The sequence below is a fragment of the Gigantopelta aegis genome, chromosome 6 (genome assembly GCF_016097555.1).
Source record: "Gigantopelta aegis isolate Gae_Host chromosome 6, Gae_host_genome, whole genome shotgun sequence".
NCBI classification, from domain to species: domain Eukaryota; kingdom Metazoa; phylum Mollusca; class Gastropoda; order Neomphalida; family Peltospiridae; genus Gigantopelta; species Gigantopelta aegis.
In genome coordinates this window covers 79002048-79123943 of record NC_054704.1, presented here as the reverse complement: position 1 = coordinate 79123943, position 121896 = coordinate 79002048, and the positions used below count along the sequence as shown (strand labels likewise).

At 36.0% G+C, this 121896-nt stretch overlaps 4 protein-coding genes across 6 annotated transcripts; 2 read left to right on the top strand and 2 right to left on the bottom strand.

The window, feature by feature from the left end:
* Positions 1–326: 326 nt before the first annotated feature.
* LOC121375681 (DDB1- and CUL4-associated factor 15-like) lies at positions 327–19144 on the bottom strand. The gene is made up of 13 exons (XM_041503255.1): positions 19066–19144; positions 13011–13129; positions 12081–12225; positions 11220–11326; positions 10611–10708; positions 8747–9721; positions 8028–8131; positions 7373–7492; positions 4982–5058; positions 4605–4663; positions 3233–3293; positions 2453–2565; positions 327–1692 (listed from the first exon to the last, which is right to left on the bottom strand). The coding sequence occupies exons 1-13, from the start codon at positions 19102–19104 to the stop codon at positions 1637–1639; spliced, it is 2073 nt and encodes a 690-aa protein (XP_041359189.1). The 5' UTR covers positions 19105–19144; the 3' UTR covers positions 327–1636.
* A 3086-nt stretch (positions 19145–22230) lies between these two features.
* Positions 22231–46791, bottom strand: LOC121375427 (RNA exonuclease 1 homolog). Its single transcript, XM_041502875.1, has 15 exons — positions 46610–46791; positions 42188–44079; positions 41734–41811; positions 40635–40778; positions 39855–40007; positions 39232–39366; positions 38025–38271; positions 36169–36312; positions 35452–35565; positions 34853–34926; positions 34038–34151; positions 32866–32981; positions 27246–27384; positions 24855–24975; positions 22231–24185 (listed from the first exon to the last, which is right to left on the bottom strand). The coding sequence occupies exons 1-15, from the start codon at positions 46713–46715 to the stop codon at positions 24088–24090; spliced, it is 3675 nt and encodes a 1224-aa protein (XP_041358809.1). The 5' UTR covers positions 46716–46791; the 3' UTR covers positions 22231–24087.
* Positions 46792–49286: 2495 nt separating this feature from the next.
* On the top strand, positions 49287–96507 carry LOC121376007 (terminal uridylyltransferase 4-like). 3 transcript variants are annotated; one of them, XM_041503762.1, is made up of 27 exons: positions 49287–49385; positions 51617–52385; positions 52963–53033; positions 53814–53930; positions 55373–55550; positions 57140–57280; positions 58997–59196; positions 59783–59896; positions 62789–62854; positions 63027–63198; positions 63667–64457; positions 65049–65196; positions 68986–69075; positions 69520–69620; positions 70481–70642; positions 72232–72321; positions 73084–73197; positions 74101–74178; positions 74825–75002; positions 77771–77818; positions 81802–81896; positions 82837–82961; positions 86924–87024; positions 87736–87884; positions 91506–91943; positions 94758–94839; positions 96167–96507. In XM_041503762.1, the coding sequence occupies exons 2-27, from the start codon at positions 51620–51622 to the stop codon at positions 96193–96195; spliced, it is 4644 nt and encodes a 1547-aa protein (XP_041359696.1). In that variant the 5' UTR covers positions 49287–49385; positions 51617–51619; the 3' UTR covers positions 96196–96507. The 3 variants fall into 3 exon arrangements, with proteins under 3 accessions (XP_041359696.1, XP_041359697.1, XP_041359698.1); XM_041503763.1 differs by lacking the exon at positions 94758–94839; XM_041503764.1 differs by lacking the exons at positions 94758–94839; positions 96167–96507 and adding an exon at positions 89849–89890 and having other exon boundaries at positions 91506–91643.
* A 15779-nt stretch (positions 96508–112286) lies between these two features.
* On the top strand, positions 112287–113751 carry LOC121375831 (dynein light chain Tctex-type 5-like). Its single transcript, XM_041503495.1, has 2 exons — positions 112287–112466; positions 113041–113751. Exons 1-2 carry the CDS (start codon positions 112462–112464, stop codon positions 113561–113563), a joined length of 528 nt encoding a protein of 175 aa, XP_041359429.1. The 5' UTR covers positions 112287–112461; the 3' UTR covers positions 113564–113751.
* Positions 113752–121896: the final 8145 nt, after the last annotated feature.

The window sequence follows — 121896 nt, the reverse complement described above, 5'->3', positions numbered from 1 at the left end:
CACGTCTCAGCTACAGCAATCCATTAAAAAATCATAGATAAATTTACTAGAAAGATTCTCATTTGTTAATATATCCAAATATTAAGAAACAAAATATTTTCGTTATCAAATTCAGTCATAAAAGGATATTCATAAATAAATTTTTATAAAATCCACTAGCCATGGGATCAGTGATTACAAATTCACGAGCCCAACTTTACTTTAAGTTAATACAATTTTACTAAACAATAATAATAATCGGATATGTCACCTAAATAGGGAGATAGAGCTTAAAAACACTAACATTGAGAGGATGCAGGATATTCATATTTACAAAACAGACTAAACTGCAACATTTGACCAATTTTTTTCACTAGCCATTGGGCATGGCAATAGTAGTTACTTACTAGTCCAACATTGAATATCACTAGCCATGGGAGTGGGGCTACCATAATCTAGAAGCACTGTATCATTGAACTAATACAAGCATGTGTATCTTATATCTGAATGACACAAAATTGATTAAAATTTAAATTGATTAAAATTTAAATTGAACAAGTTTTTGTCGAGCAAAGTACTGTTCTCAATATGTCATAAGATCCTGGTAACCACTCTTGATTTATTTCGATGCCTGGTGTCTGATGAGTAATAGGTTCAAAAACAATTTCTTCCCAACACAAGGGCCAGGAAAGTGCCTTGAGCTTTACTATTTTGATTTGAAGTCAGATGGAGTGATACAAATTTATAGGCAACAAGGTAACTATTTTCCATTAAAAAGATACAGTAAGAACATACATTCTTCAAAACATGAATTTCGAGATCCATAACATGACCTTCTTTGAAAATGGTACCTAGGAATTAAGACCAGAATGCACTACAATGGGCATTATTCAGCATAATTCAGGTCTGTCGGTCACACGTGTAGCAGAAGGCTGGAAATTGTGCTGTTCAGGGCCCCCATTCCACAAAGCAATCTTAGCGCTAAGATCACCGTAAGTGCATATGTTAGCTGTGCAGTTACGATGATCTTAGGGCCAATATTGCTTTGTGGAACGGGGCCCTGGTTGACATAAAATCAAAAATAAGACCCTGGCATAACAAGGCTAACTGAAGGACAGGAAAATTATATGAAGTGTGTTTTTAAAATATTTTTATTTCTTTCAAGAGTATTTCTACAAGAATGCATATATTAATATGCATTCATTGGTGCTTCCATTATGGATCAGACGATGTAGACAAAATTACTAATTAATTGTGTATTCAACTGTTGAAGGGCCTGGGGGTCAAAAAGGTACCATTTTCAAAGAAGAATTTTATTCTCTTATATCGTCAAATGTTTGTAAACAGTAATCAAGAAACATTAACAAAAACTAAAATAATGAACAAATGCAATTTTACTGCAATTAAAACAACAGAACCGGGCACTGTTTTACGAAAGCAATCTTAGCGCTAAGATCACCGTAATTGCATAAGTATTAACTCGAGGTGATCTTAGCGCTAAGATGGATTCGTAAAACACAGCCGAGATGATCTAAACTCTGTTCCCCATGATGTGCAAAGTAATGCTACAAATGATCAACAAAAAGGCATAAAACACAGAAAATGCAATTGGCCTGAGGTACATAAGTAGAAAGTGTCTCTTTGGTTCGCAGCCTCCTCACAGCAGAATGGCCGTGTAGTGGTTTGGAGCAATTAACATAGATAAGGATCTGCCTGCAAAAAGAAAACAAAACAGTGTGGAGTGGAGTGTGGAGTGAATAAGTGAATGAATGAATGAATGAATGAATATTAGCTTTTGACATACCGCAATACTGTAACAGTGACTGAAATCCAAAGTAATCCTTTTCATATAAAGTGACACCCCTCAAGACCAGAATTCTCTCATAACTGGACGTTTCCTATGATTCCGTGATTTACGTATCTATTAATACTAAAGTTTACCTCTTTAAACTGAACACCGGACGAATAATTCACTCCCACTGATTTTTTGTAGTTCGCCTTTACAACCGGTAATGTGGATAATTCAATTATTCAGGTCATTTAAGGATTGTCTGTTGTTTCTTTTACGTTCATCGGGGTATGAACAAAAAAAATCATCCGCAAACTGTGTGAATCGGCAAAGCCGTTCTCACATAAGTTTGCGGATGATTTTTTTTGTTCATACCCCGATGAATGTAAAAGAAATAACAGACAATACTTATAATTAAATTTGAATGATACATGCTAATAATAACACTAAAAGGTCATACTTTATTTTGAATTATTTTTTATCCATAAACAATAACGATCATTAAGACAACTTGCCCATATAAAATGACGTCATCACATATGACGTTCCCTGACGATGTAATTTTTACGTTCATCGAAAAATTAACAAACTCCCGTTACTACGTCTGGACCAATCGGATGACGTTACGTTGCAATGAATGTAACAGAAATTTAATTATTTCAAATTGAATGTATATCAGTGTACCTTTAAAAACAGCTTCGTTGGACAAGACATGCACACTGCGGAAGAAAGACTGAGGCCAAACCATTTTTCTCCTCAATTGATTGCATTCCTTACTACCTGGTTTCCAATCACGCCTGTGAAGAAAAGGAAGAAAACAAAATTTGGAGTAAAAATAAACAGAATTTAGACAAACATTCAATTTCAAAAGATGATTTTTTTTTTTTTTTTAAATAATATGATTCTTTCTAATATAATAAAACAAATATTCAGTTTAAAAATATTAATCCCAGGAGAGATAAAACATTTTGAAAACCAAAGTAACTTAAGATACCCTTTTTTAAGTTAGCAATATCATTAACTGAAACACATTAATTAAAATCAGTGAACAAGGATTTCATGCAATGTTGTGGTAGTATTCAAATGAATCCATCAACGATGTTGTTTATTACATGTTGTAAATATTAATAATCTGTTGTCAAATAGGAGCATTATGGCAGAACCGTAGATTAGCATCTACTTATGTAGTATTGTAAAACATATTTCCTTCCATCTGTCTACAATCCTTTTACAGATAAATTGACAAAAATCGTTAATTAAGCAAGGATTGTGCAAAAAGAACCAATACCATGGATTATCTGCCCCGGATTGGGCCCCTGGCTTCCCAGAGACCGAACCCTGGGGCGGACATGCTCGAAACCTCTGTGGTATATCAGCATACCAAAGCATAACGCACACACGTACCATCGATTAGAACAAAGCTCGAACACAAACTGGCTAAAACAAACTTCATGAAGCACTTACCCTCTGAGTATCTGTTCATTAACTTCTACCAACTCATCAATATGCAGTGTGGAATAACTTCCTAAAACATCAACAATATTTAAATAGAATACAAACAAAAAACTTTTTTTGTGTGAAAATAAATAAATAAAATTAATGTCTGAATGAGTATTTGTTTTATTCTGCAATTATTTTTAATTATTTGTGTTTTATTTGAATCTTCATAAGTCATAAAAAGCACATGTGGTTACTGACAAACATGTACAAAGATGCTTAATAACACCACTGGTACCCATTGATTAATAAATCATCAGCTATTGGATGTCAAACATATGGTAATTCTGACACATAGTCTCCAGAAAGAATCTACTGTATTTTTCCATTAGCAACAAGGGATCTAGTCTGGGAGTGGCAGTCCTCTTTGAGCAGTGCAGGAAGGATGTATAGTGTAGTAAAGGATCTCGATGTGGCACTAGATAGAGATTCATGAAATCAACCAGTTTGACCAAATACCCATTTGACTGCATTGTGCAGAGATATGGTACATACCATGGCCTTTGATACATCAGTAATGAGGTACTGGTTGTGCCCTGGAAAATGTAATAGGTTCATCGAGGTTCAAACATATGACCCAAGAATCTCAGGTGACCGTTCTACCAACTGAGCTAGATCCTGCCCCATGAGCAGAGAAGAACTGAATGAAATATTAGTTTAGTGGTCTCTAGATTGGTAAGAACCGAGTTGGTATTCCAATGTGATGGTGGATTTATAAGAACAGAGTTGGTATTCCAATGTGATGGAAGGAAGGAAATAATATTACTCAATATTTAGCATGTGTGAATGGTAGATGACTGAACCTGAGTGCAAAACATTCCTTGTGAAGAAGGAAGGAAGGAAATGTTTTATTTAACGACACACTCAACATATTTTATTTAATGTTATATGGCATCGGACATATGGTTAAGGACCACACACATTGAGAGAGGAAACCTGCTATTCTTTTCAATTAGCAGCAAGGGATCTTTTATATGCACCATCCCACAGACAGGATAGTACATGCCACGGCCTTTGATATACCAGTTTTGGTGCACTGGCTGGAACGATATTCAAGAGTGAGTTTTAATGGCTCAATGCGAAGGTAAAAGGCCATAACACCAACTTTTCTCTCACTAACAACTAACCATTAACCATAGCCCAGAATGCTGAAGTATGTGCACTTGCACCTTATGTGGTTAAAAGCACAAAAATAAATTTAAAAAACAAAAATGTAACTTTTTAAAATTACCATTAGATTATCAAAGTTCTGTTTCCAACACAAATTTTATAACAAATATATTTCAGTGTTGATGAGCTGCAATGAAATTTTTAATAAAATAAGTTTCAGTTTATTCACCTGCACGTAAATCCCACTCAAATGTAAAGTTCGTTTGATATGACTTCACAACACCTTTGCTGTAAAAATAAATAAAAATAAATAAATAAACTATATTATCTCTGTATGCTGGCTTTTCTTTAATTATTCATATCTACTGGTAATGTTGTAACAGTGTAAACAGTGTATAACATTATTAAAAAAACAAAATTAAAATTTGTTAAATTATTTAAAATTGTAACTTAAATCACAATAATTGGTCTACCAACTACAAAAAAATCCATATCCAATTGCAGATCTAAACAAAATATATGTGTGTGCAACTGAATTCTCAAGAAGGTGTGCTTAAATGTCTGTGTGCATGTATGTAAGGATATGTCACAATAGAATATTCTTGCCTTTGCTTTAGACTTTTCTCTCTTGCTTGGATCAGGGCATGAACTGTTCCATACACCTTAGCACTTTCTGGACACACCTGTCAACAATTTTATGCTCAGTATTATATAACCTCAATTTGTGTGACCTACTTCTCTTCTGCATATTTTCTGAATGTTTGGCTTAATAAGTGAACTACAGCTGATATGTCCTAGATGTTCCCGTAAAGATTCTTGGTGTGGTCTGGAGTGAACTTGTGCCACATTGTATTACAATGTAGCCATGAAAAACTTGACTTAAATGAATAATATATCACAGAATACATGTCTATCTAGGGACCACAGTTAAAGAAGACAATAATGAAATAACAGACTTAGGTCCTGTATCTGGAGATCATATAGTTACAATTACAAAATTTCTCCGTTTATACGATTTTCTCAATTATGATTGGACAACGATGAAGAAAAACTGAATGTTATCCTCAGATAAACCTCAGAAAATGACGATTGTATGCCAAGTGGGATGTCATTACATAAAACAGGTCATAAAAAGGACGATAGAAACTCATTTATGTGTATTTTAACTAAATATGCTTGTGCTTACATTTTAGAAGAGGGTGGGGATAAACTGTGGCTAGCGAAATTTATGAGGGGTTAAGACATGCTTTCCCCCCAAAAGCATTAAAAAAGAGAACATTTGCTTGATCAAAGTGGGGGTTCTACTGCCGAAACCCTTTTCCCTGCACACACTACTGTGTTTGTAATAATATAAAAACTGTTTAATATAAAATTTATCGATTTACAACTGTAACAAACTGCATGAAATTACATAGCTTAGTGAAGGATTTTAAACTGAAAACCTTGGAAAATGACATCATTACATAAAACTGACCATGGGAAGAATGTTAAAAACTAATTTATGAATTATGTGTACTACACAGTTTTAACTAAATAGGTTGTGTTATTTGTAATTATAAATTGTTTGTCATTTTATTGTGAATTTATCGATGTATAACAGTCACAAATTTAGTATAAAATCACTTTGCTATGCTACCCGATTTTACATAATTTGTGACTGTTAGACATCGATAAATTCACAAAAAAGGACAAACAATTCTTACATAGGAGCTAACAGTGAAATAACAAACTTACATCCAACATCTGGAGACCATAGTCACAGATGTTAATAGTGAAATAACAGACTTAGATACAACATCTGGAGATCATAGTTACAGAAGCTGATAGTCAAATAACAGACTTAGAGACAGTATCTGACGATCATAGTGACAGAAGCTAATAGTGAAATAACAGACTTAGAGACAGTATCTGACGATCATAGTGACAGAAGCTAATAGTGAAATAACAAACTTACATCCAACATCTGGAGACCATAGTCACAGATGTTAATAGTGAAATAACAGACTTAGATACAACATCTGGAGATCATAGTTACAGAAGCTGATAGTCAAATAACAGACTTAGAGACAGTATCTGATGATCATAGTGACAGAAGCTAATAGTGAAATAACAGACTTACATCCAACATCTGGAGACCATAGTCACAGATGTTAATAGTGAAATAACAGACTTAGATACAACATCTGGAGATCATAGTTACAGAAGCTGATAGTCAAATAACAGACTTAGAGACAGTATCTGACAATCATAGTGACAGAAGCTAATAGTGAAATAACAGACTTACATCCAACATCTGGAGACCATAGTCACAGATGTTAATAGTGAAATAACAGACTTAGATACAACATCTGGAGATCATAGTTACAGAAGCTGATAGTCAATTAACAGACTTAGAGACAGTATCTGACAATCATAGTGACAGAAGCTAATAGTGAAATAACAGACTTACATCCAACATCTGTAGACCATAGTCACAGATGTTAATAGTGAAACAACAGACTTAGATACAACATCTGGAGATCATAGTTACAGAAGCTGATAGTGAAATAACAGACTTACATCCAACATCTGGAGATCATAGTTACAGAAGGTGATAGTGAAATAACAGACTTACATGCAACATCTGGAGATCATAGTTACAGAAGCTGATGGTGAAATAACAAACTTACATGCAACATCTGGAGATCATAGTTACAGAAGCTGATGGTGAAATAACAGACTTACATGCAACATCTGGAGATCATAGTTACAGAAGCTGATGGTGAAATAACATACTTAGATACAACATCTGGAGATCATAGTTACAGAAGCTGATGGTGAAATAACAGACTTACATGCAACATCTGGAGATCATAGTTACAGAAGCTGATGGTGAAATAACATACTTAGATACAACATCTGGAGATCATAGTTACAGAAGCTGATAGTGAAATAACAGATTTAGATACAACATCTGGAGGTCATAGTTACAGAAGCTAATAGTGAAATAACACTTACATCCAGTATCTGGAGATCATAGTTACAAAAGGCCACGTAGCGTTGTCCCCACTCAGCTTCCTGGTGGATTACTTCAACCATATAGTGTTCGATGTCAAAGGTCATTTGTAAAACTGTTGCCTGTGCACAGAAATATGATATATTTATAGTCAAGCAACAAGTTCTTCCATAAAATTAGTTGGAAAGACAAAATCCTAGCAATAAAAAGTATTTACTAACATCTTAAGACTTTAATGTCATGACAACTACCCTTGCTACCCTTGCAGTTGCCTACGGCAATCGGCAATGCTGTATAGATTGCAATGGCTTTTTTAATTGTCCAGGGCACATTTTTGCTTTGGACTATTTTAATTTGTTTTCCAACAGCATGTTTTTTTGCCATGGACATTTTTTTTTATTGCAGAGATTGGGCAATACCAAACAAACTTCATGCGTGTGACGGTATTAAAGATTTGAGAAACGTTGATCAATACAAACTGCATGCATGTGACAGCATTAAAGATATGAGTCATGTTGATCAATCCTACAACACGTCATACATCATGCATACTCTAACACATGGTTACAATCCACCCCAATATCTGAAAGAAATGGAAAAATGAATGCACCAAACTCAGTCTGTCACCGCAAGTGCTTTTAATAATGGTATACTCACAGTTGGACTGCTGCTATTGCATTCAGACAGGACAATGGACAAAGGCTGATTGGACCACAAAACTTCGACTGGCAAAACACTGCGATATGCCAAGTCATAATCATCTGCAAACGAAAAATTAGTTTATTCACTTAATTCCAAATATGTAGTGAAAAGAAACTAAAAATTATATTACATGAAGGAGGGTTGCACAAATGACAAATTAAAACCACAAGTAAAATTCATACTGTTTAACAAAATATTTAAGTCTATTACAGAAAAGCGAGGCAAAGAAATGATTGTTTTAGCAGACATGAAAGAGGGTTACCAAAAACAATCTGAAATTTTAACATTGGTTGTCGGGTACTTAGATGTGCCCAAGAGGGTTAGGCTTGTACAATGGTCAGCAAAGCATCAGTCAAAACCGTATCATAAATTTTGGAAGTAGAATATGGAATTTTTTTTTACCAAACAGTGAAAATCCTGGAAACAGTAGAGATGATTAAAAATGCAGAATTCTTGATAAATCTGGAAAACTTTCATCTCTGCTCTAAAGAGTTAGAGGAAAAACCTGCTGCCATGGCCTCTGTTGAAAATCTGATGTATGGGATCATTGGACACCAGATAGGGTGGAGGAGAGAAACCTATGTGATGTATGTCAACAGAGGATGTCAATCCCACGAAACATCACACCTCAGACAAATGCTTCAGCCCTCCCATAAAAAAAAATATGTACTTACCTTCAACAACAATAGGAGGTTCCAGCATATCCTCAGTGGAATAGCTGTACCTGCGGAGGGAAAATGTAACTGTCCGTGAATGGTTTGTGTGCACCATAACACTCTCTGAGCTCTTGGACCCGGTACTGCTTGCATAGCTGTTGCTTGGAGAGAAAAACGACCGCTGGGAAGACAGTCTGCTCGAGGAGCAGTTAGTAACAAAGTCATCGTTTGTGAAATCGGAAGGCTGATTGGCACTGGTGCAGCCAGACATGTCCGGGCTGTGCAGCTTCAAGTCTGGAAAGTTGGAGAAGGAATACGGATACTGGTTCCCGAGGCCACTGTTGCAGCCCGGGGACAGGCTGCCACCGTGGATGAACGGCTTGCTGCAGCTGTTGACGCTCTTCCCACAGTCGGAATTAGTGTTAGAGTCCGTGGAACAGTTCTTCACTTTGAGAGCGGGACGGCGGGCTGGACCAGATCGGCAATGACAAGAATTATCACAATTTTTGGCACTTTTATCACACTCTTGGCACTCAAGGTCAAAGTTGTCCAAGTCGGGGGAACAGACGTTTTCTTCGTCGTCGTCATCGTCGACAGTAACTTCTTGCATATTCTCGAGGAATTCCTTCACTTTTCCATCCCCATTCTCGTGGCACACAGGACTACTGCTCTCCTCTATGTTGCAGTAGGACGCCTTGGTCGACACGAGGAAAAGTTCGGCACCAATGTAGAACATGTTGTCATGACAACCAGAGGACGCTTCCTCCTCTTCAGGCTCTGGATCATGGGGCTGTCCATTTTGATTGAAGTAGCTGTGTTTCTGCTTAGCATCAATCTGCAAAGCTACGATGGAATCTCCAGTGTTGAGAATTGCGATTCCATTCACTTTAAGTTGCACTCTTGGTGAAAAGGCAGGAAACGGTGGAGCAAGTTCGTATTTAGTGTGTACACAGAAACTGTGCTGAAGACATCTGCCTACATTTCCAGATGTTTCTGAAAAAAAAATCCAATAAAACATCTTCTTTCAGAATATGTATAAACATCTGCATTTGTAGATACAGTGAAATTTACCAAAACAGTACCCTCTGTAAACAGGAATTCTCTGAAACCAATGTTTTTCAGTACAGAACCTTTCTAAACTGGACACCCATTAAAACCAGAATATATAGTTGACCCCATGGGTGTCCAGTTTTGAGAGGTTCTGTACTGAAAAACATATATTGATTAATTCTGTTGTACACGCAAAACATTTCCAGACATTTCTGAATTGATCAAATGACAAAAGTGTACATAGAGACTAACTATTTAATAATATTATTAATAATTATTTCTATTTATTTCACATACAATATTCTATTACCTAACTTAAGTGAACAGTTTTATAACGTATCTATGAGACATCCACAGGTACACGACTTCGCAAGTCATAATCTGCTAGTATATGTATATGACTTTGCTTTAATCGATCATAACTGGCCAATACAAAGAGTGGTTGAAAAAAAAAATAAAGAAATTTTTTAACGACGCACTCAACATATTTTATTTATGGTTATATGGCGTCAGACATATGGTTAAGGACTACACAGATATTGAGAGAGGAAACCCACTGTCGCCACTTCATGGGCTACTCTTTTCGATTAGCAGCAAGGGATCTTTTATATGCACCATCCCACAGACAGGGTAATACACACCACAGCCTTTGATATATCAGTCGTGGTTCACTGGCTGGAATGAGAAATAGCCCAATGGGCACACCGACAGGGATCGATCCCAGACCTACCGCGCATCGGGCGAGCACTTTACCACTGGGCTACATCCTGCCCCAAGAGTGGTTGGAGAATAAATACTAAAAACCTGCTTGAATCATATAGCAATTTAATACCTTTTCTGAGAAGCTGGCAGTCTTTACACACCGTAAGGCATGGAACAGCCATCACCGACAAGTAACAGTGACAACTATCCTCCCCTCGACTAGGTGCACTGGAACAAACATGTAAGCCGTTAAATCAACTCACTTAACAATCGGTAAATATTCCATAAATAGTGCAATTTTATTTTATTTTTAAATGTTGGTTGTTCTATTTTCAGGTAGTGATATAGTGCATAAGTATTACATTAAAAAGTTCAACATTATAATTAAAGAGCTATTATATTCAGGGAAGTGATATCACTTCATATAATTTTTTTAACAATTCAGATCAAATTTGGTTTATTTTGTGAATATTATTTCATGCAAAAACATTCTGAAATCAGTTAAAAGCCTAAAAAGTTACATCCCTATAAAAGTGAGAAGAAAGAAATTTTGTTTTGCTTCAAATGTGTTTTGATTTCAATATTATTGTTACATAAGCACACACAAGTCAAATCATTTACCTCCCAGAGCTTTGTATGCTTTCATCAAAGCAGAAACACCAAGAATGTGACAAAATTATTCTGATATGCACTCAGCAATGAAACAATAACATATGACATATAACTTTAAAGTACTAACCAATGGCCATATACCAAAACCTTTGTGTCATCTTCTGGCCACTCACAAAAGGCAATGAAGAGATCTTGAACAATGTCCTCTTCCCCAAACAAACGAAGTTCAGATACCTGAAAGATGTTATATTTTATTTTTCAACATGTTAACACTAAACTAAACAATCAGTAAAGTAGCACAATGGTTAGGTGTCTGCCTAAATAACAAACAACATTTCTACATGAGCTATCAGTTATTTTTCATTATAATCAGTGCACCATGACTAGTGTATACCGGACTTGGTGGGGTCATGGTTATGTCATTGGACATAAGGCTGGTAGGTACAGGGTTTGCAACCCGGTATCGGCTCCAACCCAGTGCGAGTTTTAACGACTCAGTCCCACTGTGGGTAGGTGTAAGGCAACTACACCCTCTTCTCTCTCACTAACCACTGTCCTGGACAGACAGCCCAGATAGCTGAGGGGTATAAGCACGAAAATAAGTTGAAATGAAACGACTGGTATATTCTATCCCTATTGAAAAAGTGTACACACACAAAAAAAAGATTCTTTGGTGTCAAATAATAATTAATTTTAATGTATGTGGCAGCAGTGTATTTTCCTCCTCTTTTTCTAAACTGTTAGGTTTTATATGTTTGATAATATACAGCCACTCATTAAAAATTAGATGACAAACTCAGGCATCAAATAAGTTGATAATAGTCGTTCTGGTTACCAAACGTATATAATAGGCTATGGTATTTCTTTTCCTCAGATTCCTGTTTGTGGGTAAGCACAAATAAGAGATATCTTTCTGCTAAAGGTAACATGTATCGGGTCTACCTCTATAGCATCAAGTGTTTGGCATCTAACAGCCGGTGAAACTTACCAACTCTAGTGACTTTGTTGGTACAAATTTCCACCACTGTAGTTTGTAGATGTACATAGGATATGCAGTGTGTTCATCTGCATCGACATGCAGGGAATAAGACACAACAAACTGTCCAGATTTCGTAAAGCCCAAAAATACATGTCTGAAAAACAAAAAGACAACAGAAAATGTATAGGTTAAGTATAATACACCAAAATAGAACAAAGCAGGAATAAAAAGCCTATGAAAAACTGATCTGCAGTAAATAATCAAGTATTTTACCAATACAAATATATATATAAAAAAATTAAAAAATACAAAATTCAAAGCTAATTTTTTGTATTTTCAACCAAGAATGCCTTCTTTGCAACCTACTATGAAAATGATAAATTTTATCTCATACTTGTTGATCTTCATGTACATTTTTATTAAACTTAGCCAAATCTAATGTTATAGCATGTTGTAACGACCTTTCACTGACCAGTCAAAATAATTCAAGCATAAAACCTAAACCACTGCCGTAACACATTTGGACTGTTTGTATGCAACACATAACTGTCACCTGAATCTAAACGACATTGGCTTGTGTCAAATCTATCAACACAGAACAGACTGGAAATAAGATCTGCTTTATGTAACACTGCACTAAAACAACAAATAATTGGGAGAGGTTTTTTAACTACTGAGCAGGACATCATAATTCTGGCTTGTAATGCTACAAAAGTGATTCCAAATAAAAATAAAATTTCAAGTAAATAAAAATATTCTAAGCAATTATAAAAATGACAAATAATGGCACTGACCCAAGTTAATTTTATGGGTAATATTAACACATTTGAAGCCATTAGTACATCTTTTTTTAACCATTATAAATTATGTTACATGTACACCTCAAAATCTTGGGTAATTCACTTTAAAGTTTAAACAGTAACATGTTTAAATACACACCCTTCTTCAAGAACAAATTGTGGAACTAGGGAATTAATGCGGTAGCAGAGTCTGCCTGGAATCTTGTAAAATGGCTTCAGAGGAAGCGACTTTCTTGAACATCTGATCGACCCACATTGCTAGAAAACAAAAGTAAAAAGCATGGTAATATCACACTTAATATTTCTCGATTTACACTGCATGAATTTACAATTTTTTAAAGCTCTGATATCTAAACAGTTGCGGCTTCAAAGCAAATGTTTTGCTTCTATGGTTTCCATATATTATCAACTGAATTTTGATGGGGTTTTGTCACCAGTTGAAAATTAAAAAGATAACGTTATAAGACAGTCAAACAATGTATAATCAAACATGTATCGTAAACTTTTAAAATGTATGAACTTGGAGAAAAAGTAACATTGGCTACGGCAAAAATATACCATGGAAAATAGCCTATGTGCATCATTTTCCACAGCAGTTTTCCAGTTACAATGTAAGAGAGTGAGTATTACAAAACATAACAAAATATAAAGAAAAGTTACAAAAACTTAAAGACTATGGCAAAATAAAAGTCATAAGAAATTGAAAACCCTACAGCAATAATTTGGTTGATTGTCAAGATTTAAAGCCGTACACCCTAGTTCCATCCAGCGAAAATAAATTATAATTTGGTTAATCTACAAACCTGTAACACACTTAGATCACGTTTTTATCAAATGGAGTGAAAAAGCAGGTTTTATATCGATAAATACCATGGGAATCCCCATGTCCCAATTGCTTGAAATAACTTTGAAAGTTAGTATTCTGATGTCACCGGTAGATGTCGCTCAAAGCACAACAATGCCTACGTCACGACAAATTTCACAGACTTGGGGTGCGTTCCTTTCACCTCTCCTGGACATGTTCCAACTGTTCTGTCCTGGTTGTCCTCTCCAGATATCATAAGACTTAGCAAAATTATTGGTTTTAAGGGTTTGTAACGTTTTGTATTGAGACACTTACTTGTCTGAACTTTATTGTTACTGAAAATTTTCACGAACTGTGAAGAAAAATCTCACAAATGAACAACAACAAATCGGATGTTGATTGCGCGAACCGTGCACGAGAAAACAAACCGAACCAAAATGATAACGGTCACGTGATATACCAACGTCTGTGACACTGAAATGGAAATATCCCCTCTAAAAATAGATTAGACCTTGTCTGCTCAACGGGTTTTTTCTCAGAGGCTCGTGCCATTTTATGAAATACGAAAAATGCATTTTGTGGTATTACAAAAACCAGGATTACCAAAAAACACTTCAGGTGAATGGAAATGTATATTCTAAATAATAAACGGTAAGTAAAGTGCAATTTTATTTGTGAAAAAATGGGTTTAATAGCGAAAACCAACGCCGTAATGGTTAACAACTAGCCGTAACTAGGGTGTGTCCCTTTAAAACATTTTAAAACCAGCTATGCACAAGATTACTGTACATTTTCTGTATTAAATTACTCTTAGGACAGTAGGCAGGACTTTAATATTGTGAAAGGCTTGACCCTGAATCTACATATGTAATTGTTATGTTACCTTTCATAAAATCAATTAATAGAGGTTATTGTACCAGCTTGTGTCGTACTGATTTTACAAAATGAGTGTGAGGATTCCTGTATTGCTCGAGCGAGAGCAATGCATTAATCCTGACATGAGTTTCATAAAATTAGTATGATTGACATGCGAGTGTAATAATTTCTTGGTTATCCACAATATTTTTTTATGAATAACAAGCTAGGACTATGTTAAAACGTAACTAGGAGATGACAAAAAAAAATGTCATGTTCCGAAATGACATCGTTTTGGTAAGCAACTACAGAGAGCTAAGACTGGGGAAGGCACATTATGTTATTACGTCACTTCGCAAACATATGTCATTCGTTGTCCACGTGAAATCATTATGACACGTGTGTGTCATACTGGTTATATTTTCCGGTATATCTTGAACTATGTGGATAATAATAAAACTTATGAAATAACACAAGAATTGACAATGCTGAATTTCCACAATTCATTTTATCTGCTATAATGTGTTCCTGATTTTCACGGAAATCACAGTCTGGAACTGATAACGATCTTGACTTTACAATACTAGACAATACTAAAGTTGGATGATTAAGGCCGACGACAGTAACTTTTTGCATGGTCCTTGTTTTGGCTCAACACATAATAAATGTAACATAATATTTTACCATAAATTCAACTGAATATTTTATAAATAATAAAAGATTTTAATCACAAAATTTTCTTAAAGTACAGTCAAGTGCATTATTATTATTTAAACAAAACATTTCCAAGAGCAATTTTACACTGGAATTTTTCCCAACATTCTTTAAATGAAAACGTCATGCACCCAATTTATTGTTATTGTAAAGATTTTATATGCAAAGTGATGTCACTGGAATACCGACATCATTCAAATTCAAGATTATCGTCCGTGGACCCGTTTCATTGAGGGACCTGTTTCGGTGGTTGCATTGTTTGCGTGAAACAGTACGCACATTTCAAGATTTCTGATCCCGTTGACTTTTACATGCGGAAAGTAACAAATGTCCGTCACATTCATAGAAATGTTCATAAAATTAAAGTTAAAACTAGCAAAGAAAGCAAGACTGAACTTGATCCACTCATGAAAACATTTCTTAATACCTTTTTTCTATCATTTTCAAAGACGGTCATTTGAAAGAAATCTTAATTTAAAAATGATTTTTGTCTGTTCTCAAAGTCTGTACTGCCATCTATTTATTGAAGTCATGTACATGATTGTGACATTTGCTGGCAAAACTCTCTTTACAAGTACTTGCCAAAACTATATGGTCCTTATCATGGGCGTCGATATGTGGGGGACAGGGGAAACACATACCCCTCATTTTTCAACGCCGGGGGACAATCTATATAAATGTCCCATTTCCCCCAACTTTTTCGTTTAGTAAAAGCAACACAACCACCACCACCAACAACAAAAAAATTAAAAGTTTAACCACTAATGTGTAGCTTTATGATTTTCATTGACATTCCTTTATCACACACACACAAACACACACACACACACACACACACACAAGTCCCCCACTTTTAAATCCAGATTGACGCCCATGGTCCTTATATGTTTTAACGTAAGTATCTTTCTGGATATCTCTTTATATATTTATTAAAACTTAGAATGCAGCTTATATTTTTTAATCAAAATATTTTTACGATTATAACAATTAATTTGCTCAACTTATAACATGATTACAAGACATCATAATTTTTATATTTGGTTTCCTAAAATGTTGTCTGTTAACATTGGTTCTCAAGGACTCCATAGGGATGCACAAATGTGAATATGTGATGTGGGCAACCAGTAGCTGAAATTTGGTTGCCCAATATCATCTCTTGGTTGCCCACATATTTCATAAAAGTTTAAATGAATATAATTTTGAACTGTCATTAAAATAAAACTGAAATTTAAAATGTTTTTATTATTATCATTACTTATCAGTTTAGTTTTATTCCTTTTTTAACATTATTTATCTACAGCTCATCTTCGCTTTGATGAACTGGATGGTTGTTGGTGTAGTTAGTGGCCTTTCACATATGTTGTGCCTTTTTCCGAAATTAAGCCACCATTCTAAAATGTATCTGTCTGCTTTCAACTCGTCAAGTGGAGGGCCGTCACAAGCTATTTTCATTAAGTTATCTTTAGATGCTTGGCGTGATCCACATTTTCTGTGATACCAAACATTTTGTTTCATGTCAAATTGACCCTACTTAGTACTACTAGTTTGTCCCTATCCGGATTATTTCGCCAACAAATACATATTTTATATTGACTAAAATACAACTTAATTCATGAAAATATGAAGAACTTAAAACAAAATGCAGAACTCGTTTTGAAGTAAAGTTAATAATGACAACATTTAAGAAATATTTCATTATTAATTAGACTAAAGGTTGCCAGATGGTGTCTAAAAAAAAAATCACACTCGCCAAGCACAAGTTGTCAGTATTGGGATGCGTCAACAAGGTTTTTAGGGTGAATAGGAAATTGTGAGAATTGGTAGGAACCAGCTAGTTTGGGGATGAAATATCTTGCATATGGCTTTTTCAAATGTCTCCTGCCAATTCATGCACGGTGGATGCCGAGTGGATGGCAGCATTAGGGTGGATATTTATATCGCCTGTCAGTCAAGTTGTCAGTGCTGATACTTTTGAATTGCCCGTAACTGTCCGAGTGTCATGAAGTTTTGTTTTTCATTTTATTTGTTTTATTATTTTCTTGGTTGCCCGAAGGGGCAAATGTTTGAAAAAGAATGGTTGCCCACAACATATTTTGCCCGCAACCGATTTATGCACCCCTGCTCCATTTTGTAATTTGTCTTAAAATATTTTTATAAATTATTGTAAGTACATGCTTTGAGCAAAATACATATTTTGATAAAAAAATGAAAAGTTTGTGTTGGAAAGTTTTTGTTGTAAGCTATACCATTAAACATTTCACTCAATGAAACAGGTCACGTAGTTAACAATATTTACTCCTGAAGCATGCTCATTGCTATTTTTTTTTTATGCACGTGCGGTCAACTTTGCTACATATCGGCCAGTTTAGTCAGGTATCGAAATAAGTTGAGAACGGTCATTCAGTTTACCGGGAGGTTACCACATGTAAGAAAAGTCAAGAACGGTGTTTCATTCTTGACAAATATTTCAACAAACAGTAGTTTCGTTTCCAAACGTAAATCAGGCAATGCATTCCGGACTTCCACGTTTCCGATACAATTTCAGAACGTCTGCGTTAAGCAGCGTCAACTAGATGTGTGCCGAGTAGTTTGCAAGAACATTTAATTTAAACGTAGAAGTACTGGAAAACAGTCTATATAGTTGTGGTAATGCATGTTTACTTCCGTCGTTGAACACGTGTAGACTCTGTCCGATGAACTGATCGCTAGCACGTGCGAAGGAAAACAGCATAAAGCTTTTTAGTGTTAGTATTGTTTTATTATCATGTATATATACTTATCATCGTGTTCTTGATTTAAAATTTTAAACAGCTTTTGTGTTTTGTGGTTTGTTCCGTGACAGAAGAGGGAGCACCGCTTTGTTATTACTAGCCTCGTACATCGGAAACTAATGTGGTATAGTTGAACGAGACTACATATATTTTTTACATTTTTGTCGGCCTTTATTTTCGCATGGAATATATTTTCACAAATTTCATTTACACGCGAAAAACGCGACAATAAATTCCACGCGAAAATAAAGTATTCTACAGTAGCTAATTTTGAATTTGAATGACGTCAGTATTCCAATGATGTCACTTTGAATCCCCTTACAATAACCATACATGACGTTTTCGTTCTAAGAATGCTGGAAAAATTCCAATGCAAACTTGCTATACTGAAACATTTTTGTTTGAACATTACTAATGCATCTGAATGTGTTTGAAGAAAATCTTGTGATTAAAAAATTGTACGTTTTACGGTAAGATATGCTGGTAGGACTTTCCTTTGGCACTGTCACGTAGCGTAGGCTATAATAAAGAACATTATAAATACTGATCATAGAGTTAGGGTTAAGGTTAGGGTTAGTGACAGTGCCAAAGGAAAGTCCTTCCGATATTCTATATTTATTGTGTACGAACCCAAAACAAGGGTGCGAAAAGTGACTGTCATCGACCTTAAAACAGACTGCCACGAAATTATTTTTTGTTTGGCCTTAAAATTGTGTAAATCAATCTTCATAAATTATAAATATTAAGTTTCAAGACGTCCAAAACGTTCATTTGCCATTTAAAATTTGGTTTGATGATTCTACTTAAAATGGTTTGCAACAGTACAACACAGCCATAGCAGAACACAACCCCGACATGTCACTGTCAGAATTTACCAAGTTACGCAAGTAACGAAAAAAAACAGAAGAGAAAAGCCTGGCACGCCTAATAAAATCATCTGATTCAAAGGATGTAACCATAAGTTGTCACAAGACACATAAACATCAACAACCCGCAACATAATCAGTTTGATTAATATGTGTTTAAAGCACTGTGGCGCATGTGTTTACCTCCCTAAAGGCCAGTTTCTGCACAAGACTGGCCGCCATTTGTTTGGAACCATTGCCTGAACGCACGTTTAATAGGTTATCTCCCTTTGCGTGATTTTTTTTCTTTTGTGTTCTTTCTTTTAATTTTTATTATTATTATTATTTTTTTGTAATAAATTATTATTTATTAAAAATTCAATATAAAAATACTCCACTTCAAAATACTCCATATCACAATACTTTTTTATGGTCAAAATATCCATAGTAATAGTGTTTTAAAATGGAACCTGTCATTTATTTTTATATTATGTATTAACAGCATGATAATATAAATATTGATAATAATACTTATTATTATTATAATAATGATGATACTAATTAAGACATTTTCTGTCTAGTTTTATTTTAATTATTTTATTTTAAAATTATATGGTAGATTAATTGGAATGGGGGGTATAAATTATAAGAAACTATCCATTTACTTATATTATTTAGTCTAGATAGGCTATGTTGTATAAAAGAATATTTGTACTATCGTCCAAATTCAGAGCAAATAAAGGGGACAAAAAAGTTTTGGATCAAAATTGTAAAAACTTAAACCAGTTGCATAATCAATACCTGATACATGCATACACACACACACCAAAAAACAAACAAACAACTATCTGTTTAAAATGTTTCGAGAAAAGATATGTGGACTGGTAACAAGTATTACCTGACAAGGAATCTTCAAAGTGTATATTTCAAGTCACATAATCCACCCAATAACAGATGTGTATTTTTTTGCTGGGGTCTTGTTAAGCATTTATTCATTCATTCATTCATGAATTCATTCATTTATTCATTCATTCATTCATTCATTCATTCATTCATTCATTCATTCATTCATTCATTCATTCATCGTCTTTAAATTTATAATCAAAATATGTATTATAAAATGGGATTTAAACAATCAATGGAGAAAGACAGAAACATTTCAAGCCTTGATTAGATTAATATAATGCCTATTAACAGGTTTAAGTTATTAATTTGGGACAGGACGTAGCCAAGTGGTTGTTGATGCATGGTCGGTCTGGCATTGATCCATTGGTGGGCCCATTTTTAGATGACCCATTAACAATCCCATGCCCCAACACCCCATTTTGAGATGGATTGCTGTATTAAGTTAATGAGGCCTAAGCTAGGCTACTTACAGTCTATCTAATGCAGTCAATAATTCCCTCAGTATTGCTTCCCCAATGTATGTAACATCATTATTGTATATAGCTAGGTCTATTCAACACCAAACGAAATGCAAATCAGGGTTATGGTTAGACTTAGAATTGGTTTTCAGAACAAATTTAACCCATCTGGAAGGCAATAGTAAAGGGCTCGATCGATGCGCGGTTGGTCTGGGATCATTGATCATTGGCCCATTGAGCTATTTCTCGTTTGAGCCAGTGCACCTCGACTGGTATATCAAAGGTCGTGATATGTATTACCCTGTCTGTGGGATGGTGCATATAAAAAATCCCTTGCTGACAATCCCAAAAGAGTAGGTTTCCTCTCTCCGTATCCATGTGGTCCTATACCATGTGTCGGATGCCATAGAACCATAAATAAAATGCGTTGAGTGCATCGTTAAATAAAACATTTCCTTCCTTCCTTCCATCTGGAAAGTGGAAAGAGAGAATTCGGACTACCTTAAAACCCTGGATGGGACACAACTAGTAATCATCTTTAGAGTGAGAACTGGACATCGCCACCTACTCTCCCACCTCTATACTATAAACCCAAATTGCCCACTCTGATGAACGTCCACGTGGTACAGGTGCCCCAAACACCGGAACACATCCTTCAGTCCTGCCCATGATACAACACTCTGAGACAAGAAACCTGGCGGTATCCTGTGGATCTCAAAGAGAAACTTTGGGGACCAGTGATATCCCTTCAATAAACAGCATACTTCCTGGTGAGAAAAGGACTGGAAGTCCGAGCATGGCTTCAGGATCACAGAAGAAGAATAAGTTTACTTGATTTCAAATGCTCAGTTCTATTAACACACACACGCACGCACGCACACACGCACGCACGCACACACACACACAACTAATTTAAATAAATTGTTTACTATGCTGTCAACATGCACGGTCAACTGCTTTGAGAAGTCAACAGTTTGCTTCCATGTTTTTAACACACTGTTACACAAAACTGTGGAGGCGTCATTGCACTGTTAAAATGAGGATAATGACGTTTCCTGCAACTTTGATTGGTGAATATTTATAAAAGACATTAATGTTATTGGAACTAAATAATGTGGATGGTCAAATACTAAATTGGGGAGCATAGTAAGTGGTTACAAGTGCCTCTAAACAAAACCAGAAGTAACTACTGAACACTCTTCGATGTGGTCAGACTAAGCCTACAGCTAAAAGCTGATGAGAAATGGCAGGTGTGTGGCACAGATGGCTACAAGAGACAAACACCTGTTAAAGCTGGAGACAAGAACTGGGATGTGGAGGTGGACAGCAAAGAAGCTGAAAGATAGGAGCTGCCAGATTGGGAAGAAATGAGATGGAAGTCAAAGGAGAGAAAGGAAAGGGGCAGTGCGATAAAAAAAAATTATGCACTTGACATTGTAGATTCAACATACAGATAGTCCAGTTCATACAAATTACAGAAATATCTTTCCAAATTTATCTTTAATAAACACAAGTAGGATGACCATTGTAATATTTAAAGAACTTAAGTGTTTAAAATTACCGTACAATACAAATTGTGCATGCTATGTGCCACATGAAAAGAGTATATAAAATCAAAATGAAACAAGTTCTTTGGCTCAAATGGTTAAGTTTATATAAATTTTGTGCATATCACATATATATATATATATATACTATATATTCATCTCATAATTATGACATGTTACAGTGTTTTTTCCCCCCAAGTAATGCGCACAAAATGAATGATGGTGTGCAACCCTAAACATCCTCAATACAATGGTGTCTAGATCTGGAGATGGTGATGCCCTGAGTAGCACAGCAGTACAAAAATCTGTGTAATATTCGATCTTGCACTGATGTAGCATCTCCTGTATTAAACACCATAGCTGCATTTGAGGTCTTCTACATCACCCCAATAACTGCAATTTTAAAGATACATGTAGGATATCTGAGTTACTAGGTAAATCAACAAAGAACAAAACAATGGAATTTAGTAATTTATTATCAAAACATCAAAACGATATAAAGAATATACATTTACATCAAAGCAAAGCTTGTTTCATAAACATAGCACATATGAACTATTACAATAAATGACCAAATTTGTCATAGAACAACAAATATATTGCACAAATAACAAGTGAAGACCAGTAAAACTGGCCATGTATTTACAGGTTGCCATACCACAGCTTTATAAATGTTCATGTTAACACATAGTGATGATGACAAATGCCTTCAGCACAGTATCGGACAAACAAGCTGGTTCCATAGTAACAATGAACATTGAGACAAAATGTAACTTCATGTGTCACAGGACAGGGCTAGCTCTGCGTGAGCAAACAATTTCGCCAAATTATCTATTAAACTTCAAAAATTGCAAAAATCAACAGTTATTTTCTTTAAATTGTCAGTTGTTACATGAAATTATTTCACCAAATTAAAATAAAATTTGCCAAATGCTTTCAAAATTCACAATTGACGAAGTTGGCAATTGCCTGAATTAGCCCTGCAGGAGTACAAATAATGATCATCATTTTTCATGGAAATCTTTCAAATAGTTCAGAAACCCCCCCAAACATGAACATTGCCAATGCAGATTTGTTCACAGCATTATAAATAAATAAACAGAGGTTTAAGTAACAAAGAAAATAGTCTTATGCTCTGAAGCTCTTTTAAAACATGTTTGCTACCCAAACCATGCTATTTTTAATCTTAAGTTTTTGTCAGAAAAAAAGTTTTAATATGTTGGAACAAACCGAAAAGAAAGCTGTTATTTATTTAAATTATATATCTTTACATACTTCATATTACATGTGTACCCCTGGACACTACATTATTACATGTATGTAGATTAAACTCCCTCCCCAACACAAAACATTATTAAAAATAACAAATGTGAAATAGTAGAAAACTACTGTAGTTTTTTTAAAGACTGGACATAACCAGTTCTTATTGTTGGTCTTTCATCCATGTATATCAAAGCAAAAATAATATTTAAAAATTATTATTGGTATTTAGATCTAACAGTATTAGGTATCAAACGTTATATTAATTTAGTAACAAAGAGATCCACTACCGGTACTGTAACGTAAGCTACTTTTTGTGTTTGGCAGTAACATGACTTTTCCTCATAGAGGACAGCACATACCATGGCCTTTTTACTATATCAGTTGTTCAGCACTGTCTGATTGCCAGTTTTGATCCTATAATCTATCATACCATAAGCAGTTGCTCTATCACTGAGCTACATTGGTTTCACTGAGATCAACCAGTTAATGTAGCTTATAGTTATGTAGCCTATGTATCCCCATACCTGATAAATAAAAGGTCTGCCGTTTTTTTACCAGATCTGTAAGTTGAAGGTTTTCAGTGTCATGATCATCTACATAGTCTTACATAGGAAAAGCCTAAATTGGCTTTGAAATTAAAGAACAACACACTCACAAAATTAATGACTACAACTTTAACTCAAGATTGGCATTATATTTGCCACATTCTGGTAGATTATCAAGGGGAAGACAACTCCAATACTTTCTACAGATAAATTGTAATTCTGTTCGGTCAAGTTACTTAAGACTGATGGTCCTGTCTACTGAATTCCTTAGCACACGACTCAAATAAGGAATCCCAGTTGTTTACGGTGGCAACAAAGTAACAAAACAAGGGCCGCTAAAATAAATAACATAACATAAAGGTGTAACTACATCTAACACACTGTGACTGAAAGAAACCGAGAATCAACGTTGACATAAATACAGATAATAAACCATGTACATATGACATGAGAAAACAAACATATGGCAAAAGGTATGTGACATGTGGGTGTAATTTGTTCTCTTCATCAGCTGTTTCTAGCTTCTTTCTTGGCATCCTCTTTCAGCTTCCACTGCATCAGTTCCATACAGGCCAGTGCATCTTCTTGACTGTCGTGGCCACCAACTATAAAGAAAAACATGCAATTCTGTCATTAGTTAGTACTGTAAACTAGAAAAAACAGGGTTGTATCTCAAATTCTTGTTTTAGTGCCACCCAAAAACTGTTCCTTGACTTGGTGTTAATAATTATTTCTAGTGCGCTACTTTTTGTGCTGAGGGATTCATTACCTACATATTTGTACAAATGGGTACAGTTTAGGTAAAATAAATACCTTATAGGTAACTAGTAATACATGAAAAAAAAGCTTAGATGACACTCTAGCACACAGTTCGACGATCTACTAACAAGCATCTATTATATGCATTTTATGACAAATATTTCTAATCATAAAAATTATTAAATAAAAATGAAGCCACAACAGTCTTTACCTTTGAAATTAATTTGTTTAACACAAGCTTACACGGATTGGGAAAGTTTGCACAATTTAATCAAAATTGGGATGTTTTTTAAGGTCACTGAATGATGCATTGCAACACTGTTAAATTAATTTATTACAACAGACATAATTAAAAAATATATTTACACATCAACTTGGGAAGTTTCAGTGCCACATGCTTTTGGAATGGGGCCCCATGTTCAGTACCAGAAAATGCCTGGATAAATTCTTGGCTTATGTTAAAAAATTGTGTCCATTATTTGACTTCCAGTGGTGTGTATCAGTCATATACTTACTATCATTCTGGATAATCTTCTGGAGATGATCTGCCATCAGGTTACGCAATGCTCGTTTGTACGGAGGGCCAAGTCGGTGAGGAAAAACCACCGACGTGTCCACGACAACCCGGTGCAGGAGCTGCAAGTTAATCAGATAGGAACTCATATTACACATAAAAGAGCATGATGAATGAATGAATGAATGAATGAATGAATTAGTGTTTAACGACACCTCAGCACAAAAATACACATCAGCCATTGTGTGTCAAACAATGGCAAAAATCTAAACTAGGTTATAGACTTCTTTTCACACACTGAGTAAAGACAAAAACTATTTTATAGCCTAATCCATATTTTCAAAATTAGCTTTTAAAATGTATTATAGGCATTTTATTGCAAGTACTCACATCATATACCACACAGTCAGAAGAGAAAAACGTTTTATAGTTACACTCATCATATACAGTAAGAGGCTGAGAAAGGTTCAATATGTTACTTACTTACTTACTTACTTACTTACACACACACACAAAACCCAACATATATGGTTCCAAATCTGTCTGTAGGAGGACTGCCACTTTATAGTGCACACACAACACACACATCACACACATATGTGCACACACAAACACACACGCGTGCACACACAACACACACCACACACACACAAACACAACACACACACAAAACCCAACATATTAACATATCAACTTGATACCACAAATAGGAACCATGCTAACACAATAAGAGGAAAAATAACACTTTTTGACTGACTGTTTGGAAATTAAGTCAAATATACATGGTATGCATGGAAAACCAAAATACAATTCAATTTTATAATTAAATATTGTAACAAATAATCTTTACCAGGGATGGGACGATTATTCGATGTTACCGGTTTTAGGCCCACGGTTCGAAGCACCATTTCCCAATTTGCAAACTGCGGTTCATTTTGATATTTAAAAAAAACAAAACCCAAAAAACCCTTCTCATCAAAGATTTGACATTATCAAAATATTAATAAACATTTTAGAAATATCTTGACATATATCTTTCTTTTAGACTTCTATAATGTGTACATGACACCCATGAATGCATCTAAAGACAACTGAATAATAAATAAAAAATACGGGAGACTATCCCCGGACCGCTAGCATTCTTGCCCCCAAATTATTTTGCCAACCCTCTGAACTCAAATCATGGGGGACACATTGCCCAAGTATCTCAGACCCAACACACTAACAGGGCATGCAGGGCTAGAAATGAAAAAAAAAATCTACATGCACCAGGTGCATGCTGAAAAAAAAGTTACATGCACCATTAAAATTCTGCATGCACCAAAAATAAGGTAAATCCTGTTAACAATGAGGAAAATACTGTTTAATTACCTTGATTACAGTGTTGATTATCATTTAAATTAGCCTACAGAATTCGACGAGAAGTTGCAATTGAAATAATCACTGGCTGACTTCGAGTCAACTACGCGAGTAACGCACCTGCACGTTCGCAATCATCTGATCAAGTGCCCATATCTGAGGTCGAAAATGTTCAAGGCAGTTACGGTACTTTGTATTGATCACAGATCTGGCGGAGTTCAATTTGTCAGTGACGACAACAACTGTGTTATGCACGTGGATACCCCAAAGTCGGTCTCGACCACCTTCCCTAATACCGTTCACGGATATAACCAAGATATTGCCGGCAATTTTTGCAAATATATTTCATGGAAATGACCGAAAGGGCGCCATTGTTGTAAGTAGGATTATGGGATACAAAATGGATGCGCCCAATAGATAAAAGTTATTGTTTTCATGTGGCGAACAGATTACGAAATGCATACGCAAAATTCAATAACTTGAGTCTGAATCTGGTAGACAACAGGATACTAGTATACGCAATACACAGTACTTGAAAAATATTAGCATGCACCGCGTGCACCCAGTTTTAAAAGTTACATGCACACGCAAAAATCAGCATGCACCGGTGCATGTACTAACACTGCATTTTGAGCCCTGGCATGTTTTCTAGTCAAGATATAATTTTATATTTACAATTATTTTACAAAATACCATTAAAAATAAAATATCTTGCTCTTAAAATAGTTTATGAAAATGTATGTATGATAATTGGCGTACTTGTACTACTTGTGAAAAGTATCGTGAATAAATCAAACAGTGGACCAAATACCAAAAATCTAACCAAAACCCCCCCAAAAAACCCGTCCCATCGCTAATCTTTACCAACAATGGCACGTTCTTTAAGACAAATCTCATGCATAGGCTCCGGCATGGATGCAGATTTTTTCTTGGGAAAGTGGATGCAACTCAAAAAGGACATTTGCCTGTCTGTCAGTTTTCGATAAATTGATCAATAATTTATTGTACGTTAGGCTAATTAAAATCTGTTTACCTTGACGGCGACCAGATCGCTCTCCAGGCTGTGACCCATGAGAATTGTTCTGTCTGTGAACAAGCTGAGGAGGACAGCCTGTACATCTCTCAGGGTGGTGTGAACCCCGTTCATATCCTTCTCCGTTATTCCACTGAATCTGAAACAGTTAAAGTTGAAGTTTGTTTTTTGTTTAACGACACCACTAGAGCACATTGATTTATTAATTATCGGCTATTGGATGTCAAACATTTGGTACTTTGACATACAGTCTTAGAGTTAAAGTTTATTTTGTTAACAACACCACTAGAGCACACTGATTTGTTAATTATCGGCTTTTGGATGTCAAACATTTGGTAATTTTGACATAGTCTTAGAGGGGAAACACAGCTCAGTGGTACAGAGCTCGCTTGATGCGGTCGGTCTGGGATCGATCCCCGTCAGTGGGCCCCATTGGGTTATTTCTCATTCCAGCCAGTGCATCACAACTGGTATATCAAAGGCTGTGGTATGTGTTATGTATATCAAAGGCTGTGGTATGTTTTATTTAACGATGCACTCAACACATTTTATTTACAGTTATATGGCATCGGACATATGGTTAAGGACCACACAGATATTGAGAGAGGAAATCCGCTGTCGCCACTTTATGGGCTACTCATTTCGATTAGTAGCAAGTGATCTTTTATATGCACCATCCCACAGATAGGATAGTACATACCACGGCCTTTGTTACACCAGTTATGGAGTACTGGCTGGAACAAGAAATAGCCCAATGGGCCCACCAACGGGGATCAATCCTAGACCAACCACGCATCAAGCGAACGCTTTACCACTGGGCTATGTCCCGCCCCTAAAATTAATGGGTGTTTCAGAATTAATCACAAGGCCAGTGGGGTTGGGCAGTACTCTTTTGTACATCTACCACCCACAACTAATTAAAACAAATTTAAACTATGTATACAAAGAGAAAACATTACAAAAGATCCATCAGGCATAAAGCAATAATTATGTTACCTCCCACCTCCCCCGTATGATCAATTCTGGAACAGCCCTAATATTTTATAAACGTAAACCAAAAATTAGTCACTGATATCATTTAGTAGTATTTCAAACTTAATCATCCTTAATGTTAAAAGTTTGTTTTGTTTAACAACATCACTAGAGCACATTGATTAATTAATTATCAAGTACTGAATTTCAAACATTAGGTCATTCTGACAAATCTTCAGAAGAAACCTGCTAGTCCACCATTAGCAAGAGACTTTTTATATTCATTTCCTCACAGACAAGACAGCACATATCACAGTCTTTGTGGGACACTATTTGAGATAGAAAAAAAAGTCCCAATAGGTCTAATGGGGAGGTTCAATACTAGTCCCAAACCACTGAAATTTTCCACTACTGGGTAAATAAAAACTTAATACAAAGCAGTTTCCTATTTACTTGTTTGCAAAAACCTCCTACTAAATGATACAAATTCTTTAAATGTCTAAAAGGGAAAATTTGGCCTAAACAATATTTATTTCCAAAAACAACTTGAACTTAATGACGGCACCGATGGCAATTGCCATCGTTGAGATATAAATTGCTGTAGCCTGTAGGTAGTAAGCATCACCGATGGCACTTTTGTGCCGTCGATAAAGCTCCTCAACAATGGCGAAATGTCAGGGCTTCTAGAATACGGTGGCCCGATGCCCGAGGCCAGTGGTTTTTGGATTCGGGCCAGTAAAAGTTACTTTGTGAGATCCCGATGGCAAGTGATAAAAAAAAAAAAAATCTACAACGCTTGGAGTTGGCTCGTACGAAAACAAAAGAAACATCTACAAGTCATTTCTTTCGATTTGCTATCACATGCGATATTTTACTAACAAATAGTTGGCAACCAATAATCTTTGACCCATTGATGACATGAGTATACCTACCGATGTAACTTTATTCAAGTTATAAAGTGTAAACACTGGGAAAAAAACAACTTTATTGCTTGCCACCATGTTCTTATTTGCACTAGTACCCAAAGATTTGTTACTCTAATGTTATGGTCTCACTACACAGATGTCATCAGCCATTTAAACCCATGTTAAACTGCCCAACTTCAAGCGAAGATTGCCCATAGAACGGGTTCTCATTGGCACTAACAACATACACCATTGCGAACATACATTATATAAGCATTTATTTTCATTCCAAAATTGAGAACATTTCCGTCTTAGTTTTTTGCTATATGACCGCATCTGGCTGTAGTAGCGGTCTGAACAGGTGGTTCATTAACCGATTCACTCCGGCTGTCACTTGCGCTGTATTCCCATGTCCCAAAAGGTCGATGTACAATATTACAAAATAACATGGGCAAAATACGGTCAGAAGGCTTACCATTAAACATACATATTGTTTTAATTCTTCACCATTTCCTAGAAGTGAATATGTGAACCATAACATGTGTCAAAATTAGGAACTATAGTGGACCGTGATCAATGAACTCTCACCCGGAAGTGATCTGTGTAGTGAGACCTTAATAGTAGTACAGTGCAAGCGTAAAATGCGAAACGGTAACCAGTTTTTTATTAGTTTTTAAAGGTTGCATGTCACCATGTATGTTGCAAAACGGTCCATGTGTAAATTATTAATTTAATTTATAAAATATCACATAAATTGCAAAAAATAAATAAATAATAAAATAACTAATTACACAATATCATGAAATAGGTAAATATAACAAAGTACCTATATTGAAAAATTACTAATTTTGTATGGGTTTTTTTTTTTTTGGGGGGGGGGGAATGGGGGGGGGGGGGATTTTTTTGGGGGTGGGTGTGGGGAGGATTTCCCATTCTTAAGTACATAAATATATACTCATTCATAAGTGATAGAATATTTTTTTTTTTTTTATACTGTTAATTGTCGTAATATGTAACATGGATTATATATGTATGTATGTATGTATGTATGTATGTATGTATATATGTGTGTGTATGTATGTATATATATATATATATATATATATATATATATATATATATATATATATATATATATATATATATATATATATATATATATATATATACTCTTCAAAAGAAGAAACGCAAAACCACATTGTCGTAACATTTGGAGAATTGATTTAATTATTGAATGGTGAGTCCGATAATTACCAAATGTTGCAGGATTGTTCACAATTCACTCTAGTCCATTGTGAGTAAGTGATAGGACACACCACCACGGTCAAGGTCATCTGGAGTCAATACCGGGTGTGGCCTCCGCGTGTGTTGACAACTGCCTGGCACCGCCTGCCCATTGAAGCAACCAGAGTACGGATGACGTCCCGGGGGATGGTGGCCCACTCGGCCTGCAAGGCTGCTGCCAGCTCGGGCAGGGTCTGGGGCTGTGGTTGTCGCTGTCGGAGGCGTCGGTCCAACTCGTCCCATAGATGCTCAATTGGGTTCAAATCCGGTGATATCGATGGCCAAGGAAGGACATTAATGTTGTTGTTCTGTAGGAAAGCCGTTGTGAGATGTGCTGTGTGAGGCCTGGCGTTGTCATGTTGGAACACTGCGTTGGCGTTGGGCATAACTGGAACGATGTGTGGCCGGAGGATCTGGTCAATGTAGCCCTGTGCATTCAGGTTGCCCTGCACGTGGACCAGGTCAGTTCTGCCAGTGTGTGAGATGGCTGCCCACACCATGACACTACCCCCGCCGAATCTGTCCACTTCCTGCACGCAGTTTGCCGCATAACGTTCACCACGACGCCTATACACGCGACATCTTCCATCATGACGTCGGAGCAGAAATCGGGACTCGTCACTGAACCACACCTGTCTCCATCGCAGTTGAGGCCATTGTCGATGAATCTGGCACCACTGCAGTCGGAGTCGACGGTGTTGTGGTGTTAAGATGACACCTTGAACTGGACGTCTGGCACGAATTCCTACCTCACGTAGGCGGTTCCGTACGGTCTGGTCGGATATCCTGCGCAAACCTGGTATTGCTGCGGCTGTGGAGGTGGCAGTAGTCAATCGTTCCCGAAGGTGGCGTACCCGGATGTAGCGGTTCTGCCCGGGGGTAGTGACCCGTGGTCGACCGGATCTAGGGAGGTCACGTGTTGATCCATGTTGCTGGTAACGGTCCCACAGTCTGGAGATGGTGCTTGGGGACACATGGAATGCCCTGGCAACGGCCGTTCTGGATTCGCCTGCGTCTAGTCGGCCGATGGCATTGTTTCTCTGCGGTTCACTGAGACGTGGCATGTCCTGGATTGTCAACTGTCGGCCAGATACAGAGGCCAGGCAAGCGAACACCCTGCACTTTTATACTGTCGGTGTTCATGTTGCACGTGCAGACAACGCACGTGCAGTGGTGACATAGTTTGCACGTGGCTGCGTTTTTGCGAATATTCACATTTTGGAACTTTATTGTACAGTAGCTGCGTTTTATCGAATGTAACCGTGGGAATGTGTTTGGGACATGCAATGACCTTATATTCACAAAGCATGAACCGGTAGGAAACATAAAATCAGAGTTATAACCCATTTGTACCCTTTTGCGTTTCTTTTTTTGAAGAGTATATATATATATATATATATATATATATATATATATAAACTTAGGTGGTTTTAGTGGAAACAATTATTTTAAAATTTTTAATAAGTAACTTTACTCTAAACTGATAAAAATGGTTTCATGTTTTTCTAAACAAACATAAAGTGTGCCTAATATGTGTTGTGCAAATTGACAAATTGATTACATATGATCTCAGTATGCAAAATGTACCCGGTACACTAAAAAGTTAATTATTTTAATTTACTGTGGGGTTTTTTATTTTTATCAACAGTTAAAATTGGGCAAGTGAATTTTTTACCATGGCCAGTGAATTTTCAAATCCACTGGCCCAATGGCAAGTGAATGTTTTTTAAATTCTAGAACCCCTGAATGTATACACCTAGTGTATATTATCTGCCAATATTTAACATTTGCACATTTAAAAATGTCAACATACAACAAGATGTCACTTTAAAAACATTTGCCACAGGCAGGCTCAAAATTGCTGTCGGTGGACTGTTTCACCCATGGCAATTCTCTTAAAAATTGCTGTGGGAGACAAATTCTTAAGTTCGAGCCCTGCAAAAATCGAACAGAGCGGTTTGAGATTGGCCAACAAGTAGAGTTTCTTACATTGAGACCTATCATTACAAAGAGAAAATTTAATGTCTTGGTAATTTGTTTTGATTTGAATCATATTTGATGTTAGCTTTCCGACAAATGTTGCTTAGTAAAAGAAATAAAAATATTTCAGTGTATGTAGAATATTATTTCATAATCAAAAATGTATGTGGTAACATATTGGTTTATATACATATCTGTTTACCAATGAAATAACTAATTATTTTAAACAGAAATTATTGTTCAGAAACAAATGATCCGCTCATATACGCTCATGTATTACACTATTTACTATACTAACAATTTTCCATTATCTATGGTGGGTATATATTAGCTTATAGTCTATAAGAAAAAGAAGTATATGCAAAAATGGAAAGGATTTATACACAAAATCGATGGAGTCACCATGGTAAAGTCACATATGTCACAACTAAACATTAAGGTTTGTTAAATGAAAATCACTTTATGACAAGAAAATAAACCTTGTGTTGTAGTCAATGACTGGAAAATCTGGTTTTATGAAAGTCTCATATACTGATTTCTGATCCGAATCTACAACGGTAACCCTTGCCAACTCCAAGCCAATATTCGTGTACACCTGAAATTACAAACCAAATAAATCTTAATATATTTTATTTAAGCATTAAGAAGAAAAAATAGCTGATCTTTCATGTACATTTATACATACTATACAAATTGTATGACTGGCTAGCAATATGCAAATATCTGTAATAAAGAAAGTAATTTTTAATTACTTTACAAACAAACAAACAAAAAATTATTTAAATATGGATAACTAAAAAAAAAGTTGAACTTTGTTTTGTTTATCACCACCACTAGAGCACAATAATTTATTATCGGCTATTGGATGTCAAGCATTTGGTAATTCTGCCATATAGGAAACCTGCTACATTTTTTCCATTATTCCATTATTAGAAATGGATCTTTTATTTGCACCATCCCACAGACAGGATAGCACATACCATGGCTGAACAAGAAATAGCCCAATGGGCCACCGACAGAGATTGATCCTAGATCCCACACCATATAGATAACTAAGACAAGAACCTTAAATAAACAAGAAAAATCCAGGATTGGTTTAATAAAACAGTCGACTTTTGTTCTATTATTTGTTATTATTGTTTTATTACTCCAAGATATGTTGAGGTTGTTGAATTGTCCCATGGCATTCTTTCACAAAATATTATACAAAGATTATGTTTATCTTGAATCACTGATATGCTGAACTTATTCTTTCAGACCCATCAACTCTGAGACAGTAAGATGTGACTGTCCAAAATAAGAACAAGCATTCTGAGAGTACGGCTAAAGCAATACATGTCCCCTACCGAGTACCTAAGTTCAAGGGCCATAATTGTCAAACATTGTTGATAGAGTTACAGCCCTTGAATAAATTCCCAATGCATGAAACTTGATCTGGCCATAACTCTTGTCAAAAATGGGTAAATCTCATGAATTTCTAACCTGATTCCAAATTTCTGCTCCAGATCTTGAGGAATTATGAAAAAATGTCTGGAAAACTATATGTAAGACAGATGAACAGATAGACAGACAGACAGACAGACAGACAGAGACGAAACCTATAGTCCTCTCCAAATGGACTGGCAGGGGACTAAAATGATGAGAAACAAACCATTTCACAATCCATGGCATAAACACCATAGTCTCCATCAAGTGGGGGTGAGCATGGAATAGTCTTCATGTAACCAGACAGGTTTTTCGTCTTGTTATCTTCACTGACATGTAGCTGAAAATATACACAGTTGTCTATCAACATTTATTATTAAAAAATTTTTTAATGTATTTTAGCATGGCTCTTTTTTTCAGTGAGAAACCAGAAATTTAATTCCTGTAATAATCCCATAATTGAAAATCATTCAAACTCAATTAGATTTTTGCATCATCAATGTTAAAAAAAAACCAAGCATCTAGTCCAACCTCCGATGTTCTAACATCTATTAAAAAATGTAGATCGCAATACATTATAAAATAATTTTTATAATTTTCCTGCATACCACCACATAAACTTTAGGCAACCTTGGTGGTTAAAATTAATTATATGCATTCTTTTTTTCAGGGTTTAACAAAGCTTTTTCAGTGCATATATGTGAACACACAAATCTTTGTCTACAAGTAATTGAAACAAGCCTTATTTTTCATAAAATCTAGCAGAATCTATTTGGATTCTTCCAACTTAGGTCACTGGAATCCATTAGCATACAAGTTTTTCATAAATGTTTTTTTTTTCTGTGCTATTAAAGTGGTCAGTTAATTCTAAATTTAATGCTAATAAATTGCCTAACTAATTTTTAGTTCTTTTGAGAATAACAAAAAAACCTTAAGTTTAGATAAACAGAAATAATTTTAAAGATTATTTGAACATAAACAAATTAAACAAAATAATCTTTAAAGAATTAATTACTGTTTGTATATCTGTATTTATCGTACCTTGCAAATGGAGCAACCTTCTGAATCCAGGTCACCTCCGCAACACGTATATCTGGTTTCCAGTGAGCCAGCGACTATGCATTAAAAAATAAAGTACATCAGTATGTACTTGGTACATTACTCAATAAATAGAACAATTCAATACCAACTTAACAATATTACCTACCTTAGATCAATTATTGATTAACTATCAGCCTATGGGGTACATACTACCAAATCAATAATCATGATCTGTATAAAGTTGGGACAATTTTGAACTTTGACCCATGGTACTATTTAGTATAGAGCTAGTTTTAGTTCCCTTGCAGTCACAATAAAGACTGCTGTTTTCATAAATCTTTCTCCAATATTACATGTGATTTGATAATTCCATATATTTTAGTGAATTTCAACTCATTTTGTTATACACATATATAATCCTACTAAAGTTTTGTAAGAACAATAGCTAGACCCCGCCATTCAGATACTACAAAGAGTGAGTATCTTTACAAAATTACAAACTTGAACTAAAACAACAGACAAATGTTTCTATTGCTTAAAATATTCATATTAAAAGTTATTTAAATGTAATGAAGTCTACCAGTTGTAATGTACAATACCTTTTTTCTTCCATGCCTTTCCCCAATGATAAATACATTCTTCTTTTGAATTATACTTTCCATTTGGAAACACGATAAACCTTTTCCCACACCGAGAGCAGTTCTTTTCATGTTCTGTCAGATAAAAATGAACATAATACCAATAGGAATACAATACCAGTGAGAAAAATAATTATAAGAATATAATCAGAACTAAAATATTAATTACAGCAAGAATATTTTATTACAATAAGAATTTAATAAGAACAAAATAATCATTTTAAGTACAATAAATACTATAAAACTGCAAGAAAAATAAGATACTAATTTACCAGCAATTTTATCTATAATGTTAATAGCAAAATGAATATAGATAGGACATTCAAGAAAAAATACACTACAGTTTCAACCATCAATTAAATACAATTTGAGAGCAAAATAGTACCACACGTTCAAAACCATAGGGACAAATTTACAAAGCCTTACAATGTCTTATATGTATGTAACTACATACATTTACAATGCTTAAACACCTGCATTTAAGAAAAACAGGCTTCGTAAATTCATCCCTTAAAATTTCATATTGTTCAAAACATTAGAAGTTGTGTTTTTCTACACAAAATTATTGCAACTCTTTTTGTGATCTCTGTTTCCCTGATTCTTCATAAACTCTTTATTTTCAATAACAATATTTGAACAGTAACATAATGCATGACGCTAGGGAATATCAGTATTTACGTTTCAGTGAAACATCCTTGTGTTGGCTTTCAGTGTAGAATATGGCACATCCACCAGCATCGGGGTTGGGAAGTGGAAAACCATTATCCTTCAATTGCTGCTCAGTCAATACATACGTCTGAAGTCGCTTATATAGTTCAGCACCTAAATATGTGCACACAATTATTAAACTATTGCATTTTGTTATTTCTTTTTAAAAAATAAATAATCCACTTTGGTACACTAAATTTCATATTTGTTTTCACTACATCAACCAAGCAGGTTCTTTCCTGCTGCAACCAGTGCTCCACAACTAGCATATCAATGGTTGTGGGGGTGGGATTTAGCTCAGTCGGTTGAGAAGATTGCATCTGTGGATTCATTCAACCGAATGTTTCTTTCTCATTCCAACCAGTGTACCACAACTGGTCAAAGGCTGTGGTATGTGCTTTCCTGTCTGTGGGAAAGTGCATATAAACAATCCCTTGATGTATTCGGAAAAATGTAGCGGGTTTCCTCTGATGACTAGTCAGAATTACTAAATGTTTGACATCCAATAACCAATGATTAAATAATCAATGTGCTCTAGTGATGTCATTAAACAAAACCACCTTTAATTTTTAACTTTATCAAAGGTTGTAGTATGTGCTGTCCTGTCCGTGGAAAAGTGCACTTTTAAAGTTTTCTTGCTGCTATTCTGTAGGATTAGTCAATGTGTGAACATATACTATACTATTTCAACCATGTTAGACACCATACAACTGTAGTGCAAAATGTGCAGAGGTGTTGTTAAATGAACATTATTTTCCAAAGACTCCCAAGCATAAGTCCACTTAACAGCAGTATGTCAAATTATATGATCAGTTTATAAAAAAATTTCACCCAGCAAGTGCTCCCCTTTTTAAAAACCTTCTTCCAAGGCGAGATATAGCTCAGTCTGTAGACGCTCACCTAAATATTACTTTGCTCACAGGATCGAATCTCCTCAGTGGACACATTCTTTGACCAGTGCCTCATGACTGGTATCTCAAAGGCTGTGGTATGTGCTATCCTGTCTTTGGAAAAGTGCCTATAAAATATCCCTTGGGTTTTCTCTGAAGACTAAGGAAGAAGGAAATGTTTTATTTAACGACGCACTCAACACATTTTATTTACGGTTATATGGTGTGAGACATATGGTTAAGGACCACACAGATATTGAGAGAGGAAACCCGCTGTCGCCACTTCATGGGCTGCTCTTTTCAATTAGCAGCAAGGGATCTTTTATATGCACCATCCCATAGACAGGATAGCATATACCACGGCCTTTGATGTACCAGTCGTGGTGCACTGGCTGGGAGTGAGAAATAGCCCAATAGGCCCACTGACGGGGATTGATCCCAAACCGACCGTGCATCAAGCGAGCTCTTTACCAATGGCTGAAGACTAAGAGTCAAAATTACTAAATGTTTGACATCCAAATCAGTGTGTTCTAGTGTGTCATTAAACAAAACAAACTAACTTTCATCCAAGAAAAATCCAGGCACTTCCCCAAAATGTCATATATCAACAATCCATGTATTAATATCTTGAACTTCAGACAGGTCTCATAATATTTTTATTTTTAACAGACTATTATTAAAGATTATTCTTTTGTTTGTCTCTCGTGTGGTTACTATAGATAGGCCTAACTGCTATCTTACTGAAACTGAACCAGGCATGTATGCAGGAAATTGTGCAGGGTGGGTCTTGACTGTGACAAGCAAAGTTTTTAGGGAAATCGGTTCATATAGCTCACCCAGAAGATACATTTAAAAAAAAAAAAAATACTTGGAAGGGGTTTATTTTGACCCCCAAACACCACCCTCTGCACATGCGTCTGTGAACAATAATCTAACCTTTAAAGTCGGCTGTTTTAGTTGACAACGATTTTCCAGATCTATTAATGGTGAAACTTGTCGTTATTGCCTTTCGTCCATCCAGCGTGGCCTTGTGAGACTGTTTGCCACAATAGAAAGTTTTTGTTGGCGAGCCTTCTCTATTCTGTACATCTTTTCTGAGGCGTACAATGGCATTAGCAGCCACTCTGACGTAGATATTTTTGTTTGTTGCTCTTTGATATACTGCTTTTTCTTCATCTTGGGCCTTAAAATACCAATTTCATATAGACAGATACGTTAAGCATCTTCATAAGCAATGTGATTAATATGTAATCTAATCCACAAAATGTAGCCAGCATTGTTGTTATACATGTAATTATTATAGTTGATGACATTCACAAGTTACAAGCTTGTTTTGACATGTGTATGTAGTTGTTAAATGAGATTTTTGGTGAATTTAAAATGAAATCTATTTATGTAATTCGTTTTTCACTATGAGGTACTGTTTGAACTTGACAACCCATTTTATAATGAACATTAAACTAGGAATCTATGTGACAATTCAAATACTGATGAAAAACTTCAATGCATATCTGACACTTGTACAAACAACTTTCAACTCTGTAGGTTTATCTGGTAACATATTTCCTGATTATACCAAATGAGCTGTGAGAGTCAGGGCTAGCTCTGGCACTCACCAAATTTGCCAATTGCGAATTTTGAAAGCAGTTGGCGAATTTTATTTTAGTTTGGCGAAATAATTTCATGTAATAATTGACATTTTTTAGAAAATAACTGACAATTTTTTAAGTTTAATAGACAATTTGACGAATTGTTTTGCTCACCCAGAGCTAGCCCTGAGAGTACTTGTAGTTTTGCTATTCACAGAACCAGCCCCCTCCTTTACAGTTTCTGTGGCACACATCCGTAATTCTTATTCACCAAAACAATGCATTTACAGGGCTCAAACCCACAATTTTGATACCTAAATGGCAATTTTGAGCATATCTATGGCAATATTAAACCCGAATCTTTTAACAAAAAAACTCATTGGTAAAGGACTATGGTAATACTTGTCACAACTAAGGCAATAGCCATCAGTGTTGCCCTTAATTTAGAGTACTGCATTTAGTAACAAACCACAATAATGATGCTTTTTAAATCACTTGTTCAGTGTTTTATGGAGTGCATATTAAAATGACACAGTTGACCTCTGTACAAATACCTTGTCATATGCCTCTTCCTCTGTTTTACACAGCTTGATGCACTCGTTGATAATGAGATTCAGGTAACGCTGTCTGATGTTAGTGGGGACCTTGCTGCCAAAATCTGTTGGAATCGTGGGCCGCTTCACATTGCTCTACAGGACATAAAATTCATCATGTGAGATGTAACAATTTCAAGTATAAAGGGATATGTTTATAGTGGAAATAAAAAATTATTGAATAATATTTTGACTAAGTGCATCAATATCAAATATATTATTTTACTTAATTTACATTGTATGTACAAGCCCATGATGAGTAGTATGTGCTTGCTAAATATGTAGATGGATTGTTTTCCCTTGACATGAATATTTAACCTGACCTCTAACCAATGACATTCCGCCCCATTTCAACGGGCACACATGTAACATACAATTTGTTTTCTATATTTTTGTGCATAACAGCACCACTAACGAACGAACGAACGAACGAACGAACGAACGAACGAACGAACGAACGAACGAACGAACGAACGAACGAACGAACGAACAAACAAACAAACAAACAAACAAACAAACAAACAAACAAACAAACAAACAAACAAACAAATGAACACGCTCAATAATACTGTTTAAATACAAACCAATGTTGGAGTGTGTGCTTTGCGGTTTTCTCCTTTAACAACAGTGATAGCAGATGTTCGGCCTTCCTCTTTGTCTCGAGATAACTTGTCAAACACTTTGGTTTTATGGGCCAAACGACTTTTTCCATTTTTAAACAAGGCAACATTTGCAGACTAAAACAATGGAAAAGAAAATAATCTTATTTTGACTTCATAAAGCATGACATACAATGTGAGATACACACTAAAACCAAATTAATAATGAAGTTAACAAGTATACATGTATCCATTTGTATTAAATAACAATTATTTCAATAGTTTAAGAGGCGAGTCATTGTTTTTTTAAAATTATGTTTACTGTATATACCTGCATTAAACAATGGTGCTGGTCATTACATGGCAATTATTTGCTATGGGAATAACAGAATTAATTACATGTAATACAAGCCAAGTTTCAGGAGCAAATGCAAGAAGTGTTTACTACATTAATTGCCGGACATTAAATGAGCAAAAAACATGTCACTGAGGAGATGATCCTACATTTTGGCTAAATTCAGTATACAGTGTATGTCAAAAATGGTGTACTCTTGCCCTGTATTTGCCCATAAAATGTGTAATCCAAGACAAACATGGATGAAAATTCTGTTCTACCTGTACATGATATGAAAGAACCATTCTTGTGGCATACACAAGGGTCCAATCTTGCTGCACTAACATGGTTCTTAGGTGATATATTTTACATATTGTACATCATAATTATCTTGTATTAAACAGGTTTTAGATAGTGTTTAAAATAGTTACAATTGCATTTGAAATGGCTTCAGACTCTGCTTTTTTCAACATTTCTGCCTCCATTGCTTTCTTCTGCATGGCAACAGTTCTGTTGTGCATCACCTCTCCAGGACTCATCTTTGTTCTGGCTTTTTCTACAAACCTTCGTTCTGCCTGAAACACAGTACATTTTATTAAAACACAAAATTAACTGTGTTAATTTGTACAAAACATAGTGGACAAACTGGACTGGAAAACTTTGACTATATGTGTACAGTGACAGTCAGTGTGTTCAACAGAAGGTGCCGGGCAGCACTTTTGGCAGTTACTGTTTCTGCTACAGCTGCCTACTTCACTTTTTATGCTTACAATTATAAACCCCACTGCTCTCAATATACATTAGCAGGGCTAGCTCTGGCACTCACCAGATTCGCCAATTGCGAATTTTGAAACCAGTTGGCAAATTTTATTTTCATTTGGCGAAATTATTTTATGTAATAACTGACATTTTTTTGAAAATAACTGTTGATTTCTGCAATTTTTGAAGTTTAATGGACAATTTAGCGAAATATTTTGCTCACCCAGAGCTAGCCCTGATTAGCACCTATTTTTGGCAAATAGCCTCTTAATTTCAAAGATATGTTGACAAAATTATCTGTAGTTTACCACACAAGAAACCTGTGTTTAAACCTTCATATTTGTCATATTTTAGTTAATACTTGTGTTCTTTCAAAATACTAAACGGTTATATAAAACGGATACCTTCACATCTATTTGTACAATTGTAGCGTAACTTTTATTTGCCACACTGAGATAAACACAACTGCTAGACTAAGAAAAATCTTGACTTTATTTATGACATGCTTTCTACCAGATAATAATTTGAGGATACGGAATGAAAAGAAAACAGAACATACCATAAGTGTCCATACTAGGTGGCTATGAGTTTGATCAAATGTTTTGAAATTGGACACTGCATTTCATGCACCATAACACATTTTAAACAGCAATCTCTTACTATAATCTATCTAAAAATTATCAAAAATATATCCATTAATTTCCTAGATTTTAGGGTATTTCATCTTACCATACCTCTAATAAAAACAGCACAAAGACTAAATGTACATACTTTTTCAGATCCATGGTGAGCAACCCTCTTCTTCATCTGTACAGAAGGAACTAAATGGGATGACTGGTCCTGGAACTTCTGCAATATTCAAAAAGAAATTAGTGAGATGCATTCAGCAAACTAAAAAACCCCAAATAACACTTATTTTCTTTTCAAAACAGATGTGGTTCAAATAGTTATAGGAAATCTATGGCTATGTTAAGAAGAATTCATTTTAGTTTAACCTTAAGTTTTATTCCATTTGAATATACATGTAACCAACCCTACATTTAAATGGTATCAAAACCATGTAAAATGACAGACCTAGAATAAAAAAAATATTGATGAACAATCAAACATTTCAACAAACCTTTTCACAATTTTCAAATGTTGGAACATTTGATATAAAATCTCGTCTTTCTAATAAAAACAAAACAAACCTCTTAACAATGAAGTATGTCTAGCGAAGACAAACCTTTTTTTCTGAATTATTAGACTGAGCAGAATTAGCAATCCCTTCATTAAATATCCTAAGGCATTCGTCATAGGTATCGCCATCATATTCAAAGTCACTGTCCTCAAGAAACTGTTGTAGCTGCTCTTCCGTCATTTCCCGAGACTTGCTGGGGACATCTTCATCCAAATCACTGAGATCACTATAGTCACTGTCCTGTCCAAACAAATCATCACAGATAGTCTTTGTCACCTGTTTAGAGCCTTGTGAACCTTCATGTTTTGACTGGGTATTAGAAGATGGCTTAGTTCTGTTATCACAAGTATTTGCTTTCTCTGTACTACCTTTCACATTTTCCTTTTCAAACTTAGAATGATGCCTTGAAAGACTTTTCTTACCATCTTGACTAGTAGGAGTAACACAAACATTTTCATGTTTTTTCACAGAATGTTTGTCTTTGGGCTGAATGCTGTTTGACTGTTTAGCATTAGACTTTGCTGAGGTGTCCTTGTTTGATGACTTGGAGGAAGTTGAGGTATGTTTAGACGTCTGGTGAGGGGAAGATTTTGATGGAACACTTTTTGAGGATGATTTTACTGATGATGATTTAGCTGCTGAGGATGATTTAGATGCTGATGAGGATGAGGATTTTACTGATGAGGAGGAAGAATGTTTAGAGGCAGATTTTGATGATGATGACTTTGATGCAGAGTTTGAAGAAGACATCGTTGATGCAGATTTCTGCTGAGATTTCTCTGAAGAGATTTCTTTTTTCACTAACAATTTTTCTTTTTCCTTTTTCAAATCCTTTCCTTCAATATTAGAGGAAGATTTATGTTTTCCCTTTTTATCTGTAATTGTTTTTGTAGCACTGGTGTGATTTTTCACTGCCGAATCTGTCCCTGAAGCTGAGCTAGTCCTTTCAATGTTATTCTTTGTCTTGCTTTTAGTAACCTTCTCAACTTTATCCTTTTTGGTACTTTTTGATACATTGTTTGGTTCTGAGGTGCTTGAAATTTTCTCTGATACAGCCGTATCACTTTCAACTGAATCTTTAGATCTCTCAGCTGAATTTGTCTGGACTTCATCTCCCACCAGTGTATCTTTATAACATGTTTTAACAACATACAAATCCACATTATTCTTTTCATTATCATTTTCTGTGGCTGGTCCAGAATCAATGGCTACACTGTTTTCACTCACAGCATCACTGTCACTGAATTTAGCACTATCTGAATCACCAAAGCCATCCACGCTCATAGCATCTACATCTGCACTGGGAAAATCGTCAAAACGTGCCCTTTTTAAAGGAATGTACTGCACTTCTGTGATATCATTGATAGCTGATGTATTGGATGAGTACGCAAAATTACTGACTGGATCATACTCTAAGTCTGTTCCATGTAAGGTCTTAACCTTCTTCAGTTTATTAATCGGAGTCGGGTTATATTCAGGCACTGAACTGGGAACATATTCTGGAATACTTTCTGGTACATAAACTGTTTTCTTTGATGTGCTTTCATGAGTATTAGAAGTGATTTCAACCTTGTCCGACAAACTGCCAGGCAAATAAGTAGGCATACTGTCAACATTGTAATTTGACAAACCAAGAGGATCATATTCTTCATGAAGGTGAGCCGACTTAACAGCTCCGACTAGAGATTTCGGGGTTGGGTCATAGGTGGGTTCTGAGGTGGAAGATACACAAAGAGGAAGGTCAGGAATGTCACTGGTTTTGGCACTAATTTCGAGATTCTGTTCCAAGTTGTAAGTGTTTCTTTTTTCAGACAGGAAAACTTTTGATCCTGTGGGGCCAACTGGAGTTGAAACAACAGCATTATCTGCTGAGACTGAAGCACGTCTCCCATTGTTACACACTGATGAAATGGCATTACTGTTGGATACATTTGCATCTGAAAATAAATAATGTCAATTGAAATCAGTGTACAGTGTAAATTGTCCCACCTAAAGCTGCTGTCTTGGCTCACCATACTCTGACATTTGAAAAAAGGAATACAAGAACATTAATGTACCATATGTATGTATTCTAAATAATTAAATAATAAAAAATATAATCATGAACACAGCTTTAAGTCCAGAATGTAGAAATAGATCCTTTGGACAAAGAAAAGAGTCAAATGATGAAACAAAAGTCTCACAAGCTGTGAATGTTCAAATGCTCTTCAAATACAATTTATATATGATACATGCCAGATTGCTGAACTGGTCAACTCTAACCAAAACAGACTTGGTCCAAACCAACTCAGCCCAGCAGACGCATACTGTCCAAGCACTGAGGGGAGGTGGTAACTTTTAGGGGGGGGAGATTACACATAGTTATGAAGTACATGTAAATTAGATTACATTCTATACTCTTTAAAGACATTTTTCATGACCTTTTGTTTGGGGGATTAAAAAAAATATTTCCAAATATTTTTTCGGTAAAAATCAATATAATATTAATTATATGTAAACTGTCATTCTTCTTGTGTTATTTTAAATGGAGAAAATCATGTTCCAGTTTCCTATAGGGCTGTTAGGTTTATTATTCTAACATTTGTATTAGTCACTGGCATAAATTTAATGTTATGAATGAACTTGAAAATGATCAAGTTTCCTAATGTATGTGGCATCAGATTTAGACAATTGTGTATTTTAGATACAGAACAGTTCAGCTTTCATATTTGTGGAGACAAGGGATCAGGCTAAAATGGAACCACTACAATGTCAAATACAGAACCATTTTCGTTGGCAAAAACGGTACCATTTTTGGCTATAACAGTACCTCAATGTTTTGGCAAAAACGGTATTATTTGTTTCCTTTAATATTCTTCAAAGATCAATGCATTGTGTTATTATGTTTGAAATGAATAGGTGTACTGCCAATCGTGGTTGGCGGGATCTGGTCAACTCACCCCAAAAACAACTCGCACCCTACCAACTCACCCCAGTAGACATAAAACACAGTAATAATTGATTAATATAGCTGTTATTTTATACAAGTTATCAATGTTTATAACTTGCAATGATTCGGATACTATTTTAGACAAGTACATTTTTAAATTTTTGCTTCCCTTTTAATAGCCATATATACATTCCATTTTGTCCATAGATTTTGGGGCCATTTCCATTTTGCTCAATTGGTCCTGTTTTCGCTATACCACCACCCCTGAGACTACATTTAGTACAAAGCAAGGTAGTTTGGTGGAGTTAGATTTTATGAAAATATATAGTTCTCTACCTCTATCAGAGTACTTAAAGTGACAATCCGAATTTTGATTCCCTTGATACGTAGAACAATTAGACATTAATCTATGACAAGAACATAACGTAAATATGTTTTCAGTTAAAACTGTTTATTTTTCTGAAAATTATTCAATATTTTTTACCAGTTTCAACAGCTAAACAAGGACAAAAATAGACAGCCAATGAAACTATCAAAAACATACTGAAAACACCTGTACAACTTAAGAGGCTTATTTTTTGGAGGAACACTTGACATTTATGGGAGATTATCAGCATTTTTCAAAATAAACTAATTAATGTGATTTCAGATTGGTAAAGTATTAATGTATTTACTAAGCATTGTTTAATTTTTTTTATTATATTTTAATTTTTTGTTTATTGTATTGAAAAGAATGCTAGTCAACTCGCCCCAAAACCAACTCACCCTAGTGTTTAGATAACTCACCCTAAACTTCACTGTCCGTAAATAATTATGACGAAATTAAAAATGGATGTCTACAACTTTGGTGTCATTTGATTTGAAACTCCACTATTAAAATGGTTTTATATTGGGGAGGTCCAATAATCAATTACAATGAACTGTCAAGCCTATCCTAACGATGGTTGTGAGTTTAAAGGAATGATCAGGCAAGGCGTTTGGACTCTTGACTGGTGTGCATATTCAAAAATATTTATAATGCACATTATTGCTTAAAATATTGGTATATGTAATTAATAAAATGGTAATGATATGAGTTGACTAAATAGTGTGGGTCGAGTTGACCAACCTGGGACAAGTTGGTTTTGGAGCGAGTTGACCTGCTCCCATTGACATGATTGATTGAAAACACATGATGCCAGGATATTTACTTCTTGAAATGAACCAAATTATTTACAAATAGGATAATTTGGAATTGAGATAGATGGCACTCACTTTAAAATAAATTTCCATCAGTATAATCATGAAACTTCCAAACAAATAGAAATAGACTAACATTTATTTGGTTTACAATTTTGTGTAGTGTTATCTTGATATTGTGCAGCTTTCTGTTTTTAAAAAAAAAAAATGGAGTCAAAAGAATATAATAATGGTAAATTATAAAATTAATGTTCTTAACACGTAAAATATAGCTGATATTTTAAAATGGTCATTTATTGAGACTTTTCACAGACTTCAGTTCTTCCTTCATAGTTCACCAATTCGTGAAAAACAATTACCTTTTCCATTTTTCACGTGTCTGAAATGACAATACGGTCTTTCACACAATCCACTTTGGAAGTATGGACAGTTAAGACCTTTGAAATAACCCGAAGAAGGAAACATGACTATAATAATTACGGACTTATGAAGAAACGCCAAACCATTATAGCTATCAGTTTTGCTTGTTTATTTTCTGCCATATTCGTAGATTGGCTATCTACTATCGTTTATGCGACACGTCCATACGGTTTTCAGTCTATAATATAGTCCAATAAGTTACACAAATCTACCGAAAAGGACTAACTAATAACGCAAAATAAATTAATAAACCAACAAATGATTTTTTTTTTCTTTTCGCCATAAATGGTGTTTGTCGAATGTATGTATTATTTGATTTGTTTAGAACTGTCATGTTCCAAAATTAGCAATTTCTGTTATTGTTCAGTTGTATAACCCACCCATATTAAAATCACTTTCAATGAAATTTTACCACTAACCGGGCACTCAGCCGCACTATGCGTGACCATCATTTTATTCCGATTAGTCAAAAAGACACACACGCAAAACTCAATTGTGATAATAAGGTAATAATATTATACCGCTGACGAAAGTTGTTTTTACTGAAAAATAATACGTTAATCATGGAGGTGTAGAGACGTTCATACATAAAATTCAATCAATGCCAGTGGTAGATGTCTATATATATATATATATATATATATATATATATATATATATATATATATATATATATATATATATATATATATATATATATGTATATATATATATATATATATATATATATGTAGGCTACATCTAACTGTTTACAGCTATAAAGATAGGCCTATAGCAGTGTTATTTACAAGTATAATTTGTTTTTGTTTCTTTTTTTAATTATTATTTTTTATTATTTTTATTATTATTATTATTATTATATTTTTATTATTAATTTTTTTGCTGCCGACGTATAGGCCTATACTACCGACGCGCTACGCTAATGTCACATATTTTTGTTGTGGTTGATTTTGTATTATTATTATTATTATTATTATTATTATTATTATTATTATTATTATTATTATGATTGTTGTAGCAGTAGTAAGTTGATTTTTATCTACTGGGTTATAATTGTAGGGCTATATTTCGGCTCCCTACGTCGGCTCCAAATGTAACAGAAAAATCAACCTCCACTGACGGGATTCGAACCACGGACTATCAACACGGTAGTCCAGTGCTCTGCCAACTGAGCTAATTGTAGGGAAATTCTCATTAGCTACTGGTCAGGTCAGGTCATAGGGCTTTACGTGCACATTCGGAGCAAGCTGTTGTAGCGCACGCCTGTCCTGGGCACAAGAGCCGGCCTTGGCCGGCTTCTCCGTCCAGGACAGCAAAGGTGGGGGTGGGGAGGAGGAAGGACCGCCTGCACTGGCAGGTGCAAGGGAACACTAGCAGTCCGACCGTGGTCGGTAACAGGCGGAGGGGACTGGCTACTGCCAGTAGGAGCACTTTATACCAACACTACTATATATACGCCCCTTAAGTTAAGCCACGTACCGGAGTTGAACTGTTACGGGTCCCGATTGGGATATATAATATTGTATTCTTGTGTTAACACTCGGTCCCTACGTCGGCTCCAAATATAACAGAAAAATCAAGTTCCACTGATGAGATTCGAATCACAGACTATCAGTACGAGAGTCCGGGACTCTACCAACTGAGCTACAAGGAAAATGCCCACTAGCTAGCCTACTGCCAGTAGGAGCACTTTATACCAACACTACTGTACATACTTCCCCCTCAAGTGAAGCTACGTCCCGGAGCTGTAGGCTACGGACAGTTGAACTGTTACCGGTCCTGACTGAGTTATAATTATATTCTTGTATAAAGAACACACCCAGTTCTGTCAGTAGGAGCACAGTATACCAACACTACTACATAATTATTAATAAAAAGAGAGAAATGCTTTATTTAACGACGCATTCAACACATTTTAATTTACGGTTATATGGCGTCAGACATACGGTTAAAGACCACATAGGTCTATATTGAGAGAGAAAACTCGCTGTCGCCACTTCATGGGCTACTCTTTTCGATTAGCAGCAAGAGATCTTTTATATGCATCATCCCACAGACAGGATAACACATACCATGGGCTTTGATATACCAGTCGTGGTGCACTGGCTGAAGCGAGAAATAGCCCAATGGGCCCACCGACGGGGATCGATCCCAAACCGACCGCGCATCGAGCGAGCGCTTTACCACTGGGCTACATCCCGCCCTAATTATTATTAAAGAGAGCCTACTAATTGTAACCCGGATTCGAAACATAGGTCTAGTATTTTCATTTGACTTGGATGAGCGAGCGTAGTGAAAACAGTGCGAACTGAGATACTTAAATATAAAAAATAATCTAGGGACTGCAGCTTTAATTAATTAATGCGACGCGATGCAATAACTTCCATGTTCATATAATATTTCACACATGCATAGTGTGGTTATCCAGCAATATTAAAGTAATATTAAATTCTAACTGGTTGATTGATTCATTAATAATAATACTATTCTTGAAACATACTAACTATAATAAGTATTTTTTGGTAGTTTGACTGAAGACGAAAATTTATGTGTAACCTAAAACATTTGCGGTTTTTGTAGATAAATAATGTGGTTTTTTAAAGAAGGAAAGATAACTCTATGTTCAAATACAGGCTTTGCGAAACTGATTTTAACCAGGAAAACTAATTAATAATATTAATTATCACAAAGGACAGTCTTGATCGATGTTACACTGTATGTGACTAGATTTTTATTTTTTGTTATTAGTTTGTTCTGATTAATTGTCAGACGTTTCGCCCCCAAGCTAGTTCGCCCCAGTGAGATTGCACCCAGGTCTATTCTCCCTTACCGTTTCGTCACAAAAATCTGCCAGTTCGCCACATCGCAAATTCCTGTTCACCTCATGCTGTGTCAGTTCATAGTTAAGAAAGAACCATTTTATGTCAATAAAAAGTAATTTATGTCATTAACAAGAAAAACCTCAAAACAAATTCTTGAAATTGTATTCTGGACAGGTGAAATGAAGTTACATTCCAAATCATTACTCTAATGTCTTTAATTACGATTTGATTTCCCCCACATTTTGTCCAGACATAAAGCTTATATCTTCCGTTGCCCTGTTTTGTTGATGTTCTTGTTTCGGTGGTTGCGTCGTTTGTGCACAACTACGTACATTTGAATATTTTTGACGAATTTGACTTTTGCATTGGGACTGTAAACAAATGTCTGTCATATTCACAGAAATGTTCGTAAAAATAAAGTTAAAATGAGCAAAGAAAGCAAGATTGAACTTGGCCTACTCATAAACACGGGACATTTCTTAATACCATTTTTCTATGATTTTCAAACAAAGAAAACTTAATTTTAAAAACTATTTCTGTCTGTTCTCAGCTGTACTGGTATCTGGTTATTGAAGTCACATGATTGTCACGACGTCTGTTGGTAAAACTCTCTTTACAGATACTTGCCAAAAATATATGATCCTTATATGTTTTAACATAAATATCTTTCTGGATATCTATATATATTTATTAAAACTCAGAATGCAGCTTCTATTTTTAACCAAACAATTTTACCATTATAACCATTCATTTGCTCAACTTATTGTTGCAAGACATCATTATTGTTATATTCGTTTTCCTAAAATGTTGTCTATTAATATTGGTTCTCGAGGACTCCATTTGGAATTTGCCTTAAAATATTTTGTATAAATTATTATAAGTGCATGTTTTGTTGAACAACATACATGTTTTGATAAAACACTGAAAAATTTTGTGTTGAAAATTTTAGCTGTAAGCTATACCACTAAACATATCACTCACAGAAACAGGTTACGTAGTTAACAATATTTACTGCTGATACATGCTACAATTTTTGATGCACGTGCAGTAAACTTAGATACTTAGTGGCCAATTTAGTGCTCATGTGAAGTGTAGAAATACTTATATAAAAAGGTAGGTATTAGAATGGCAACTGTCTTATTTATATATATTGATATGCTTTAGAACTAAATGCTTATACTCACCAAAACTGATTCACCCATGATACAGTGACATAGATTCACTCCAGAACAATGTTGTTAACAATATTTACATCTGATCCATGTTCAAAACTGCTTTTAACAACTAGATTAATGCATATATGAAACAGATCAGATATAATAAAGAGTGTTTGGTTTGGTGGATACATAAAATCTGTAGCATTTCTGAATGTTGTCGTCAAAACTTTATTTTTAAAAATATGCAGGGCTACCTCTGCAACTTGTGCAAGTCGCCAAATTCGCCAGTTGTGAATTTTAAAGCCAATTTAGTTAATAGAGTGAAAGATTTAAAGTTATTCTTGGAAAATAAAGACCTAAAGACATGTACATGTAGTTAATGTTTTTGTTTCTTTTGGTGAAATGTTCAGTAAGACCAGCGTTTTATTTCTCAAATTTGACTTGATGCCCATGGTTTGATTTTGGGAATTTGAGCGTCGTTTTACAAAAATATTTTTGTTTCTTTTCAAAATATATCTTTATATATATAATAATAAAAAATGGTAACTATTTACGTTCAAATTTGGAATGTTTTACTCCAAAATTGGGAATGTAAAATGACATAGCCTTTGGAGAATGGTGGGGAATGGTGCCGATTATCAGAGTCAAGAAACATAGCTGATAAAACCCCGAAGACACTGGACAACATGTCTACCGGTAGATAGGACATGCAGTCTGAACCAAGATCAGATATATGTCTTAGTATTAAAATGTTGCCAATGTTGTAGCAGAGAACAAATATTTCCTTGAAAATTATTAAAATGTGGTTAATTTAAGTGCTATTTTATTCACCAAAGACTAAAGTTGTATAAAGATTAGTAATTGGTTAATTTGGCAGTGGACAGAGTGAGTCCAGTTGTAACTTGTAGGTTTAAATAATCATGATAAAATAACTGACATTTTAATGTTTTCTGTTTTGATATATTAGAACATGGCTGAAGCTCAAGTAAATCCAGATTTAGCCAGAGCTGAACAGACTTTGAAACAACTCTTAAATCTTGATCCTGACAGTCAAGAAAAACAGAAGAATCGCCGTCGCAACCGAAATCGGAACCGGAGACAGACAGATAAAGAGCCAAATGCAAGTTTCAACCAAAATGATGGTGCAGGAGGGGACATAATACCACCAGCAAAACTATCAAAAAATTCCAGTGGTAGTGATGAATTAAAAATGACAGAAGAAAGGAAAAGGAACAGACCTCGAAGAACAAAGAAAAATAATGCAGACGGTGGGAAACTATACAAACAAGACATTCAGTTGGAAGGAGGAGAGCCATCATCACCAGACGCAGCAAGAGGAACATCTGAATTTGCTCCTGTTAGTTCCAAGCCAAAATGGTCTCCTAACAATGCTCCAGGTCCACCTGCTCCTGATCAGTCGAAGCAGAAGCAGAAGCAGAATCAGAAGATGTCGAATCCTCCGGGTAATTCTAAACCTGTTAAAGCCAAACCACAAAAACATTTTCAAGAAAGTTCTCCCAAGCAGAGATTTTATAATTATGAAAAAAGAATGCAGAATGATCAGAACAATTCCTCAAATCCACAAGACGAGGTGGAAAAACATCTGCATGAAAGTAACGGTGCACAGGAGAGTGGTGGCCAGCAGCAGCAGGCAAATCAAGCCAGCACAAAGCAAAAAGAAAGTGAAAAACTATCGAAAAGAATGAAGAATAGACAGCACGCTGCTTCTGCTGCAGGTATGTGTACTTGTAAACATTGTGAATTTTTTTATTTAACTGTTGTGAATCCGTTAGCAATAAATGCAAGAAAAAACCCAAACATGTAATACCCAATCAACAGGTTGGTGTAATCTGAACTCTGGTTATACTGAGATATCTCAACTGACATGGTCCTGTCAAGTATATGTACACCAAAGAAGGAACAATAGAAAAGTGTAAAAAACCTGGTACCTCAATTCTGTCCTCCGACCTTTAACTTCAGCTGTCATATTTCTGTTTTGTATACTTGAAATAGCAAATTCATTACCCCCCCCCCCCCCCCCCCCCCCCCCCCCCCAAAAAAAAAATGCATAAATATATTTTTCTCTTACTTTTACTTATTCACACACTTTTTTAAGAAGTTAACACACCAGACTAACCTTCTGGTATTATGATTCATTGTCGGTGTGCAATGTACCAATATTTATATGAGACTGTAAAATTATAATTCAACTTCAATACATTGGTAAGAACGAATATATCTATTAAAATCTCATCACATTGCCAATAAAGTAAAAGTAATGTATGATGTATTCTTCAGATGTAAATCTTTTAGGTGAAGAAGAAAAGGTTGAAAATTCAATTCTGAGAGAAATGGAAAGGCAGCGTGTGTTTCCACTGAAGAAGGTAAATTGTTACTGGAAATATATTCCAGGTTTCAGTCTCTAGTGGTCAGTACATACACGTAGATTGTAATATTTGCAGGGTTATACATGTAGCACAATTTTATAGTGACACACATTTATAAATTCTCTGGTGTTTTTGTATCAATTACTTTCCTAACTGCAGTGGAACATTGGGTTTACATTATTTAAGGATTGTCTGTTATTTCTTTTACGTTCATCAGGGACAAAAAATAAATCATCTGCTAACTGTGAATCGGCGAAGCTGTTCTCACATAAGTTTGTGGATTAGTTTTTGTTCATACCCCGCTGAACGTAAAAGAAATAACAGACAATACTTATAATTAAACTTGAAACATACTTACTAATAATAACATTAAAAGTTCGTATTTTATTTTGAATAAATTTGTTGTTGTTAAAACAACAACTCTCAGAAAGACAAATTACCCATATAAAATGACGTCATCAAGTATGACGTTCCCCGACGACGTAATTTTTATGTTCATCGAGAAATTAACTAACTCTCGCTGCTACGTCTGGACCATTGGGATGATGTTACATTGTAATGATTATAATGGAAATTTAATTTTGCACATATACATATATATTATTGCTTATTTCATCTTTAAAAAGAAATCTGAATTAGTGTTTTATTATCTTTTATTGTTTTTAAATAGAGAATGTTGGTATCTTATGACTTACTCATGATTATTGCTGTTTACATTCATTTAGCATTTATTAAATAGCTAGTAAAAATTCTCCTTTTTATAATGACTAAATGTAGAAATCACTGAAGTTCCCAAGAGCGCGCTTCTTCTGCCGTTTGTGTGATTACCATCTTGATCGAGTTGTAGACTACCAGAGACACGTGTCGGAGGCCAGGCATATGAGAAGGAAGGAAGTAAGTAAATTAAAATTACATCTTATTATGTGCATGTTTAATATTAAAGGAAACTGCTTATTGTAATTAATGCAACAATTGCAAATAAAACTTATATAAATATTAAAGTAATGATGGTGTCATTCATCAACTAAATATATTTCTCATCCCAGCCAGTGCCCTACGACTGGTATATCAAAGACTGGTATGTGCTGTCCTGCCTGTGGGATGGGGCATATAAAAGATCCCTTGCTACTAATACAAAAATGTAGCGGGTTTTCTCTCTTATAACCAAATGTTTGACATCCAATAGCTGATGATTAATAAATCAATGTGCTCTAGTAATGTCATTAAACAAAACAAACTTTTCATCTACTTAATAATTCAAATGACTAACCCCAGCATTTTTAGCACTAATGGTTGTTAACAATTATAAAAAATTTCACAGATATATAAATGATGTGGCAAAAATGTTAGTACATATATTCTTTGCAAAGTCAAAAATTTTAATGTATATTTTAGTAAGGGGTTGGGCGTGGTTAGCAAAACTAAAAGTGGCCCTTTTAGCTTTTGAAAATGTTAATATAGCTTAGTTGGTAGACGACTCACATGTGTTTGGGTCATCGGATCGAATTCACTCACTGGACCCATTCTGTGATTGTATACAAAAGGCCATGGTATGTGCTGTCTAAGAAAGTGCTTGTAAAAGATCCCTTGCTGCTATTTGAAAAATGTAGCATGTTTCCTCTGAAGATCACATATCATAATTACCAAATGTTTAACAACATTAACTGATGATTAACTAATCAATGTGCTTTAGTGGTTAAACAAAACAAACTTTTGCAGTGTTCTACTTCTATTTATTAGATAGTTTGCTCTGTTACTGAATACAGCCATTGCCCCACATCTGGTGTAACAAAGGCTGTGCAATGCTGCATATAAAAGGTCTCTTGTTGCTAATTGGAAAGAATAGCCCTTTGCGTAACGGCAGCAGATTTTCTTTCTCATTATTTGTGTGGTCCTTAACCATATGTCCAACACCATATAGCTGTAATTAAAATGTGCTACCTCATTAAAGAAAACTTTTCTTGATTCTGTTACTGAGTGGGCAGGACGTAGTCCAGTGGTAAAGTGTCCACTTGATGCACGGTCTGTCTTGGATTGATCCCCGTCGGTGGGCCCATTGGGCTATTTCTCGCTTCAGCCAGTGCACCACGACTAGTATATCAAAGCCCGTGGTATGTGTTATCCTGTCTGTGGGATGATGCATATAAAAGATCCCTCGCTGCTAATGGAAAAGAGTAACCCATGTGGCGACAACGGGTTTCCTCTCTCAACATCTGTGTGGTCCTTAACCATATGTCCGACGCCATATAACCGTAAATAAAATGTGTTTAGTGTGTCGTTAAATAAAACATTTCCTTCCTTCTGTTACTGATGCTTAATTCCTTGTTTTGTAACAGGTCACCGATTCTGAAGTTCTCCTGTGTAACATGCCACCTCCGTCACCCAAGCAGCTGGCTGCTCTGGACGCTGCAGTGGAAGAGATTTTCCTTGAGCACAGTTTAACCGAGGAGGACGTACAAATGAGGGCCCAAATCGTGAAAGAGGTGGAAACATACATTAAAAAGAAACTCCCAGGTTCGTTTTCATTTAAATATTGCTTTCGATTTGCAGGGCTTCTAGCCACGATTAGATATTCACTAGTCCTACTTTATTTTAAGTTAATACAATTTTACTAAATAATAGTAATAATCAGATATGTCGCCTAAAGAGGGAGATAGAGCTTAAAAACACTAACATTGGGGGTTGGGGTGGAGTCAGGATGTTAATATTTACAAAATAGACTTAACTGCATCATTTGACAATTTAGTTTTACACTAGCCGTCTGGCATGGCAATAGAAGTTATTTACTAACCCAACATTGAATATCACTAGCTATGGGAGTGGGGCTAACACAATCTAGAAACCCTGCGATTTGGTAAAAAAAACTTGTCTATGGGAACAGCAAGTAGAATATAATAAAAAGGAAATTATTTTATAGATGGGAAGAAGTAAATGACTGCCTTGTTTTTAATGATAATTGATTGTGGAGTTCGAAACCTGGTAACGAGAAACATATGCTACACATTTTATCCGTAGTCCTTCCCACAGGGAACACCTTTTGTCATACTATGGAATTTACTACATGTTATTTATTTCAGAGCCGATTGTTTTTAAATTGCACACAGAAATGGTATCTTTTATTTATTTTAAAAACACTTTTGCTTTTCTTCTTACATCATGGGACAGACTATAGATTTGGTTTGTCGATTAAATGATTACTGTATGATTGTAATATTTTGAAACAATTTGCTATGGTATGTGTACAACTAGACTGACCCAGCCAATATAATAATATAGTCTCAAGTGAATACATAAATCAAACCCAACAAAACCCTTCAAAATGGGACTCTCAGTGAACTAGAATTTCCTCAGATGTTTTATGATCTAGAGTCGATCCTCATCGGTGAGCACATTTGGCTATTTCTTGTTCAGCCAGTGCACCACGACTGGTATATCAAAGGTTGTGGTATGTGCTATCCTGTCTGTGGGATGGTGAATATAAAAGATCCCTTGCTACTAATAGAAAATGTAGCGGGTTTCCTCTGTAAGACTAAATGTTAGAATGACCAAATGTTTGACATCCAATAACCGATGATTAATAAATCAATGTGCTCTAGTGGTATCATTAACAAAACAAACTTTTTTAATGTCTTAAAGAAATACTGCATTTCAGGGTATGGAATTATACAATATTTTTTTTTATCCAGCCCAGTTTCTAATGGTTTATAATTTATAATGTTTTGTGTGTTGACAATGTGGATTTGTACCAGTCCAGGCCTTGACCGTAACTTTTTTCAGTGGTAGCCCACCAGGCTTCCAGGTTATGAAATCTGGTAGCCCTCAGTAAATTTGGTAACACTTAATTTTAATAAACTTTTGAAAAAGGAGACAAAAAATCAAAACCATTTATTTTTATTAGGTGTTTAAGCATCTTGTTGATTGCAGAGTAACTGGAGGTGCAAAAAAAATCTAGTAGCCCGGAGGACTACCAGGTTTAAACATCTAGTAGCCCGAGTGAGAAATTAGTAGCCAAATCACCCCGGGCTACTGCTAAGGTCGAGCCCTGCAGTCCTGTTGTAGTTCTTGTTACATTCATACACTGTATTCTAGATGTTTTATTTCAGACATCAGTCTTCGGATATATGGGTCGTCTGCGACAGGTTTTGGACTGAAGACCAGTGACATTAACATAGACCTGTTTGCACCCAATGCATCCAGTGTCCCCAAGGTTCTCTCTGACGTGTTTCTTCTTCTCAAGGATTCAGGTGATTAGTTTAACCCGGAATATAAATATTCATAGATAGTAAGAAATACAATACCACTTGCTATTAAAGTGTCCAGTTCAGTACCACTTACTATTAAAGTGTCCAGTCCAGTACCACTTACTATTAAAGTGTCCAGTCCAGTACCACTTACTATTAAAGTGTCCAGTCCAGTACCACTTACTATTAAAGTGTCCAGTTCAATACCACTTAATGTTAAAGTGTCCAGTCCAGTACCACTTACTATTAAAGTGTCCAGTTCAATACCACTTAATGTTAAAGTGTCCAGTCCAGTACCACTTACTATTAAAGTGTCCAGTCCAGTACCACTTACTATTAAAGTGTCCAGTCCAGTACCACTTACTATTAAAGTGTCCAGTCCAGTACCACTTACTATTAAAGTGTCCAGTTCAATACCACTTAATGTTAAAGTGTCCAGTCTAGTACCGCTTACTATTAAAGTGTCCAGTCCAGTACCACGTACTATGTCTAGGCCAATACCACTTACTATTAAGTGTCCAGTCCAATACCACTTACTATTAAGTGTCCAGTCCAATGCCACTTAATATTAAGTGTCCAGTCCAGTACCACTTACTATTAAGTGTCCAGTTCAGTACCACTTACTATTAAGTGTCCAGTCCAATACCACTTACTATTAAGTGTCCAGTCCAATACGACTTACTATTAAGTGTCCAGTCCAGTACCACTAACAAAGCACTTAATATTAAGTGTCCAGTCCATTACCACTTACTATTAAGTGTCCAGTCCAATACCACTTAATATTAAGTGTCTAATCATTCATTTAAAGCTGTAGAGATGAATAAATTTGTGATTTCTTTTTATACATAACCTGACCTCTCTACATTAGTGCATTTCTCCCTCCCTCCCGCTCCTCGTCCCGTCCCCCCCCCCCCCCCCCCCCCCCATCCTGATGAACTGGTCCTAATACCCCAACAGCCAGTGATCTTCTATTGAGTCGTGAGTAACTCAGATCCGATCACATGTTCACTGTTTCGTCTTTCTCCTCAATTCTGTGAGGACCTTTAGGACAGAGGGGAAATACTCCTATGTTAAGGTTAAATATTCCTAAAAAGAGAAAACACCCAAGGTTTCTTTTTCTCCTCATATTTTAGTATTTAATAGGTTATCTTTGTGACACCCAATAGCCAATGTTTATTTTTGTGCTGGGGTGTCATTAAACATTCATTCATTCATTCATTCATTCATTCATTCATTCATTCATTCATTCATTAAAGGGACATTCCTAAGTTTGCTGCAATTTTTAAAGATGTTATCGACTAACAGACATTTTAACGATTGTAATTACATATCAAATATATTTTTTCTGCATAAAATATTAGTGGCTGTATATTAAACGTGTTTCTGATCGTTCTAATATTTGTACTAGGTTAAATTACATTTTATTTCCAAAAATATAATTTTTTCGTACGTACAAAATTATCTGAAGACAAAATTCCAGTTTGGGCTTCTTACAAATATTAAAACGACCAGAAACACATTGAATATACAGACACTGATATTCTAAACCAGAAATATATATTTAATATACAAGTTTAATCGTAGAAATATTTTATCGGAAACATCTTACAATGCAGCAAACTCAGGAATGTCCCTTTAATAGGTTTAATGTTTTGCCATGACTTGCCATTCTTCAGTTACGTTTGGCTGTTATCATTTGTACATTTTGCAATATTTCAGCTGGATTGTTGGAGAATGTTCGCAGTGACTTTTCTGCAATATGTCCCGCCATCCTGTTCAATCACCCACAGACTGGGGTCCAGTGTCAGATCTCGGTGAACAGTAACACTGCGTATCACACGGGCCAGCTTCTCGCTCTCTACAGCACCTTGGACCCCAGGCTCAAGAAACTGGCCGTTGTCTTCAGATACTGGGCCAAGGTAGGTAGATGTAAAGAGCAAGAAAGGATATTCCTGAATGTAGTTCATAATTGTGTAGTCAGTCTCACATGGTTTTAACCAAGGCCAAACAAAATTAATTTCTGGTCTCTGGTCAGTGCGAGTGTCGATTTTGACCCTCGCGGTATGACATCTTCGCGCATGAATTAGAATGTGCATTCTAATATGCCCTTTATTTCAGTATCAGCTATATCCACCTTGTCTGTGCAATCCATGCTTTTAATTTTTTTTTTTTAAAGATGCATCACCACATCAATTCTAGAACTTTGGTCTGACCAGAGACTGACTTTATTTTTTGTGTGGCCTAATAGAGCCCTTTTATTTTAAGGAAAAAAGTTATATATTAATTAAATTTTTCTGCATAGAATATTAGTGTCTGCATAACTCTTGTGTTTCTCGTTGTCCTAATGTTAATGGTAGCTCAAACTTGATTTTGCTTTCGACTTTTTAAGATGTTTTTTTAATGTGTACATATGTTTTATGTATAGGGCTAATGTATGGAAACAGAAATATAATTTAGTTTTTTGTTAAAATGTCTCATTTGTTTATATTCTTTTTTTCTCTCCAGCTTTGTCACCTTGACAACCAACAGGAAGGAACTTTGCCAGCCTATGCAACAAACCTGATGACTATTTTCTATCTCCAGCACACGTCACCTCAAGTGTTGCCAGTTTTATCTAAGGTAGGAACTGTCAAACTACGACAAGTTGTTGATTATTTTCAATCCCAGCACACATTACCTCTAGGTTTGCCAGTTTTGTGTAAGGTAGGAACTGTCAGTCAGACAAGCGATTGACAATTTTCTAAGCCAGCATGCATCAACTCTAGTATTGCCAGTATTGTCGGAGGTAGAATCTGTCAAAAACATGATCATCATAGTCCTCATATATCTAGATGCTTAACCTTTAGACTACTGGATTAATTTTTGACAAAAAACAAGTTGAGTGGGTACAAGTTTATAATTTTTATTCACATATATTCACAGAAATGTTTTATAAATACCAAAAATAAAGTTAATATTTGAATCGGTAAGTATTATTTTCGTGCGTTTTTCTCATTTTTATGAAATTTTAGATCAGTTAATGCAGAAAATTTAAAAGTCCTGTTTACTTACGGGCATTTGTGACCAGCTGTCCAATATTTATGTCCATTATTCCTAATAACAGTAGTTTTGTTACCAGAATTAAAAAAAAGAAAACCCACTACGATTTATATCCCAATATTTGGTGATTTTCTTTGTTGGTAAAACCATCAAATTTATCATCAAATTAGCTATTACAATCAGCTATCAATCCCTGAAAATGACCACGATGTGCCGCCATTGTTGTCAAGCAAAAATACTTGCCGGAAACAACTTTTTGAACTAAAAATTCCAAGGTATTTTCCATTGAAAAATGAAAACCTAAAGCAGCCATAGTGTCAGTAAGTGTTTCCTGGTTTGTATTTCCTGCATTTCTGGTGAGTGTTGTGTGCAAAATGGAGGGCAATATGAATTTGGGAATTCACTGTATACAGTACACAGTATATTGACTGGCGTGACGTTGGGCAAGATATCTCGCCTACAGTAGTCAAAAGGTTAAATCACTAATTTGTTTCTTTTCCTTTGAATATTAATTAAAGCAGGGCTTCTAGAATTTTTATAAAATCTACTTGCCTTGGGATCAGTGATTTAAAAAATTTACTAGCCACAATTAAAAATTCACTATCCCTACTTTACTTTAAGTTAATATAATTTTACTAAATAATAGTAATAATCATAATATGTATTGTGTCACCTAAAGAGGGGGATAGAGCTTAAAAAAACAAACATTGTGGGGTTGGGGTTGGGGCAGGATATTCATATTTACAAAACAGACTTAACTGCAACATTTGACAAAAAAAATATATAATTCACAAGCCGTCGGGCATGGTAATAGTAGTTATTTACTAGCCCAACACTGAATATCACTAACCATGGGAGTGGGGCTACCATAACCTAGAAGCTCTGCTAGCCGTCGGGCATGGCAATAGTAGTTATTTACTAGCCCAACACTGAATATCACTAACCATGGGAGTGAGGCTACCATAATCTAGAAGCTCTGCTAGCCGTCGGGCATGGCAATAGTAGTTATTTACTAGCCCAACACTGAATATCACTAACCATGGGAGTGGGGCTACCATAACCTAGAAGCTCTGCTAGCCGTCGGGCATGGCAATAGTAGTTATTTACTAGCCCAACACTGAATATCACTAACCATGGGAGTGGGGCTACCATAATCTAGAAGCTCTGCTAGCCGTCGGGCATGGCAATAGTAGTTATTTACTAGCCCAACACTGAATATCACTAACCATGGGAGTGGGGCTACCATAATCTAGAAGCTCTGCTAGCCGTCGGGCATGGCAATAGTAGTTATTTACTAGCCCAACACTGAATATCACTAACCATGGGAGTGGGGCTACCATAATCTAGAAGCTCTGCTAGCCGTCGGGCATGGCAATAGTAGTTATTTACTAGCCCAACACTGAATATCACTAACCATGGGAGTGGGGCTACCATAACCTAGAAGCTCTGCTAGCCGTCGGGCATGGCAATAGTAGTTATTTACTAGCCCAACACTGAATATCACTAACCATGGGAGTGGGGCTACCATAATCTAGAAGCTCTGCTAGCCGTCAGGCATGGCAATAGTAGTTATTTACTAGCCCAACACTGAATATCACTAACCATGGGAGTGGGGCTACCATAACCTAGAAGCTCTGCTAGCCGTCGGGCATGGCAATAGTAGTTATTTACTAGCCCAACACTGAATATCACTAACCATGGGAGTGGGGCTACCATAACCTAGAAGCTCTGCTAGCCGTCGGGCATGGCAATAGTAGTTATTTACTAGCCCAACACTGAATATCACTAACCATGGGAGTGGGGCTACCATAATCTAGAAGCTCTGCTAGCCGTCGGGCATGGCAATAGTAGTTATTTACTAGCCCAACACTGAATATCACTAACCATGGGAGTGGGGCTACCATAATCTAGAAGCTCTGCTAGCCGTCGGGCATCGGGCATGGCAATAGTAGTTATTTACTAGCCCAACACTGCTAACCATGGGCTAGCCGTCGGGCATGGCAATAGTAGTTATTTACTAGCCCAACACTGAATATCACTAACCATGGGAGTGGGGCTACCATAATCTAGAAGCTCTGATTAAAGGAAGGAGATATTTGTTTAACAACAGCTACTCTCAGAGACAGGACAGCACATACGTCAGCCTGAACACAGGTTGAACAGGGGAAATAACAAATGGGTCCATCAAATGGAATGGAATGAATGAATGTTTAATAACACCCCAGCACAAATCTGTCATACAATTCATGGCTCCTTGATCAAGGATTTTACCCCGAAATAACTATCTGGATAAGCTATACATACTCTTGTGTCTTTTATTTACTTCAGTTCTAACCAGGTGAATATTTTCTCCAATTTCATTTTGGAACATGTGATAAACATACCGATAGTGTGTTACCAGTTTAAAATAAATTCAGTAGTGTTTCTCTCTTGTTTCTGTATTTTGCTAAGATTATTTGTGTTTAATTTTAGGAACTTCCAGACAACCCAGAAGAAACTGAACAGTCTTGTGTGTATTTTGAGAAAATCAAGCAAGAAGTAAGTAAAATGTACCTTGATTCATAGGATCCAACGCCCTTGGTGGATCCATCACATTTTCCCCCATCACATCTATTATATATATTATAGGGTACTTAACTTAATCCTCAAGTCAGCAGTCATTATTTGTTTGCATAATGGATATATTTATTTTGTGGGTTTTTTTTCACAGAGTGACTCATGGGTCTGTCACAACACTCAAAGTGTTGGAGAGCTGTGGCTTGAACTACTCCGATACTACAGTCTGACCTTTGATATGGCCAATGTGGTCATTTCCATCAGAAAGACTTCTCCTGTCGCAAGAAGTGAAAAGAAGTGGAATTCAAAGAAACTGGCAATAGAAGGTAAGTCGGATCATGACGTTTGGTTTCTTGTACTCAATCCTTATTGGCAATGGAATGCTGTAAACAGCTTGTCAAAACAAAAGTTTTGTTATTCAGTTTAAATTAAAGCAAATAATACATTATAAATTTGATATCTTATTATGCATGTTTATTAGTTGTAATTCTCTAAATGTTTATTTAATTATAATAATATTAATTTTTATAATTGATTCATCATTTAAAATAAGAATATGGATTACAAAATGTAACTTTATCTTGAATTAAACTGTTGAAAATCTTATATTTGCATATTAGTGTAAGTTTAATATTATAATTCTGATATACAACAATTATAGATCAGTCTTAATGTTTCACCCATATGTTTTGCGATATGTGAATAAAATCATATTTGTTTTAATTCTGAATAATTATAAAAATTTAAATTAGACCAGTACTAACAGTGCCAATAACCATCTTGTTTCATTCTAGATCCATTTGCTACAAAGAGAAATATTGCTCGCACTGTGAGCAACTCGAGAATTTATGAATATTTTCAAGACACATTGAGAAAAGCATATCACTACTTCGGCTTACCGAGGAAAGCAAATGGAGAATCACTCATACCTGCTGCTGCTCTGTTGAAAATGGTGGAAAAAGCAACAAAGGAAGAAATGCGTAAAGACGAACAAGTAGAAGCTGCTTCGGCTGATGAATCCGGTGATGAAGATTGCAAAAAGACGACACTAGACAGCAAAACAATCCATACCATTGACAACAAGACTTCTGAGAAACAGAGTAAATCTAATGAAACTGCTGAAGATACTTCAGAACAGCTTGATCCTGATACTGACTCGCATAAATCAAGGATACCTTTGATAGATGAAGCTACAAAAGAGAGTGATGACGGTATTATTAACCAGAGTAATGACTCGGCACATTCCAGTTCTAATGTTTGTGAGCCAGTCGATGATCAGACGATGTCAGTGACTGAAACAATTTCAAGACTCTCGGTTGATGATGAATCAAGTGACAAACATCATCTGTGGCAGTTTGCTAAAGATTTTGCAGAAACAATTATACAGAATGCAGTTGGTGAGCTTTGTGAACAAAATTCCACCGAGTGTGTCAGCGATTCTGAAAAGGATCGCAGCACAGTTGTCATGGATACTCCTAGTGAAGTCCCTAGTTCAGAGGCCTTGGATGTATCAGCAATCAGCTCCATGATCAAAGATGAGGATTGCTGTTATGAATTCACAGAGAAAAATTTGACAGATGGAAAGGTAAGATTTTGAACAGTAAGTCCATTAAACACCATGATTGTAGTTTTTGTTATAATAGTGCAATTTTGAAAAGTAAGTCTATAACACTATTTTTTAAAGCTATTATTGTTATAACTGTGATATTTTGAACAGGGTGTCTGTAACACTATAGTTTTTAAAAGCTATTATTGTAAAAGTGAGATTTTGAACAGCAGGTCTATAACAATATAGTTTTTGAAAGTGATTTTGTAATGGTGAAAATTTGAAGTTTATTATTATAAATAAACATTGTCCTGTGTTTATTCAGTATTTAATATTAATTATAAAATTTGTTTCATTTTTGTCATTAAAACTCAGAATCCAAATTAAGATTGGATTTTAAAAAATATCGGGATCCAAGTTGGACTCTATACTCAAATTAGAATTTGGACACAAAATGCATGCAGTTTTATGGTATTAGAGTTTAGAATAAATTTCAGTTTAAGTCTAGACTTAATCACTGGATTTGATTTTGTAATGTTGTTTAACTTATGGATGATGGTGGTTACTTTGTAAATTTTCACAAAATCGACTTATATATTGTTTGTAGTTAACTCTTGATATATTCTGTAGGGTCCAGCCATTATCTGTGGTTACTGTGAGAAGGAAGGTCATCTGAAAACAGCTTGCCCTGATGACATGCTACCTGACCTAAAACCACTGCCGCCACCAGACAAACAGTTCTTCAAGCTACTGACCAATACTTTGAAACAGGTGCCAAGTAAGTGCTGTAACCTGATTAATAATAATCTATTTCTCATTCCAGCCAATGCTCCACAACTCGTCTAACAAAGGTCGTCTGTGAAATGCTACCATATAAAAATTCCGTGCTGCTAATCAGAAAGAGTATCCCATTGCATAGCAGCAGCAGGTTTTCTCTCAACTGTGTGGTCATTAATCATAATTAACTAAAGAATATACAAATTGCAATATTCTTCCATATATATATTTAGCAGTGGTTTCATCTATGAAGTACACTCGGTCTTTGTGGTATAGAGGTTAAGCCATTGGCTGGTAGGTCTTGGGTTTGCATCACTCCGAGCATGTTCAAAGCTTCTCTCTCACTAATCACTAACCCACTGTCCAGGACCATCTAGATAGCTGAGGTGTGTGTCCAGGACAGAGTGCTTGAACCTTAATTGGATATAAGCACGAAAATAAGTGTAAATGAATAAATAAATATAAAGTACAGAAAAATATTCATCAGATATCTATGAAAATAACAGGCTGTTCTTTATCAATATGAAGTTGCAGTTCAAACTGTAGCCCTTAAAGCCGCACACCCTAGTTCCATCCAGCGAAAATAAATTATAATTTGGTTAATCTACAAACCTGTAACACACTTAGATCACGTTTTTATCAAATGGAGTTAAAAAGCAGGTTTTATATATACTCTTCAAAAAAAGAAACGCAAAAGGGTACAAATGGGTTATAACTCCGATTTTATGTTTCCTACCGGTTCATGCTTTGTGAATATAAGGTCATTGCATGTCCCAAACACATTCCCACGGTTACATTCGATAAAACGCAGCTACTGTACAATAAAGTTCCAAAATGTGAATATTCGCAAAAACGCAGCCACGTGCAAACCATGTCACCACTGCACGTGCGTTGTCTGCACGTGCAACATGAACACCGACAGTATAAAAGTGCAGGGTGTTCGCTTGCCTGGCCTCTGTATCTGGCCGACAGTTGACAATCCAGGACATGCCACGTCTCAGTGAACCGCAGAGAAACAATGCCATCGGCCGACTAGACGCAGGCGAATCCAGAACGGCCGTTGCCAGGGCATTCCATGTGTCCCCAAGCACCATCTCCAGACTGTGGGACCGTTACCAGCAACATGGATCAACACGTGACCTCCCTAGATCCGGTCGACCACGGGTCACTACCCCCGGGCAGAACCGCTACATCCGGGTACGCCACCTTCGGGAACGATTGACTACTGCCACCTCCACAGCCGCAGCAATACCAGGTTTGCGCAGGATATCCGACCAGACCGTACGGAACCGCCTATGTGAGGTAGGAATTCGTGCCAGACGTCCAGTTCGAGGTGTCATCTTAACACCACAACACCGTCGACTCCGACTGCAGTGGTGCCAGATTCATCGACAATGGCCTCAACTGCAATGGAGACAGGTGTGGTTCAGTGACGAGTCCCGATTTCTGCTCCGACGTCATGATGGAAGATGTCGCGTGTATAGGCGTCCTGGTGAACGTTATGCGGCAAACTGCGTGCAGGAAGTGGACAGATTTGGCGGGGGTAGTGTCATGGTGTGGTCAGCCATCTCACACACTGGCAGAACTGACCTGGTCCACGTGCAGGGCAACCTGAATGCACAGGGCTACATTGACCAGATCCTCCGGCCACACATCGTTCCAGTTATGGCCAACGCCAACGCAGTGTTCCAACATGACAACGCCAGGCCTCACACAGCACGTCTCACAACGGCTTTCCTACATAACAACAACATTAATGTCCTTCCTTGGCCATCGATATCACCGGATTTGAACCCAATTGAGCATCTATGGGACGAGTTGGACCGACGCCTCCGACAGCGACAACCACAGCCCCAGACCCTGCCCGAGCTGGCAGCAGCCTTGCAGGCCGAGTGGGCCACCATCCCCCGGGACGTCATCCGTACTCTGGTTGCTTCAATGGGCAGGCGGTGCCAGGCAGTTGTCAACACACGCGGAGGCCACACCCGGTATTGACTCCAGATGACCTTGACCTTGGTGGTGTGTCCTATCACTTACTCACAATGGACTAGAGTGAATTGTGAACAATCCTGCAACATTTGGTAATTATCGGACTCACCATTCAATAATTAAATCAATTCTCCAAATGTTACGACAATGTGGTTTTGCGTTTCTTCTTTTGAAGAGTATAGATAAATACCATGGGAATCCCCATGTCCCAATTGCTTGAAATAATTTTGAAAGTTTGTATTCTGATGTCACCGGTAGATGTCGCTCGAAGCACAACAATGCCTATGTCACGACAAATTTCACAGACTTGGGGTGCGTTCTTTTCACCTCTCCTGGACATGTTCCAACTGTTCTGTCCTGGTTGTATCCCCTCTCCAGATATCGTAGGACTTAGCAAAATTATTGGTTTTAAGGGTTTGTAACGTTTTGTATTGAGATACTTACTTGTCTGAACTTTATTGTTACTGAAAATGTTCACGAACTGTGAAGAAAAATCTCACAAATGAACAACAACAAATCGGATGTTGATTGCGCAAACCGTGCACGAGAAAACAAACCGAACCAAAATGATAACGGTCGCGTGGTATACCAACGTCTGTGACATTGAAATGGAAATATCCCAGTCTAAAAATAGATTAGACCTTGTCTGCTCAACTTTTTTTTCTCAAACGTGCGTCCGTTTTTCGGAAATACGAAAAATGCATTTTGTGGTATTACAAACACCAGGATTACCAGCATTACCAAAAAACACTTCAGGTGAATGGAAATGTATATTCTAAATAATAAACGGTAAGTAAAGTGCAATTTTATTTGTGAAAAAATGGGTTTAATAGCGAAAAACAACGCCGTAATGGTTAACAACTAGCCGTAACTAGGGTGTGTCCCTTTAATGTTTTTTTGCAATAATATAAATTTATATAATAATTACTGCTGTAAATTGAAATTATTTGGATCAGGAAGAGGCAATTTAAACTGTAACCCATAATGGGTTTTTGCAATAATATAAATTTATATAATAATTACTGTGGTAAATAAAATTATGTGGATCTATTTTTTTATAGGCATGTAATTCAAGGTATAATCATTACATTAAATAAGAGAAATGAATAAATAGTTTTAGTCAGTATACAACTTTGAGATTGCCCCTTTAACATGTGTTTGACAAAATATTTATTTTTTACTGGCAGTAATATTCTGTGTTTATCATATAATATCTTACATTTTCAGTGCAATCAAAGTATGTGATATTTTTCAGATCACATACTTTAAGAATTTGATAACTTTGCAAATTAGTCGAGGTCTTGGCACTAGGTTTATTGACATTTAAGCAAACATACTTGAGTGACACTCTATGATTGACGTATGCATTCATAGTCATCAAATAAAAACATTTCAATGGCAATTTGACACTGAAAGCTGCCCAGCGTTTAGAAAACAAAAAACGTTAGGCATAACTTTATTTTGACGTAAGGACATCCAAAATGACGTCATTCGAGTTTGACGTCATTTCCATTCAAAAATACACCGCTCCACATATTCTTACGTCATTTGAATATCTAGTAATGGCAGACTGGAATTAAAGTTGCGTGTACAGTTTACAAAAACACGTTTTATTAAGCTTGAGCTTATATGATAAAGAGATTATTACCCTCGTGTATTTCGGTATCGTCAATATCATATATTAGGAATAAAAATAATGTATTATGCTCGCCAGAGGCTCGCATAATACAATTTTTATTCCTAATATATGATATTGACGATACCGAAAAACACTGGTAATAACCTCTATTTACGTTTTCAGAGGATTTTGGTCCATCATATCACGAAGTACAGGAACGAAACCAGATTCTACAGGAGCTTCAATACTTCATCAATTATACATTATATGAAGGTAATATTGTCCCATGTTTTTTGAAACAACTGTATAAATTTCATCTGTTAATCACATCCGATGCCATATAACCGTACATAAAATGTGCTAAATGTGTCGTCAAATAAAACATTTCCTTCTTTCCTTCCTGTTAATCACATGATTGTACACATATGTATGCATTGTATTTAAAATAGTATTTTAGATTTTATTTCAATCTGTTTTCTTATGCAGAATTTTTAACCAGTAGAACATTGCATGCTATAAAACTAAAACATTATACATAAGCACTTACATGTGTACTTTTAATGTATTGTGTTCTGTCTGGAAATATCATAAATGATTACTCATATATTGGTGCTATTTTGTGTTTGGCTTTCCATACACAGTCACCAGAAATTGACATTTGTTTGTTATTTACTATATTTAAAAACAGTGGATTAATATCAAATTGTTAAATTCCAGATGCTGAGCTTTGCTTATTTGGATCTTCCTGTAATGGGTTTGGTTTTGTTATGAGTGACCTTGACATCTGCATGACATTTCACTCCAAGCCATCTGGCAAGGTATGCTATCAGTTAGTGGATCTAAATCAACAGACAGTTAACACAGATACGCTTTGCAATTGATATTTTATATATATATATATAAATGCTTATATGTTAGTGGCATTCCCTGAACGTGCTACATTGAAATTCCACATGACAACATTTTAATTTACATTTTCCTGGATTATAATGCTGCATCTGTACTTAAAAAAAAACTTCACAGATGCAGTCACAAATAGAGACTCATTAAAAGTACTATACCTCGGAACTTTTGATGAATATATATTTTTAATAAATTTGAATTGTTTAATGTTTTCAGTATTCGTCAGTTACTAATGTTCATTACTATCCATTAATAAATTTTAATTGTTTAATGTTTTCAGTATTCGTCAGTTACTAATGTTCATTACTATCCATTAATAAATTTTAATTGTTTAATGTTTTCAGTATTCGTCAGTTACTAATGTTCATTACTATCCATTAATAAATTTTAATTGTTTAATGTTTTCAGTATTCGTCAGTTACTAATATTCATTACTATCCATTAATAAATTTTAATTGTTTAATGTTTTCAGTATTCATCAGTTACTAATGTTCATTACTATCCATTAATAAATTTTAAGCAGAGACAGAGCTAGCTCTAGGTTAACACAAAGTTTTGCCAAATTATCTATTAAACTTCAAAAATGGCAGAAAACCAGTTATTTTTTAATAAAATGTAGTAAAATTAGTTCGCCAACTTAAAATAAAATACACCAATTGTTTTTTTGTGTCGCCAAACTGCGAATTTATCGACTGCCAGAGCTAGCCCTGTTTTGGGGATACAGAAGACTTCTACAATTGTAATGCTATATTTCTGATCATTTAATATTTTGTAGGACCTGAACTACCCACATATTGTGGAGCAGCTGGCCAAGGTGTTGAAGGAACACAGGGGCCTCTACAATATACTTGCCATTCCAACAGCCAAAGTTCCCATCGTGAAGTTCAAGCACCGCAGAAGTGGTCTGGAGGCCGATATTAGTTTGTACAATACGCTGGTAAGACATCTACTAAAATAGTGTGGGTAACATTATTTTGTGTAGCAACTTAATATAGTCCAGTGTAGAAAATAGGTCTTCATTAAAAAAAATTAATATAAAATACTGAAATGACTTTTTAAATGTTTCGTTTGTGATTTAGGTTAGCCTCTGTAGTTATTCGATATAACCCAGTAGTTTTCAGTTATTTGTTATCTTTATCTATGATATTTATATCATAGATATACACAAGGCCATTTTAACCGTTTCCAGTTGTTCTGACTGCTTATCCTCTTGATTTATACTGCTGACCGCTTTCTTCGCAAGGAGGGGCGGGATGTAGCCCAGTGGTAAAGCGTTTGCTTGATGCATGGTTGGTCTAGGATCATTCCTCGTTGGTGGACCCATTGCGCTATTTCTAATTCCAGCCAGTGCTGCACAACTGGTTTATTTCAAAGGCTGTGGGATGGTGCATATAAAAGATCCCTTGCTGCTAATCGAAAAGAGTAGCCCATGAAGTGGCGACAGCAGGTTTCCTCTCAATATCTGTGTGGTCCTTAACCATATGTCTGATGCCATATAACCATAAATAAAATGTGTTGAGTGCGTCATTAAATAAAATATTTCCTTTCTTCCTTCTTCACAAGGAACGTTTTGCACTCAGGTTCAGTCGTCTAAATATCATGCTAAATATTGTGTACAGAGATGAATTCCATAAATATTTCAAAGGCAATAGAAGCTGCCACTTAACATAAAAGTGACTATGAGCTATTTACATGGTGGTAATATTTTTTAGGGAAAGCCTAGTGTAGGGCCACAACACCCCATCTAAACTTTCCACTGCTCAGCCGGGGTTACATCTAGTTACTAAATAATAACAACTGTGATTGTTGTATATTGCCACTTGTATACCATCAAAATGTGATGGAGCGCTAGCTTAAGGGTGAGCAACTCTAAATGTTTGTGGACAGCCTATACCAACATTTTTCAGATCATTTACTAGCATAAAGTAACTGTATGATTCTCTTGATATTATGATAATTTTCATGGAATTTATTCTCACATAGAAATGTAGATTGAATAGCATGCAAAAGTGAATGGTGGGTATACTATGCAATTTTAAGTCAGAAACTGAAATAGTGTCCGTAACATTTATGAACATGTCCAATGCATTGATAAGTCAGATACTGATATAGTGTGCTTTAACAAGTATGTACAGTTTGCAGAGAAATCAGATCACAAAAAGAGTGTTTACAACTAACAATTCAACAATAAAAGTATGATGTGATTGAAATTGTAACAAATATGTTTTTTATGGAATAATCTACAGATTGAAAATATATTTGTTAAAATCTTTATATGTTTTTGGTTCTTTTTGCATATCTTAAAAGGGCTATGTGAAAGTTGTATACTGTATTGGGTATTCATTCTCAAATTAACTGTGCAAAGATTATGCATGAAATTGATTAAGTTACAGTTATTTATCACAAATAAATGTAAAAAAATAGCAAATAATGACATTTTTATTATTATTATTATTATTAATAATTATTATTATTATTATTATTATCTCTAACTTAGTCTTGAAATGTTTTTGTTTTTATATTCAGGCCCAGCATAACACTCGCCTGTTAGAGAAGTACAGTCTTATTGACCCCAGAGTAAAAATACTGGGCTATGCTTTCAAGGTGTTTGCTAGGGTAAGACTATTTATGGCTATTTCTCATTCCAACCCAGGCTTCATGACTGATATAGCAAAGGTGTCTTGTCAAAGGATTTATTTTTAAAAATCCCTTGCTTTTGGATTTGTTTTCCTATTTAAATACAGTAACACTTTCTGAATCCAGACTCCAGTAATCCAGAAACCTCACAATATGGACAGTCAAAAGAGAATTCCTCATTAAAGCAAACCTCTCACTATGCACAGATGTACAGCTTCTGACACTGAATGATCTTTACCTAAAAGAAACATAACAAAATAATAACAATTTGCTTTAAAACAGCAGATCTATAAGCTTTTTAATACAACATATTTAAATGCTTTAAAAAAAAAAAAAGGACAATAATTAAATCTGCATATATTTAATTTTCAAATATTTATTATTAATACAGTGTGAACCCCTCTAAAGTAGACACCCTTGGGACCAAGACCAATGTCTGGTTTTAAGAAGGATCCGATTTAGAAAGGTCAAGTTCTGTCCTGGTTTTTTAAACGGGACTGGGTAAAAGATCCGGTTTTGAGGAAATTCTGGTTTACAGAGGGTCTGGTCTTGAGAGGTTTCACTGTAATTACAAAGTACACATGATGTGGATTATTTGATTTAACTGTGTATCAGATTGTTAAGCATATATTTAAGACTTGGTCTCTCTTTATAGGTCTGGGAGCGGGATCTAGCTCAGTCGGTTGAGTGCTCAAAACAAACGGGATAGGTCTAATCACTGATGAGTTATTTTGTTGACAGGTCTGTGATATTGGAGATGCATCACGCGGGAGTCTGTCATCATATGCTTATATTCTGATGTTGCTTCATTTTCTACAACAATGTGACCCACCTGTAGTCCCAGTGTTGCAAGAGGTTGGTCTACATTTGTTCTGCATTTTTCCTGTGTGTATGTAAACTCAGTATTTCTTTCGTGTGTGGTAGAGTGCTGGACTTTCATCCTGTGGGTCCATGGTTCAAATCTCCTCAGTGGAGGTTGACTTTTGCCAACATAGGGGTTGGTGTTTTTTAACATAAGAATACAATTATAATCCAGTCAGGCCTCATAACAGTTCAACTGCCCATGGCCCACAGGGATGTTGCTTCACTTGGAGGAGTGGGGGTGGGCTAGGGGGCGAGAATATGTAGTAGTGTTGGTATAAAGTGCTCCTGCTGGCAGTAGCTGATGGAAATTTCCCTATTAACCCAATTGGTAGAGCACTGGAGTCTCATTCTATGGTGACATGCAATAGCCAATGTATTTTTCATGCTGGGGTGTCATTAAACATCCTATTCTATTCCTATTCTATTCTCTTCTGTTCTCTTCTGTTCTTGTTCTTGTTCTTGTTGTTGTACTTGTACTTGTTCCTGTCCTGTGTCTGTTCTGTCCTGTCCTGTCCTGTCCTGTCCTGTCCTGTGCTGTCCTGTGCTGTCCTGTTCTGTCCTGTTCTGTTCTGTTCTATTCTATTCTATTCTATTCTATTCAAATCCTCTCAGATTTTTCTGTTACAGTTTCATCTATGAATGTTGATCTCAAATCACATTTAAAAAGATTTTAAATATGTTAATGTTTTAAATTCATTCATCCGTTCATTCGTTCATTCATTCATTCATTCATACATTCATATCATCCATTCATTCATATATCCATCCATCCATCCATCCATCCATCCATCCATCCATCCATCCATCCATCCATCCATCCATCCATCCTTCGATCCATCCATCCATCCATCCATCCATTCATCAATTTGTTAATTCTGTTTGTCTCCTCCCCAGCTGTATGAAGGAGAAGTGAAGCCAGAGAAGATGATTGATGGCTGCAATGCTTGGTTCTATGATGATATCAGTAAACTGGTAATTGCTTCTCTTTCTCTGTTTACACACAATATCTCAGTACTAGATTATCTGAATTTAAAATAAAATACTTTAAATTTTAAATTTGAATATATTGTTGGTCATATTGAAAAAGTTCAACCTCAAGTAAGAATCTTCTGTTAACGAAGTATTTTAAGGTTAATTAACTTATGTGTTTACAGACTATTTCAGGGTACAATTTATAACAAAAACTGTTCTTCTGTTCACATGTCAGATACGTAAATTTAAATTTATGCAATTTGCCAGTCAGTTACTTTGTGAATGGTTACAATTTCTAAAATTAAATGTTGCAAACTTCAGATGATAATAAATTTCAGTACAAGTTTGAGAAACTGATTATAGTAACTAAACATTCAGTTACCCATTATAAAAATTATGTGAACCAAATTCCAGTTATATCAGATTTTGAAATATTGTCCACTGGTATTTGTGGATTTTTATTTATTATTTATGTTATGATCCCATGTGTTCTGCTTGAAATATTTTGTTAATAAAGAAAAGTAGGAAATTTGTTGTTTATTCATAATTGTATTTTAACAGTAATGTGGTTTACAATATATATTTGATATTCTACACAACAGAAAGGATTTATGATTAATAGATAATTAAATGTTTTATGTTTCAGCCTTTTGTGTGGAGCCAGTGTGGTAAAAACAGCCAGAGTGTTGGTGAACTGTGGCTCGACTTGTTTCGGTACTACACGGAAGAGTTCAACTACAAAGACCAGGTGGTTTGCATCAGACAGAAAGGGCCTCTGACGCGATTCGAAAAACTCTGGAATGGAAAATGTATTGCAATTGAAGGTAAGACAAATTTGTCGTAATTATACTATGTAGTGTTTTTAAAGAATGGGGGTTTTCAACTTCACCTGACCTTTAACTTGTGGCATTTCCCCCTGGAACAGTGGACTGGTCCAAACATCACAGTAACCAATGAAATTCCACTGAACACCTCCCGTCATAAACAGAACTCTGGCGAAGTCAGAGGTTGTTCCCACAACAGGCATGCTTGAACAGTTATCTGATGGAAGCTTTTTTATGGTTTATTTAACGACACACTCAACACATTTTATTTACGGTTATATGGCGTGGACATATGGTTAAGGACCACACAGATATTGAGGGTGGAAAACCGCTGCTGCGACTTCATGGGCTACCCTTTTTGATTAGCAGCAACGGATCTTTTATATGCACCATAGCACATACCATGGCTTTTGATGTACCAGTTATGGTGTACTGGCTGGAACGAGAAATAGCCTAATGGGCCCACCGACTGGGATCGATCCCAAACCAACTGCGCATCAAGTGAGTGCTTTACCACTGGGCAACATCTTCCTGATGGAAGCATGCCAAAAATGACTGACACCCACATCCATTGAATACATAGCTGCCTGTTCCAGTCACGTGATAGCTTGTTCCTTCTTTCTCTTACTGATACCCACATCCATTGAATACATAGCTGCCTGTTCCAGTCACGTGATAGCTTGTTCCTTCTTTCTCTTACTGACACCCACATCCACTGAATACATAGCTGCCTGTTCCAGTCACGTGATAGCTTGTTCCTTCTTTCTCTTACTGATACCCACATCCAGTGAATACACAGCTGCCTGTTCCAGTCACGTGATAGCTTGTTCCTTCTTTCTCTTACTGATACCCACATCCATTGAATAAATAGCTGCCTGTTCCAGTCACGTGATAGCTTGTTCCTTCTTTCTCTTACTGATACCCACATCCAGTGAATACATAGCTGCCTGTTCCAGTCACGTGATAGCTTGTTCCTTCTTTCTCTTACTGATACCCACATCCAGTGAATACACAGCTGCCTGTTCCAGTCACGTGATAGCTTGTTCCTTCTTTCTCTTACTGAGCTACCCTTCATCCATTGAATAAATACAGCTGCCTGTTCCAGTCACGTGATAGCTTGTTCCTTCTTTCTCTTACTGATACCCACATCTAGTGAATACATAGCTGCCTGTTCCAGTCACGTGATAGCTTGTTCCTTCTTTCTCTTACTGATACCCACATCCATTGAATACATAGCTGCCTGTTCCAGTCACGTGATAGCTTGTTCCTTCTTTCTCTTACTGATACCCACATCCATTGAATACATAGCTGCCTGTTCCAGTCACGTGATAGCTTGTTCCTTCTTTCTCTTACTGACACCCACATCCATTGAATACACAGCTGCCTGTTCCAGTCACGTGATAGCTTGTTCCTTCTTTCTCTTACTGACACCCACATCCATTGAATACACAGCTGCCTGTTCCAGTCACGTGATAGCTTGTTCCTTCTTTCTCTTACTGACACCCACATCCATTGAATACATAGCTGCCTGTTCCAGTCACGTGATAGCTTGTTCCTTCTTTCTCTTACTGACACCCACATCCATTGAATACATAGCTGCCTGTTCCAGTCACGTGATAGCTTGTTCCTTCTTTCTCTTACTGATACCCACATCCATTGAATACATAGTTGCCTGTTCCAGTCACGTGATAGCTTGTTCCTTCTTTCTCTTACTGACACCCACATCCATTGAATACATAGCTGCCTGTTCCAGTCACGTGATAGCTTGTTCCTTCTTTCTCTTACTGACACCCACATCCACTGAATACACAGCTGCCTGTTCCAGTCACGTGATAGCTTGTTCCTTCTTTCTCTTTCACTCTTATGGTCCGGTTGTCATTTTTATTTGTCCACATCTACTTTTGGTCTTTCTGACTTTATTTGTCACATTTTTATTCTACCATTTTATAATAAATAAATTACAGTATCATATTTTCCTGTTTTGTTTCATGTGTTAAATAAAAATTAATGAAATATATTTTATACGACAGATTTTAATCACAAAATATCAACCTGAAACTGTTGTTTGATGGTCACAGATACAGCAGTGATAGTCCATGAAAGATAGAAATAAGACTCCATCATATGCAGTCATGTGGGATAGAAAAAGTACACCCGATGTGGTGAAAATTTCACCCTGGGATGAGGCTTGCCGAGCAGGGTTGTATTTACCAATAACCGGCTTCGGTGGCGTCGTGGCAGGCCATCGGTCTACAGGCTGGTAGGTACTGGGTTCGGATCCCAGTCGAGGCATGGGATTTTTAATCGAGATACCGACTCCAAACCCTGAGTGAGTGCTCCGCAAGGCTCAGTGGGTAGGTGTAAACCACTTGCACCGACCAGTGATCCATAACTGGTTCAACAAAGGCCATGGTTTGTGCTATCCTGCCTGTGGGAAGCGCAAATAAAAGATCCCTTGCTGCCTGTCGTAAAAAGAGTAGCCTATGTGGCGACAGCGGGTTTCCTCTAAAAACAGTGTCAGAATGACCATATGTTTGACATCCAATAGCCGATGATAAGATAAAAAATCAATGTGCTCTAGCGGCGTCGTTAAATAAAACAAACTTTACTTTTTATTTACCAATAATATTTTAGATGAACATTAAGTATTGAAGTCTTTTTGTTGAACAAAGACACCCAAATACATTGAAAAGGGTCCGAGTTTTTAAAGTTTTCTTGACTATAATGTTTCTTTTAAAAAGACCTGTATATTTGCTTTGTATTTTTAGATCCTTTTGACATCAAACATAACCTTGGAGCAGGCTTGTCAAGAAAAAGTGAGTACAGATATTTTTTAATATTCCTTTTAATTTTGTGGTGGGTTTATTCTGTATAGATATTACAGGGTACTTTTGGAAGTGATATGAGATGTCTTATCACTGAGCAGCAGATAACCGAGTTGCTTGTATAGGGTGTATACTACCAAATTAAATCCCATAGATGACAGTAGTAACATATATGGCTAAAACTGCTACCTGCAGCGTATCAATCGACATAAACACCACAGATATAAATACTACCGCCCCTCACCCTTAAAGTGAATCGGAACAAAATGGGGGTCAAACTGCTAATTTCAGAGATAACGGGTAGTGTCTGACTACCCTAGTTCTGCCAACAATTTAAGTACTTTTTTTGCAGGTACCCCATACATGTTTCAAGTACAAGTCTACTTGACATAGTGGTACTAGATGAATTAAAATTGTATACATTTTTTACCCAGATGAAACTAGTTATTTTTTTTAGCAACACATTTATCACCATCCAATCACAGGACTGTTGTGTTAACTTCTCTATCAAAAGTTTGGTGCACCTCGAACTTTGACCCAGCCAGAAGTTATTTGGTTTAGTACTACCTATAACTTAAAGATATGGAAATACTATTTGGCACTTTGAACGTTATGTCACTGGAATGGAAGTAGTTTATACCTCACAAATAAATTAAAATATTTCTCTTTGACTCTAAATGTTTGTGTTATGAGATTAGTTTTTATCTAACCTTGATATAGGTATTATCTTTTTCCCTAGCATTAACATTAACTTTGACATTTAGTCTTTAACATTAATATTATTGATCTATAGGGCATAAATAAATGTATATATGTTACAGTCAATATGTCAAACTAATTATTTGGCCTAATGCCTGAAACGTTTAGGCATTTAGCCTAATGCCCAAGACCGTCAGGCATTTGGCCTAATGACTAAAATTTCCAGGAATTAGGCCAAATGACTGGATTTTGGTTGGTGTTGTTTGACATTCTGCCTGATTGCAATTCAGGCAATCAGTCAAATGGGTTTAATGCTTTGCTTACATCGGTTCATTGTAGGGATTAGTGGTTGTGTTATTCTTGCATCAAAGACCAATGATTTTAATACCAACAGTCTATAACTTACCTATTCAGATTTCAAGGAAATGTTTAATCCTTACAAAACACATCTCATTAGTGTTGAGCACTGGCTTCATTGGTCAATGCTGATAGGTGGTATAAAATACGGTAGCTCCTGATCACATTCAGATCACTGTATGGGCTAGTTAGACTTTAAACGTTTTCGAAGCAGTTCAAAATTCTTATGTTTATTTTTTTATAAGTAGTCTAACGCACTTTATTTCGGCGCCCGTTCAATTGCTCAAAATCACCTTAAAAACTTTTTGGCCGAGCAGTCTTAACTATTTTGGGTCAAATTTTAGAGTCCAGACATGTCTTTGGATGCAGTTACTCTTTGTAGACTTAGGTAAAAAACAGGCTTCACCGAGGAAACGAAATTCAGCCAATCAGAGCACGGCTCCCACTCGGTGTACTTCAAGTTTACGAAGTGTCTGCTATTTGGTCCGCGCTCGCGTCGACCTTACTAAATGGCTTTATTCCAAATTCCGCCCACCTCAAACTTAACCCCCCCCCCTCCTGCTCCGGAGTTAGTCACTGGCGAAGTCAGAGGCTAAATCCGTGGTGGGCGTGCCTGAACCTCTGTGGATAGGGGCACGTAAAAAGAGTTTCCCGTTTCCCGTTTCCCGATCACTGTATGTGTCCACCATGGAGGTTCCTGTAGAATATTGCTTTAAGAGAGAACTGTTTAAGAAGTATCAAGCGTGCAAGAGAGTATACATTCCAAAGGAAGAGTACTTCTTGATTATGGACCAGCTAAAGATGATGATGATAACTTGTTTAAGGTGCCCATATACCACTAGGGTTTCGAACACGCCCATTCCGAATCTGACCACTATAAAGCAAAGTAAAGTCTAGAAAAGAGTAGTAGGGGCCGACCCCGCTTCCTATTTCTTCTTAGAGTGGGGCAGTCAATCTTCCAGTGCTGCTAGGACAGGCTCGGACATGTAGAAACTTAAACGCGGACAACCGTGGCGTTCTGCAGAATGGTTGTCATACGAGTCACGAAAAAAACAAGTCAACATAGTCAGACGGAGAAATGACGTGGAGGTGAGGAATCTCACTAAAAAAGAGTCCAACCTGGTGGTGCAGACTGTCGACAAAAGCAACGAAATGAAGGATCCCCAAGTCGAGCACACAAAAGCACGTGCAGTGTGCACCAGCGAAACAAACACGTCTTACCGCGTGGAGCTCCAGACTGGGAATGGCAGGTAAAGAAGATCTCTGTTGACCCTAGGAAGAAAACCCTCATGTCCAAGTTTGAAATCCTTCAGTATGGAGACGTTGAGAAACTGATCAAGAAGCGCAAAACAGATGAAGACACACCTCTGTACTACATTTCCATCCAACTCCGAGGATGACCAGTTGCCGCCGAACGCAGTTCCTGTGCTGACATCGTCCATCAGTGCCAAGTGAAAACTCGCCCGAGATGCTCGATTTCAGCAAGCCGAACGGATGATCAAACGCAGTCGTGTTGTGTTGACCGCTGGTGAAGGAGGAGACAACGTGGCAGTCCCCGTTCCAGCCATGGACAGGCGCCATGGTGACCCCAGGAACCTGCTGGGAGTGATTGTAGATGGTGATGACAATGGACAGTCTACCAGAGCATGCCCGTCCGGAATTCTGAAAGGCAAATATTCCAGGAACCAGTTTGATGTGTGTCCCCAGAGACTGCTATTGTTGGATGATGTGAACAGAGAATGCACAACGTCTCTTAGAGCAGCAGTGTCAAAGGAGTCATCCGCAGGAGGACAAGGGTTTGTGAAATGCAACTATGGGGGGACAAAGAGGTGTCAAACAAAACGTTGTAAATGTTTCAAGAACAATCTTTTGTGCAATTCAAGATGTCACTCAAGTTTAAACTGCTGTAATAAATAGAACACTACTTGAACACCCATGGAATGTAGCTTTCAATCTCGCCATTGTGATGTGTTTCGAAATAAACGTTTTCATGAAATTGCAAGTCATTCTTTTTCATTCAGTCATTTTGCCTAATGACTAGAGGTTTATTTCAGTTGTTTGACCTAATTCCTGGAAATTTTAGTCATTAGGCCAAACGCCTGACGGTCTTGGGCATTAGGCTAAATGCCTAAACATTTCAGGCGTTAGGCCAAATGACTTGTCTGACATATTGACAGTAACATATATACCGTATTGTTCCTATTTGTAGTGCCGGGGCGCGATGCAAAACACAAAGGGGGCGCGTTAGAGTACTAGATCACGTTTCGTAATACGTGTGAAAAATCCTCATATTAAACTGTCAATGAGTCTGGCTCGCTGAGACATCAAAAGCTTTGCCGCCGAGTCACTCCACCAGTGACGTTTTCTTGTTGAAATGACGTAGCGTACCGTACATCGTCAGCTGATTTATCGAAATACATGGTACTGTGCACGTAGGCATATAGGGCCTGCGGAGTGTTGCGGTGTCGGTGTAAATACCTACCGGTATGTTTGTACTTCCGGTTTTGAACAGCGTTAACGGAGTGTCGTGCGTTCATTCTGCATGGAGATAACAGCGACATACATTTGATAAACGACATGTTTGACATACTGTTCGCCCATACTAGTGTCGTAGTGCTTCACCTGTTTGGATTTTATTTGTTTACCGATTATAATCATTGCAAGTCGGCAGTCAGGTAAGCCAGTTTTACTATTTTACGGGTACCGTTTCATGATACATTTCTCGTGATCATAGGGGGCACTTATATTAGAGGGGGCACTACAAATAGGAACAATACGGTATATATATATATATATATATATATATATATATATATATATATATATATATATATATATATATATATATATATATATATATTAATAGCAGAAGTTTATGACACACAGCACAATTTAATTATTTATCTTTATACTTTCAGTGAACAACTATATTTTCAAGGCTCTTATTCACGGTCGACAGCTTTATGGAACACCCGTTAATTTGCCAACAAACGAGTTGTATGTAACAGTAGCGGTAAGAGTTTAACCACCATATTTAAATCATAACACATTTCAGAAAAATATCTTAAAGTAGCACAATATGCTTTAAAATGTGGTTTCATTAGTCAGGGCTTCTAGATTACGGTAGCCCCACTTCCATGGCTAGTGATATTCAATGTTGGGCTAGTAAATAACTACTATTGCCATGCCCAACAGCTAGTGAATTTTTCTTTGTCAAATGTAGCAGTTTAGTATATTTTGCAAATATGAATATCATGCCCCCACCCCAAGCTCCCAGTGTTAGTGTTTTAAGCTCTCTCTCACTCTTTAGGTGACATATGATTATTACTATTATTTAGTAAAATTGTATTAACTTAAAGTAGGGCTAGTGAATTTTTAATTGTGACTAGTATATTTTTTAATCACTGATCCCATGGCTAGTGGATTTTATAAAAATTCTAGAAGCCCTGCATTAGTTGTTCAGGTTTCAAGATTTTATAGAACAATGGTGTAGATGAGGTGAGAATAAATTAAGTGCGAACAAGAGTGATTTGTCAAATAGTGACTGCTTTATACATAATGTAATGATTTGACCTAGCCTTTGTAACAAGTGTTTTTTATAACCTTAAGTTATCAACATGTTTGGGGTGTTTTTTTCACATAGTACAGATGGACATAAACTAATTTTTGTTGTCATAGAAAAATTCTGTTTGTTAATATTGTTTTCTTTGTTTCCTTCTACAGTGAAATACCTCTAAACTGAACACCCACGATACCAAGTAAAAAGTCTGGTTATTAGGGGTAATCGATTTTCAAAGGTTTTGTCCTATACTCATACATAAAAAAGGACTGTTAAAAACGTCCTGTTTTGAGGGAATTCTGGTTTATAGAGGGTCCAGTTTTGAGAGGTTTCGCTGTGTGTTTTTTATTCTTTATTTATTGTATTCACCTATCATTGTTGTCATTTCTATTAGGATTACTTCTTTGACCGCACGTTGCTATCTGAAGGGTCTCCACCTAACGACCGTGGCTGCCGTGTGTGTGGAAAGATAGGACATATTGCAAAAGAGTGCCATATTGTGGTCAACAGAAAAGAAAGGTTTTAACAATACAAAGTCTCTTTATTATATTTCCGTGATCCAAGTTGCTGTCAAGCTCATGATAGTGGTTCAAATCCCATCAAGGCTGGCTCAGCACTTTCATTCATCTTTATCATATGTGCCTGTTATTTTCATTAGCTTAATGTACAAAAACATTCTAATTTATTATTCATATGGGCAGAGAGAAGTGGGGAAAGAAAAGTGATTTTTACCTAGGAAAAGAAAAAAAAAAATTCTTCCCCTAAATACGTTTTGGCGTCATAAACAGTCAGGGCTCACATTGTTGTTCGCCAAAGTCGCCAATTGCGAAAAAAATAAAAAATTGCGAAAGAATTTTCGGTTTGGCGAACAAATTTGTGGAAGATTTTTTCCATCTCAATTTTTAGAACCAAACGTTTCTTCAACCAGTTTTGTTCTGTTGATCCACTTCGTGGTGTAAATAAGCACTATTTGCATGTTCGTGGGGCCAGTCTACTATTCAATAGTGTACTGCCAGCTGTTTAAGAGATATTGCATTGTTGATACTAAATGTTTGATTACTAGCGACAATAAGTTTTAAATTTTATTAGTTGTTTTTTGTCGTACCAGTTAATGTTGTAAATCTAGGCCACGTGGTTGAGTTCATTTCCACGAAGTGGGTACGTTGTTGAGGAATACATATTGTTTCTCACTTATATACAATCATTATTAGTTTAAACTTTCTACATTTACAGATTATATTTCAAACATATTAAATGGTGAAATTATAATTCATATGGGCTGTATCTACTGATATAATATAAACGCCAACATGATACATTCCTCCGCGCCTTGCACAGAAATACAACTCTTTCAAAACTGGTGTGAAACTGAATGAGCATTTTTCCACTTGTGAAACAGTCGTGAGCCAGTGTTTTGATAGCAATAACATATAAAGACGTTTCCTTTGTCTTTATTTTGGGTGAGTTGGACACCAAAACAATTATGAACAGTATTCAGTAATAAATCATACAGGTAAATTAGGAGGGTAGTTACAAACTGAGGTCATGGGGTATGGTATGATCAAGAGTAACGCACTTAAAAAAAATAAAAAAAATATATATACTTTTTTTTTCCATAAAATAAAACAGCCTGTCTGGTAATTTTGTTTCTAAAAAAATACATCTATTTATTGCCAAAGAGATTAAAGATACATGCATATTGGCCTGTGACATTGGAACAATATCTGGATGAGTACAGCACAGTATCTGGTGAGACTAGAGTTTTATCTTTATATAAAGCAAAAAAGAAAAAGAAAACCAAAATAAGAACAGAAAATCTAATGTTTATAAATTTATATTGTTAAAAAAATTAATGTCTGTGACAAGAAAAGAAGGAAGTGGGTGGGAGACAATTGTTACATAACTTTAGTGTTAAGTATTGTCAGCATTACAAAACGTAATGGGGCAGAGTAAAAACAAAAGTCAGATTTTACATTATGTGATTGTTGAAGTCTCCATAATTGGACATTTATAAACTCCTTTTGTCATTTTCAAATTATTTTGATGTCATCATATTTTCAAAAAAAATTGGGTCCTGTTCTGGACTACATTTATTTCAGCATTTTACACACACATTTCGTAAGATATTGAATGATATAACTTGTTAGTTTATTAAATATGTAAACATTATGTACTGGTACTTACCATTTCACACTTGTGGTGCAAAAATATATGTATAGTGTATATTTTCGTCCGGTGAATCTGTTTGGGGAACATATATATTGGATCAAATTTCACTTGCTTCTTTCAAATTACAGAAAAACATACAAGTTATATCATTATCTGATGCATACAAAAAGTAAAACTGCCTCTTTTGTGATATATGGTGCACTGACTTCAATGAGCCCATCGACGGGGATCGGCCCTAGACTGACCGCACTTCATACGAGCTCTTTACCACTGGGCTACAGCCAGCTAGCCCTATAGACATCGGCAGCATTCATTATTAGATTAGTAAAAAATAGATCCCCTAAAACAGTGTCATACAAGACGTAAACTGAATAATAAGAACATTTTAGCATGTACTATATTATCATAAAGAACAAGATTAAGAACAAAATGTTTTAACTGAAATGCCAAAATGTAATTGGCGAATACATACTTAGATTGGCGAAAGAAATTGAAGATTGGCGAACAAAAATAGCCACCAAAGGCTAGCCCTGACAGTGCTTCACTATAGACGGTTAATTGTGTATAAGATCAGTTTCAGTGGTGGAAGTCATGCAGACGACTAACTGATGTCATCAGCTATGACACAAAGCTGTCACTTGTTTTCAACTTTAATTGTATTGTTCGAATATCTTCCATAAAATGATAAATATTCAAAATGGGTCATAAATAGAATACCCAACTCGCTACTAGGTAATACCATTTATCTTGCACTCGTGAACTGATGTTAACCGTAAGGACTACATCAATTCACTTGTGCAAGATAAACGATATTACCGAGTAGCTCATTGAGTATTCTCTAATTCTCCTACAGTTTCAGTCTGTTTCATTCCCAGTCTGGAGCTCCATGCGGTAAGACGTGTTTGTTTCGCTTGTGCACACTGCACGTGCTTTCGTGTGCTCGACTTGGGGGTCCTTCATTTCGTTGTTTTTGTCAGCGAAATGAAGTTTTCTACTGGGATGTATGCGGCCATTGGAACTGATTGAACGCTGGAACGCTTCTCGTTTCGAAAGCCTGCACCACCAGGTTGGATTATTTTTTAGCGAGATTCCTTGCCTCCACGTCATTTCTCCATCTGACTGTCGACTTGTTTTTTTCGTGACTCGTATGACGGCCATTCTGCAGAATGCCACGGTTGTTCGCGTTTAGTCTCTACATGTCCGAGCCTGTCCTAGCAGCACTGGAAGATTGACCGTCCCACTCTAAGAAGAAATAGAAAGCGGGGCCAGCCCCTACTACTCTTTTTCTAGACTTTACCTTGCTTTATAGTGATACCATCTCGTATCCTCCGGAGTCGGGCCTGTCCGCACCACTATACCAACCCATGACGACTGGACTATACCCTAGTCTGATACTCTCTCTCGTTCAGACGGATCCGGCTTCTCAAGATCTGTATTTCAGCACAGCACTACACCTTCAACTTCTATCGACTGTCAATCTAGGGGTTTTCTTAATGGGATGCAACCCATCTCGTCCCTTTAAGCTGTGCACCCAAACGGCCGTAACGAGGCCACTCGCGTGGACATATCGATCGGACTTTAAACTTTTAGATCTGTGTCCAGAATTTTATGTCGAAATTGCTTTAAAAATATTTTTTTATTAAATAGTCCGATCTTCTCTTCTTTCTCTTATTTACTTTTGGACTGTCCTTCTAAAATGCTCCAAATTATATAAATATTCGGCCGAGCAGTCAATTCTTTTTATTTTTGGCTTGTAACCTTTTTATTTTTTTAATTTATTCTATTAACTTTTTTACTAATTGGTATTTTCAAAATTCTGTCCATTTTCACCACACACACACTTCATTTCATTTCAACTGATTTTCATGATTATATCCAATTAAAATTCAAGCATGCTGTCCTGGGTACACTTCAGCTATCTCGGCTGTCTATCCAGGACAGTGGGTTAGTTGTTAGTGGTTAGTGAGAGAAAAGAGGGTGTAGTGGTGTTACACCTACCCACTGAGTCATTAAAACTCGATCTGGGTGGGAGCCGGTACCGGGCTGCGAACCCAGCACCTACTAGACTTATGTCCGATGGTTTAACCACGACACCACCGATGCCGGTCATGAGCATTAATATCAGGATATAACTCAGTGGGAGAACACTTGCCTGAGGTGTGATAGGTTAGATTTATCAAATGTGGACATCTGCTGATTAATTATTCAAAATAATCTAGTGGTATTAAATAAAATAAACTTTAAATTCAACCATTACTAGTTCAAAGTGCTGTTTTTGAAATGACAGCATTGTTATTATTTTCATTTTATAGAGAGGAAAGAGGGCGGAAAGCGAAAGCGGCACAAGACCAGGAGAGAAGACAAGACAACAGCAATAGAAACAACATGAATGCGGGAAACCAAAGGAATCCAGGTAAAACTTTGTCATTCCCATTCATAACTAAGATAAGAAAATGGCAATAGACGCAGTATGAATGCAGGGAACCAAAGGAATCCAGGTAAAACAGGATTTTTTATTTCTCAGTGATTTACATAATTATGCAATAAAGTTTAAAATATGATCTTACAACAAGACTGTGTTAGAAAACAACTTGCATGAAAACAAAATGGAATAGAGTGTCCAGGAAAACAGAATCTTCTATTGAAGGATTTACAGTATTTTACATATTTTCCAAATAAAGTGTTTTTCAGTAACTCTTCTTCTTGAATCTCCCAGTTCTGATTACATAACATTTAAAGGTGCAGACTCTAGTTTCAGCCCGTGAAAATGGACATTAAGTTTAGTCAATCAACAAACCTGCAACACACATTTGGATAAGGTTATAACATAGAGAAGCCAATTTCTGATATGTTTAAACAGAAAAATACTGTCTAAAAATACCAATGCTTTTCAGATGAACATGCATTTTTAGAATTATCAAAAATTCATTTTGGGGTATTACAAAAACCTGGATGACCAGAACGACTTTAGGTGTATGAAAATTAATATTCTAAATAATAATATGTATATAATTGTAATTTAAATTATCAAAAACATCTTTAATAATGAAAATTATGTCATAGTGTTTAAAAACTTGGGTCTGTTACTTTAATGATTGTGTTTTTTGTTTGGGTGTTTTTTCAGTCTCCAGTCCCCAGAAAGGCATGTATAATCATCCTTTGGCTGGTTCTCCTATTAAGCAGACTCGATCTCCTGGGTACCGGGTGAACTCCGGCCCCTTCAGACCACAGATGACTCCCAACAAATACACCCCTCAAGGAAAGCCACAGCAGGTATGAGTTACGTAAGATATTTATTTTGCTGTCAGCAAGTCACATATTAAGCTTGAACTTTGTCCAAATTGAGTGCTATTAGCTAACTGTTGATATATTCTATGAACATACATTATCTGAAATTTGAGAATTCTGTCCTTAGCATTTGAAACAAATATAAAATATATCAAAGATCCTTTGTTGCTAATGGAAAAATCTACTCAGAATTAACATACATGTATGTTTGACATCCAATAACCGATGATTAATTAATCAATATACTCTAATGGTGTCGTTTAACAAACTGTATTTTGAGAAAAAACTTTGACTGCTTGCCAAAGACAGATTGGCTGCATACAGCCAGATGAGGAGAAAAATATTTGCTACATGTATACTGGTTTACATGCTTCACATTAAAACAAATGAGCACATTTGCAGGGTTCATACAGATTTGAAAAATGCTTGAATTGGAGTGGTCATAATAAAAAGCCCTTGAATTTGTCAAAATCCGTGAAATGGGCTTGAATTGCACATTTCTGCTCAATAAATATTAAAATTTACATTCCCTCAAATTTATTTTCTCGTAATTTAAAACTTTTGTCAGCTGGTATTATTCACAGTTTTTACTGGTCGGCGTGATTTTATTACATTAAAAATTGTTGGATATGCTGTTACAAATACCAACAAAAATATATGAGACCAAATGTTACTAATTTGAATATGGTAAATGGAAAAGCTCCTGAAAACTGTAATTCCATAGTGAAAAGTGCTTGAGTTTTGCCTTCCAAATTGGGTATAAACCTTGATTTAAAATCGGTCAAATAGTCTGCAAACATTAGTGCTACTCACTGTTGCTGAATATAGGGCAACCTACTGAGCTCTGAAAACTGACTTGTTTGAAGCAGGTGAACCCAGTACCTACCTATCAGCCTTAAGTCCAATGGCAAAAGCACTACAAAAAAAGAAAAGAAAAAAGAAACAAACAAAAAATGTTATGCACTTTACCACAGACAGGATATAATATATAATGTACCGTATTGTTCCTATTTGTAGCGCCCGGGCGCCATGCAAAACACAATGGGGGCGTGCTAATTAGAGTACTAGAACACGTTTCGTAATACGTGTGAAAAATCCTCGTATCAAACTGTCAATGCGTCTGGCTCGCTGAGACATCAAAAGCTTTGCCGCCGAGTCACTCCACCAGTGACGTTTTCTTGTTGAAAGTTAAATTGTTGACATTTGACTCCAGTTTGCAGTTTGCAGTTTAGTTGAAGTTATTATTTACCCGTTTTTTCAATGGTGTTACGGTGTCGGTGTAAATACCTACCGGTATGTTTGTACTTCCGGTTTTGAACAGCGTTAACGGAGTGTCGTGCGTTCATTCTGCGTGGAGATAACAGCGACATACATTTGATAAATGACATGTGTGACATACTGTTCGCCCATACTAGTGTCGTAGTGCTTCACCTGCTTGGATTTTATTTGTTTACCAATTATAATCATTGCAAGTCGGCAGTCAGGTAAGCCAGTTTTACTATTTTACGGGTACCATTTCATGATACATTTCTCGTGATCATAGGGGGTGCTTATATTAGAGGGGGCGCTACAAATAGGAACAATACGGTATTTTAGTGCTAGTGTGTAATTAGCCTAAGTACTCTTGCCATTTGAGAGCTAGACAGACATTTGGATGGTTATGATCGATCTCTGCCATCGGAGACAACTGTATAGTGAAAACAAAGATTCCCACTCTAATACAGTAATAACCCTACGGTATGTTTGATTTTAAATACCATTACATTGATCATTTTCGAGTTTGCTGATTACAAATATTTCACATATTAATCACTAGAATGGCAGAGTACCTGGGCTAGGGTGTAGTTAATCGGTCCATCCATCTGTTACTCATTAACTTTAAATCATGGTTAATATTTGAGGAATATTGTTTACAGTCTGATGGAAAACAATTTGTTTTTTGTTTTCAGTTTTAACTAATTTTCAAAGCTCATCTAAATCGTGGATGTAGGGTAATATTCTTGGTCTTAAGTTCTTTTTTGTTATTGTTCTTTTTCAGTTTGCACATAAAATTAACAAATTGGTTTTTGGGGTATTTTCTGGTTTGTTATAATTGCACATGGACTATTCCAGATGTTAATGTATGTGAGACACACTAGTAGGCCTCATGTGTGTTTTCATTATCACCATTATGTATAAAATTTTATTTAGAATTTAAAATTTCTGAATTATACTGCCCACAAAAAAATTAAAGCAACGTAAGCATTTTGAAAAATATTTTGTTTTGATCAGTCATCTTTCCAAGTTTGTGTTGACTTATTTTAACAATAAGATATATACACACATGCCTGTGCCAAAAAATCCCAAAGCTTACTCATTCCAAAAATAAAATTAGAAATATTTTGATTTGATAAAGTTGAACAAAAGGTAATTATGCACAAAAAATAATTTCTCTGACCAGATTTAAAGAAATAGGAATTTCAGATTAGAAACTTATAATGCTGTTAAAAGGAACTAGAATCTTTAACCATGTATCATACATATGTGTCTGGAATAATCCTGCCTGGAAAACTAGTCATGTGTTTGCAGGGCCTACATGGTTAGAACAAGTGTTACTGGTATATTACTGCTACTATTATTTTAATTATTATTTAAATCTTTACATGTTTATTGTTTGTATTTAACTGATTGATTTTGATTGAGATATGAAAATTACAAGCCTATACTTAACAGATGTTGGATAAATATGTACTGTATATGTATGAGAATAATATAACGTATAAAAAGGTTTTAGCGTATGATTTTCATATTGCTGATTTATTATTATTATTAATTTTAACAGGAGTTTGGTCTCTCTTTACAAAAACACAAAAACCCCACACAATACAACAACAAAAACACTTATTTGACTGAAAGCACTTCATTAAAGTTTAAATACTGATGTGTATTTAGGCATCATACTAAGATAATGAAATCTTTTTCATCTTTTTTTCTAATTTGCAGATGTAATAATTAATTTATGCAACAGTTCTATTAGAGAAATACTATTTTTATTTTTCAGATTTTGAATACAAATGAGCAGTTGACAAATTTAGGCAATAGATAGGGCTAGTTCTGTTGTAATAAATTTTGATTTGATCATTTTAAATCTCTTTATCAAGTTTAAGCAAGGAAATTTAATGTAATAAATCTGTTTTATGAGTGTGTAGGCATAATATTAAAAGAATTATCCAGATTATCTTTATTTCTTTTTACGATCCATCATTGAAAAGCTGGGTTTGTTGTTCTGAAAGGGTAGGACTTAGTCCAGTGGTAAAACGCTCGCTTAATGCACGGTCGGTCTAAGATCAACTTCAGCTGATGAACCTATTGGTTATTTCTCGTACCAGCCAGTGCACCACAACTGACTTAGCAAAGGTCGTGGTATGTGCTACCCTGTCTTTGGGATGGTACATATAAAAAAAACCTTGATGTGGCTGGTTTCCTCTCTAAGTATATATGTCAAAATTAACTAATCTTTAACATCCATTAGCCAATGATTAATAAATCAATGTACTCTAGCGGTGTCGTTAAACAAAATAAACTTTAAACTTGTTAACATAATTGGATTTTTCACTTCATTTTCAGAATTCATCTTCTCCATCAGCTGGGTTTGGTCCAGTCCCCTTCCTATTCGACCCTCCTCACCGGCAGGTCTTGCTTCAACCTCGTGCTCCTCAGTCAGCCCAGCTAATGCGCGGCATGTCGCCGCAACAGTTCCCCATGCAGGCCCCACAGGGCTACCCACCGCATTCAAATCACACACCAAATGTTGGACGATCATTTCAGCACCAAAGCCAGTCAACTTACAACTCATATCCTGCACAAACATTCAGTAACATTAACGTCCAGTCGATGACAAGAGCTTCGAATCACCAGAGTATGGCAAGCGGTGCTCCCTTATACATGTTGAATAGTAACATCCCGAGTGAAAATTCAAATAGCCTTGCTTCTGCTTTGACTGGATCACCAGTCATGGAATTCCATGGTCACAATGGTGGCAGGGTGGAGAGCCAGTCGAAGCAGGTAATTAGTTAATTATTTTTTAGGTTTGCATGTTTTCTGTCGAAATATATGTTAGACGACTACTAAGCCTAACCTTTTAAAAATATATTTTGTTGATATAGCAACACAGAGAATGACTAAAAGATTATTACTTGAACAGCATGTGTCAAATTTAAAGATTAATTCTTGAACTGCATGTGTCGAATAATGTCTGTTGTATTGCATCACAAATATAATATGTGTGGCCTAATTTAAGGTGTAATTTGTGGAGCAGGACATATCCCAGTGGTATAGTGCTCTCTTTAGGTGGGATGAAATACCATTAAATTCTTCTTTGTGAACCTATTGGATTATTTCCCATTAAAACCAGTGCTCCATGTCAAGATCTAGTGCAGTGGTAGAGTCAGTGCCTTATGTGCAGCGAGTGGTACAATTTATCTCCCTTTTTAGACCAGTCAGGACTTATCTCCCTTGGTAAGACTTGTCAGGATGGCTCTTCCTTGGTAGTCCTGTCAGGATTGATCTTACTTGGTAGTCCTGTCAGAATCGATCTCCCTTGGTAAACCTTTTGGGATCAATATCCCTTGGTAGTCCTGTCAGGATTGATCTCTCTTGGTAGTCCTGTCAGAATTGATCTCCCTTGGTAATCCTGTCTGAATTGATCTCCCTTGGTAGCCATGTCAGAATCGATCTCCCTTGGTAGTCCTGTCAGAATCTATCTCCCTTTGTAGATCTGTCGGGATTGATCTCCCTTGGTAGATCTGTCGGGATTGATCTCCCTTGGTAGACCTGTCGGGATTGATCTCTCTTGGTAGACCTGTTGGGATCGATCTCCCTTGGTAGTCCTGTCAGAATCGATCTCCCTTGGTAGTCCTGTCAGGATTGATCTCCCTTGGTAGACCTGTCAGGATGGATCTCCCTAGGTAAACCTGTCGAGATCAATCTCCCTTGGTAGACCTGTCGGGATCGATATCCCTTGGTAGATCTGTCGGGATTGATCTCCCTTGGTAGACCTGTCAGGATCGATCTCCCTTGGTAGACCTGTCAGGATTGATCTCCCTTGGTAGACCTGTTGGGATTGATCTCCCTTGGTAGACCGACCTGTCAGGATCTCTCTTCCTTGGTAAACCTGTCGGGATCGATCTCCCTTGGTTTATCTGTCGGGTCAATCTCCCTTGGTAGACCTATCGGGATTGTTCTTTGTTTTTCATCTCATCCAGGGTGGGATCAAACTCAGTTGGTAAAGCACTTACCTTGAGGTGTTTGGGTTGTAGGATCTAACCCATCCTTCATTTGTTTTTTATTGGGCTATTTCTCGTTCCAGCCAGTGCACCACAACTGGTATATCAAAGGCTGTGGTATGTGCTACCCTGTCTGTGTGATGGTACATATAAAAGACCCCTTGCTACTAATGGAAAAATGTGGCAGGTTTCCTCTTTCTATATCTGTGTGGTCCTTAACCATATTATGTCCGACATCATATAACCATAAATAAATGTGTTGTGCATCCTTGAATAAAACATGTATTTCCTTCCTTCAGTTTTTTTTTTCCATTCCAATTAGTATCTCATGACTAGCATATTAAAGTCCATGGTATGTGTTGTCTTGTCTAAGAAAGTGCATATAAATGATCCCTTGCTGCTAATAGAAAAATGTAGTGGGTTTCCTCAATGTGCTCTAATGATGTTATTAAACAAACCTTATTTTTTTGTGGGAAAGTGCATATAAAAGTTCCCTTGCTGCTGTTTGGTTGGAGTAACTTATGTCATGGCAGCAGATTCTTCTTTCACTATCTAGACCAAGTGTTACTGTCTTGGCTAGGAATTTTCAAAGCTATCTTAGTGTTACGAAATCGTAAAACCATCATAGGCTATGACGTCACTACAGTACACGCCATAGTGATGTTGTAGCTTACGATGGTTTTACGATTTTGTAGCGCTAAAATAGCTTCGAAAACATGTGCCCTGACTGGGAATGTCTTGTCTTGTCTTGAACTTTTTTTTTTTTTTTTACATGCTCATATACCATGAAGGTTTCAAGCATGTCTATCCCGAGTCCCGTCTCTGGATGCCAAGTGGCCTGACTCGGGGCATACTGGGAATGTGCATAATTTTATAAACGATCCCTTCCTGCTAATTTGAAGATTTAGTACATATAGCAGTAGTAGATTTCTTCTTTAACACTAGATCAGGGCTCACTGTTACCATGCCTTCAGTCACCGTTTCCATCTTACGCATGGTTCAACATCTTCAGCAGTTTCATGATACCAATTTGAAAATTTGAAGGGGGTGGGTTTATCATTTTCTGATTTCTTTCTTTATTGAGTGAAGAAAATCATTTTAAACCTGTTTTGGTTATATTTTTATGAGAGGCAGAGACGGGGGGGGGGAGAGAGAGAGAGAGAGATACAGCAGAGATAAAAAAGATAGGGAAGGAGAGAGATAGACAGAGATATAGCAGAGAGAGAGAGAGAAAGAGATACATCAGAGACAAAAAAAGATAGGGAAGCAGAGAGAGGCAGAGAGATACAGCAGATGGAGGGAGGGAGGGAGGGAGAGAGAGAGAGAGAGAGAGAGAGAGAGAGAGAGAGAGAGAGAGAGAGAGAGAGAGAGAGAGAGACAGAGAGAGCGCGCGAGGGAGGGAGGTGGAAAGGGAGAGATAACTAGAGAGAATAATGTGCATGGTTTTGAAAATGTTGAACCATCCCTCATTTCAGTGTTGTTTAATTTCATTGGTGTTTCATTGTTGAACTAACATTAACATACTTTGAAAGTTACCTTCAATTCTGTTTGCATGTTGATTAATTATTGTTGGTTTTTACTGTCTTCGTTTTAGAGTGCTGAACCCAGTATGGGCAATGTTGTTCTGCCTTATAGGCAGGTGATACAATGTAACGAAGATGGTAATATGGTTCTCAGTAAGTCTGTATATAATGCAGTTTTAATACCGTCACCATATATTACATCATTTCATATCCTAACTCACAAGGGTGAAATACAAGAGTGCCTATTATAACCACTGTTGATAATACACTAGGGAGCTCGCATCCTTCCATTTTCAATATTATTTATATTTATTGGCCACCCACCCCCCAGCCGAGGTTGAAAATTCTCTCAAATGGGCCTGGTTAAATTATAAAAGGTTTGATCCTTGTACCTTGTAAAATAAAGGTTGAAACATAACATAACAGAACCAGTTTTAATCTCCACATAAAAAACATACAGTTTATTTTATTATTTATTATTATTATTTTATTATTGTTCAGCCCAAAAAGAGCAAATTCAAGGTTTGGGGACCATGAATCAGTGCTTTACATTAATTATATTCATTATGTTTTTATAATATTCTTATCAACATAGTCTTTTTACATACATACATTTTATAAATACCTTAATGTTAATGTATGTACATACTTGTATAATACAAAAAATAATTAATGTACAGACCAAACAGTATCATCTCCCTCCACCCCAAATCTTTTCAAATTTAAAATATTCAAAAAATATTATTTTTGGGACTGATAAAAAGGGAAGGGTTGAAAAAAAGAAACGAAACAGAGAAAAGTTGGGGGATAATTTAGTGTTTTCCCACAACCTGGAGGTGAATAAAACAAGTAACAAGTAACATCCTTTTCCAGACACATAATTATAGTATAGATGTTTGCTAAGCAAATGTGGGGGGTTTTTTCATAAAAAGATTCAACCATGAGGTCAAATTTTCATTGAAGTTGTTATGATCACAAGTTTTTAAAAGAAATATATTTTTCTACTGTAAATTGTCTTTGTAAAATATTCTTGATAGCCGTCATATTTAATTTCTGAATTTTTATTATGTAGCTATAATATTTAAAGAGACAGACCTTAGGTTTTAAATACTAAGGCATATGTTTTCACTATTAAAATTGTTTATGATAATTGAAATAAAAAATTACTTCCATTTTATTGTTTAGAATATCCATTTCCGTACAACCAAAGTGTTACTGGTCATCTTCTTTTTCTGATAGTACCACAAAAATGCATTTTTTTTAATACAAATGATTGCTCAAATAAATATATGCCATGTTTTGTTTTGTCTTCAGTTTCCTAATTTACAATTTTGAGTAAAGAAATCTAGGAGAATTAGTTGTTCTAAATAAAATTAAATTGACAGTACTCCATTGCACAGTGGACATCAAGGTTGTTTTCACAACACAGTGTTGAATGGTTAACTTTTGTTATTAATATAAATGATTTCTTTTCTTTCAGAAATAACCGTTCCTGGCAGCATGCAATAGAACTGACTTGTTTCAGTCAAACACTGATGGTGTCATTTGAAGTGCACTCGAGGTTTTATTATTTTCAATTAAACAGACTGTCCTGAGTTTGTAACCACTGTAATATGTTTTGGACTAATATAGTCTTTTTAATTATCTAAATTACAATAGACAGTGAAACTCCTCTAAACAAGACACTCATTAGCTAAGCTGGGTTTCTGCCAGAGGTATGGTGCCATACCCCAATTTTTTGGCAGACTGTTTTAAAGTTAACCTTTTGACAAAATTAATTACACTTATCATTACTGTATGATTCCCTTAACTCTTAACCCTAAACTTAACCCATGTACTGACTGATGACTGATTCAATTCCATAGCACCATACCCAAGAATGTATTTCTGGCAGAAACACTGCAAAGTAAAACATCCAGTTTTAAAGGAAATCTCTTCTGTACTGATATTGAAAACAGACCATGAAAAACATCCTGTTTTGAGGGTTTTCTGGTTTACAGACGGTCCTGTTTTGAGGATTTTTTAAATTGTATTTGCACTTTATTGCATAGGATATGAATGTTCATTTATTTGATGTATTTCTAGTCATCCTAAAGTTTGAGTGTAAATAGAGCAGTATTGATTTTTACTTACTGTACCACAATTTTGTACATTAATTAATTTTTTCTTCCATCTGCTATACAAAATCTGAGATAATTCATGGCTCTACATTAACTCAGTATCGTCTTGTTCAATAGGATGAGTGTCTGTCCATATAGTTCTGGTACAGGGTTCTGGTACCATGTCGGTAAAATCACATATAACTGAAATTTCGTTTTCCATGATTATTATATCGAGTACAACTATTCAACAAAAATAATATAGATATAATTTTTTTTTAAAACAGTTTCCGATGGGTTCCCATGATCACAAGGCACAGACTGAAAAAGTGTTTACTATGAAATTTCAAATCCTATGGCCTGCAATGATTCTGTTGAAATAGCTGTAATCAACATATGGTTCTATTTCTGTTGAACCTGTAATCAAGCCATGCAGTTCTGTTGACCTGTAATCAAGCCATGCAGTTCTGTTGAACCTGTAATCAAGCCATATGGTTCTGTTGACCTGTAATCGAGCCATATGGTTCAGTTGAACCTGTAATCAAGCCATGCAGTTCTGTTGACCTGTAATCGAGCCATATGGTTCAGTTGAACCTGTAATCAAGCCATGCAGTTCTGTTGACCTGTAATCCAGCCATATGGTTCAGTTGAACCTGTAATCAAGCCATGCAGTTCTGTTGACCTGTAATCAAGCCATATGGTTCAGTTGAACCTGTAATCGAGCAATATGGTTCAGTTGATCCTGTAATCAAGCCATATGGTTCTGTTGAACCTGTAATCAAGCCATATGGCTCAGTTGAACCTGTAATCAAACCATATGATTGTTGAACCTGTAATCAAGCCATGCAGTTCTGTTGACCTGTAATCGAGCCATATGGTTCAGTTGACCTGTAATCAAGCCATGCAGTTCTGTTGACCTGTAATCAGCCATATGGTTCAGTTGAACCTGTAATCGAGCCATATGGTTCAGTTGATCCTGTAATCGAACCATATGGTTCTGTTGAACCTGTAATCAAGCCATATGGTTCAGTTGAACCTGTAATCAAACCATATGGTTCAGTTGAACCTGTAATCGAGCCATATGGTTCAGTTGAACCTGTAATCAAGCCATATGGTTCCGTTGAACCTGTAATCAAGCTATATTTTTCAGTTGAAATATTTGTAGTCGAACCATATGGTTCCATTGAAATAGTTGTAATCAAGCCGTATACTGAGTATATGTAATTCTGTAGAACCTGTAATCAAGCCATATAGTTCTGATCAAATACAGTGTATTCAAGTGCTTTCTCTCATCTGTTCATTTAAAACATTCCATACATATCTCATTGTTAAGATATGAATAAAATTTAATTATTGTCAATATACTGTAATTTGTGGTGAGCTTGCCTGGTCAGATAAGTTGTTAGAACAATTTACTTGTCCTACATCCAAAACACTTGTCCCAAACAAGCGGACAGTCATTAATGTAGAGCTCTGTAATTGGGTCAGATGGAATCCCAGTATAATGTGAAGAGTTTCATTTCCAAAATGCAATATTTTGCCAATTTCCATCATTTAGAGTTAGCAGTGACGATATACTGATAACTCAACAATACATCCTTAAAGTTTCCATCAAAACACAATCTATGCTCATTGCATAGGATGTCAAAACTGTGATTTGTGTGATATATGCCAAGTCATGTTATAGCGAAAGTATGTTTTCATCAAAATGACATAAATGGATATACAATGTATAGCATTTTGTAAATAAACTCCTCATGTTTTATATTTCAAACCTTTCTTTTACTTGTTTTATTATACTAATGTGTTATGTGTCATTGTAAGTAGATTAATCGAGTGTCTTGATGTAATGTTTCAAACTCAGGATAGTCAGTTTAAAGAAAACAAAGAACAACATGTGTTATCGAAGTTTAGTTGATTCAGCAGGAATAAAGACAGATGAATGCTGTTGCAAAAACTGTATTGCCAACATTTGTTAAAAACAAAGACATAAGTAATGTAGACAGTGCTATAGTTTAAAGGAGCAGACCCTAGTTTCAGCCCGTGAAAATGGACTCTAAGTTTAGTTAATCTACAAACCTGCAACACATCTGGATATGGTTATAACAGAGAGAAGCTAAAATATGTGATGTTTAAACGGAAATACTGTCTAAAAATAACAAGAGCTTGTCTCATTAACCATTACTTCTTAGACGAAGAACATGTGTTTTTAGAAACTAGGGTCTGTCACTTTAATGGCTGGGGAGCGGCTTAAAATTGTTGTTGTTGTTTTGCTTATTACTCTCTAATGCTATATCAAGGCTCGAAATTTACAGGGGACAGGAACCAAATGCTGCTTATTGACCATACTATGCTTTCAGATAATTAATCAGTTTAACAGTTTTCCTTTCAATTATATTTTTGACAATATTTGAGATATTGTAGATCCTGAAATTAATATGATCATGATATTAATGCAAAAACCTTGAGCTGATGTTATTCACATTAATAAATTGACCAATTTATTTCTAACTTTCTTCTTTGTCTATCCTCACTTCATTTTTGCATTTACTGTAGTTTGACACCCAATAGCCAATGTATTTTTCATGCTGGGGTGTCTTTAAACATTCATTCATTTCATTTCATTTCATTCATTTATTCATTCAATTCTTCTTTGTCACGGATCATCAGGGCTTCTAGAATTTTTTTAAATCCACTATCCATGGGATCAGTGATTTAAATAATTTATTAGCCACGATTAAAAATTTACTAGCTCTACTTTACTTAATACAATTTTACTAATTGTAATAACCAGATATGTTACCTAAAGAGGGAGATAGCGATTAAAAACACTAAAATTGGGAGTGGGGTTGGGGGCAGGATATTGATATCTACAAAGTAGACTTAAATGCAGCATTTGACAACTTTATTTTCACTAGCCGTTGGGCATGACAATAGTAGTTATTTACTAGCCCAACATTGAATGTCACTAGCCATGGGATTGGGGCTGCCATAATCTAGAAGCCCTGGGTCATTCAAACAAAATACTCACAAATTAAAATCCAAATATATTTATATAAAAAGTGCTATTTCAAGGTATGTAATAAAGTCTGATTACTCTATCAAAAGCCCGAGCTAGCTACCAGCCACATGTAATGGTTGTACGTGAATGGGTTCATTACACTAAAAGGTTGTCTTTTCATTAGTGAATTGATTTATTTGAAGATGTCTGTACCTTAGATTTAACTGAAGGATATGCATTCATAGATTGCTACGAAGACACTATTTCAAATGGAGACCATTCAATTTAATTTGATATCACATTTTAGTCTGTCATCACTCGCATTAATTTGGGGATGCATTAATTTCATGCTCTACAGTATATTGAGAATTCTTGATTTTCAGAAGTGATAATATAACTGTTATGTTTTTATCCACGCTCTGAAGTTTTTGCTGTTAAAACATTTACACTACATGAACAAGTCTGATTTAAGACTAATTTCAAGAACTGCTTTTTAGTGTCTAGCATTTGCTTCCATCTTGAAATTTAAAAAGGAGAGATTGTTTCTAACACCACAAGATGAATTTTGAGCCTTGTATACTGGTTCCACACAGTGATAAACGTATTTTGTTTCTTAATTCCCATTAACTTTTTGTCTTTTAATCATTTTAATAAAACTAATGTATTATTTTAACAATTAATGAGTTAATTAATATACTGTTTTAAAGTTATAACATGTTTTTGGTTTTTAATGGCTAGTGAGTTGGTATGCCTATATGGAGTTTTAGTATCATTAATGGTGATTGGTTATATTCTGATTGGTCAAAAAATGCTTTTATTAAAGGATTGGTCTTAGTGCAGCATTTTATTTTGTGTGTTCTCCTCAAAACTAGAAATTTGCTAGTGGTGTTTTTCATCACTTCTTCAACAAGTATTGGTAACTTAACTGTTATAAAGTTACTTTTATTAGTGACACCTCAAAGGAACTAAAAATAGGATATTTGTGACACACAGTAAAACCAACATATGTCAGAAAATTGGAAAACACAGTAGGGTTATCACTTTCCTAATTTTAGCTGTTTATAAAAAAAACAAGAAGGAGGAGGGAAAAAAAGATCAAAATGGAGTAAGGTTAATGATTACATGAGATGAATGGTTGAACTGTGGGTGGCTTTAACATACATGTAGATTCTGTAATTCATGATGTTTCATCAGCCCTTTTGAAAAAGCTAATTAAAAGAATATGTTCACTTCTTCTGACTTTAAAATACACTGGTTCACTTCATGTTTTGAATTACCATAGTTTGACACCCAATAGCCGATGTATTTTTCGTGCTGGGGTGTCGTTAAACATTCATTGATTCATTAAAATACACTGGCTGTTCTTTTCTCTAGCTATGATGCAGTTTGACTTTCAGAAATTTTGTGATGGTAAAATGGTGCTTTTCCAACATTCAAATTTGTTGTTACAAATGTGTGAAATTGAAAAAATGGTTTATATCACCACACTACTCAGTACTGACATCATTAGTGAACTGATAGAAATGAACTCATTGACTAAGACACACAGTGGGAAATTGGAAATATGACCAGTGGATATAATTATCTAAACATTTTGCAGCTAGTAATAAATTTGTTTCTATTTGTAAATTTTTATATATTGAATTATTACATGTACATATGTGTAAAGCATGAAAATATTTTGATAAAACATATTTACTTGTAGATTTCATGATTTTCAAAAAATAAATATATTCCTCCTTCCACCCCTACCCCCTATAAAAAGAGAAAAGACTGCATTTTTTTTTTTGCATTGCAGTTTAAACTGTCAGACATTCTTTTGCAGATTAAATATTTCTTCTTTGCATATCCATAACAATGCATTAAACTTTTCATATATAAAAGGTTTTCTAGTTGGTATTTTTGCTTTCGAACCATGGGGAAGTAACGAAAAAGGTTTTGCAAGTTAAATTTTCAGATGATTAACAGATTAATTGTTTCATGCTATCATTAACACCATATATTATGGTTTCATACCAAATTTTCACATTATCTTACATGTCAGTGTTTAAAGGCATACTGTCACAGATTTAATGACCTTATTTCTCTAAAAAATTAATAATAAATCAAAATTACATTATTTTTTACAGACCAAATCTAGCTATTGCATCACTTTAACTACACCATGATGGAGTGAAATCCATGTCAACCCTCTCAGCAATGTTAGTTTTTAAATTATGGACCATTGCCATAATTCAATTATTTTTACAAAATATCATTAATAAGTGGAGTATGGTGGTTACGTAGATGGTTGAATAAAGTACATTAGGGACAAGTCAAATATATATATTTTTAAGTAATACTTTGTTAAGCCATGTAATAGGTCAGTGGTCTGTGACAATATGCCTTTAATATTATTCCATTAACATAACACTATATATGACTACATGTCAGAGTTTCATATTGTTTTCAACAATACATGTATCCGTTTCATGTTTCAACAATACATCAGTACTTGTATCTGTTTCATAATGTTTTCAAAAATATACTGACATGGCTCATTACCATTTTTTATTATCATAAACATTACATATAACACTTGTTTTATATAATTATCAACATCATGTGTAACTTCATCTGCTTGTAAAACTCTTAATGACTGAAATATATGATATCACAACGATCTATTTATAAGGCAAGCTGGACTGTTATGTTTTCACTTCTAGTATTTAACAAACACTATCAATGTATTGAGAATCTTTAGCATTTATAAAATGAGTATTTTAAAATAATATTTTTGATTTTGAAATCCACATATATATTTTTTTCCTATTCCTAAATCTAAAATATCTTCATATTGATACATTATTGTAGACCTACCATCAGGACTAGCTCTGGGTGAGCAAATAATTTAGCCGAATCATCTAATAGTATTTAAATTTAAAAAAATTACAAACAATTATTTTTCTAATAAAATAACAATTATTACATAAAATGTATTCACCAAATTAAAATAAAATTTGCCAATTTTTTTTAAAATTCACAATTGCTGAATTTGGCGAGTGCCAGAGCTGGGCCTGTCTACCATTATATGTATTAGTCAACAAAAGTCTTCACTCGATAAATGACCATGCATTTAAGTTAGTTAGACAAGAATTTTGTAACACTGAGGATAAGAGTTTGTTCCAGTGAAATGGATTGTACTGAGTTGCATCAAGATAACAATGTTGTTAGTATATCTAAAAGCATTTTTCTTTTCAAGACACAAGAGTCCAGAGTATGTATATACAAACCATGACATTGCTAAAATCTGTACACATTTTGTCAATGTAACAAAACACAATATTGTGGAATCAGGGATAATCATAACAGATCAAACTTCACTATCATGATGCCCTTGGATGAACAGTTTAAACATAACCACAATGACTTTAAAAGTTTAACTTTTCTGTTGATGTTTGTTCATGTCATGATCTTAATTCTGAAAGAATGGTTTATATGCATGCATTTGATTAAACTATTTCAATTCACATTTTAACTGAGCAGGGTTGTTTCATTTTCATATCTTATATAATTTCAACATTTTATTTTATTCATTGAATTTGTGAATGTAAAAATAAAGTTTACGTGTTTTATTTCTACCTACCATTCATTGTTTGCTCTTTCTTCTATTGTTTGTTTCTGAAACAAGTACTTAATAAATAAAAAAATTCAATTACTGCTTTAATAAAACATTGAAGACAAATATTTCCAAAATAATGAAAAATTAAATTTTATCATGACAGTGTAAATGATTTTCTTCTGTTATGTAACATTATTTAGGCATGATTCACAACAATGTATTTGTCCTATTTAATTATTCATTTATCTTGTCTGTCTCGTACATTATGAGATATGCTGAGAGTCAAAATAGTTTATTTACATGTGATAATAGATCATAGTCAAACTAGAAAATACATTTTCAGACACATGGATCAAAGATCAAGTTGATAATATATGTTTTAAAAATATAATTTCCACATTTGTGTCATATATATTCACATATATTGAAACACAAGTTATAAATGACATCTGGCAAAATATTGTAATTCACTACATGTGGGTAAACTGGTTAAAAATATTCCCTTAGAAGGCTTACATATTGCAATGATCTATACAATTGATGTAATTGCCATTGATTTAATATTACCTGGTAGTGTTAAAATATATTGTTACTTAACTTCTAAAATGTGAAAATGTCATCTGTTTTTTAAAACACGTTGCACTGTAAAACAATTTGAAAAAGACATTTACTTGTAATTTGACGTCTGTAATAATTATTATATCTGCTATTTTATAAAGGTATTTTTGCTGATATGTTAAATTCCTTAATATCTATAGTTATAATTTACTGTTCTGTCTAAACTATATTTTCCAAATGAGATAAATTATATGCAACAGAGGTTGTATGGATTTTTAAAAACCCCATCAAAAAATCAAATCCTTTATGCAAAACAATCTGCAATAGGTGTTTCACAGGTATCGGTATTATGACCAACACTTTTTCTCTATTCTATTCATTTAATATCATTAATGTATTAATATTATCAAATGGACAAACTGATTAAACTAAACACTGTAATCATCTTTTCAGTTTGTTTTGAATTGGTATTTTGAAGTGTCCTATCAGGAATACAATTACTGAGAACACGTTTTAAATTTATCATTTCAGAAAATGTATGGTGTACATGTTGAACACTATTTTTTATCAATGTACATATGTATATAAATTTTATTGTACTTTGTTAAGAAGGACACTGGGGAAAACAGCCATGTAGAGGATTAATTTTTTTCATTTAATAAAGTTTTATTACAGTGGAACTTGCATGAACCGAATCCTGATAAAACTGGATTCCAGTTAAAACTGGCCAATTATCACAGTCCTCAACATTTTCCTTTGTTTTCAGTATATTATCAAAACACTGGATAAACTGGAACCTATTCATTCTGGAAAGTGGATGAATCGTTTTGCACAAAAAATATGAAATACTTGATAACTTGCAAAAACCAGACTGCTGAAAATGAAGTTGAACTCCATCTGAATATACACGTCACAATTCTGACCAGCTGTTCAACCATCAAACAAAAGTAGATGTTATGGAATTCTAATCTCACGCTATGCTACCAGAGTAATTAAGAGTACATTTAAAATGTATTAATCATCACATATATATGGTATATTAATGATTGTGCATACAAGATGAACAGCATTGTCACTTAAAATTCTACATCATTTAAATTGTTGATCATTTGTATATAATACAAGTGTTGTTAGTATGTCATTGTGTGTTAAACAAATGTAACCTTTAATTATTTGTACATTCATTAGTGTAATACAAGTTCTTGTTTTGGGATACATGTATATCGGAATGATATGTATGATTCTGAATTCCCCCTTTTCCGACAAGAACGTATTTATAAATTGGTGACCAAAATGCAAAGTCTTGATATACTGAATCCCTTTCTAAATCAGATAAATGTTGAGGTCCCAAGGTTATCCGGTTTAGGCAGATTCCACAATATCGTTTATTGTACAAGATTATTGTTATTGTTATTAGTATTATATAGTTCGTTTTAATTGTATTTTTTATTTTATTTTTATTTTGCCTTTTTTTTAAAGTATGTTTGATTGCAGATAAGTTTGTAACTATATAAATATAGAATTGCCACTGATGTCAACAGCCTATTTGTTTTATTAACAGTGCATTCTGATCACCATACTTAATTTTGTAATGAAGTAATAAAACATTAGACAAGTCATATAATAAATTTGTAGTCGAGTAAAAAAAATTTAATTTTTTTTAAAAAAAATGACGTGTTTCATAAATTCTTTTGATTTAAAATGATAATAGCTAACTTGTTCATTGAACAATGGATATTTTGTAAATATGGAACCCTTGTATGGTAATAACTATTTAGGACTTTTGGTTTTTATATAATACGTGTGTACATGTATGTGTGGTGTGTGTATGTTGCATGAATGTGTACGTTTGTATGACTTATTATGTAAAACACAAAACAATTATTAGATGCAGATTATTTTTTTTTGTTAAGCAAGTGTGATGATATTTATTTTAGGTAGTCTATTGTTGGTGGTTGTGTTTAATATCACTGAAATAAACATTTCTAAAAGTTGAATGGAGAATCCATCAGTTTTCAGATGGTTGTAAAGTTTAAAGTTAATATGATTCAATGAAATTAAAACAATTATTTTATCATTGCTTAGACAAATAATCATCATGTATAATTTAGTGTTGTTATTTCTACATTGTCATGATTAATAATATTAAGGTACTAAATTTGAATCTGATATCCAACCAGATTTTCCTTAATTGTATTTTATTTATTGCTGAGTTTTATATTGTAAAACAACCTAAAAACTATAACATCTGTGTGACTTTTTTCATTCATTCCTTATTATTTATGAGTAAAACATCCAACATTTGAGGTTTGTACTGTTATTTCAAGGAAAAAAAATCAACATGTGTATATTTTTGTTTGGTATCTATCTATGGGTATAACAGTAATTTTGAATGTAATACAATACGATTGAAATTGAATTTTTATCAAGATTTTACTGTTTATAATTTCTTTTGATTTGTATAGGATATTTTACGATTTGGTAGTTTCAGTTTTAGCCACTATGGCAAATATTGTAAAAAAAAAAAAAAAAAAAAAAAATGTAAATAAAGCTCTCAAAGTTTGTATCTAAATTAATTTTTTATTGTACACTGATTTATTTTTATTGTACACTGATTTATTTTTATTGTACACTGATTTATTTTGTATTGTACACTTATTCATTTTGTTGTTACATGTAATGCTAGAATCAGACTACCAACTGCCTGGAGAAAATTGGCCAACTTGACGGTTGTGTTGTAATTTTCCCAACTCGCGACTTACTACGGGTGTGCTCGGATTAACAACTAATGGATTATATGAGTTGTAAGAGTGCTCAGACTAGCAACTGGATAGTCGTAGAAGTTGCTAGAGCAGAAAGCTCTCTCTCTCTCTCTCTCTCTCTCTCTCTCTCTCTCTCTTAATATTGTACGATTTTCAAATAACTAAAATCACATGCTTCTTACAGAATGTTTATTAAGAATAATTATTTGTGTGATACCGATCTCTCTCTCTCTCTCTCTCTCTCTCTCTCTCTCTCTCTCTCTCTCTCTCTCTCTCTCTCTCTCTCTCTCTCTCTCTCTCTCTCTCTCTCTCTCTCTCTCTCTCTGCCCCCCTCTGCCTCAGTCTCTCATAAAAATATAAGCAAAAGAGGTTTGAAATGATTTTTTTCACTCAATAAAAATAAATCGGAAAATGATACCAACTCCCCGATGTTGAACCACACGTAATTTGGAAACTGAGTTACTGACTGAAGGCATATCAGATGCTAATAGGCCTCAAAAACATGGTAACAGTGAGCCTTGATCTAGTGTTAAACAAAAAACCCTGTCTGTCTGTGTACCTGTCGGGGCAAGATGTAGCTCAGTGGTTGAGTGTTCGTCTGATGTGCAATGGTTTTTAAAAAATGCCCGTCACAACCAGTGTTTCATGACAGGACACCACATACCACAGCCTTTGATATGCCAGTCGTTGGACACTGGTTGGGACAGGGAAAAACTCAATCGGAGAATAGGTCCTACAATGCAAACACTTCCGCAAAGGATCGTTAAATACTGTGTCTAAAATATACATAGTTTCCTAAATTACACCGACACACACACACACACACAACACACACACATTTTAAACTGAATTCACCGTTAATATACAAAGTTTCCTAAATTACACCTCCGACACACACACACACACACACACACACTTATTTTAAAGTGAATTCACCGTTAATATACAACTTAGTAGTTTCATGTAGAACCCCCTACAAAAATTCCTTGATCCGTGTCTGTAAATCGTAATTCCTCCTGTACATTTATCTCGACACTTAACTAGTGGAATCATTCTTGTGTTGCGGTCAGGCTGACCGCCAGCTACTACGTACACAGGGGAAATATAACGAGACTATATACCCGATGGAAGGTGTATTTAAAATTGGCGTCAAACATGATATATATCAATTATTATCTCGTTCTACAGTAATTAAAGGTCAAAGACCACTTTATGGCCCGTGATTACCCGCACACGACATTGCCTCTACTATAATTATGAGGTGATTACGGTCATGAAAGAACTTCCATTCTAAATACAGTTTTACAACAATATCGTGGTATGCATTTATTTTGACCCCTCCAGTTCATTAATTAACCGGTTTGTGGAGTGGTTCAATACAGTAAAGCTAAGGCTGAATGCACGAGTGGTTGGTAAACGCCAAGTACGACTACGTGTATATCTCACATACAAAGTAAAAAAAACCCAAAACAGCACGTGTCCCCTCTCATATTGCGTGGTCATTCGCTAAACCTGTGAAATAACAGTCGCCAGATAAACACTTACGTTACCAACCACAGGGATATACAGCCGATATACAACCCGTGAGTATTTGATTATTCATATGATTTTACGAGTACCAAACAGAAATAATGTTATAAATGTTCCAAACAATATTGTTTATCTATATATCAAATTTACTCGAGTGGATATAATATAAAGACGCAAGGTACTGCAACTTCGTTAGGCAAAGCGAATTAAAAAAAGAAGAAAAAGATCTGGATCCCAACCAACTTCAGCTTGAGCCATGTTAAGGTATTCATTAGCACCTTAAAGGAAACATGTCACGTAAACCATATTTGGCACCAACCATGTACAATTAATTATAAATTGAATCACCTAAAAAAATTTTTTTTATAAAAAATTAATTACTTAAAATATCTCCATAAAAGAACCCCAGATACGAGCTCTTAGCGGAAATTGCCGATCTTTAATGAGCATCACGAGGTCCCTGACGTCATAGACGCGTCGCTTGATCTGAAGCCTTACACTTAAAAGCATTAGTCCGTACCACTCATAAAGAATCTAAGACTTGCACAGCTTACCAAAACAATGAGTGTTCGTTCGCAAAACGTTTTGCCGTATCAATATGAGCTGTTAGTAAATGAAGAAAGACACACATTTACTTACAACAGTGATACTGAAGAAAAAACGGATAGCGAGTCGGAGGGTAGAGAAACTGATGGTGCCAGACCAGACCGGTCGACCAATTTACAGCCCGGAGCCCGAAAGTAACCCGGAGACAAAACCAAAACTCGGATGCTAATGCCGAGGTGTATACTGTTCATATTTAGCATAAAGATACACCTCGATATGATGTATTTAAATATGTAAAAAATATAAATGTAGTACAAACATTTTTGGGTTGTTTTTTTTTAGAAAATATCGCATTTTTTATGTTCGGGCTGTACATAATGAAATCTGTATGCACAGTGTAAACAAACGCTCTAATTTACGACAAGGCGCTTCACTTTCATTAACCTGGCTTGTAAAACAACATAAATGACTTGAGAGTATAATCAACTTTTAAACTAAATATATTTCTATTTGCATCAATAGAACGAAATGGGGTTATAGTATTTTTCTCTCATAAAAAAAAGTAGCATATTATTAGGCCTATTGGTTGGGTGCGTTAGAGTAAAAACGACCACTCACGATACCCAAGTGATAATTTTCTTTTCTTTGGTACTACGTAATTGGTCAGTTTTGTAATTTTAGATGGGAAAGTCTACTTAATCAAGGGTTTTACAGCATTATTTACAGTAATGAAGCAGGGCGGCTGATAATGTCCATTAACATTGTACTATAGTCGCGACAGGTTACGCCACAATACCCTGTAATCTTAAAAAAACTGGCACGTATTTTGTACGCATGTCTAGACCGTGGTAATCACTTACCTGGTCGATACCCTGCAATATACACCTGCCAATCAGGAATCACATGTGCAGGCCACGGAAAGAAAGGACCAATTAACTAAAACAACACTCCGATTCTCAAGTCAGCCTGTGGATGAAACATAATAGTTATTTCGACACCGACAGTAGTGGGGTTTTTTGTATTGAACTTCGTGTTGCTTCGGGCGATGAGGAACGTTTTTGTAACGTATTCCGCCCGAAGATTAAAAACATTATTTAAAATTATTATTGTTTTCTACACGTTTTTTAAAAACATATTTAAATACATCGTACTGAGATGTATCCTCATGCCAAATCCCATGTTTGTATATGCCATATTTAATTACTTATTGACGATTACTTATTGACGTTTCCTTCTTCGGACGGTGAATACAGATTTTGTTATGTAGGCCTACAGCCCTAACATGAAAAATCTTTTTTTTTTCAAAAAAATTAATAAATAAAAAATTCTACATTTTTGTTTTAACATATATAAATACATGATGCTGAGGTGTATCTTTGTGCCAAATATGTACAATGTACACCTCGGCATTCGCAACCGAGTACTGTTTTTGTCTCCGGGTAACGTTCGGGCTCCGGGCTGTAATTAGGCGGACACCAAAGTACTATGCGGTGTTGGTGTCCAATCTTTTCTTTTGCGATAAAATACACGCGTCTTTCTTCGGATACAATCCTTTGGAAAACCATAAAAAGACAATCCCGATCGTTTAAACTGTTTATTTTTACACCCGAAGGACGCGCAGTACGGCACTGTTGGACTGAAAAGATCGTAAGCCCCTTACTCCATATATAAACAGTTAACAACAATGGAAGAGTACAGCGGCTCTGACGTCACTTCCCTTTTTTTCCGAACGCTCACGAAGAAATATGCATAAATCGTACTTTGATACTGGTTAGCGTAATTTCTTCATTTTAAGTTAACTACACGTATATTATTGTTATAAAGTTATTTGTATATTATTTTTATATCATTTTTCTTTTAAAATGAGCTATAATATGGTCTCGTGTCGTGTTTCCTTTAAGTTGGCTTAAGGTTAGTCAAGCATCAGCACTGGTCCAGTTTCGTTATACAGTCGTCTAGAAGTCCCTAACAGAAGCTATGAAAGTTTTGTTTAAGGACACCACTAGAGCACACTGATGTATTATTCATTTGCTATTGGATATCAAACATTTGGTAACTTGTACTCGTAATGTTCAGATAAAAGCCGCTATATGTTACCATTAGTAGCAAGGGATCTTTTATATGCACTTTCCCACAGATAGGACAGCACACGCCACGGCCTTTGATATAGTTGTGGGGCACCGGTTGGGACGGAAAAAACTCAAATCAGATAATGGGTTCACCGAGGAGATTGGAAGGCGTTCAAATTCTGGAACCATACTCTTCTGGAATTTTAGTAGCATTTTCACCTTCCTTGGTGATAAACATGACGATGTCTCTGTGTTCCAATGTGATCAAATTCATAGTTTCGGGAGGGTAGGTTACCGTTAAGCAATACTTTGTAAATATACAAACAAGAAGAGTCGTGTTACTAATAGAACTGTAGTATGATCAAAGAACACACTTGTAGGTTAAACACATGGTGTATTAAATTTTGGTGTCTGGTTCTACGAACGTTTGCCTGGCCCTCGTAACATGTCGAAACCAGTTTTTTTGTGTGGTGCCTTTCTGAAGGTAAATGATCATTAAAACGTCTTCACAATCCTAGGAAAGTAAAGCAGTAACCTTTCTTACAGACTGACGTCTCTTTCTTCTCTGCAACCTCATTTTTCACCAAACCTGGGATAACAAAGGCCGTAATATGTATTACCCAGTCTGTAGGATGGTGCATATAAAATACCCCTACTGCTAATAGACAGGAGTAACTCATGGATTGCGATAGCGGGTTTCCTTTCGTTATCTATGTGGTCCTTAATCATATATCCGACGCTATATAATTGTAAATAAACTTTGTTGATTATGTCGTTAAATAAAACATTTCTTTCTTTCATTTCCCTAGCAGTTTCATGGCCATGCAAGTAAAAATGGAAATACGATATCTTTATCTACTACACTTCACCCAAACTGACAAGCATAGCTTTTGTCCTTACCCGATCATATTATGCTCTCTACAATATTATTGTCTGTTGAAATTTATAGGTACGTTTTCGTCACACACAGTGACATAGCTTCAAAACTACAGGGTGTCCATTTATTATTATTTAATGGGAACTTCTTGACAGCAAGATATCGATTTTAGTAAAAGATTAAATAGTAAGACAACACCTCATGCAAAACGTAGATGTAAATTGATATAGCTACCCTTATGCCAATAAACAGACGTTAGTGTCACGTCTGACTGTATTTGTATCTCTCTGGGTGAGGGATCTAGCTTAGTAGAGCTGTAGATTGTAGCCTTGGTGGTCTTGCCATCCAGTCCAAGCCTTGTAACCAGTGCAGCACGAATGACACCAAAACCTGTGGTATGTGTTATAATGTACCTGATAACATCACTGTTTTGACAGCAATTCGTGAGTAAATGTCATCATAGCTGTATTTATTCCAATGACCTCTGTCCTGTTCTGTTTTTATTTAGTAAACTAGTCTAGGAGAGCCCGTCCTCCTTATGGGAGTCAAAAAGATGTACTGTCCAGTAAAAGATCTCCTCGGGAGTGGCTGTCCTCCTATAGACGAGGAACTAGACAGAGATTGATGGAATCAACCACTATTTTGTCAAATATGCATTCGACCTTGTATTGATCACGGATAACGATTTTGTCGTTCATAATCGACTATCGCTGAACATTTCCTACAGTTTTGATGATGTAAATGCGTTGGGGTTTGAGTTTGTTTTTATGAGTACTGAAAGAAAACATAATGTTTGACAGTATATTTTAAAGATAAAACTAGTCAAATGTGTGATATATCCTTGTGAACACAACAACATAGGCACTTCGGAAGCAAGTAGACATTGGAGTGTGTGTGTGGGGGGGGGGGGGGGGGGGGCTGACAGATCGAGGGTGCAAAGCAAAGTTTCTAGGAGGTTCGGGAGTATACTCCCCTGTAAACTTTTGAAAACTAGATAGCATATACCACGGCATTTAATATATGTGGTGCACTGGTTGAAACGAGAAATACCCCAATGGGCCCACTGACGAGAATCGATCCCAAACCGATCGCGCATCAGGCGAGCGCGTTACCACTGGGCTACGTCCCGCCCCTTACGACAACAGGTGCATAGTCTTAATTATTCAAATACTTCTCAACTGAAATGATTGTAACTGATCGTATAATTGAAAGCTGATTGGTACATGCAAAACGATTACAACCAATGGTTGATGTTGAAATTCTAACCTATTTCTAACACTAATTTTTATATTCTTTCTTTGTTTCCCCTAGCATCATGAGCACTGCAGTTCGAAGACCATCAACTGGTAATGTACCCAACATGCGCCGACCTTCGTTGATATCGACTCACAAACATCCGCCGTCCGTCGATATATCCACTTCCGGTCGTGCTGCCATGATCATGACGTCAGCTCAGACACACACAACAGTTCCGGTTTCAAAAATGGAGAATAGTTTCAGCCTTGAACCTTCGGAGAAATTTCCATATTCCGAAGTAAAAGAAATAATGAAAATTGTTATGCACGACATGATTGGTAATATGTCCTATGATGCAGAGGAATGCACCACGCTGTCTGCAAATCTTGCTGACGTCATCAAGCAGAAAGTGAAGGAAGTGTGTATCCCGCGGTACAAAATTGTAACGAATGTTTCGATTGGTCAGCTCAGCGGTTCTTCTTTATGTTTAACCAGTCGATGTATATGGAATGAAAAGTTTGACAATTACTCAGAGTATACGTATACAAATGGTAAACTGTACGCCGTAGGACTGGTGCATGGTATGTTCTGTGAATAAGTGTGACGATGGGGGAATTTATTTGTTGGCCATTTGTTACAAGTGCATCAGCTTAACAAGACTTTGTCTTTGATAATATATTTTTATGGAATGTGCCAAAATGCTTTTATTAACAACGTTTATCTACACAAATGCTTTTTACACAAATATTGCTCTGTATAAGAAATAAAAGAATAGAGAAAATCAAATATGTGACATATGTTACATAATGTAGACTGTTTTTATATGATTATTATAAACAGAAATGTCATATTTTATAACATCAAAACATACATAAGCGTACGAGACAAGGGGCGGGGGGAGGGGGGGGGGCAAAACCTCAAATTCAGGCAACTATGATAGAGATATTCGGGTGTACTAACCTGAGACCTTTTTGTCATGTATTTCCACCATTCTACCCTCAAAATTTGTTGTAATCCATATAAAAATGCGTAGTAATTCGTTTACAACCCTATATAGCTGTTTGGTAGTAATACTAATATTAATAAATGTTATTCAGATTCGAGCATTTTCGTTTAATTCGGGCAAAAGCCAGCCTGCAAAAATGGGAGCCCGTACGCTTATCAAAACGTATAATAATTATAAAAAATAATAAGGTTCGTTTAAGATTTATAGTTGTTTTATGCGAAAGACGTAAAAATGCCCTTGTTCAAGCTTGATAACGCGATTTTGATGTTATTCTTGAAAGCTTTGTACTGAAGATTAACAGGTAAATTAATTATTAATTTGAACTCGTTCAGTACAGTATAACGGTATTGTGTAGTCTGTGTATGCTTCACAAGCGAACGACCTATCACCTAAGCTGTTGTATAATATAACAAAAGTACACTTCACAGATTACAATTTGCTGACGTCAGTTGAATTGTGTGTACGTGGGGTAACCGGATTGGGTTTTTTGCACATGATATATATTATACCAACTCATGCAGCGATTTACAAAGAAGGATTAATTGATATGTTTAACAAATCTCTTAAAACCAGCCGAATGCTTCTGTATGCATATGCATGTATATTGTATGGTTGTGAATAACGGGGTATAATGTGCAGGTTATTTTGGTTGTATTGATTAAAGTGAAATGAACAATCGTATAGGCCTAACGACCGGTTATGCTGACGCATTATGTGGGTAATGATACTGTCACCCGCCTCGGTTAAGTCATTGGGCATAAGACTGGTAGACATTGGGTTCGCTCCCCGTTACTGGCTCCCACCCAGATGTCGTTTTAACGTCTCAATGGGTAGGAGTAAGGCCACTAGAGGGCTATGTATTACACCGACTTCTCTTTCACTAACCACAATATATATATATATATATATATATATATATAGATAGATAGATAGATAGATAGATAGATAGATAGATAGATAGATAGATAGATAGATAGATAGATGGATAGATACTGATGCTGATAATCAGTATCAGCATCAGAAACAATTGTGTTTAATATGTAATTACAGCCACTGAAGATATTCTGTTAGCTGGGATGATTTGAGAAAACAGAGCAGTTCCTATAAGGCTAGTAGGTGCTGGCCTCGTGTTCCAGGAGGAAGAAGGGGGCCATCCAGTTATATTTCCCCCACAACCCCAATCCCCACCGAATAACGAATGTTTAAAATGTTCCAGAATGCATCTTAGGAGCAGATATCTGATTTAAAAACCTAACAGGGAATAGTAACCCTGCTCTCCAATTTAGCAACCTTCATGAGCCTCGGAAGTGGCAAGGGTGGATCGAAGGGACGGGACCTGGAGGACCTACCCCTCTAAAACAAAGTGTCCCTTTTTAAACAATATGTTTACAATTTCCCCTGTGCCATTTTACCCTTCGTCCCTTTCCTAGAATATTTCCTGGGTCCGCCCTTGAGTGGGGACAAGAAGGATCAGTACCTCCCCCCAATTCCGAAGACTACATCCTCCCAGGTGAAATAAAAGCGAATTAATATACAGTACCCACCCGTCCACAGTTGCCTGGTGGAACGAGAAATAGCCCAATGGGCCTTTAGCCACCGATAGGGATCGCCTTACTACGTCAATGGGGCAATGTCTATATGTCTAATATATATAAATGGATGGATTGATGAACGGACGGACGAATGGACGTATCGACGGACAGACATGCAGACAGATAGATATTTGATGGAAATTAATCCTCTCATTTGATTTTTAATTCTGCAAGTTTCAACGCCCATAAATTGAGGATGTAGAAAACGTTTATCAGACTGAGCCGCTAATAAATGCGCCGCGTTCATGCCAATGCATTTGACAATGCTGTTTTATGACTATACCACTTTAGATAGAAAAGAATGGAGGATTATGTCAAACCAATTAGTCATACCTAAGAATTATAGTCGTTTTAATAGAATAAAAATCGGTTATTTCCAACTATTAGAAATTATATAATAGATATGCCTTGGTTTGTCTGACACCTGTAAGATTGGTCATGACCGTGGCTGTATCAAGTTTCTATAGTCAGACCATCACAAACAGGACTGTATGTACCATGGAGCTGCACTCGGTAAACCAATTTTAATGTCAAAGATCCAAAACATTTTGAATGAATAGATGTTTAACGACACCCCACTTCAAAAATACACATCGGCTATTGGTTGCAAAGCGTTTTGTCTGAATGAGGAAATATTGTGTTATTAAACACGAATGCCAACATCATTACCACAAAAGTCACAGTCGCCCTCAAATAAGCATCCTTTGCAAAGGATTTTGTTTTGTTGGAGTGGTTTTGTTGTTGTTGTTGTTGTGTTTGTTTTGTTTTGTTTTGTTTGTTATTTTGTGGGGGGTTTTGTGGGTTGTTTTTTTTTGGGGGGGGGGCTCTCTCAAGTTTCATTTTAGATGTAACACCACTTTTGATTGGCTTGGACGATATGCCTTGTTATGCTTGACACAAATTGTAGAATTCACCTGGTTTGTTTCAAACGTCTACAAGCAGAATAAGTCTGTAAGTAAGAAGTGCCAAAATTTTACTAAAACCTGCCTAAAGTAGTCAGATCATGTCCACAGCTATGTAAAACGTGTGTGGCATGGATGGTCATAAGAGACACGCGTCTGTCATGGATGGAGTGAAAAGTATGGATTGTTGAGGTAGACAGTGACATAAGTTGAAAGATAAGAGGCGTTAAGGAAAAATAGGATGAAATTCAAAGAAGAGAAAGGAAAGTGGACAGTGGGATCAATAAATATATATTCAACTAAATTATTCTCTTCATAATATGTGGGCATATGGTGATTCTGCCCATAACTAAGTTTTTACAAAATGTTGGTTTAACCTTACGTTGCATAAAAAATATCTACAAATAAATCGAGCATTAACAATCCGAGATTGTGTGTGTGTGTGGGGGGGGGGGGGGGGGTATTTAGTTCAGTCGGTAGAGCTTGGTGCTTGGTGCTTGGGTTGTTAGGATCGAACCCCCTCGGTTGGCCCATTCTCCGACTTATTTGAGTTTTTTAGTGCCCGACGACTGGTATATCAAATGTCGTGTATTTGCTGCCCCATGTCTACATATCAAAAATTACAAAATGTTTAACATCCAATAGCCGATGATCTATCAATGCCATCTAGTGATGTTAAACAAAACAAAGTTTATGTTTTAACATTACGAATTAATATACATGTATACCCATCTGAAACTTATATGATCTCACACTGGTTTGTACAGGGTATGCTTAAAGGAGCAAGATTCTCTCAAAACAATGTACATCTCAGTCTTTTCGGCTGTCCTAATAACTTTAGAAGTTTAAGGTAGTGTTGTGTTGTGACCGTTAGACTTTTAGTGATACTGTCGGGGTTTTGGGTGTTGTTGTTGTTGTTTTGTTTTGTTTTGAGGTGGGGGGTTTTAAATGCCGTTTATATTAGAAATACGTCCTGTTGAAATGTCAAGCTGTTTCACAATCCAGAAGACTTTCATTCATCACGAAAATAAGCATTTAGCTTACTCGTCTCCAGACAAGATTTGAACATTTTGTGTTGTTGAATACTGGATGAATTCACAGATGGTTATACATGTACACATGCAAATGTTTTCCTACAGAAGTACCAAAATATACAATGTTACAATATTTGGAGTAACATGTACCTTTAAGTCGAAATCCGAGCATCACCATAGCTCGCCAGCCCAAAGCGCCAAACCTGAGAAGTGGCAGTCCTGCTGCAGACAGAGCAGACAACAATTTGTGGAAAAAAACCTTGGTGGCAGGCGTCCTAAGGATGTCCTGAATAGTGGCCGTCTTCTTACAGACGGCATGATGAGGTCCTGGAGAGTGGCAGTTTTCTTACAGACGGAATGATGATGCCCTAGAGTGGCAGTCTTCTTATACACGGCATTATGATGTCTTGGAGAGTGGCAGTCTTCTTACAGACGACATGAGGATGTCCTAGAGAGTGGCCGTCTTCTTACATACGACATGAGGGTGTCCTGGAGAGTGGCAGTCTTCTTACAGACGGCATGAGGATGTCTTGGAGAGTGGCAGTCTTCTTACAGACGGCACGAGGGTGTCCTGGAGAGTGGCAGTCTTCTTACAGACGGCATGAGGATGTCTTGGAGAGTGGCAGTCTTCTTACAGACGGCATGAGGATGTCCTAGAGTGGCAGCCCTACAGATGACAAGGATGTCCTGAAGAGCGGCAGTCTTCTTACAGACGACATGATGTCCTGGAGAGTGGCAGTCTTCATACAGACGGCATGAGGATGCCCTGGAGAGTGAGTCCTACAGATGACATAAGGATGTCCTGGAGAGTGGCAGTCTTCTTACAGACAGTATGATGATGTCCTTGAGAGTGCCAGTCTTCTTACAGACGGCATGAGGATGTCCCGGAGAGTGGCAGTCCTACAGATAACATAAGGATGTTCTGGAGAGTGGAAGTCTTCTTATAGACGACATAAGGATGTCCTGGAGAGTGACAGTCATCTTACAGCCGGCATGAGGATGTCTTAAAGAGTGGCAATCTTTTTACAGAGGGCATGAGGATGTCTTAGAGAGAGGCAGTCTTCTTACAGACGGCATGAGGATGTCTCTTACAGACGGCATGAGGATGCCCTGGAGAGTGGCAGTCCTACAGATGGCATAAGGATGCCCTGGAGAGTGACAGTCATCTTACAGCCGGCATGAGGATGTCTTAGAGAGTGGCAATCTTTTTACAGAGGGCATGAGGATGTCTTAGAGAGAGGCAGTCTTCTTACAGACGGCATGAGGATGTCCTAGAGAGTGGCCGTCCTACAGATGACAAGGATGTCCTGGAGTAGCAGTCTTCTTACAGGCAGCATGATGATCCGGAGAGTGGCAGTCTTCTTACAGACGGCATGAGGATGCCCTGGAGAGTGGCTGTCCTACAGATGGCATAAGGATGCCCTGGAGAGTGACAGTCTTCTTACAGACGGCATGATGATGTCCTGGAGAGCGGCAGTCTTCTTACAGACGACATAAGGATGTCCTGGAGAGTGACAGTCATCTTACAACCGGCATGAGGATGTCTTAGAGAGTGGCAATCTTTTTACAGAGGGCATGAGGATGTCTTAGAGAGAGGCAGTCTTCTTACAGACGGCATGAGGATGTCCTAGAGAGTGGCAGTCCTACAGATGACAAGGATGTCTGGAGTGGCAGTCTTCTTACAGGCAGCATGATGATCCGGAGAGTGGCAGTCTTCTTACAGACGGCATGAGGATGCCCTGGAGAGTGGCAGTCCTACAGATGGCATAAGGATGCCCTGGAGAGTGACAGTCATCTTACAGCCGGCATGAGGATGTCTTAGAGAGTGGCAATCTTTTTACAGAGGGCATGAGGATGTCTTAGAGAGAGGCAGTCTTCTTACAGACGGCATGAGGATGTCCTAGAGAGTGGCAGTCCTACAGATGACAAGGATGTCCTGGAGTGGCAGTCTTCTTACAGGCAGCATGATGATCCGGAGAGTGGCAGTCTTCTTACAGACGGCATGAGGATGCCCTGGAGAGTGGCAGTCCTACAGATGGCATAAGGATGCCCTGGAGAGTGACAGTCTTCTTACAGACGGCATGATGATGTCCTGGAGAGCGGCAGTCTTCTTACAGACGACATGGTGTCCTGGAGAGTGGCAGTCTTCATACAGACTGCATGCGGATGTCCTGGAGAGTGGCAGTCGTCCTACATACGGCATGAGGATGTTATGGGAGTGTTAGACCTCCTGTAGACGAATCACCTGACAGCCATTCGTCGAAACATTCACAGCCTTGCCAAAATATCCTTTCAACTCTGACTTGTGCGGAGATACGATTGTGATCACAATAACAGTTTTGTTGTTCAGAAGAGAATGTTGGGTGGGGTTTTTCACGTAGTCCAGTGAGGTTTAGACGGTAGGGTGGGGTTACTGCAGACACCTATCATTGCTTTGTACTGCAGGTTTAGGATTCGTGGTGGCGAGTATGGTGTGAACATTTTTTATTGCATTGCATTGAAATATAGTTTGAGTGGAAGCAAATGAAGTTGAATGATAAGTACATGTATTTACAAAAGTCCTCTGCCCATTGCGACCAGATCTTGTAGACCTTCTATACAAGGAATGCAGTGTCAACTTTCACCTCCTTTATCAAAATAAACCAATCATTCAAAAATTTATTTGTTTGACCACATACTGCTGGGTGTTATTGTTTATTTGTTGGTTGTTGGTTTTTTTGTTCCTTTTTATTCTTGATATTTTTTAAAAACTAGTATATGTCGATTTTTATAATATTTGTAATTAATTATAGCTAAGATAACAAAAATTATGAAAACCCCCATTAACGTATTCAAAATCGTATCTCTGCAGAAGGAAAAGTCTAAAGAAAGTTTTGTCAAGGTCGTAATGGCAACCATGGTCCAAGACTGTTGAAAAAGCTATTGACAAAAAAACAATCGCAACAAAATAACAACAAAAGCAAAACAAGTACACAAACAATCTTGTTAAAACAAAATTCAAATGCTTATTTGCAGTTGTTATCGCGTGCTTGTCTCCAATTTTTAGGGAACATAAATAATTCTATATTTTAAAATTAAAAAAGTATTATCGAGTCTTTACATTCATTAACTCCGGGGCGGGACATAGCCGAAGTAAAGCGCTCGTTTGGTGCGCGGTCGGTTTGGGATCGATCCCCGTCGGTAGGCCCATTGGACTATTTCTCGTTCCAGCCAGTGCACCACGACTGGTATACCAAAGGCCGTGGTATGTGTTATCATGTCTGTGGGATGGTGCATATAAAAGATCCCTTGCTACTAATGGAAAAATGTAGCGGGTTTCCTCTCTAAGACTATATGTCGCAATTACCGAATGTTGGACATCCAACAGCCAATGATTAATATATCAATGTGCTCTAGTGGTGTCGTTAAACAAAATAAACACACTTTCATTAACCACGTGGAGGGCATAAGTGTTACTATACTACACATGTACATGTAATAAATATAACAAGAACTTGATTATTTATAGATCATAAATCATTAGTTGTCGATTATACAAGTGGAAACGCAGACCCGGCCCGAGGTGTAGTGGTTAAGCCATCGGACTTAAAGGGACATTCCTGAGTTTGCTGCAATTTTTAAGATCTTATCGACTAACAGAGACTTTTTAACGACTGTAATTACATATCAAATATATTTTTTCTGCATAATATATTAGTGGTTGTATATTAAACGTGTTTCTGATCGTTCTAATATCTGTACTAGGTTAAATTTCGTTTTATTTTCTAAAATATATTTTTGTCGTACGTACGAAATTATTTAAAGACAAAATCCAGTTTGGGCTTCTCACAAATATTAAGACGACCAGAAACACATTGAATATACAGACACTGAAAATATATTTACTATGTAAGTTTAATTGTAGAAATATTTTATTAGTCGGAAACACGTTACAATGCAGTAAACTCAGGGATGTCCCTTTAAGGGTGGTAGGTTTGAATCGTACCTGAAGATATTTCATTTCAGTACCGTTTCCAACCCAGAGTGTGTGCACCGCTAGATTCAATTGCGAAGAGTAAGGCCACACACATCGAGTTTCATCCACTTTACGGATGTGTCTCCCGAGTATATGGCCCCAAATTGGGGATGATTACCCGGCAGATACTGCAGGTTTCGTGTATCCCGGGCTCGAGTGATGTTATATGTTTGTGGCGTCTTTAAAACACAACAAATGGAATTGAAGAACTCCAGTAACCGATGTATTTTACTTGCTAAGATGTCGTTTAACATTCATTTATTCATTCCCTTGTATACTACGCGGTGCTATGTAATTTGTCTGAACAAGGAAACAGTTATCATATTCAAAATGACATCTCTGTACAAGGTAGTCTAAAGGATGTTTTGACATGATCGTGACT

Coding starts and splice junctions, on each gene's coding strand:
- LOC121375681 (XM_041503255.1), bottom strand. CDS start 19,104: ATGGCGGCCAGTCTTGTGCAGAAACTGGCCTTTAGGGAG. Junction 9,722..10,610: donor CTGCCAGCTTCTCAGAAAAG/GTATTAAATTGC, acceptor TTTTTTTTTCAG/AAACATCTGGAAATGTAGGC. Junction 1,693..2,452: donor CAACGAAGCTGTTTTTAAAG/GTACACTGATAT, acceptor TTCTTTTTGCAG/GCAGATCCTTATCTATGTTA.
- LOC121375427 (XM_041502875.1), bottom strand. CDS start 46,715: ATGTTTCCTTCTTCGGGTTATTTCAAAGGTCTTAACTGTCCATACTTC. Junction 36,313..38,024: donor TAAAACAGCCGACTTTAAAG/GTTAGATTATTG, acceptor GCACATATTTAG/GTGCTGAACTATATAAGCGA. Junction 24,976..27,245: donor GCGATCTGGTCGCCGTCAAG/GTAAACAGATTT, acceptor ATTAACTTGCAG/CTCCTGCACCGGGTTGTCGT.
- LOC121376007 (XM_041503762.1), top strand. CDS start 51,620: ATGGCTGAAGCTCAAGTAAATCCAGATTTAGCCAGAGCTGAACAGACT. Junction 53,034..53,813: donor GTGTGTTTCCACTGAAGAAG/GTAAATTGTTAC, acceptor GACTAAATGTAG/AAATCACTGAAGTTCCCAAG. Junction 75,003..77,770: donor AAAATGTATTGCAATTGAAG/GTAAGACAAATT, acceptor TTGTATTTTTAG/ATCCTTTTGACATCAAACAT.